The sequence below is a fragment of the Lygodium microphyllum genome, chromosome 16 (assembly GCF_053477565.2).
Source record: "Lygodium microphyllum isolate KBCC chromosome 16, Lygodium_microphyllum_v1.1.10, whole genome shotgun sequence".
NCBI lineage: Eukaryota > Viridiplantae > Streptophyta > Polypodiopsida > Schizaeales > Lygodiaceae > Lygodium > Lygodium microphyllum.
Genome location: NC_141150.1, coordinates 135,881,954 through 136,003,849, shown reverse-complemented (window position 1 = coordinate 136,003,849; position 121,896 = coordinate 135,881,954). Strand labels below are relative to the sequence as shown.

The 121,896-nt window shown below is 40.6% G+C and overlaps 1 protein-coding gene across 4 annotated transcripts; it reads left to right on the top strand.

Annotated features, from left to right (window-relative positions):
• The first annotated feature begins 1,110 nt into the window (after positions 1–1,110).
• LOC148023474 (uncharacterized) lies at positions 1,111–85,660 on the top strand. Of its 4 annotated transcripts, none has more exons than XM_087696456.1 (7): positions 1,111–1,368; positions 1,466–1,512; positions 1,646–2,202; positions 69,737–69,857; positions 83,637–83,801; positions 84,038–85,128; positions 85,246–85,660. In XM_087696456.1, exons 1-6 carry the CDS (start codon positions 1,221–1,223, stop codon positions 84,194–84,196), a joined length of 1,197 nt encoding a protein of 398 aa, XP_087552582.1. In that variant the 5' UTR covers positions 1,111–1,220; the 3' UTR covers positions 84,197–85,128; positions 85,246–85,660. The 4 variants fall into 4 exon arrangements, with proteins under 4 accessions (XP_087552582.1, XP_087552585.1, XP_087552583.1 ...); XM_087696457.1 differs by having other exon boundaries at positions 1,116–1,368; positions 83,637–83,792; XM_087696458.1 differs by having other exon boundaries at positions 1,230–1,368; positions 1,450–1,512.
• The last annotated feature ends 36,236 nt before the right edge of the window (positions 85,661–121,896 follow it).

The window sequence follows — 121,896 nt, the reverse complement described above, 5'->3', positions numbered from 1 at the left end:
TCCCTTACTCTCTCTTTCTCAGTTTCTTTTATTTTTGCTTTCTTTGTGTTACAATACCATTCGTGCCAAGGTACTATAGAATTGTATCTTTTAATTAGAACCAATAAACGGGCTACCATCAAGATCAATAGAAGAATCAATAGTGTTGCTAGTTGACTAAGGGTGTAGAAGACATTGATTGTAAAGAATCCCATGGAAAAAATACTTCTTTAGGCAATAGTAATTGCTAAGGAATAGAATGTCTAAGGCATCTAGTACATTGGGATTACCATCTAACACTGGTATGGCTCAGGCCAAGGCTATTACAACTTATTAGGGAACTTTCCAAACCATGAACTATAGAATTATTGTGGCTTAATGAATCTATCATTGTATGATTTCTAACAGGCCTAAGTAACTTCCATGCACTATAGAGTCATCCATCTAGACTCATCCAAATATTTCTAATGTAGGTGTAGTATCAGAGAGATTGTTCATCTCTATTACAACTTATTAAAGAACTTTTGGAACCAAGAATCATAGAAGTATCTTGCTGTAACCATCACTGTATGATTTCTAACATGCCTAAGTAACTTCCATGCACTATAGAGTCATCCAATTGGTCTCATCTAAACATTCCAAATGTAGTAAGCAATATGGGAGGGATTGTTCATCTCCTAGTCTCTTATTGATGTTTAACAAATACATTGCATTTAATCTCTAAGCATTCAATATATTTTCTTCTTTTTTTACGCTCTTTATCTTCTACCTCCATATTTTTTAAATACCTTCACATAAGATATTTGTTCTTGATCAACCATATCTACCAAAGAACATAGTAACTTATTTGCACTGCAACTACTACATTTGCCTATGAACACTCTCCACAATGAAATATTACTTCTACTTCTTTTGGACATAGAATGTAATTTTAAAGTGATCAAATACAATAAGTGGCGAGCCAATGGCCATAAAAAAGTCATGGCAACCACCGATGTGCTAAGTATAGATGTGGAAACCCCATCTAATAAGATAGTCCAAGTTGCATGTGTTGAGCTTGCCATCTTAAGAAGTTTGATACATCACCTTTTGCACTTAGGCCTCATAGTGGTCTTTGAGACATAGTGGCGTGCTGCCCATTGTGGTCTCTCTTTCCATTTCTCCCATCCTCTTGCATTTTGGCTATGCATGGTTTCGCTAGATTGAACCTCACTCACCTAACCAGCTAGCTAGCACTTACGATGGAGTCGATGGAGTCGCAAGTACCTGTGAGGTTGCCCCCGTGGGAGCATCATGCGTCTGGTGCCATGCCCATCCCTCGCTTCAACTACACGGCTGCCATCACGTTCGCCTCCTCCCTCAAGGGTTTTCTAGTCACCTGCCCGCTCGGTAACCATCACATACTCTCCGTTCTCCGTTTCTTCTGGTTGTTTGTTTCCCTTTTCTGCATAGATAACAACAATGGCACAGCTTTTGCTTTGATTAGACCGGGAGAAGAGCGCGACCAAAGAAGCCATGGGAATCTTACGAGAGGTCCATACAGTGATACAAATGCTTCGATTTTTTCTGTTTCATTTGTTCTCCTTGACAGTATCTGAGATTGAGAAGCTTCTACACACGATTTCCAGAAGCTTCTCACCTGATCATACTCCTATCTCGTTGACAGTATTTGAAATTGCCACTTTCCACTGTACGGCTGGGATTGGACTCCATACCAGAAGGCCCTGCGTCTGAGAACGTAGACACTGGGAGAGGCGAGGATAGTGCATCAGAAGTGAACAGGGTCACCGAGGCGAAGCAATGCACCAGCTGTCTGGAGCCAAAGGGGTCTGTCATGCAGCTTGTCAAGTCAAAAGCCGACAGTTGCACCTATGTGTCTAACATCAATGCAGAGGCTGCAATATATCCAGTTACACCAGCCAAGGTTAATTCTGATGAAAAAGCAGTGCCTTCTTTTAGGTCTACAGATTCAGACTCTCTTGAGGGTAACAAAAGAAACACAGGAGACGTAGATCAAGATCAAGCAGTTGCAGTAAATCAAACACGTGAGCCAGCAGGTTCTAGATACTCTTTGAGCTGTGTTCTACCTGGCGTCTTTGTTCTGAAGATGGCTCAAAAAGGCATAATTACAATTTTTCTGCCTGAGGAAACTGCATATGATCCAGTCACTATACTACACGAGGTCCTGGAAGATATAGATAGTCGTGTGAGAAGTCCTCCACAGTAAGTTTTGCTGCCGTGACAAATTCCCAACTTGGAGGTCTGTCTGAAATCATAATACGTATGTAACTGCAAGCTAGCAGACTATCGGAGTACATAAATATAAGAACAGTGAAAATTTACAGTGCAGGACAATCGAAGTGTACATTGTGTCAGTTTTAATTCCAATTGTTCAAGGCTTCCTTTTGACTAGGCACGACTACATTTATTCAAATCATGGGCTCTATGCATCTAAGTTCTGATAGATTATAGTGTATGTTAATGTTGTTCAGTTGTTTAAGTTTGTGGATCGACTATTTTGTCATACTCCCATGATGAAATTTTGCATCACATTTTGTGATAAGATCAGTCTAATCCCCTTGCTGGACTGTCCCTACATACATTGTTTGAAATTAAGTTACATATAGGAAGCGTGATAGTAAAATTCTTTCATCGACAGGGTATTGTGAGATCATGAACATAGAGACAGAAGGGAGGACAGAGACAGAGTGAATGAGGCCTGCGTGCTGTCCTGGTAGCCTGTGCCTGTCATCCTGAGCCTGCACGTCTCCCTGCAGCCTGCGCATCTGCCCCTGTTGTCCTCCAGCCAGTTGTGCACTCTCCCAAGCTGAGCTGCTGCTGTTCTCCTCCAACAAGTGGAATCAGAGCCACCCTGCAACTCAGCTACAGTCTTGCCCGCCAGCTCAGTCAGCTGCTGCCCTGTCCGTCTGCCAGCCCGCCAGTCCTGCAGACTGCACCGCCTGCAGTCCGCTTGCCTCCAGCAGCTGTGCCCGCCTGCAGCTGCGCTGCCCTGTGCCTGGCTCCACTAGCAGCAGTTCCACCTGCTCAGCTGTGCCTGCCCTGTTTGATAGCTCCACCAGCTGCTCTGCCAGCTGTTTCCGACAGTTCTGCCCTACCGAGTCACCACGCCAGCATACCTTCGGCTTGTCTTCAGCTGCCACAGGTATATTTTATTATTTTATTCACAATATTAGTGCCAAAGCAAAGGGCTTTTGTAGGGAAAGATGAATTTCTGCTTAAACAAGTGCTTTAGTGCACAAATTGCAGAAATTTCAGACATTTGGGTCAAGAAATTTGGGGTTTTTGTAATTTTGACGGACATTGGCATGTGTATTGAGGTTTCAATCTGAAATTGATTGAAATCTTGCACATTGGACGGGCAAATTTTGGGGCTTTTGTGTTTTTTGTGCTGCTGAGCACTCTTATTGTGAAGCTAGCCTTTCTTCTGTGGATGGGTGGTAATTCCCTAATTACAACTTTGTTACAACAATAACATTTATTACAAAATTGAGAATGCAAATTAACTTACAATCTTGGACAATGGACACCCTATTGGTCCCAAAATTGGCGGCCCTTTCGGTATTTGTTTAACTTAATTGAAGAAGAAGAAGATGTAACCGCGATTCTCCCAATCCCTTTCGGTATTTCAACTTCCCTTGCTATCCAAAATGACCACAAGTCTTCAATTTGATTTGCCCCTTGATTTGGGCAGTCAAATGGCCTTCACTCGCTTTGATGAAGATGGAAAATACCCCAAATTCATTGATTTGTTGGTCCCTTCACTTCAATTTGACTAAAAATAGCTTTAGTCCTATTGAATCCAAGTCTTGGAGCTTCTAATTTTTGGCACGCTTTTCGAGGCTGTTGCTAAATCCTAATTTCTATTGCAGATTAGGATTTACAACAGAGAAATCTGAAATTTCTCAGTCTTTGGTGATCTCAATGCTATAATCTTGGGAGCGAGGTTGTAGAAAGGTTGGGTGATGAGAGAGAATGTTGAGGAGAGAGAAAATTCAAGCCTTTCTTCATGAAGAATTGAAGAAAATCTGTTGTTTACTGTTGTTGCCCTGTTTCAACAACTTGTAGATACAAAAATCTGAAGAAAATTAGTTGTTTGTTGTTGTTGCGCTATCTCAACAACTTATAGATGTTGTCACTTGCTATTGATTGGTTCTCTCTTGTCCCTATCCTGATCAAAAGGTCCTCCAATGGCTGCAAATCAGACCAATAGTATCTCCTCTCTCTCTTGCAGGTAAATATACTAAAATATCTCTCTAGCCTCTAAGGAAGTTTTTTAGTTTTGCATCGGCATTTTTGATAAGTGACAACTTTTTCAAATGGTTTTTTAAAAGAATTATTCATAATTAAATATTCATTTTCAGTCTTTAAATATTGAAAATTAATCTAATAATTATTTTGGTATCTTGAAAAATATTGGCCAATAATTAAATTGGCTAGGCAAATTTCATTTCCGAGTGTCTCTATGCCATCTTTGACCATTAGATTGTCATTAGGTACCAATAAATGCCACTTTTTTATTGTCACCAACTAATACTTATGGCCAAATGAATGACTTGGGTCAACAACTGATACTAGATACCACCAAGTATTTGTGCGGTATAACTTGTAGCAACTTTTGCCATTGACATCTCGTGATTTTCTCAGGTCTTAGGCTTGTAAATTTACTCCTCACATGTGTAACATATACTTAACTGTGTGATTAAAAATTAATCCACATGTTAAGCGAGGTTTCAAAAATACATGTCTTGATGACATATTGCATTGAGCAGCGTGTTGCTTGTTGAAATCTGAAAAATTACAGCACATTGTGACAATTTAGTTGATTATAGATTGGCATTTCTTGTAATTCTGAGAATTTGCAGATTTCTAGGTCAGGCCAGTTTTTGTTATCGCTCTTCTGCATTTGGAAGAGTGACATTTATCATGGCAAATCAAGGACAAAGAGATATCTTCAATTATGTTTCAAAAGAGGATAGATTGGATGGCAACAACTACTCATTGTGGCTCTTTATGATGAAGAATGTGGTTGTTGCAAAAAATCTTTGGAATTATATGCATCTCCTCCACAAGGAGGTTGTGGTTAAAGGAAAGCTCGTGTTTAGCCAACATTCCAAAGAATAGCTGCATAGAAGGTTTGGGACACTAGGGATGTCCAAGTATTGTCATTTGGCAGTTTAGTGGTCTGATCTTGTATATCTGTTTTCCTGCTATTTCATGAGTAGCATGGCTTACACTTGAGCATATGTTTGTTGGAAAAAATGATACTTTCATTTCTTTTTTGAAGAAGGAGCTTGAAAATGTGAAGATGGAAGAAGGTGATGCTATGCAAGTTCACCTTAATAAAATCCAAGACTTGTGCGAATAGTTGATAAATGTAGATGAGTATTATTTTGATGCTCAGATGATCTCTATGACTTTAAACTCTTTGCCACCTTCTTATTTGGCCTTTCATACAGCATTGAATCTTACAATGCAGATTTCTACGCAACCACTTACTTTTCTTTAGTTGTTAGCTTATTGTTGAAAGAAGAGTAAACAAGAAAGAAAAGTGGGGTGGATGTTGTAGCTTTTGAATAAGCTTTTATGGTGTTGTTCATTTCTTTAGTAAAATGTGAAATGCAAGTCACTTTTGATGACAATAAATGCATTTTTTGGGATAAGGTATTGTTAACTTTGATACTCATTGACATATTATGTCATGGACTTTATGAGTTGGATGCTCATTTGGTTGATTAGTTAGTTTATTTAGCATCTACTATTACTCCTGCTATCATAGGTAGAGTTATGACATGCTCGTATGGGGCATGTGAATTATGGCAGTTTGATGCTTATGCAGCGTACTCAAATGTTGGAAGGCTTCTCTCTCTTAGAGAGACCTCATGAGCATATTTGTGAGGGATGCATTTTGGAAAAAATGCAACAGTTTTCTTTTCTTGTGATGTTGCCTTTAAAGCTATTGCCAGGTCGCAGATTGTGCATTTAGATATATGTGGACCCATGCAAACAAAGTCATTGGGTAGATGTTATTACTTTGTCGCCTTCATTGATGACTTTACACATTTTTGTTGAGTTTATTGATTGGTTAAAAAGTTAGAAGTGTATGATGCATTTTTGGCTTTTACTACACTTGTGGAAGATCAATTTGGTTGTTAGATTAAGACTCTCCGTTCCTACCGAGGGGGAAAATATATGTGTTTCTTGTTGAATAAAAATTTGAAGCAAAAAGGCATTGCACATCAATATACTAGTGCATATAGTGCACATCAAAATGGGTTTGCAGAAAGGAAAGATGGGTCACTCATGGAGATGGCTAGATGTATGGTGAAAGCCAAAAAAATTGCCACATGGATTATGGGTGGAAGCAATTATGTGTGCTTGTCACATTTTGAATAGGTACCTTACTAAGGCATTGAAAAATATAAGGCCTTTTGAGGCTTGGAACAACCGTAAACCTTCAGTTGGTTACTTTTGTACTTTTGGGTATCTTGCATATGCTCATATTCCCAAAGTATTGCGAAAAAAGTTGGATAATAAGGCTATCAAGTGCATATTTATGGGCTATAATAGTGAAAGCGAAGGATATAGATTGTGTGATCTTGTTTCCAAGAAAATTTTCGTTAGTAGAGATGTGATTTTTGATGAAAAATTAGAATTATCTATGTTAGAGTGAAGCACTGCGGAAGAGTATGACGAAGACGAGAGAGAGAGAGAGAGAGAGAGAGAGAGAGAGAGAGAGAGAGAGAGAGAGAGAGAGAGTGAAACGTAGAAAATCTGTAGTGAAGAATGTTGTGTAAGGATGCAGATATGTACATGGGTGCAGAGAGTATTTCCGCATACGTCTCCACCTCGAAGATCTCACACTCCATGAACCGTGAGGGTAGTCTCCACAGTCAGTAGCCTAAAAACCTGAGAACACAACTGAGCAAGAGTGTGGAGATTGGGGCCAATAAATAGGCCACAAATAATACATGAAATAATGCAGGTTAGCTTGTGCGACCTGCACAATCCGTCTGGCCAAGGCAATGCTACCCTCATTGTCACACTGAAGAATAGTAGGACTTGATTGCGGACAGCCAAGCTCCTCCAAGAGCCTGGGAAGCCACAAGGTTTGACATGTGGTAGAAGATGCCGCTTGATACTCCACCTAAGTTGAAGATAGAGCAACCGTGGGTTGCTTCTTGTTGCTTCATGAAATAGCATCGGTACCCAAGGTAAAGCAATAACTTGTCGTGGACCTTCGATAATCCACATCAACAACCCAATCTGAATCACTCCATTCTGTAAGTACCAAGTCTACATCATCTGTATCTGCTGGATAAGAGATCCCAAGATTAGGGGTCTCTCGAAGGAACCTCAAAATCTGCTGAGCAGTCTACCAATGCACCATCTTGGGTTCACTCATGAACCCGGCCAGCACACCTACAACATAACATAAGTCAATATAAGTATTGAGAAGCCAGATTAAAGAGCCAACCAATTGTCTATAATGGGTAGTATCTGTCAAAGGAGAATCAGAATGAGCTCTAGTCTTCCAATTCGGGTGCATAGGAGTCGTAAGAGACTTGCATCCTTTATCTCACACATAGTCAAGAGCTCTTGTATATACTGCTACTGGAAAATAAAGATCCCCTTTGGAGTTTGATAGATCTCATGACCAAGAAAGAAATGAAAAAGTTGTGAAGAAAAGTGCTAGGGTTTGCACTGAGGAAACATAGAGTGTACGACCACGATAAAAACACAAAGAGATAGACATAGACACAGAAAGCAAAACTTAAACCCTAAATGCAAAACTCAAAACTCAAACACAAACAGAAGTAGGGAGAGAATAACACAACTCTAAAGTGAATGAATACTGCAAATGAATGTAAGAGTGTATAGATACTCAAGGAAAGAGCAGTGTGTCGGAGAGCAATGTCCACTAGAGACGGATCCAAAGTTTGTGACCACTAGTCGAACTGTGAAGAGAGAGGGATGTGCAAAACACTGACACCAAAGGCTGCTGGAGACAGAGGCGATAGCTGCAAAAGGGTGTGGTGATGCCAGGCGGCTCCCGATGAGTGCAAACACAAGCAAGAAGATGTCGCCAGATGGAGGAGCAGCAGCTACAGTGTGGCCAGGCTGATGGAGGCCCAAACGCAGGTAGTTGGAGGGTGTGGAGATTGATGCTTGGCTGATGAAGATTAAACGCAAGCACCAGATGATGGTGGAGAGGATAGCAATAGCAGATGGAGGCCAAATGTAGCCTAGGAGATGCCAAATAGTGGGTGACAGTTGGAAGAAGGCGCCAGGGCACTGCAAGGTTGGAGGGGCTGCCACGTGTGAGTTGACTGATGGCTGCAATCTGCAAAAACGAGATGGATTGAATGGAGGGCAGCATACCTATTTATAGAACGTTTGGGTCCTCCCAAGTGGGTTTGTGCTTATGGGACACAGACACTCTCTAGGAAAGCATTTTTACTTAAAGAACAAGTTTGATTCATTAATTAAGTACATTTTGGGGCTGTTTAAGTAAAGCTAATGCATATTTAGCTCAACACCCCCGCTGTGGCCCAACAACAGTGCCACGAGAATGAAGGCCAGCCAAGCCCTTTTGCTTTATCTTTTACCCCAAGGCATCCCATCCCAAAGTAGCTAGAGCATTGGACAAAGGGTACACGTTGGCTGCCCAATGGCCTACTAAGACTATAGAGGTGATGGATATTTTACCAAGGGAGCCCAAGTGAGCACCTTAGAGAGAACAAGACATCGGACAAAGGTTGCATGTCGGCTACCCAGTGGGCTACCAAGCTGTACAAAGGTGGATGGAATGAGTTATGGAGTTTTAAAAAAAAAGGGTCTTTTAGGTGTGAGGAAGTTAACATTTAAGTGAGGGTTTCATATAGGTTTTTGTCCTATTGAGTATCCGTGCCCTTGACGGGAGAGTAAAAAACGAACGGTTAGCCCCAAGACCTTCACAAAACAAGCATACTATCCCTACCATCACTGGGTGTTGATGATGAAGGAAAATATGACGAGGGAGTATGATGGTGTGGTGTCAACAATTGTCGGTTTGTGCCCTGCACAATGAGATGCAGAGTATGCTACATGTTGAAGAATGCTCATGTAGCAGGTGCCACTTGGACAGTGTCCCTCGTGGGGAAAGTGTTCACTTGCCCAAGCACCCTAGTACAAAGATGAGGAAATCATGCAATGCAAAGGGGACGATACAATAGGGGGGAGAAGCCGATGTCGAAGACAAAGTGCTGAAGCTTGTAGAATACTAAGAAGGGTAGAAACCCCCTCTCAACTTGGATGTAGATGTCGAAGAAGGAAGAGGAGCCTGACGTCAGTCTTCCTGTGGTGCCAAGAACCATAAGGAATGGAAGAAAATGATGAAGATGAAGTGGATGAAGCACCTTGTTGAAAGAGCAAGGTAGAAGTCATTGCCACGATAGCATTGAGAGAGATGCTGCACGATCTGTCTCGAGACGGGAAACCTCCATGTTGGAAGAAGAGCAAGCACTCCTAGGATGATGAAGCCATGAAAGGAACGGTGCGCATCCCCACGGCTCTAGCCTGGGTAGGACCAAAGCAATCTGCAAGTTAGCCCTACACTGAAAGACAAAACCCTGCAAAAGAGATTAGAATATGCAAAGACAAAGGCCAGTGGTGAGATGCTTCAAAGCAAAACATAACAGAGAGAAAATCTAATTGAAAAGACAATGCAATGAATGTGTATGTGTGTGAGTAAATGTAGCGGAAGACTTAGAAATGGAAAAGCTAAGGACGATGAATCCTATGGGCTGGACTTTGAGAGTGCGAAATAAGGATGCTAGACTGACCTAGGGTATCCTAAAGGACCTAGAGACATGCTAGTCTAAGAAGGTGTCCACCATCGCGTACGTCTAGTAGCAGGGCTCTGCCAAGGAAACGCCTGATGAGGTGGAGAGGAAGGTGAGATTGATGCATGAAATGCAATAGGATCGGGACTTGTAGACCAATCAGCCTGTCCCTCAAGGGTAGTGAGAGAGTGTCTACTGAGGCTATGCTCGGGCCACATGTTGAGCAGCAACAATGGGTGCTGAAAGAGTAGATGAAGCAAGATCGGAAGGTGTAGCCCCATTGGACTGGTGGAAGACCTTGGGCCTTGGAGTGATACTCCTCATCCACATGGCTTGCTCTTTGTCAATGTATGCAAAACTAGTTTTCTTAGGGAGTTGTTGCCAGATAGGTCTAGATTCTTTGGTTCCATCTGAGGAAGAGGAGTCACCCTTTGATTAGCTTGCTTTTGCATCTTGTAAGTTCTTGCCACTATTGGTTTTCCCTCCCGAAGAAGAGGCAACCAACCCCCTCTGCTCTGAGTAAGACTGTGATGAGGATTTCTTGTGGACTTGATAATCCAGCCTCACGTAACGTAAGAATTGATACTCAAACTCGTAGAAGGTTGGCAATTGAGGCTGTGAGATCATGTGCTGAATGAAATTGAAGTATTTTTCGGGCAACTTATTCAAGAAGAACATAACTTGATTATCGTCAGACTTTGGAGAGCCAATAGCGGCGAACTCAACGAGTAATCGCCTATATTCAGCTAGCTTGTTTTTTAGATTATCCCCTTTCTTAATAGAGAACTCTTGGAGCTTAAAGTCGAGATTTATGTGCCGAGTACGATGTTGGGCCGCATAGAAGTCGAGAAGGTGACTCCAACGCTTTGATGCAAGTGGAAAGTGTTGTAAGCAAGAGTGAAACTCAGGAAGCAATCCTTGCATCAGCTCAACATTGGGTGTGACATTGCGGGCTCTTCATTGATGGATGTAGTCAAGGTGAGCTGGCATAGTCTCTAGACCAATGACAAGGTCCCAAAGACCCTGAGACTCAAGCACTTGTTACAAATGGAAATCCTTGCGTAGGTGTAATCCAAGGTAAGTGGGATTACGCACCATAAGCCGAGGATGGAATTCCCTGCGTCTGAGTTGTCATGTGAAAGGTGAATTTGGGGGTAGTGAGGGGGATGCCCATCACAGCCGTCCCAGGTGCTATGGGTGCTCATTTGTGAAAAGGTGAGATGCACTGTGTTAAAGGGTGGCATTTCCCCTAACGAAGTACCATGGTGCAAAGAGGTAGAGAATGGGGTAGATAAGGAGAAGGTGCTAGGAGTGGAGATAGAAGATCCAACCCCTAGTGTGTGTGACACGGATGTGGAGTGTAATTTGAGATTTTGAAATGATGAAGAGAGATGATTAAGGGTGGGATGGGAGGGAAGTGAGAAGTGTGTGTTACATCCTCAAATGAAACAGAAGCTATAGATGTACTTGAATTCCATCTGCTTTGTGAGCCCCCTCTATTAAAGTTCACATATGCAAAGCCATCCGGATCCTGCACCTCCAAAGAAGAAATAGGCGAGGGTTTTGATTCATTTAACTCAAAAGAGTTGTACAAACCTGACACTGGACCTGGCTAAAATGATGGAGATGGATTGCTAGACACTCCAAATGCCGTATGTCCTCCATGATCGGACCAACTTAACCAACTGGTCTGAATGTGGTAGCAAAGCTTGTAGAAGGGGTGTAAACATTACCGTACTTGTTGTGATAATACTCCTCAAAGTCCTCCTCTGTCATGTCAGTGAAATCTGGAATAGGAGTAGAAAAAGAAGGTGAAGGTGAAAGTGGAGTGTCGTCCTCCTCACCAAGTTCATAATGCCGCCTAGGGACCTCCAATGATGGAGAAGCTTGATAGGACATCATAGGAACTAGAGAAGAAGGTGTTTGGGACATTGTGATTCGGTTACGAGTCGCCTTGTGTGCCTCGCACAAAGACTAGCTCTCCACAATATCCGCAGGATACTCTTTACAAGAGCACTGATTTTGATACCATGTGAAGAAAACTGCTAGGGTTTGCACTTAGGAAACACAGAGTGTACGACCACGACAGAAACACACAGAGACAAATATATACACATAAAGCAAAACTTAAACCCTAAACCCAAAACTCAAAACTCAAACACAGAAACTCAAACACAAATAGAAGTAGGGAGAGAAGAACACAACTCTAAAGTGAATGAATACTGCAAATGAATGCGTGTGTATAGATACTCAAGGGCAGAGCAGTGTGTTGGAGAGTGACGTCCACCAGAGACGGATCCAAAGTCTGTGACCACTAGTCGAACTGTGAAGAGGGAGGGATATGCAAAACACTGACATCAAAGAGTGCTGGAGACAGAGGTGACAACTGCAAAAGGGTGTGGTGATGTCAGGCGGCTCTCGATGAGTGCAAACACAAGCAAGAAGATTGTCTCCAGATGGAGGAGGAGCAGCTACACTGTCGCCAAGCTGATGGAGGCCCAAACGCGGGTAGTTGGAGGATGTGGAGATTGACGCTTGGCTGATGAAGATTAAACGCAAGCACTAGATGATGGTGGAGAGGCTGGCAATGGCAGATGGAGGCCAAATGTAGCATGGAAGAAGATGCCAAATAGTGGGTGACAGTTGGAAGAAGGCGCCAGGGCACTGCAAGGTTGGAGGGGCTGCCACGTGTGAGTTGGCTGATGGCTGCAATTTGCAAAAACGAGATGTACTGAATGGAGGGCAGCATACCTATTTATAGAAAGTTTGGGTCCTCCCAAGTGGGGTTGTGCTTATGGGACGTAGACACTCTCTAGGAACGCATGTCTGTTTAAATAACAAGTTTGATTCATTAATTAAGTACGTTTTGGGGCTGTTTAAGTAAAGCTAATGCATTTTTAGCTCAATAGAAGTCTCAATCGGTCATCTCAAACTTCTCATGAAGTGCTGCCTTCGTCTACTCCACCATTCAAGTATGGTTGCTTGTCACAATCAAGTCGTCCACATAAAGGACAAACAACACAATCTCCACCTAAGGTGTGAATATAAATTTGGAGGTCGGATCCCAATTTTTTTTGGAGAGACTGGTCAATCTTCCCATTTTAAGCACGGGGAGCTTGCTTAAGGCCACAAAACGCGTTTCGCAACTTGTACACCTTACCATCAGAAGAACCGAAGCTGGGAGGGTGTTCAACATAGATATTCTCCTTTAACTCCCTAGTCAAGAATGTAGACTTCACATCCAGCTGATAGATTGGTCAACTCCTATGGCTAGCCAAGGCAAAAACTTCGTGAATAGTAGCCATCCAAGCTGTAGGGGCAAAAGTATCATGGAAATCAATGCTTGGGCGCTGTGCAAAACCTTTAGCAACAAGGTGGGCCTTCTACTTGCCCAATGTGCCATCATTGCGGTACTTGGTTTTGAAGATCCATTTGACTCCAATGATTTTCTTATGAGGAGGCTTCGGCACAAGGTACCAAGTGCCATTTCTCTCAATCGACTCCAACTCTTTCTACATCGCTCTCCACTAATGATCATGCTATAAAGCCTCCTTTATGCAGGTGGGCTCCTGATCCTGTATGACAGGAGTCATCAAACAGTAATAAGTGTATACAAGCTTGGTATATTGTGCTTGGTTTCTTTGAGAACACCGTGAGCTATGTTGCAGTTGCCACTCCTCAAGGATCCCCTCAATCTTAGCATCACGAAGTGTCACAAGCCCAACGAGAAGGAGGTCCATCGCGTTTCATTTGCTGAAGTTTCTAGAAGGTTGATTGATTGCTAGGGTGTAATCGGTGAGTCCTGTGGCTGAGAACTAAGCTCCTCATCCAAAGAAGAGTCCTCAAGTGGCACAGGCTCCAGAGAAAGTCTCGTAGGTGCCCAAATATCATCAGGATCTCCAAGAATAAGGTGCTCCTTAACCCTCTCTGAGGTTGGAACTTCCATGGACCGAACATCACAGCTCGTGTGGAAATCTTGCTTAACGGGATTATACAATCGGTAACCTTGAGAGTGCAAGCTACAGCCTACATACACGTCTTTTGGAAGCCGCTTCAAATTTGTCATGTTGTGTTTTTAGGATGTGCACATAGGCATTACACCGAAAAACCCTGAAATAAGAAGCATCTAGCTTAGGCCCAAAGTACACCTCATAAGGGGTCATACCGATTACAGCGGAAGTAGGGGATTGATTAAGAATGTGAATTGCAGTAGCCACAGCCTCAGTCTCAACCCATAGACACTGAGGTGTTTGATGATGCTTCATTATGGTATGGGCCATCTCGATCACACTACGATTTTTCTGCTCCAATATGCCATTCTCCTAAGGGGTGTATGTATTGGCAAACTCTTGGTGGATACCACGATTTGCACAAAAATGAGCAAGCTCATTAGAAACAAATTCTCCATCCTTATCCGATTGTAAGGTCTTCAGTTTCCAGCTCGATTAGTTTTCCTCAAAGAGCAACCAATCGGTAAAGTTGGAGAAAGCCTTCGACTTCAGCTTCAAGAAATAAGCCCATGTCATCCTACTGTAATCACCCACAATTAGCATGAAATACAAGCTCTCGTGAAGGGACTCCGTCCTCATTGGCCCACAAAGATCAGTAGAAACAAGCTCCAATGATGCTGAAGACCGCCTTGAAGCCTTGTTGGGAATAGCATCACGAGTTTACTTCCCACAGATACAAGATACACAAGGCTGCTGGCTCACTACAATATCCTATAAACCTCAAACAAGTTGTCACTTAGATGCCTTTTGTAGGTAATCATAGTTGAGGTGGCCAAACTGAGCATGCCAAAGCTCAGAGTGAGTTTGAGAGGTAAGAAGAAGAGAAGCCAAGGTAGAAGAAGACCGCGATTTATAGACTTCATTCTTCTTATACCCTAAAGCAAGAACCTGTCTCGATCCACAATCAAGAATTCGAAAAGAATCCACATCAAACTTGACCAAGAGGCCAAGGGTACAAAGCTTGTGCACTAAAAGTAGATGGTATCCCAAGGCCGGCACATAAAGCACCTTAGATGTATGGGCACCACCTTGCCCATTTGGAATAAAATGCATGTGAACCCTTCCCTGAATAGGGATAGAAGAACTATCACCAATGAGAATCTGGCCTCGTGAAGGCCGCAAATGATCAACAGCTGCTGAAGGAGGAGTCATGTGCCGTGAGGCACCATTGTTAACAATCCACTCCCGAGTGTTTGGGGCCGTCAACATAGCATTAGAAGCTTGTAGGGTCGATGCCTCAACCACCTCCAAGTGGAGGAAAGTAGCTGATGAGGGAGCAGCCATTGCTTCGGGCTTCTTTGAAGATTTATCCTTCTTTTCTTGGTTGGGGCAATCCTTCTTTCAATGACTTGCCTTGCCACAGATGTGACAAGTGGGCTCCTTTTCCTTGTCCTTTTTTTATTTGTCCTCCTTCTCCTTCTTTTAGTCCTTCCCCTTCTTATGAGAGGACTGACCTGAAGGGGAGAGAGTGCTCAATGGAGTGCAAGATCAAGGCGTGCTGAAGAGCAGAGCTAAGAGTTAGAGAGAGTGAATGTAGAGATAGGTGTACCGTTTGTTATGGTATACAAAGAATAAAAGAATGTATTTATATACTAGGGTACAAGGTACAATAAGGGTGTGCTTACACCCGTAAGACTATTTACATGGAGACGAAGGGACTTTACACCCAACAACCTCCCACTTAAAGGCCTGAAGTGGTACCTTTAAGCTAACCAACTCCCACTAAACGAATGCAATGCTCATGCTGAGCCTTTGCAAGACACTTAGTGAGAACATTTGCAGGGTTATCTTGGGTTTTGACCTTAGTCAGTGTGACAAGACCATCATCCAAGACCTATCGAATAAAGTGATACTGAACATCTATGTGCTTGGTACGTGCATGGAACATGGCATTCTTAGCCAGACATATTGCACTCTAGCTATCACAACCAAGCACTGGAGTACGTGAAGAAAGACCAAATTCCTTGACCAGATGGCCAAGCCAAATAGCTTTCTTAGAAGCTTTGGTGGCTGAAATATATTCAGCTTCTGTAGTACTCTGTCATGAGGACGTGAAGATTTGATGCTTTGCTTATGTTTAATTGATATTTGATTAAAGGATTAATCAAATGTGCAATTAAAAGATGCACATGTGTTGCACATGTGAGGTGCAAGCTACTTTTTCACAGTTGAAGGCCGAAGGACCCTGTGAAAAAGATGGGTGTCAAAGGCAAAAGTTGTAACAAGCTACACTTGTTAGATTCTAGGTGAATTTTGGTGTCAGTTTGCCCCTAGGACCATTAAGTGTCAGTGGTGACACTAGGGACTAGACATTAATTAATGGATATAATATAAATAATGATAATTTCTTTTGCTGTTTTCTCTGTTGAGGAGAGAGAAAAATATGCTGAAAATGATTAATTTCAGAAATAAATATTACCCGATTAAGACAGTGATAAGCAATATGCTGAAATCAGAGATTAATGGCTGAAAATGCTCGAATAATGCGGACAAAGGTCGATGTCTTCGATGGGATGATCGTTGGTGCCGCAGAAGGAACACCTAGTAGAAGGACAATCGATCGGGGGAGATGCCATGGTACCGGTGTGGCAAACTGGAGAAGGGAGGGGTCAACCACAAACCACAAGCCACAATGTCCGCCGCTCAAGGGGTGGGAGGGCATTGGAGAAGAAGTCTTGGGTGAATCAAGGGGCAAATGACCCAAAAGGCTTGCTGGTCATTTATGATAGCAAGAGCAATTGGTTAGCAAGAGGAGATTGAAGAATCTCAAGTTGTACTTCTTCCAATTGAATGAAAGCTAAAGAAATACTGCAAGGGGCACCAATTTTGGGGCCAACAGGGTGTCTACTGTCCAAGAATGTTATGGTAAAGTGTGTATTTCATTTTATGTGCATTTATTTATTGTTGTAATTAACTCTTAAATTAGGTTATCACCACCCATTCCAAGAAGGAAGCCCGAGGCACCTGATTGCAAGCCAAAGCTTTGTGCTAGTGTTGATCTTTGTGCTCAGCTGAGAAATTACAGCAAGATGTCTTCATACAGTGGGATGCAATCAAGCAGTAATGATGCCTCTCATGATGCACATTCACATGGGGAAGAAGGAAATGCAATGCCTGATTTTGGACAAGGCACGAATCATGGACAGCATGCTGAAAATGTGGTTGACGGCCAAGATGTTGGACCCTCAATGCAGAAAGATGATGATGATCAGCAAGGGGAAATGGAATTTGATGATGCATTCAAGAATCGAATGAGGGCAGCAGCCAATATCTTTGCTGAATTGGCAAAAGATCCTCAGTTTACTCGGTTTTTGAACACTCCTACAAAGGACAACAAGGGCAAGAAGAGAAAATCCTCTTCTAGAACTTCTGGGCAGCAAGATGCACCAAAGAACAAGCCAAAGCCTTCTCAAGATGCTCCTAAAGATACTCATGGTCAAAAGCAGTTGGTGTCAGTTGGGCAAGAAATGCATATGCAAGTTCATGATGTAAATGCTAATCCTATGGTTTTTGGACAGCAAGGTTTGCATGAGAATTTAGGGCAGCCAGCTTACTTTGGTGGTAGCAGAATTTTTCATGCTATGGTGGGTGAGCGACCGAATGTGGGAATGTATGGCACACCTCCCCATAACTTTCAGCAGCCAATGCATGGCTTGCATAACCCAATGTACCCGGGTATGGCTCATGGAATGCATAATCCGATGTATGGTGGCATCGGTATGATACCTGGTATGCAAAATCACGCATATGGGCAAGCATCGGTACCCCGTCGTGCTTTTGGGGCTCAAGGAATAAGTGCTGGTCATGCAAATGCTACGTTTAATGCTGGCTATCATGGAAATTGCCTCTACACTAGCGGATACACTATGCCTTTCATGTGAGCTTGTTGAGGCCTTTTTATGCTGATGTGCCTAAGGATGTATCTGCTGAAATTCAGTCCAATGTAGAGGAGCTGAATAAGATATTAGTATCCAAGCAGAATTTGGCACATAAAGAGAAAAGGTCAAAGGTAAAGCTTCCATAAGCTATTGGGTGAAGTTTCACAACTGTTCACCAATGGATGCTAAATGGATGGAAGAGGATGACTTGGTAGACCATCCTTAGTTGTTGCAGCTTTACCTTGATGCCTTTCAGCTAGAGCCGACTTTGGATCGGGCTCTTTCAGGTTTAGCAGGGCAAGGGTCTAGAGTACCACCTAATACTCAAGGGGGATGTAGCACTTCCACTCCTCCAGGAATGGACTGCTCTCGTGTATAGTGGATCTCGAATGTATTCAGCATGCATTCAAGGTACTGTGCTGATAGTATGTCTGCCATGAGGTCACTATTCAGTGTACTAGTCACTGTGGTATGTATGCAGATGGGGAATGGTTTTCAGTGCAGCTCTGAAACTGTACATTTGCATCAAGTTATGATCATGAGAGACTGATTATTGAGTGTTGGTTTTCAGTGTATGATCATTAGTTTCAGTGGTATTCAGCTGGTTCTATGGACAGCATGTGTACTGAATGCCATTGACAATTCAGCCATGGTTTCGGCTCGGTTTATGCTTTACTATGGTTGTGTAGTCAGCACTCTTGAGAAACAAGAGTTTGGGATGCATCCGATGAGTTTCTGGCAACAGTTCTGGACTATTGTTGAGATTTATGCTGGCTGGAAATTTTCAGCAAATGGTGGGCATATGAGATAGTTAGCTAGCAGTGGCCAATGTTGTGTTGACTATGATGCCTTGTGAAAATTCCAGTGCAATATTGCTTGCTTTGACACATTATAGTGCAATCGAGGACGATTGCAAGGATTTCAAGGGGGTGGTCTATTACGAGGACGTGAAAATTTGATGCTTTGCTTATGTTTAATTGACATTTGATTAAAGGATTAATCAGATGTGCAATTAAAAGATGCACATGTGTTGCACATGTGAGGTGCAAGCTACTTTTTCACAGTTGAAGGCCGAAGGACCCTGTGAAAAAGATGGGTGTCAAAGGCAAAAGTTATAACAAGTTACACTTGCTAGATTCTAGGTGAATTTTGGTGTCAGCTTGCCTCTAGGACCATTAATTGGCCATTAAGTGTCAGTGGTGACACTAGGGACTAGACATTAATTAATGGATCAATGCTTGTTCAAGGGTCAACTAATGCATGGGACCACTTTGGGTTGCAAATGGCCTAGCCAATTAATTTTTGGATGGGCAAGGTCAATTTTCTGGGCATGGATTAAGGGCTGAATTAATTTTCAGAATTAATTAATTCTGAAAAATAAATAAATGGCTGGAAATTGCTGAAAATGGATTAAGAAAGCTGCCACTTGGCAAAACTTTCCCATGCAAGTGGGAGAAAGGCTAAATAGGGCTGAAGGGAGAGGGAAATCTTGTTTTTTCATTTTGGAGCTGTTGGGAAGAGGTGTTGGACTGTTGCTGCCAGCTTTTGGGGCCATTTCTCAGCCATTGGAGACCATTTTGGTGATGGAGATTGCATATTCTTGACCTTGGGAAGTTGGCAATTGCTGCTGATGCACTTTCTCCTGAAGATCACAGTCTCTGATGCTCCTATTGTTGTTGGTGCATCCGTTTGGGTCTGGTACAGCAGGGCAGCAACTGATTTTGATCAGTTCTTCCTGACAAATCTCAAAATTTTCTCTCTTTACAGCATTCTCTCATCTCGTTCAGCCTATGCTAGGCCATTCTCAGCAATTCTCAGCCATTTGGAGGAGATTTCAGCCATTTTTGGTGGGCTGATTTGTAATTTCTGCAGTAAACCCTAATTTACAGCAGAAATTAGGGTTTAGCAGCCACCTTGGGATCTGTGCCAGAGATCGAGGGCTCAAGGGACTGAAATTAGCAGCTGATAATTGAAGATTATCAAGGGATTTTAGGAGCCAGCCCATTCCAAATTGATTTGGGACAGCATTTGGCTAGCCAAGGGTCAAATTGGAGAAGAAGTCCTGGGTGAATCAAGGGGCAAATGACCCAAAGGCTTGCTGGTTATTTATGAGAGCAAGAGCAATTGGTTAGCAAGAGTAGATTGAAGAATCTCAAGTTGTACTCCTTTCAATTGAATGAAAGCTAAAGAAATACCGCAAGGGGCGCTAATTTTGGGGCCAATAGGGTGTCTACTGTCCAAGAATGTTATGGTAAAGTGTGTATTTCATTTTATGTGCATATATTTATTACTGTAATTAACTCTTAAATTAGGTTATCACCACCCATTCCAAGAAGGAAGGCTGGTATCATACTCAGTGCCACAATTTTCTGCAATCTTGAACACGTAGAGATAGCCCCACCAGCCAAAGTAAAAACATACCCACTTTTAGATTTCCTAGTGTCAAGATCTCTTGCCATGTCTGAATCACAAAATCCTTGCAACTCTAGTGTACCCTTTTCATAGCATATACACTTTTCTTGTGTACCTTTCAAGTATCAGAATATACATTTCACTACTTCCCAATGTGGCTTGCTAGGGTTAGACATGAATCTACTAACAACTCTCACTGCATGAGCAATGTTAGGGAGAGTTGCAACCATGGCATACATCAAAGATCACAAGCTGATGCATAAGGTATACCCTTCATGGCACTAGCGATTGCATCATCCTTAGGGCAATCAGCTTTGCTAAGCTTTGTATGTGGTGGCAAAGGCACACCAAGAGGCTTAGGATCAGCCATATTAAACCTGTCAAGTACTTTGCTGATGTACTTGTCTTGTGAGAGAAACCAAAAATGCCGCCCTCTGTCTCTTTTAATTCGCATGCCCAAAATGTGTTCAGCTGCCCCTAAATCTTTCATGGAGAAGGCTGAACTCAGTTGCCTTTTAAGAGCATTCAAAGTACTCTTATGCTGTCTTGCAATCAGCATGTCATCCATATATAAAACCATCACAATAAGGCTTCCATCATCAGCCCTTTTAGTGTATAAGCAGTGATATGCACGACTGCGTTTAAATCCATGTCTGAGCATAAAGGTATCAAATTTTTTGTACCATTGTCTAGGGGCTTGTTTCAGCCCATATAGGCTGTGTTTTAGCTTACAAACCAAACGCTCTTTTCTTGGAATAACAAATCCTTCTGGCTGCTTTATGTACAGCTCTTCATCCATGTCACCATGAAGAAAAGCAGTCTTCACATTCATCTGATCCAACTCTAAATCCAAGGATGCAATGAGAGCAAACAAAATACGGAGCGTAGTCATCTTCACCATTGGTGAAAAGACCTCTTGGAAGTCTATGCCTTCCTTCTGTGTATAGCCCTTAGCAACCAGCCGTACCTTGTACTTGGGCTTCCCATCAATACATTTCACTTTGTAAACCCATTTATTTGGAATAGCTTTCCTATCCTTGGGCAAAGGTATAAGCTCCCATGTGTTATTTGCATATAGAGACTTCATCTCTTCCTGCATAGCAAGCTCCCACTTTCTCTTGTTTTCACATGACTGTGCCTCTTTAAATGTCAGAGGCTCACCCTCATCAGTCAGTAGAATGTAATCCAAAGATGGCTGAAACCTCTGTGGTTGCCTTTCGACACGTGTAGACCTTACCCAATGATCTGTATTATCAGGCAGTGGGCCTACATCTTGAGGAATGTGCACACCATTAATAAGTGGCTGATTTTCAACATTTTCTTGCTGCTGTAATCTGTTCTCAGCATGTTCTTCTTGCTGTCCTATTTCATCCTGTGCATCTATTTGGTGTCCATGATCTTCTGGCTGTAGCACAATAGGTTGCTACTCATTTTTAGCATCGAAAGGGACATAGCTTTTCGCTAATGGTTGCTCAACGGCTGGCTGTTCATACTGAAATTTGACCTTCTTTTTGTCAAGATCACCATGTGTAGCATTGTTTAGCGACTTTGCCTCATTAAATATTATGTCTCGGCTGCGTACTATCTTCCTGCCCTGAGGAAGCCAAACTCTATAACCCGTCTCTCCCTCATCTCCATATCCCATGAAGTTTTCCTTGATGGATTTCGTGTCTAGTTTGGTCCTTTGTTCTACAGGTACATGCACAAAGGTATCACAACCAAAGACATGCAAATGGTCATATGAAGCAGGTTTGCCGGACCAAACCTCTTCAGGAATGCCATTTTCCAATGCACGATTGGGAGAGCGATTGCATACATGAACTGCAGTTTTAAGAGCCTCTTCTCAAAATTGTTGCAGGAGATAGTTGTGGACAGTATGCATCTAACTCTCTCACAAAGTATGCGATTAAATCTTTCAGCCACGCCATTTGATGCAGGATTATAAGGGGTCAACTCCCTCTTAATGCCATGCATCTCACAAAACTTGTTAAATTCATTTGAGATATACTCACCCCCATTATCTGTTCTTATGGCTTTCAACTTAAGCCCTTTTTGTGTGGTAACAAAAACATGAAACTTTTTAAAAGCATCCAACACTTCCTTTTTTCTCTTAAGTATATATACCCATGACTTTCTATTGAAATCATCAATGAAGATAACAAAGTAGCATGCACCCCCATACAAATTAACATGCATAGTGCACACATCAGAGTGTACTAAGTTAAGAACATTAGACTTCTTAACGACACTAGAGTATTAAGGAGACTTCATTTGTTTTCCATATAAGCAATCATTACAAAATTCGAGATTAGAGCCTTTTACATCAAATCTCCCTAAAGAGGAGAGAACTTGAAGGCCTTTGTGGCTCATATGACCAAGTCTTTTGTGCCAAAGCTCCATTTGTGAATGGACTTTAGCCACAACCAAGAACTTGCTAGGTAATGCTTTACAATGCTAGTAATATAAAGTCCCCCTTTTGCTGCCTTTAACAATTAGTATAGAGCCCTTATGGACCTTCCAAGATCCACCACCAAAGGTAGTAAAATACCCTTTAGCATCAAGTTGTCCAATTGATAGTAGACTTTTCTTTATGCCAAGTACAAATTTGACTTCTTGCAAAATCAGCTCTTGGCCATTTTCAAGAGCCAAGTGAATGGTGCCAACAGCAGTGTATTCAGAAAATGACTCCAAAGAGGGGTAACATCAAAAGAGGCACCGTTGTCCACTATCCATGATTGTGACAGCCCATCATGAGCTGAAAGTAAGGCATCAATTACTTCCTTTTTGGTGATGTGCATATCACCTGTCCTGCCATAATATCAGCATCATTACATGAGGCTACAACAAGTATCTCTTGAGTGTCAAAAAGCTATTCAATGACCACACTAGATGCAACATTTGCCTTTGCAACTTCTTTTGAGGAAGAGCTGTCATCATCTTTCTTATTATCCTTCTTTTTCTTACCCTGCTATTTCTTTCTTTCTTGCTCTTTCTTGAAGTACCGGCAATCGGGCTTTGTATGCCCTTCACACCCACATTGATAGCATGTGACATCCTGCTGTTTGCCCTTGCTTTTGCTTTTGCTTTTCCCTTTACTGCATTACCTACCTCTCACATGGTAAGCTGAGCCACTACTTTCGCCACTAGAATTTCTTCTAATTTCTTCATTAAGGATTGAATCTCTTACACCATCAAAAGTCAAAGCAGGATTGTTGCTAAGTGACACAACCAAAGATTCCCAGCTGTCAGGCAAAGTCATCAGTAAGAAAATAGCTTTCAATTTATCATCGAAAGCTGCCAAACCAGAGTCCTGCGACGACTGACTCAAAACCCCTGTGAAAGCACTCAAATGCTCAGATGCTAGCTTAGACTCGTCCAACTCCATGTTCACAAGTTTACGTACAAGATGCACTTGATTTACAGGAGTTGTATTTTCAGAAGTGTCCTTAAGCTTTTTCCATATAGCATAACCTGTATCAAGACGCTTGATGCCTGTAAGTACATCATCAGACATTGCCATCTTAATGTATGTAATGGCCTTCTCATTAAGTCTAGCCCAATCCACATCTGTCATAGCTGCATGCTTAGTCTCCAAGAGAGCATCTTCATAGTCCTTGAGAAATAAAATGCCTTGCATTGTTGCCTTCCACAAGTCAAAGCCAGTGCCATCAAACCTCTTGATTTCAAAGAGGGATTTAGTGTCATTGCTGCTAGAAGCATTTGCAGCCATTTTTCAGCAATAAACCAGAAATTCAATGCTGCAATTTATGACAGCAAAAAATGAGCTGAATATTCAGCTGATTTCAGCCCAATTTTTCAGCAAATAATAGCAAGATTCAGTCCAAGTACATGTACAACAGTAGAACGAATGACTCTCAGTAGTATGGCTGCAATTTCAGCATACATTAAATGCATATATCACTACCAAGTAACTCCCACTTCAGCAATATCATAAAAAATACATCTGCACCAATCCTAGATCTGCAAATGATCACTAAGATTGCTGCAACATGAATAATCAGCAATACATCAACTCAATGGGAGCTGTTCAACATAAGTACTACATACGTATGTGCTCGTATCATCTTCTGATACCCAAAACACCAAGAAATCTTTGCAATTTCTCTAAAATTGCACAAGTGGGAGATAAAAAATGCTCAAATTATTCTGCTTATAATCACAATATTGCTTCAACAATATTCCTAAAGTGCATTTCACGCATTAACTTTGCCAAAATCCATAGATTTCAGCAAAAGCCCCAAAATTTCACTGATTGATCTGCCCCGATTGCATTAATACATGTTCCCGAAACCATAAAATGGGCAAAATTTCATGAAATTTTGCAAAAGCCCCAAATTTCTGGGGCCCAATTGTGCACCAATGTCAGCCAATCTGACTCAGCTGAACAAAATTTCACCAATACAGCAAAAGCCCCAAATTTTATGGGTCCAATGTTGAGAAATGTCACTCAAATGAGCAAAATTTCAGTAAGTTTGGCAAAATCCCCAATTCAAATGCACACAATATCTGCAATTTCTGATGCATAAGCCTCAATTTTGCATTAGTAGCACTCAATTTGAAAAACCCCAGATTTTGGGCATAAATATGCACAAATCTGAAATTTGTGCTTATGTCTGCGAACCCTGTCAAGCCAAGGGGAAATTCGAGGAGAATTTTGAAGAGAAAAAAAACGAATTTGTGGTCCTTTGAAAAGTGACGTGACGAGGTCCTTTGACGTGCGAGTCACGTCCTGTTCTTCAGCCCGTCAATCACACACGCTACAGGTTGCGCCCGTCGGTTGTCGCAGGTTGCGCGCATCTGTTTGTAGTCACAGGTTACACCTGTCAGTTACGCAGGTTGGCCCGTTAGTCACGTGTCGCTTGCTGTCGTCCAGTTGCCTGTCGATTGTCACAAAGCTGTCGACCAGCAATCTCGTCCAATCATGTCCAATCCTTCGCATGCGCTGGTTGTCAGCTGCATACTTGACTTGGACGATGGTTAGTTACACTTGGCGCCCGTTAGTCAACAGTCCCATCGACTGCCTATCCCAGGTCTACCTTTGATCTTGGGAGGCGTGCACTCTGTACTTTGATACCAGTTTGAAGGGGAGAGAGTGCGCAATGAAGTGCAAGATCAAGGTGTGCTGAAGAGCAGAGCTAAGAGTTAGGGAGAGTGAACGCAAAGATGGGTGTACCGTTTATTATGGTACACAAAGAATAAAGGAATGTATTTATATGTTAGGGTACAAGGTACAATAACGGTGTGTTTACACCCATAAGACTATTTATACGGAGACGAAGGGACTTTACATCCAACATGACCAACCAAGGCTTGAGTTTTGGAAGCATTGGTCTCCCTTTCAACTACTCCTCTTGGTTCAAGATCATAGAAACCAACTCTCCCCCATCAAAGAGTCGTAGATCGCCGTCCTAAAGCAGTCAAGGCAAAATAAAAACCATTGAAACGGGGCGGTAATTGTTAAAGAAGAGTTATCGCTGTCTTTAAAAGTGATTGCCTTTCTTGCATTTTGGACTTGTATTTGAAGCTGTCACAGCTTGTTAATATGCTCCCGTATAGAAGATGACTTGTTGACACTCATGGTCCACATTTGCACTTCCAAAGAAACTCATTTCATGATGGTTATATGATTATACATTTGATTAAGCTCTAGCCATATCTCTTGGGCCATCGTCAAATGCCCAATATGAGAGAGAATAGTTGTAGTGCACGAGAGAAATAAAGACGAGTGGATGTGAGCATTGAGTTTGTCCCAATGTGCCCGAGCCTTTGCCAACTCCATCTTATCACCTAAAGAGAGTTTGGACTTGTCTCGCAAAGAAGGATGATGAATAGCCTCCGTAACAAGCTTTGCCAAATCATAGGACTTCAAAATGGCAAGTATCATAACCTGCCAGATGCGGTAGTTCTCGCCATTGAGCTTTTGATTTGATGGAAGAGCCGGTAACATGGGCACCTTTTGGTCCATGATCGCTTGAAACTCTGTCTCAGCCTTAGAAGGCCTCTTTACCTACAATGCCTGCACAAAACACAAAAAGCAGCCTCCTTTGATTGTGTGAATGCAGCCTGCTAGGGCTCTTTGCTACTCATCCCGCTCCTTCACGCTGAAAATGCAGCCTTGTGTGGCATTGAAATCTCCTCTTTAGATAGGTCCACCCTTGGCGAGTCCTTCAATGCTTTGATACCATGTCAGAGTGAAGCAATGTGGAAGTTTATGACCAAGACAGAGTGAATAGAGAGAGGAGAGAGAGAGAGTGAAATGGAGAAAATCTGCAGTGAAGAATGCTGTATAAGGATGCAAATATGTGCACGGGTGCAAAGAGTATTTCTGTGTATGTCTCCACCTTAGTATTCCGAAGCCGAAACGGACCGGCCGTTTCGGACCGAAACGGAAATGGCAGACCAGCGTTTTGGCATCCTGTGGTCCGTTTCAGGGCACTCCAGCCCCCGTTGCCACCTCCTCCTCCTCCTCCTCCCATTAGCCTTTACTTCTTCCTCTTCCTCCTCTTCTTCATCTTCCTCATCCTCATCCTTATCTTCTTATTCTTCTTCCTCTTCCTCTTCCTCTTCTTCCCCCCATTAGCCTCTACTACTACTACCACTACCACTACCACTACCACTACCACTACCACTACTGTGCTCAGTGCTCATTGGACTTTGGAGTTTTAACTGATTATTCACATGACATAGTTACATGTATCATTATATCTTGATTTCACTTATTATGCATCTTGATTTTTGTTCCATTGTTCTTGATGTTAGTCTCCACTGTTCTTGATGTCAGTCTTCACTGCTCTTTAGATCATAGATGATTTAGGAGTCATAAATTATAATTCATTTGTTGCCTTCAATTTTGAAAATTGAGTCTTAATTGTGTTAAGTTGTCTTAAGTTTCAACCATTGAGTCTTAACTCTTTAATCTTCACTCGTGAGTGGTGATATGTGTAATGAATCATGATTTCAATCATATAACATGGACTCAAAAGTTTTGTATGAAATTTGGGTACATGTTATTGTAGGCATTGATATATTTACATACCCACATAATACTGTATTTATTTTAGTGTACAATTTGAAACTCCGTTTTCCCATTTCCAAAATTTGGCCGAAACTCCGAAACTCCGGTTTTTCCCGTTTCCGTTTCTCCTGTTTCCGAAACTCCCCTGATCATGGTCTCCATCTCAAAGATCTCACATCTGTGAACCCTGAGGGTAGTCTCCACGGTCAGTAGCTTGAAAGCTTGAGAACACAACTAAGCAAGAGTGTGGAGATTGGGGCCAATAAATAGGCAACAAATAATACATGAAATAACGTAGGTTGTCTGCATTAAATGCAGCCAACTGGACAATAACTATCTGACTTGCCACCTGTCACGTGTTGATGTCAGCTACTTGGACTGCTTGGTACAACTGCTTGAAACTGGTCAGATCTGCACCTGCCTGTCCAGGGAATGCCAACCTCTAACAATCTCTAGCTGGTTATGACACATATCCGGTTGCAAAAGATGTGTTTGAAGGGCTGTTGCCTATTTCTTTTGATGATATAGTTGGAGCTTCATTAAATGAACAAAATGTTCAGCCAGTTGCTCCATTTAATAATGCAGAAATTCAGCCTATGGCTGATCTGAATATTTAGCAAGATGTTGAACATGAGGTTCATCAAGAGCATGTACATAATTAGGAGGCTAGACTTATACCTAGATGGTACTTGCAGACTCTACAAGACAGTAATTTGGATGCTCCTTTTGCTAGTTGTACTCGAAGACAAACACATTTGCATGATCATGCTAATGCTATGGAGTTTGTTATGGCAGCAAACACACTTGATTATGATGAGCCTGATTCTTTTGAGGATGCACAATAGAGTGTGCATTGGATGACAACAATGCAATTTGAATATGATTCTATAATGAAGAATCAAACACGGGATTTAGTTACATTGCCTATTGGATAGAAAGCCATTGGTACTTAATGGATCTGTAAGTTGAAATGAAAAGTTGATGGATCCATTGATAAGTACAAGGCCAGGCTTATGGCAAAAGGCCATGCACAAAAGAAGGGCATTGATTATGAGAAGACATTCGCTCCTACATCCCGTATCACTACTATCCGAGGCATGTTGCATTGGCTGCCCATTATGGTTGGATTGTGCACTAACTTAACATTAAAACCACATTTTTACTTGGGGAACTTCAAGAAGAAGTTAATGTTCAGGGATTTTGTAGTTAAAGGATCTGAACACTTGGTATGCAAGTTGAAAAAGGCTGTGTATGGTTTGAAGCAAGCTCCACGAGTTTGGTATACCAAAATTGATGCCTTCTTACTCAACTAAGGTTTCATTAACACTCTTTACGTGTGCAAAGAGGGGGGAATCCTTGTTGTTTATTTGTCTTTATGTGGATGATCTTTTGCTCACAAGGACACATGTTGGTCGAATTTCAGCATTTAAGAAAAATTTGCAGTAAACTTTTCATATGTCAGATATGGGGCCTTTGCATTACTATTTAGGCATATTCACGATACTAGAGGTGTTGGATTGTTTGTCATAGACTAGATATATTGGTAAACTCCTTGAGAGATTTGACTTTCAGGATTGCAAGCTAGTAGGTATAGCGACGGAGACTGGACTTAAGTTGTCTTTGCATGATGACATTCATACATATGCTCAAGTAGTTGGATGCCTTATTTATTTATGCAACACAAGGCCAAATATTCAGTTTGCAGTTTCAGCCTTGAGCAGATATATGCATAGCCCATGCATGTCACATTGGCAAGCTGTGAAGTGTGTTTTTTGTTACTTGCAAGGCACTAGGACTCTTGGATTGCTTTATGCCAAGGGGGGGTCTGTGCAATTACATGCTTACATTGATTCCGATTGGGTTGGAGATTCTCTACAAGTGGAAATTGTTTTTTTCTTGACTCTTCTTGCATTTCTTGGCTTGACAAGAAACAATCCACTGTTGCCACATCATCTTGTGAAGTTGGATATAAGAAGGTAGCTTTCACTATTATGGTTGAATGTGTATGCTTGAGATTTTTGTTGGCTCATCTTGATATATTTGTCATGGAGCCTAGTCCTTTGTTTATTGATAGTCAGAGTGCCATTGTAGTGGCACGAAACCCAATGTTTCATGCACACACGAAACACATTGAGATACATTATCACTTTGTGAGAGAGAGGCTACATGCAGGTGATATTAGCCTTGTCTATTGTCCTACCAACAACAGTGTGGCAAACATCTTCACCAAAGCTCTTCCTCTTGACAAATTTGAAGCATTTCGCAATGCTTTAAATTTGATCTCCTTTGGTGGATGATCCTTGTATGTTGATCACTATCACTCTAGGGGGGTTGGTTGGGTTTTACTCACCCCTATGCTCACACAAGTGTCAATGATCCGCACATAGGACATTGGGGCACTTTTCTCTCTCCATAAGAGAGGTTTCTCCCCCAATCACATTATTATTCATCTGTGTATTTATGTTGCACAATTTGGTCACTTACCGCACATTACATACATTTGTGTGTGAAGGCACTTTAAGTCAACCCTAAAGTAGGGTTGTACTTTGTACTTTGGTACCTCACTTTGCAATAATCAATCAAGTGTTGAGTAGTGACCACACTCTTTCTCTACTGTCATGCACTCTCCCAAGCTGAGTTGCTGCTGTTCTTCTCCAACAGCTATCCCAAACCCTAGAGGTGAGAAGATTGGTGTAGAAGATATCTTATTTGGGGGACATGAGACGTGACAAGGCCACAGCTATATCCTTTGATGAAACCTTCTTTCCAAGGGACGCAAGTTGGGTCATGCAATGTGTGAAGGTCCAAACCTAGTTAAGAAGCAAGCTGCGTTGAGATATCTGCTGCAGAGTAGATCCTACATAAAGAGAAATGACCAAGCTCCATAATTGAGATAGTCTCAAAGAGTTTCCTAATTTGCTTTGTATGCAATGCGGGAATCCACTATGGGATAGGAGATGGAAATTATAAGGAAATCCCATATGTTGAGGTTTTCAAGGATGCTTCCAACTTGCATGACCACAAGGCGTAGTTGGAGCAATCCAACTTCTCCTTCTATGGAAATGAAGGCAAAATAGTCAGTCGCACAAAGAATGCCATGATAGCAAGATGAGGGCCCTTGGTGGCAACAAGTGTAGAAACCCAAAGGGATGGTGGGTGGGAAGGAACATGATCATAATTCGAACCTTGATTTGCCTCATGATCTTTGTGGTTTTTGTGATGACCTCTTGATCCCCACGATTGTGATGGTCTTTGTGTTGATTCTTTCAACCTCGATGGCACCAGTCTTTGTTTGTTGGTCCTCATGGTCTCTGTCATATTGAATGGTCCATCTGCTCTTACCAATCATGCCGTTATGCCATGGATGTCCTTCAAATGACCTACACAAAAGACTAGAAAAGCTGCATTTTGTTGTTGAGGGCCTTTGGAGGTTGAGGGGCCTGCTACAATGGTTGAGAAGAGAGGGCAGCCTGCTATAGAAAGGTTTTAGAGCCAGAGAAGTTGAAAGCAACACTGAAAAGGTTGTGTTCTGATTTCATCTAGCAGTAGGATCACCACACAAGGCTGTAAATGCTACTGGTGTGTCAATCACAGCAATTCAACAAAGTCTCCTCTTGGTGATCGTTCCGGTTCCTCTCCTTTGGTGATGATACCATGTGAGAGTGCACAATGGAAGCAAATCATGAACATGGAGAGAGAGAGAGAGAGAGAGAGAGAGAGAGAGAGAATGCAGAGAGAGAAGGAACATATCTGCACTGATCAGTATGAGAATGCTGAATACAAGGCTGGTACAGTCAGCCCCTGCATGCTACTGGACTGCATCAGTGAGGGCACTGGAATGTGACAGAAGGGATAGAGGATGTAGTTGATGAGAGAGCAAATGGAGATGGCTGTATTTGGTGGACTCTGTACAGCAAAGGCGACTGCTGCCAGTAAGTGGCAGAAACATGGTCTGGCCTGAATGCCGCAAATAGTGAATAAAGTAGTAACTAAATGCTGGTTGCCTTGCCTGCCATGTAACAGCTTTGAAATATGCCTAAAATTAGACCATGATGAAGAGCTGGAAATGCACCCCCAAAGTTGGCCAAGACTGATCAGTGTGAACATGCTGGAGTGAACTGGTGCAATGCACTTTAATCTCCACCTAATGTGCCTGAAATGAATAGGACTCACACACAAGAATGAATGATGGACAAAGATAGTGACAAGCTTCCAAAGTCTTTGTTTGACTCAAATCAACGCTCACAAGCAGGAGATGTATATAGAAGAGGACAATGTGAATCATGTTTGCCAATAGGTATATGGTCGATTATTCAAAATCTTGGTCGTTGATGGTCTTTTCTTTGGGGGAGTGGAGGTGTGTTGCTGATCACATTTCTCAAAATCAATAAGTACATGAGCTCAACTGGTTGGAGGAAAAAGATTGAGCATTCATATGTACAGAATCTCTTAAGACTATCTTTTTTTTTTTGGGGTAAACAATCTAGAACATGTCCGCTAACATATTTATGGTTGATTACTCAATCTCTTGGTTGTACTCATGTTTTTCTTCCTTCCTTCAAGGGAGGGGAGGGCGTGCTGTTGATTGCATTTCAAAATCAACAAGTACATGAGCTCAATAGGATGGTTGGAGCAAAAAGAGTCTAGGTCTCATATATACAAAACCTCTCAAGGCTTTTTTTTTGGGGGGGGGGGGAGGGTAGGGGTAGGGGCAGGGGCGATAGGCAAAAGAAGCTAGAGCTTTGGGAAGGATGTAGCACTTTTAAGGATTACTATCTTTAAGGACCTATGGTGACCCTAGGTGAGAAGAAACATATATTACAAGCTTTAGAGAATGTCAAACATTCTTGAAGCTGCTCCCAATGGCCATGAAGTGAGTGATTGATGGAGGACTAAATCGCTGCCTGCAAGAAGAGCAATCATGGGTAAATTGCTCTAACGTAAGTATGGATAATCAAGCATTCAACCAGCCATAGGAACAAAGGAAAGTCATGGTAGCCCTCAAACTCAAAGGGTAAAGGCAAAACAACTTCTTCCACAAACTCTTTAAGCACCAAGAATGATGGTGCTAAGAAAAGAGATGTAATTATTGTAGAAAAAAGAGGCATGTTATTGAAGAATGCAATAAGAGGATGGAAAGTGAAAAGAGGAAGCAATCAAGCATGAGCATTGTTGAAAATTCAGCAAGTGTGAAGGATGCAATAACATATCTAGCAAGTTCGGACAATGATCAGTCTTATGCTTTTGTTGTGCTATTCGCATGATTCTTCTTTACATGCACATAGTCTATTACTGTTTGAAAACAATTGTAACCAGCCTTCCTTCTGTTGATGGGTGGTAGATCCCTGATTAGAACTTAATTACAGCAGCAAACAATTAGTGCAAATCTGAAAATATAAATTTACCTAATGATCTTGGACAATGCACACTCGATTGGCCCCAAAATTGGCGTCCCTTTCGGTATTTCTTTAGCTTTATTGAAGTTGAAGTTGATTTACAATGGGATTCTTCCAATCCCTTTTGATATTCCAACTCCCCTTGCTGTTCAAAATCACCAGCAAGTCTTTAATATGATTTGCCCCTTGATTCGGGAAATCAATTGGCCTTCACCCGCTTTGATGGAGATGGAAAATGTCCCAAATTCAATTATTTGCTGGTCCCTCCACTTGAATAGGCTAAAAATAATTTCAGCCCTGTTGAATCCAAGTCTTGGAGCTTCCAATTTCTGGTATGCTTCCTGAGGCTGCTGCTAAACCCTAATTTTTGTTGCAAATTAGGGTTTACAGCATAAAAATCTAAAATTTCTCAGCCTCCAGGTGTCCAAATGCTGAGATCTTCGGAGCAAGACTGTGAAATGGCTGGGAGATGAGAGGGAAAGCTGTAGAGAGAGAAAATTCAGAGTTTTGTCACGAAAAATGACTGAAAATCAGTCAAATGCAGTTGTTGCCTTGCCACAACAGCTTATAGATGCAAAGAACTGAAGAAAATCAATCATTTACTGCTGCTACCTTATCTCAACAGCCTGTAGATGCTGTCTCTTGCTGTTGATTGGTCTTCTCCTACCCTTGGTAGCTTCAAAAGGTTCTCCAATGGTTGCAAAGCAGACCAGTAGCCTTTCCTCCCTCCCTCTCTTGCAGGTTGAATTTATAAAAATGCCTCTCTCTAGCCTCTAAGGACGCTTTTCAGTCTTGCATGGGCATTTTTGATAATTGGCAGCCTTCCCAAATGGCTTTTCTAGCATTTTTCATAATTAAATATTAATTTTCAGCCTTTTAATACTGAAAATTAATCTAATAATTATTTCGGTGCTAAGAAAAATAATCTGACTGGCCAATAATTAAATTGGCTAGGCAACTTTCATTCTCGAGTGTCTCTACGCCATCTTTGACCATCAGATTGGCGTTAGGTATCATTAAACACCACTTCTCTAGTGTCATCAATTGACACTTATGGCCAAATGGATGACCTAGGCCAACAACTGGCATGAGATACCACCAAGAACACGTGCAACATAACTTATAACAACTTTTTCCTTTGATATCCCGTGATTTCTTTGGGTCCTGGACTCGTAAATTTACTTTAATCCTAGTTGCACCTCACTTGTGTAACATTTACTTAATCATGTGATTAAAAATTAATTCACATATCAAGTGAGGCTTTAAAAATACATGTCCTCATGACAGCCCTTCCCCTTGAAATTCTTGCAATCGTCCTTGATTGCACCGCCAAATGCATCTAAAGCAAAGTACTACATTGGAATTTCCATAGGGCATCATAGCCAACACAACATTGCGTATTGTTGTTCAACCATTCCTAGGCCCAACATATGCTGAAAATTACCAGTCAACATAACATAGCATAAGTCTCACAAAGAATCTCAAAAATATTGCCAGATTATCATGTGACATGTCCATTTCTCATGAGCTTAACTCATCTAGCAAAACCAATCCATAGTATAGTATAACCAAGCATAAAGCATGGCTAAAACATCAATGGCATCATAACATATGTTGTTGTCCATGGAACTAGTAAACCATTGAAAACTGAGCATAATCTGATCATAAACCGATCACTTGCTGATCTGAGAATTGATCACAAATTGTTGTAAATGTGACCCTAAACTTATCACAAACTCATTGCAAAAACTGACTAGCAATTAGTGCAAAAATTGATGCACAACTGATCCAAAAAGTGACCATAAACGGTTCTCAAGTTGATAAAAGACTGAGTTGAAACAACTGATCGTAATTTTTGACTCAAAATTGAGGCAAAATTCATCCTAAATTGATCATAAGCTAATGCAAAAGTATAGTTCCAGTGTTCGGGTGAAACTCATACTCATCTGCATACATTTCATAGTGACTAGTACACTAAGTAGTGATCTCATGGTAAACATACTGTCAACGTAGTACCTTGGATGTATGCTGAATACATCCGAGATCCACTACATACGAGAGGTGTCCATAATTGGAGGAGGGGAAGTGTTACCTCCTCCTTGAGCATTATGCAAAACTTTGGACCCTTGCTCTGTTGAACTTGACGGAGCCCGAACTAAAGTTGACTCTAATTGAAAGGCATCTAGGTAAAGTTACAACAACTAAGAATGGTTTGCCAAGTCATCCTCTTCCATCCATTTGGCATCCATTGGTGAATAATTGTGAAAATTCACAAAGTATCTCTTGGAAACTTTACCTTTGACATTTCTTTCCTTATGTGCCAAAATCTGCTCAAGTATAAAAATCTCATCTAGCTTCTCAACCTCAGGCTGAATTTCAGTAGACATATCCTCTGGCACATCACCATGAAAAGGCCTCAACAAATTGACATGAAAGGCATTGTGTATCTACCAATGTGCAGGTTATTTCAGCCAATATGCCACATCACTGATCTTCTCCAATACCTAGAAGGGCCATAGTATCTCATACTCTAACTTCAAATATAATCTTTCTCTTCCTTTCATCTTTTTCAGCCTTGCCTTTTCAAAACGTAGCAATACATAATCACCCTCTGCAAATTGCAAAGCATGTCTGTGATGATCAATTGCATTCTTTTTCTTTTCTTGCGATCTCTAAAGTGCATATTTTATCTTTGCATAGGCTATATCCAAGTTTTCCACATAATGATCAGCTTGAAAGATCTTATCCTTAGTTTGCAGAATAGGTGGTACCTTCTTGCCACCCTCAACCACCTCAAATGGAGCTTTGCCCGTAGAACTATACATTGTATTATTGTAAGCAAACTCAACCAAGGGCAAATACTGCTCCCACTGTGTCTTGTGGTTTGAAACATAGCACCTCAAAAGATCTAACACTATGGAATTTGCTTTCTTAGACTGACCATTTGTTTGTGGATGGAAGGATGATGAGAATTTTAGCGTGGTATCTATATTCTCAAACAAGCCCTTCCAAAATAAACTAGTCATCTAGGGGTCTCGATCACTAATGACCGACTCTAGCATACCATGATACTTAATGATGTGCTGCAAAAACAATCATGCCATATGATTAGCCTTTATTTTCTTCCTTACCAGAATGAAATGGGCTTGTTTGCTAAACTTGCAAATGATAGTCCATATCCCATCATTCGATGTAAGTGTATTAGGAAGCCTAAAAATAAAGTCCATTGCAATGCTCTGCCAAGGCCTATCTGGAATAGGCAAGGACTGCAATAAACATGGCATCTTTTGTCTATCATCCTTTACCTTCTGGCATACGATGCTTGTCCTAACAAATTATTCTACATCATGTCTCAAAGCTGGCCAATAAAAGAAATGCTCCACTGCCTTGATTGTGGCATAAATACCACTGTGTCTTGCATACAAAGGAACATGTCTTTCAGTGATAATTGTAGGCCTTAATTGCTTTGTGACACATAGTCATCCATGCATCATTAGAAATCCATCTCTTAGCACAAAGTGTTCATGCCTTTGGCCATTGCAAAGCTGATTATAAACATTAACAAAGTCCGAATCAGCAACATATTGCTCTTTCATGGCATCCAACTCAGTGTGATAAACCATGCCGACGGCTGAAATTTGTGGCTTACGTGACAGTGTATCAGCCACAACATTCTTTTTACCATCAATATGTACAATCCAAAAATGAAACATAGAGATAAAAATTGCCCATCTCATATGCTTCTTTGACAACTTAGTCTGTGTTAGAAAGTACCTCAAAGTTTGATGGTTTGTTTGTACTGTAAAATCAATCTCCAACAAATAAATTTTCCACATAGATAGTGCATGAATTACAGCCAATAGCTCTTTCTCATAGACTTGCAAATTCTTTTTTGCATCGTGGAGAATTTGGCTCTCATAAGCCACAACTCGGCCATCTTGCATAAAAACAGTCCCAATGCTGTTACCACATGCATCACATTGAACTATGAATGACTTCCTGAGATTGGGCAACACAAGCACAGGATTTGAAGTCATCTTTTCCTTCAACTTTTCAAATGCTGAAATTTTCACTTTTGTCCATCTAAATGGCATATTCTTCTTATGCAAGGCATGCAATAGAGATGCAATTTCAGCAAACCCGTGTACATACTTCCTGTAGTACATAAATCCAACAAGCTGCGGATCTCATGCACATTCCTCAAAGGTGGCCATGACTGTATTGCTTCAATCTTTGTATGGTCCATGTGAATACCATCAGCCGATACAATATGCCCCAAAAAGTGGATTTCATGCCGTGGATGGGTGGTAGATCTCTGATTAGAACTTAATTATAACAGCAAACAATTAGTGCAAATCTGAAAATACAAATTTACCTACTGATCTTGGACAATGCATACCCGATTGGCCCCAAAATTGTCATCCCTTTCGGTATTTCTTTAGCTTTATTGAAGTTGAAGTTGATTTACAATGGGATTCTCCCAATCCCTTTTGGTATTCCAACTTCCCTTGTTGTTCAAAATCACCAGCAAGTCTTTAATCTGATTTGCCCCTTGATTCGGGCAATCAATTGGCCTTGACCCCCTTTGATGAAGATGAAAAATGCCCTAATTTAATTATTTGCTGGTCCCTCCACTTGAATAGGCTAAAAAAAACTCCAGTCCTGTTGAATCCAAGTCTTGGAGCTTCCAATTTTTGGCATGCTTTCTGAGGCAGTTGCTAAACCCTAATTTCTGTTGCAAATTAGGGTTTACAACAGAGAAATCTGAAATTTCTCAGGCTCCAAGGGTCCAAATGCTGAGATTTTCGGAGCAAGGCTGTGAAATGGTTGGGAGATGAGAGGGAAAGTTGTAGAGAGAGAAAATTCAGATTTTTGTCGCGAAGAATGACTGAAAATTAGTCAAATGTTGATGCTGCCTTGCCACAACCGCTTATAGATGCAAAGAATTGAAGAAAATCAATCATTTACTGTTGTTGCTCTGTCTCAACAGCCTACAGATATTGTCTCTTGCTATTGATTGGTCTTCTCCTACCCTTGGCAGTCTTAGAAGGTTTTCCAATGGCTGCAAATCAGACCAATAGCCTCCCCTCCCTCCCTCTTGCAAGTTGAATTTATAAAAATTCCTCTCTAGCCTCTAAGGACGTTTTTTAGTCTTGCATGGGCATTTTTGACAATTGGCAGCCTTCCCAAACTGTTTTTCTAGCATTGTTCATAATTAAATATTAATTTTCAGCCTTTAAATACTGAAAGTTAATCTAATAATTATTTCGGTGCTATGAAAAATAATCCAACTGACCAATAATTAAATTGGCTAGGTAACTTTCATTTTTGAGTGTCTCTACGCCATCTTTGACCATCAGATTGGCGTTAGGTACTAGTAAACGCCAGTTCTCTAGTGTCATCAATTGATACTTATGGCCAAATGGATGACCTAGGCCAACAACTGGCACCAGATACCACCAAGTACCTGTGCAACATAACTTAAAGCAACTTTTGCCTTTGATATCCCGTGATTTCTTTGGGTCTTGGGCTTGTAAATTTACTTTAATCCCAGTTGTGCCTCACATGTGCAACATTTACTTAGTCATGTGATTAAAAATTAAGCCACATGTTAAGTGAGGTTTCAAAATACATGTCCTCATGACAACAACACATGTTTTTTTAACAGTGGAGCCTCTTAGTACATAACGTTCTTTTGTGACTTATTTGTATCATGTGTAAATGTACAAAAGGGGGATCTATTGTATGTGCAAATAATGCTTTATATGCAATTCAAGGCATTGGATGGATTCCCAATATTGTTGTAGATGGGAAAACTATAATACTTGAAAAGGTCTTGTATGCGCTTGATATAAAGAAAAATTTGCTTTCAGTGTCAACCATTGCATGTGCTGGTTTTGTGGTTAACCTCTATATGGGTCGATGCAGTGTTTATGACTGCAGTGATAGAAATATCCTCATTGTCATTGGTACATTGAACAAGGGCCTCTATCAGCTTAATTTATATGAGAAGAGAGCATCAGAGGATACATTACAGGTTGATGCCACCATTGTTGATAACATTGAGTTATGGCATGCTCAATTTGGTCATCTTAATTATGGCAGTCTGCTTCGCCTAAGAAGCAAAAATCTGGTGCTTTATCTCCCTCCGTTGAAGCACCTACTCATAATGTATGCAAGAGTTGTGTACTTGGAAAAATGCATCCTACTTCATTTCCCAAAGATGGATCTATGCATGCTGATTAGAAATTACAGCTTGTGCATAGTGATGTTTGTGGAACCATGTGTGTTAAATCTATCAAAGGATACTTGTTCTTTGTTACCTTTATTGATAACATCACTCGTCATTGTTGGGCATACGCTTTGAGGCACAAATGAGAAGTGTTTGCATGTGTTAAAACCTTCCTGGCCTTGGTTGAAAATGACAATGGATGCAAGCTGATTACACTTTGAATAGATCGAGGGGTGGAATACATGTCATGAGAATTTAACTCTTCTTTTGTCGAAAGGGGCATTACACATCAATGTATTATTCCTTATACACCTCAACAAAACATTGTGGCTGAAAGAATAAATCACACTTTAATGGAAATGGCATGTTGTGCTTTCACACAATAAGTTGCCCCTAAAGTTTTGGCTTGATGCTATTATGTGTGCAATGTATATGCTGAATTGTAGCCCTGCTAAAGCATTGGTTGAATGTATGTCTCATGAGGCTTGGAATGGCCGGAAACTAGTGGTATCACACATTTGTGTCTTTGGTTGTTTGACATATGCTTTGCTACAATCAGGAAGACATAAATTTCAAGACAAGGCTGTCAAATGCATTTTTATTGGTTACAATGAAGAAAGTTAAGAGTACCGCTTGTACTAACCCTACATGAACAAGATTTTTGTTAGTAGAGATGTGGTATTTACTAAACATGTTGGTCAACCCTTCATGGATTGCAAAAATCAGCCTAATGTGGGGCCTATGGACATATTTGACAGTTTGTTGCCATTGTTTTGAGCAAAATGCATCTTCTTTTGGCCAATCTTAGCAACCTATCAAGGGTTTATAGTAGCAAAATTAGCAGCAAACACATGTTGAACAACAACTTGATTTTCAGCCAATTAATCAAGGCATTGCAGGTGATAAAGTGGCCGATGAGAGGGCTGCTACTTGAGAAGCTAAAACTATTATGTCCCTAGATATTTGGATGGGCGCTAGTAGCATTGGTCATGGTGGTATGAATGCACTAAGGACACTTTGGGGTTAGGACAACCAAGTCCTATTTATAGGACCTATCGTGCACATTCATTGTGTGATTACCACTCTTGGACTCTTGGCCTGTTGGTTGACGCATTTGTACATTGGGAGGGTATAGGTTGGTGGTATGGGTTACTAACCCTTGGGATGTGGTTGTGGCTTGGAGTGTTGTTAGCTCTGAGGCTAGTTTGGCTCTATAACTAGGAGGTGAGTCTAATATCTAGTTCTTTTTATGGTGATTTTGCCTTGTGTCGTATCTTGTGTGTAAGTTGGATCCTTGGGGGTGTTTCATTGGTGTCAAAGCATTAACCTACAATTGGAAACGAGATCCAATGATGTGCACAAAACTACTCTTGGTCACGGAACTATGATGGTTTACGCTTGATAGGTACGCCTTTTTCTTGTTAAGATATGGGACACTGTTGTGGCTAGAGGGGTGTGCATGGGGGGCACATGTTATGGGTGGTGGGTACAAAAGCAAGCCATGTCCTTTGTTTTGTACTCGTGCTTCGGTTTTGTGTTGGGGCGATGCTTGTGTGCAAGAGTTTTCGATTGTTCTGACGATTGGAGTCCAAGGAGTTGTCCCTCTAGGGTTATGGCGGCAGACCATTGTTGGAGACTGAAATCTTGTAGCCTAGAATCTAGATGACCATAAGAGAAATTTCATTGATAGTAATTTGTCAGTTTAATATCTAATACTAATGTTATGATTAATTTTAATGTTACTGTGACATTAAGTGTTATTGTGGTTTTAATATTTAATGTTCATGTCAAGTCTACAATTGATTTTAATGTTGACATTATCATTAATATTAACACTAATCTTATTGTTAATATTGGCTTTGAGTGTCGGGAGAGAGATTGAGAATTAGACGGAGAGAGAGAAAGTTTGAACTTAAGAGAGAGTGAGATTACCATGTAGAGAGAATTCTCATGTCCGTGTTGGCGTCGTCTGTGCAGGCATTGAGAAAGGAAAGAGAGTGTGAGATGATGTTTTATCTCTAGCATTGGTTGGGCAGAGGGTGTACTCGGTTGGCAGGGGTGGAGTAATCGGTTAGAGACAGGCGAGGGAGAGACGGCCGTTAGGGGTAGATGTGACTTTCTTGTGAATCAATGATTGTTAGTCTGGCTGTTTGGTCAAACGACATGATTATGATCTTTTCATGCGTAAAATGTGAGGGGGAGAAATGTCTATTTTAATCAATGTATGACATTATGTTTTTTGAAAACGTTTTGCGATCGATGATCGAATTGAAAATTTTGAAAAATTATTTGAGCTTGATATGGGGAAGGAGAGCTTGGATATACACTCTCAAGAATTTAAAGATCGATTGCAAAAAACAAAGGCCTTGAAAGATCCTTTAGTGCTGCTCTATATGCGATACCTTTTTGGATTGCCGCAAGACTACTAGAATGAGGTGCTTTGCAATCCTCCTCACTCGCTCGAGAACATCTATAGGTATATAAAATTTTTTGACAGCACTTTGGTTGCAAGTAGGGGCAACTAGTCGATCAAGAGTTCTCGTCGAGCTGTCTCAATCTTTAAGTCAAAGAAGTCAACTACCTTGCCAGCAACTTGTTAGTCTTCTTCAGAGTTGTATAAGAAAAAGGATGTCAAGTGGAAGGTTACTTGCCATGAGGGTTGCTTGAAGGGCTATTGTTTTGCTTGCTATCAAATGGGTCATTTTCGTGGTGATTGCAAGGTTCCTAGCATAGAAAGACAAAGTCTACTTCTAAGACTTCAATAAATACTCTTGAAGCTCTAGGTTTTTCTTTTGAAATTTTATTTAAAGAATGTTTTGAATGTTTTGTTAATGCCAGCAATAGCAATAGTAGTTCCATTAGTAAAACTATTTTTGGCCCACATGGTCTTCTTTAAGTCACTGGGCGTATAAATGGCCAAGAGGTCACAGTTTTATTTAATAATGGTTCTACTTATAATTGTATTTCTTCTCGCTTGATGAAGAGATTGTGACTCAACACAATACTTGCTGATTGAGTTCATCGTGTTTGATATACAGAGGGTGCCACAATGGATTGCTGGGATTAAGTGGTATGGGACTTGGATCTTTTGATCCAACAATACCATGAGATCATGGATTTTCATTTTATGAGCATTGACCATGTTGATGTCATTCTTGGCATGCCATGGTTCTTTGAAAAATACTCATTGTACATTGATTATAAAAGTCATGTATTTTTTTAAAAGCTTGGTTGTTTATATGTGATCGAGGGTTGTTTATCCGGGGGATTACAAAAAATAATGTACGTACGATTTCAACAATGGAGTTTACTCAATGTTTTTTGGATCCAATGGTTACTATTTATATTTGTTTAATTGAAAAAGTTTAATTGTTTGATTATCGATGTAATTCAATTTCTTTTAATAATAATCCTAATATGAATCCAAATGTGAGTATTTGGATCCAATATTATATGAATATGTTGATATCTTTCCATTCGATCTATCGAATAGATTTCCACCATCTTGTGGAACCTTAGACCATAGGATTGAAGTGTTGCCGAGTAGCCATCCTGTCTCTTAGCAACCTTACAGGTTTAGCCCGAAAGAGGAGGATGAGATAGCTAGGCAACTTCAGCACTATTTGACTAAGGGTTATATTGAGCCCAGTAAATCCCCATGGAGTGCGCTTGTCTATCGCGCTAAAAAGAAGAATGACACGATGCGTTTCTGTGTCGATTACAAAGGTTTCAATAAGGTAACTATGAAGAATAAATATCAGTTTTGTGGAGGACGAATCACCTTATAGATTCGCTTTGTGGTGCATGGTAATTTATTGGGACAAAGTAAAATGTCTTTTTTTATTATGAAAAAAACATACAATAGCTGATAGCAATGATTAATAATGAGGATTCTCATCCGTTCTTTGGCTTTTTCAACCGTGGAGAGAAGGGGCTAGCTTTGGGTGAAAATAGAAGTTTATTCTTTACTTAAAAAATGACATGTTTCCCTTTTAACTCTTCCTTTGGAAAAAGCGGGTTTGACACATTTGCAAGCTCATTTAACGTAACAAGTACATATATTGCTCCACCATGCACTTGATCTAAGGTCTGGTTACTATCATAGCTTCGGATGGTGTTCCGAAAACTGCGTTCCGAATATGGTATTGGCATGAACAACGGAGGGCCTTGGAATATAACAGAAGGAAGCACAACAATTGACATGGCCGTCCTATGCAGGAACTATGGAGAAGTAGACTGATCTGTACATCAATGGTGCTGAAGAACAAATCAAAACCTCCATCTAGGATATTCTCATATGCAACCCTTGCTAGAAGCTTACATGGCTTTACATCCCAAAACATCAAGAAACAATGCCAGATCACATTGAAACAGATGAGCAAAGAGATGCATGTACGGAAACCAAACATGCGGATGAGGAGGCACAAAATGTGACACAAGTTTGACCCCTGAAAAGTACAATAGATGAAGAGGAAATAGGAAAGCTAGTGTAGCTGGGAGTAATCCATGAATTGATCATTGAAACTCCCTATTCAAAGATAGAGATAAACTCTGATAAGATTCAGTTTGTTGTGTGTCATGTCAAAAAGGATGTGAAGATGTGAGTTGAAGAAGAATCTTGGGACCATTTTAAAGCTAAGTGAAGGCCTTCAAGAATATTCTCAGTGTGGAGATTGCTAATGTGGATTGTCAGAATCTGTTGGAGCTTGCACTCGAAGGCTATCTTGAAAGATTTGTTGTGTGGACCAAGTGTGCTTTTGAGAAGCTTGATTACATCTTCTACTTGAAATAGAGATAAGATGGCTTGTTCTTGAAGTAGTTGTTGTCTAGCCTTGATTTGGAGTAGCTTAGGCAATAACTTTAAGTTCTAATAAGCAAAATGTGACTTGTTTCAATTGCAAGAAACAACATAGACTGTGCAATCTTAGAGGTTGTGAATGTAATGTCCCGATTACTTAGTTTATTTTAAATTGCGTATACATTCCAAAGAAAATTGCTCTAATTATGAAACCGACTCTCATTATGAAGATAATAATTATTATTAATGAGGCATTATATGCCAGTTTATGGAAGAAAGACTTGGGGGACCCTCCCAAGACTAGCATATTAAAACTATGTTTGTAGTATAAAACAACAAAAAAAACTAGCCTAGTGGATAGTCACTTGGCAGTTAAGTGCACTTGGATGACGACACTGTCAAGATGGGTGAGCTCCCCGGAAGATTTTCCTACAAGCTAGTGGGAGCTTCTCGTGCGCAGCCAACGGTGCCAACGAAGACTTCGTAGCCCGTTGCCAAGTATGCGAAGGTCTATGCCTTAGTCGTAAGCCTTGGAATGATGGCCGCTCAACGACGCGCCATGCGGTGTTCACCCATAGATTCATAACTTTTTATCTTCGCGCCACAAAAATGGAGCTTCCTCTCTGACATCATCAATGATGTCGTCAGAAGTGCTAAAAGAAAGCGTTCTCTCTTTGTCATTGATGATGCCATAAAAAAACGCTAAAAAGCAAGTGTCCTCTCTTTTAACCCCCCCTCTCCCCTTCCCTCCCTCTTGCAAAACTATAAATTGAGGGCTTGGGGATGTCTAGGGAAAAGCGACAAGAGCAATCTTGATGAGGACGAGATGTTGATCGAGAAGGAGAAGACTCTATTTTGTGAGACGAAGAGACATCATTCCATTCAAACCAAGGAAGGGTATACACTGAAGGTCTCTCATCCTCTTCTACTCTAATTTGAGAAGAGAAGACTGTGAAGAAATTTATCCTATTCTATCAATCCAGTTAGAAGTCGTAACTCCACTCTCGTCCCTATTCCGTCTACTAGAGAGAGAGAAGTATTGCTCTCCAGGAGGCAAAAAGAACTATCCGCGAGGCCTACATCATTGAATCCCACAATAACCATCATCATCATTGAGAGTCTTACACCCTTGCCAACCGGCATTATTGCTGTGTACTTCTTCTTCTACGAATCATATTTTCGTTATGGCCTTGAAGAAAAGAATTCAAAAGCAGAAATCGCGAATGACCCTACTAATGTGGAAGCAATAGTTGGAGTTGCGAGCATGGGACTCACTAACAGAGTTAGGGGCGTGGATAACAACCCTTTATCAATCGCGATACCACAGGGTTTTCTAAAAATTTCTATCTAAATTTAATAGAAATAAGATAAGTCTCTTAAGAAATACTGCGATCTTAGAGTATTCACTTGGTAAATGATTAGAAAATCTTATAGGCTAGAAACTGTTAGGAAAACTACGAAATTCTAGAACTTAAGAGAAATCATGAGAAATTTTTAAAGACGAATTTAATTAAGAACGAAACCTTGAAGAAATTAGTCAAGGATATAGTTTTAATCTAAAAGTTTTGATAGAAGATTTTAAAGACGGAAAATATCTCCAAGTTGAAGAAACTGACTTAAGGCTAAGAAACTTGGATTACAAGAATGTCATCATAAACCTTAAACCGAGAAGTTAGAGGCCCCAAATCTAGATACCCTAGTTAAATTTTAAGGGAAAGAGCTCACTGCATGAATTTCAAGGATTGATTGCTATGAGGTTAATCATCATTGAAAGTTGCATGATTGTTTGAAGTCATAATTGCTTGAAGACATTGATATTGTTTGTGGTTTTCTAGATTAGATCCTGATTGAATTAAGTATTGAAACGTATAAAAATTGAGGAGCCCTATATCTCCCCCAAGGATAGGTGCTGAATCCCCATGCCAAGAGGGGATGTTTTTTTTACCGCTGCGGAAGTATGGACCGCCGACTCCGATGGCGAGAGGTCTCCCAGTAGGGATCGCATTAAGTAGGAGGTGGTTAGGGTGCCAAGGGGGCTCTGGCTAGTAAATCCTTTACGCACCTAGGAACTACTTGGCCCCCTGTATGGCCCAAGTTCTACTTGGGATATCTAAAAATGCTAGCTATAGGTGGATTTGATCTTTGTAATGTACAGATGCGCCAGATGAGACAGTGCGAAATTGTAATTTTTATTCTGTATGGGTGGGAGAACACATTATGGAACATAATCAATGAATCTGTTTTTATTCTGATTGTATGTCCGTGAGTAAATTACGGAAACGAATAACTATATATAAAAGGATTTTTAAATTAATGAAGTTGTTTTTATATGTTTTACATAATGTGGTAGGTAATTAGATAACTAAGAACTTCCATAGAGGGAAGCGGGTGGATGGATTTCCGACGAATCCAGTCCTATGGCAGGGTAGTCTCGGTTAGTTGAGAGGTTTCTCCAAAAACAAACGTTAGGAAGAAACTCTAAGAAGAGCCGATTGGTTGACTTACCTAGGGTTTGGTTTTAGAACCGAATTGTAAATTATCTTAAGGGAAAGGTATGGCGGCTGTCATAAATCCTTAGTCAGCTATTGGAAAAATAGCGTTGTGCTCCATGAACCAAGGGTAATGGTAGTCACTCCTTGCAAACAAGAAGCCTCTCGAAGGACACCTCCGGATGTGAGCTAGTTGTTGATAGATGACTGTTAGGTCAATTAGGAACCTTCAGGTTGGTCCTTCGTGGGTAACGACAGAACGCTTCCCTTGCGAGGTAGACCTAGGATTAACTAGTCGGACAAAATCCGATGATTCTAGTTAGAGTATGGATGGCGACGGCTGGAAGGTAAACTTTGGGCTACTACTAAAACATTACTTGTCAACTAATCAAGGCGGATACGTTACAAATGGTATCAAAGTGAAAAGAAATAAAAAACTTGGTAATTGTAGCTTGAGATATGAGTTGTTTTTCCCTTCTCTTGCTGATTTGTGTTTTTACCTTACCCAGAGAGACGAAGTTTGGGAGCAATTCCTAGTCTTCAAAGCAATGTTTACATGGGCAATGTATTCTACGGATTATGGATGGAGAATGCAAGTAATGTGGATTCTGGATTACATCTACGATCCTTCTCCACTATACCGGGAAAGATGCTGGATGATAAGCGGTGGATATTGTTATATTGACGCAAGCCGTCTTGCCTTCCTTCAAACCAATTTGAAGAGGATAAGATGAATGGAAAACCTTAAAGTTGTGAAGTTTTATTTATTCCATGAAGCCAGAGTGAATTTAACTTTATTCACTAGAGACCGAGAGGTTAAACTAAATCGATATATTTACGAGGAAGCGGCAAAGGTCATCCCAATGGACTGAATTATAGTTATTGGTCGCTCTAAATGCCGCAACTACGTCAAAGATGGACTTCTTGATCTTTCTTTAAAGTACCGATTTTTAGATATCCATTCTTCAAAGCCTGATTATTACCCAATGGATGTATCCAAATGCCATGCTTAGATTGTATTAAGGAAATTTTCTTTCCCAAATAACCAGCCATCCCAAAATAAACCATGTATTTTACTCCTACAATAAAAGGAATTATTTTGTCTATCCATTGAATATGAAATTGGTTACCATTCTAGTAATTAAGAATTACGAGTGAGTGGATATATCTGAAATGCATGGTTAGATTCCTTAAGTTAATTTGGAAAACTCTATCCTTAATGCTGCTGATATCCAAGAAAAGAAGTTCCTACTTAAGCAAATCAAACCACCTGAGTTTGATCACCAAGGCAAAAACGTCGAGGTTGAAGCAGAAATATGGGTTGAGTCCATGGAAGATTATTTCATTGCTGCTGGAATTACCCCAGCTAATCAAGCAATGATCAGTAAGTTAAATCTAACAGGAGAAGCCCGAATTCGGTGGAAACAATGGTGTAAAGACCAAGGAATCTCCGAAGGGTCTGTTAGTTGGGATGTATTAAAGGATGCCGTGAGAGGCTGGTATCTCCCGCCAGCATACCCTACTCAAAAGATGAATGAATTCTTTGGTCTAAAGCAACTTGGAATGACCCCGGAAGCCTATTACTCGAAGTTTGTAACACTTCTCAAGTATGCACCGTCTATGGATATTACGCAGTAAGTATCCAAGTTTTGCCACAGATCGGATGATCCCCTGAACACACGGCTTAAAGCAATGCGTCCATCTGACCTCCAAGACGCATTGATAAGAGCAAGACCGATTGTACAGGATCTCTAGTCCAAACCAAGAAATAATAAGTTTGGAATAATAAGTTCCAAAACAGAAATATAACTAGGGGCTATGCAAAAAGAGCCTAAGGTCAATTCCAATCTGCTAATAGTAAGAAGGCCAAGACATCGGTAGTGGAGAACTTTACTAGTGGTAATAAGGATACTTTCAGTGCTATTATTATAACGAACTTAGCCACATCCAAAGACGATGCCTAAAACTCGAACAGAATGAACGCCAAAGTAAGTTTTGTAATAATTAGAGCCGGACAGCCACAGCTAGAGGAAGAGTTGCCGGCATAACCCTCAAGGAAGTAGAATATGATGAAGATCCCACCTTGGAAACCGACATGGAGAAAGCGAGAATTCAAGCCTTTCTCAACAAGAAGGGACCAAATCGACAGTTCTCAGTGATTCAAATACCATCAACCTATAACAATAAATCCTTTAAAATTTTGATTGATTGTGGAAGCACACATTCATTCATATCACCAAGGTGTGCTAGAAAACTAGGCATAGACACAATGCATGCACTTGGGCTGATAGTTGAGTTAGCTGATGGAAAAGAAGTTTCCTCAACACAACAGACAAGTAAGATGAAGTTTAATCTAGGTGGCAATCAGACCAACATGCAATTCAAAGTGATGAACCTGGGAACCTATGAGTGCTTGTTAGGAATGGATTGGTTAATTCCTACCAATGACCACACAAGGAGAAGCAGGAAAACCAAAGATTCAATTAGCGAAAGCTTCTCGAATTGCTAAAGGTCTTAGAAAACGCTCACCTGTATACCTCATCAAATTAAATAAGACTGAGCAAGATAAAAAAATCTAAGATCAACCGTCGTGGCTTAGGGAATATGCTGACGTATTTCTTGAGGAATTAACTAAACTTCCACCACAGAGAGAAGTCGATCACGAAATCAAGCTAGTACCAGGAGCTACACCAATTGCAAAGCGACCATATCGAATGTCCATTCCGGAAGCCATAAAATTGAAGGAACAACTCAAACAGCTCTTAGATTAGGGATACATTAGACCCAACAACTCACCCTGGGAGCTCCAGTGTTATTTCAGAAAAAGAAGGATAGGACTCTCCGTCTCTGCATTGATTACCGAGGGCTAAATCAGGTAACGATCAAGAATAAGTATCCGATTCCAAGGATCGACAAATGACTTGATCGACTACAAGGAGTAAAGATTTTCTCCAAGATTGATCTCAGATCAGGGTATTACCAGATCAGAATCAAGCAAGAAGATATCCCAAAAACCGCTTTTAGCACAAGATACGGTCATTACGAGTTTATCGTAATGTCATTTGGGTTAACAAATGCCCCTGCTACCTTCAACAGATTAATGCAATATATATTCAGACCTTATTTTGACGATTTCGTCCTTGTATTCTTTGACGACATCTTAACATATTCCAAGGATGAATGAAGTCACGAGTCACAACTGCGGATAGTTCTTGAGACAATGTGGACTCACAAGTTGTATGCTAAGAAGAAGAAGTGTGCGTTCTTCAAGAATCAAATCGAGTATTTAGGGTTTATAGTTTCAATAGAGGAAATTTCATTAGATCCGGCCAAGGTGAAGGGTGTACAAGACTGGCCGTCTTCAACCACCATAAGTGAAGTTCGTAGCTTTTTGGGTTTAACAGGATGGTATCGGATCTTTATCAAGAATTATGCAGGAGAACACACATTATGGAACATAATCAATGAATTTGTTTTTATTTTGATTGTATGTCCCTGAGTAAATTACGCAAACGAACAACTGTGCATAAAAGGATTTTTAAATTAATGAAGTTGTTTTTATATGTTTCATGTAATGTGGTAGGTAATTAGATAACTAAGAACTTCCATAGAGGGAAGTGGGTGGATTGATTCCCGATGAATCCAGTCCTATGGCAGGGTGGTCTTGGTTAGCCGAGAGGTTTTCCCAAAAACAAACGCTAGGAAGAAACTCTAGGAAGAGCCGATTCGTTGACTTACCTAGGGTTTGGTCTTAGAACTGAACTGTAAATTATCTTAGGGGAAAGGTACGGCAGCTGTGCTAGAGTAGTGCGAGGGATTTCATAAATCCTTAGTCTTCTACTGGAAAAAAGCGTTGTACTCCATGAACCAAGGGTAATGGCAGTTACTCCTTCCGGACAAGAAGCCTCTTGAAGGACACCTTCGGATGTGAGCTAGTTGTTGATAGAGGATTGTTAGGTCAATTAGGAAGCTTCAGGTTGGTCCTCGGTGGGTAACGGCAGGACGCTTCCCCTGCAAGGCAGATCTAGGGTTAACTAGCCGGAAGAAATCCGATCATTCTGGTTAGAGTACGGATGGTGACGTTTGGAAGGTAAACTTTGGGCAACTATTAAAACGTTACTTGTTAGCTAATCAAGGCGGGTATGTTACAGTGAATGATGTGATGACATGGCACAAATAGGGGTGTCTATACAAAGCTTTGAAGCTCTCGAAGTGCTCTATTACATCCATTTTTTCTTAGAGGCAAAGATCTTCACAAGAGATAGAGTAGAAGCTTAGGCTTCACCATGAAAGGTCACAAGAGAGCTTGAAAGAAAGGAAAAGAAGACTTTTTTTGAAAAGGAACTGGGACTAAAGTCCTCATTAACTCCTATATCTCTCCCTTTTGTCAAAATACATTGAAAATAGCCTGAAAATTTGGTGACAACTTGCTATTTTGTCTAGTAGCCTCCAAATTTGCCATTGTCTCCATACAGAAGCCAATCCTCTTCTCTTGAAGTACGTATAGTCACTTAGATGCTCCTTGAAATGTCTATTCTTGTTGTAGGGCCATAGATAATTTGTCTAGAAAAATGGAAATGATATGTTTGAAAGGTAATTGAGTAAGAACCAAAGACCTTTGCCTTGATACCAATGGTCGAGAGAGAGAGAGAGAGAGAGAGAGAGAGAGAGAGAGAGAGAGAGAGAGAGAGAGAGAAGACTACAGAAGGAGAGAGAAAGAGGGAAGAGGTGAGAGAAACATTAGGATAAGAGAGAAGCACAAGAAAAGAAGGGAGAAGGCAGCGATGATAGCTAGAGAAGAGAGATGGAGGAAAGTGACTTGTAATAATATTCAATGATAAAGAATAATAAATCCCTAACACACCTTCAATTGTCCATGTGACAAGTATCATTCCCTTATTTTCCACTATTTCTTATATACATGTCCATGTGACAAGTATTATCCCCTTATTTTTCACTATTTTCTATCCTATTTCCCATCCCTTATACAAATATGTAGAAGATGTTGATGATTGTTAGAGAAAGCATTAAAACGGCCTAGGATTGTGCCATGTTTTACTCTAATGAGCATCATACTCCTAGGGAGCTCTAAGAAGGTATGTGGTGGTCCTTTCCAAATTACCAAGAAGATAATATCGTATCCTATGAGTTGGATTTATCTTTGGAAATCCGAGTTCATCACCCTGTGTTATACGTGAGTTTTGAAAGAACGATTGGGACAAGGTGAGTAAATTATTCTACTTGAAGAAGTCATGCGGCTTGAGGATACTACTTGTTTTGTTCCACTTGAACCCCGAATCAGTTCTTGACCTTAGTACTAAATGATCAAGATGGATTAAAGCAGGCACCTAGGGCATGGTATAAAAAGATACATGCATATTTGATTGCTCTTGGCTTTAGTAATTCAGGCATTGAAAACACACTTTATGTCCGCAAAGATGGGGATAGCTTGATTGCTCTTGGCTTTAGCAATTCAGGCATTGAAAACACACTTTATGTTTGCAAAGATGGGGATAACCTCTTGATTCTCATTCTTTATGTGGATGACATGCTGCTAATTGGACCTCATGAGATGTAGATTTCAGCCTTACAAGCTGAATTGTAGCATGCTTTTGATGTGACAGATCTTGGTCACTTGCACTACTATCTTGGCATATAGTTTAGTGGAGTTGAGGGGGGCATTAGTTTGTGATAGTCTAAATACATCAGCAGCTTCTTGAGTGTTTTTAGATGCAAGACTGCAACCTTATCTCTACTCTAGTTGAGGCAGGCCATAGGTTTACACTCGAGGATGCAGGAGATGCATTTGATACTTTTCTTTATTAGCAGGTTGTTGGCTGTCTTTTGTATTTGTGTAGTACATGACCGAATATTTACTTCGGTGTTTTCGAGTTGGCACACTTTATGCACAGCCTTGGTACAACACGTTGGCAAGTTGTTAAATGTGTCTTTTTGTATTTGGAAGGCACTCAGACATTGGGCCCTTTTTATCCTAAAGACACTTCTCTTTACTTGTATGCATTCACAAATAGTGATTGGACTGGTTGTTTTGACATGTGGGTGTCCACTATTGGTAATTGTTTCATGCTTGGTGATTCATATATTTCTTGGCTGAGCAAGAAGTAGTCTATAGTGGCCACATCTAGCTATGAATCTAAATATAGGGCAGCATTTACAGCTACATTAGAATGTGTATGGCTTAGAGACCTTTTGATCGATCTTATTGTGGCACAACAGTCACATACTCCTATCTATATTGACAGTTACTGTGCCATGGCAGTTGTGATAAATCTAGTTTTTCATGCTTGCACTAAGCACATTGAGGTGCATTATCATTATGTTAGAGAGAGGCTCTATGTAGGGGAGATTGACTCGGTTTATGTCCATATACAAGACAACTTGGTAAGATGTGTTTACAAAAGCTCTCTCTAGATAAAAGTTTGAAGCCTTTGGCAAGGCTTTAGGCATAATACCATTTGGGTAATGATCTGCCTATTCCTCATGTACATTCACATCATTCACTCGAGGGGGATCTATTACACTCATCATGTTTCTCCTAAGTTCTAGTGCGAATGCTCCGTTATCCATGGGTACTTTTGCCTTTTACTTGGAGAAGGGCTTTTTCCACATGTGAACGTGGTGATAGATATAAAGACACTTTCATTGCTCTTGAAGCTTTCCCTACTACTGTTGTGAACCTCGGTCCAGAGGGCAAACACCTATCAGTGGGTGTGGTATTTAGTACTTTAGGGATTGTACTTTCATATCATCAGATAGTGGATGTGACATTTTAACACTCTCTTTTCTCTTGTTGTTCACTGTGAGTGCGCTCGTGTATGTATTTGAATCCTAATCTAATAGACCGGGTTGGTTATGTGCCAATATCACCCAAGTAGAGAAGTAGGTGAATGTGTCCGATTTATACTTTGAAAAATACACTAATATATACCCAAAGAAATCATCCATGATTAAATAAAAGTACAACGTACCATTCAAGGCGGCAATCGATGTTGTCTCACAAAGATCAACATGGATCAATCTTAGGGACACCTCGGCTCTATGTGTAGACTATTGAGGAAAGGGAGTACGGTGCTATTTTGCTAGCTAACATGCTTTATAGAAATCTTAAGATAGTTTTAGGCATGGAAGGCCCTCAACCATTTGTAGACGAGATAAACTTGTAGGGAGTTGTATCTGAGATGCTTGAAACGAAGTTGCTGACCGGTGGTAGTGTGGGTATGAGCACACTACTACCCTTGATTTTGGTGGTTGCCACCTTGCCTCCCTTGTTGGGGGTTGCCCGATTGAGAGGTAGGGGTTCGAGTCTTTGATTTTGGCTCTACGCCTCTTGCCTATTGACACTCTCATGAGGACATGTATTTTTGAAACCTTACTTAACATGTGGATTAATTTTTAATCACATGGTTAAGTAAATGTTGCTTATGTAAGATGTAACTAGGATTAGAGTAAATTTATGAGCTCGGAATGTGAGGAAATCACGGTCAAAGGCAAGAGTTGCTATAAGTTATGTCGCATAGGTACTTGGTGGTATTTGGTGCCAGTTGTTGGCCTGGATCATTCATTTGACCATAAGTGTTAGTTGGTGACAATAGAGATGGCATTTAATGGTACCTAATGGCAATTTGATGGTCAAAGATGTGTAGAGACACTCGGGAATGGAAGTTGCCCAGCCAATTTAATTATTGGCTAGTCACGTTATTTTTCAGGGTTTGAAATAATTATTAGATTAATGTTCAATATTTAAAGATTGAAAATTAATATTTAATGATGGATAATGTTGGAAAAACCATTTGGGAAGGCTGCCACTTGTTAAAAATGCCCATACAAGACTGAAAAAAATCTTTAGAGACTGGAGAGAGTATTTTAGTGTATTTAGCCTGCAAGAGAGAGGGAGGAGATGCTATTGGTCTGATTTGCAGCCATTGGAGGACCTTTTGAGGTAGCTAGGGGTTGGAGAAGACCAATTAACAGCAGATGATAACATCTATAGGCTGTTGAGACAGGGCAACAACAGTAAATCACTGATTTTCTTTAGTTCTTTGCATCTACAAGTTGTTGAGACAAGGCAGCAGCAGTAAATGTCAGATTTTCTTCAGTTCTTCACGAAGAAAGTCTAAATTTTCTCTCTTCTCAGCATTCTCTCTCATCTCCTAGCCTTTTTACAATCTTGCTCCGAAGATTACAACATTGAGATCACTAGAGGTTAAGAAATTTTAGATTTCTCTGCTGTAAACCTTAATATGTTAGCAAAAATTAGGGTTTAGCAGCTGCCTCGAGAAGTGTGCCAAAAATTGGAAGCTCCAAGACTTGGATTCAATAGGGCCAAAGCTGTTTTTAGTCAAATTCAAGTGGAGGGACCAACAAATCAATGAATTTGGGGCATTTTCCATCTCCATCAAAGTGGGTGAAAGCCAATTGATTGCTTGAATCAAGGGGCAAATCAGATTGAAGACTTGTTGGTCATTTTGGATAGCAAGGGGAGTTGAAATACCTAAAGGGATTGGAGAATCCCATTGTATGTCAACTTCTTCTTCAATTAAGTTAAATAAATACCGAAAGGGACATCAATTTTGGGGCCAACAGGGTGTCCATTTTCCAAGATTGTAAAATAATTTGCATTTCTTAGTTTTGCAATAAATGTTAATGCTGTAACTAAGTTGTAATTAGGGAATTACTATCCATCCACAGAAGGAAGATTGGTTTTAGATACTCCTTGTCAAAATGGCCAATCTTTTGACAATGTTGACAATACCTATTCTTTTTAGGTACATTTTGTTATCCGAGTTTAAGGGCTGATTGAGAGGTTTTGTCAAAGTGAAGCAATGCGGAAGCGAATGACCAAGACAAAGAGTGAGCAGAGAGAGAAGAGAGAGAAAGAGACAGTGAAATGTAGGAAATCTGCTATAAAGAATGCTATATAAGGATGCATAAATATACATGGGTGCAAAGATAATATCTACGTATGTCTCCACCTCGAAGATCTTATTGTCCATAAGCCCCAAGAGTAGTCTCCACGGTTTGTAGCTTGAAATCTGTAAAAACCAACTGAGTAAGACTTCTGGAATCATGTCCTATAAATAGGTTGGGAAAAACACGAAAAACCATATAGGTCGATTGCATTAAATGGAACCGATTGCTGTTCGAACGCTTGCCACGTGTCACCTGCGCCTGTTCGACCTGCCACATGTCATTTGCCTTGTTGTTTGTGTACTTGCCACGTGGATTGCTCGCTGAAATTTGCCCGTGCTTGTCTAGGGAATGTCACTCTTAACACCCCCTCTTAGATCTTGGACATGGTAGAAGGCTAAGGGATCTGGAGTGCTGTCAAAGTAAAGCTCGGAGAAGTGCCTTGGTGAACAAGTCTGCAAGATTGTTCTTTGTTTTGCATTAGACCGGGAAAAATCTAAAATTTTCTTCCAAATGAAATGGTAGTGGATCTCAATATGCTTTGTTCGAGCATGAAACACAGGATTCTTGGCCAAGGCAATGCAACTCTCATTGTTGCATTGTAGAACAATAGGACCTGTCAATGGACAGCCAAGCTCCTCCAGGAGCCTGTGAAGCCACATTGTCTCATATGTAGTAGAAGCTTCTCGATACTCCGTCTCAGTTGAAGAGAGGGCAACCATAGGTTGCTTCTTGCTGCTCCACGAAAAGCACCAACACCCAAGGTAAAACAATAACTTGTCGTGGATCTTGGATGATCCACATCACTAGCTGAATCTGAATTACAGTTTACTCCAACCTGTAAGTACCAAGTCCGTAGCACCTCTACTAGTAGGATAATAGATCCCAAAATTAGAAGTCCCTCGTAGAAACCGCAAAATCCTTTGAGCAGCCAGTCAATGCACCATCTTGGGTTTACTCATGATCCCGGCTAACGCACCTATAACATAACCTAAGTTAACATGGGTATTAAGAAGCCAGATCAAGGAACCGACCAACTATCTATAACGGGTAGCATCTGCCATAAGAGAATCGGAATGAGCTATAGCCTTTCAATTCGGGTCCATAGGAGTCGTAAGAGACTTGCATCCCTTCATCTCACATGTAGCCAAGAGCTTCTGTACATAGTGTGGCTGGGAAAGAAAGATCCCCCTTGGAGTTTGATAGATCTCATGACCTAGAATGAAGTGTAGAAGTCCCATATTCGTCATCTCAAACTTCTCATGAAGTGCTGTCTTCGTCTGCTCGACCATTTGAGTACAGTTACCTGTCACAATTAAGTCATCCACATAAAGGACAAACAACACACGATCGCCACCTGAGGTGTGTGCATACAATTGAGGGTTGGCTTTAGAATACCGATACCCTAATTTCTCCTAGAGGAACGAGTCAATCTTCTCATTCCAAGCACGGGGAGCCTGCTTATTGTCATAGAGAGCTTTCCGCAACTTGTACACCTTACCATTAGAAGAACCGAAGCTTGGAGGTTGCTTAACATAGATCTCCTCCTTCAACTCTCCATTCAAGAAGGCAGACTTCATATCCAGCTGATAGACGGGCCATCTTCTATAGCTAACCAAGGCAAGAACTACGCGAATAGTGGGCATCCGAGATGTAGGGGCAAAAGTATCATGGAAGTCAATGCTTGGGTGCTGTGCAAAACCTTTAGCAACAAGGCGGGCCTTGTGCTTGTCCAATGTGCCATCAATGTGGTATTTGGTCTCGAAGACCCATTTAACTCTAATGATCATCTTATGAGGAGGCTTCGGCATGAGATACCAAGTGACATTCCTCTCAATCGACTGCAGCTCTTGTGCCATCGCTTTCTGCCAATGATCATGCTATAAAGCCTCCTTTATGGAAGTGGGCTCTTGATCCTGCATGACAGGAGTCATCAAACAATAATTAGTATAAACAATCTCAATGTGGTGTGCTTGGCTCCTCTGAGAACGTTGCGGACCATCTTGCGGTTGCCACTCCTTAGGGACCCCCTCAATCCTTGCATCATGAAGAGTGTCACGAGCCCAACGAGGAGGAGGCAGGATTTTGCCTTGTCGCTCTCCATCTGCTAAAGTTTCTGGAAGGTCTACCAACGACGGAGGAGCAATTGGTGAATCCGAGGGCTGAGAACTAAGCTTCTCATTTGAAGAAGAGTCCTCAAGAGGCACATGCTGTAGAGGAACAGGCATGGGGGCCCAACTATCATCAAGATCTCCAAGAACAGGGTGTTCCTCACCACCCTCTATGGCTGGAACTTCCATGAACCGAACGTCACGACTCGTGTAGACATATTGCTTAATAGGATTATACAAGCGTTAGCCTCGAGACTGCGAGCTATAGCCCATAAACACTTGTCTTGTGGAAGCCTCTTTAAATTTGTCACGCTGATTTTTTGGGATGTGAACATAGGTATCACACCCAAACATTGTGAAATAAAAGAAACATCTGGCTTAGACCGAAAGTACGTCTCATATGAAGTCATGCCAACAACAATGGAAGTAGGGGAATGATTGAGGATGTGAATTGCAGTAGTCATAGCCTTAGTCCATAGACACTAAGGTGTTTGATGATGCTCCATCATGGTACAGGCCATCTTGATCACATTGATGCCATTCTCTTGAGGAGTGTTTGTATTGGGAAACTCTTGGTGAATACCACGATTTGAACAAAAACAAGCAAACTCATTAGAAACTAATTCTTTGCCCTTATCCGATCGTAAGGTCTTCAGCTTCCGGCCTGATTGGTTCTCCTCAAAGAGCAACCAATCCCTAAAGTTGGAGAAAGCCTCTAGCTTCAGCATCAAGAAATAAGCCCATGTCATCATGTTGTAATCATCCACAATCAACATGAAATACAAACTCTCTCTAAGGGACTTTGTCCTCATCGGTTCACAAAGATCGGTAGAAACAAGCTCCAAGGGTGCTGAAGACCTCCTTGAAGCCTTGTTGGAAACAATATCACGAGTCTGCTTCCCGCAGATGCAGGATACACAAGGGTGTTGGCTCACCACGATATCCATTAAACCTCAAACAAGCCGTTCCTTTGACGCCTTCCGAAGGTAATTATAATTGAGGTGGCCAAACTGAGTAGGCCAAAGCTTGGACTAAGTTTGGGAGGTAAGAAGAAGAGAAGTCAAGGTAGAAGACTGCAACTTGTAGACTCCATTCTTCTCATAATTTGAAGAAAGAATGTGTCTTGATCCACGATTAAGAATTCGAAAAGAATCATCATCAAATTTGACCAAAAGGCCAAGGGCACAAATCTTGTGCACCGACAGGAGATGGTACCCCAAAGCCGGCACATGAAGTACCTTGGATGTATGGGCACTACCATGTCCATTTGGAATAAGATGCATGTTGCTCTAGCCATGAATAGGAATAGACGAACTGTCACCAATGAGAATCTGGCCATGCAAAGGCCGCAAGTTAGCAACACCTGTTGAAGGAGTCATGTGCCGGGAGGCACCATTGTCAACAATCCACTCTTGAGTATATAGGGCCGTCAACGTAGCATCAGAAGCCGTTAGGGTTGAATCATCAACCACCTCCAAATGAAGGAAAGCAGTTGACAAGGAAGTAGCCACTGCTCCGGAATCCTTGGAAGAATTCTCCTTCTTTTCCTTCTTCTCCTTCTTCTCTTCATCGGGGCAATCCTTCTTCCAGTGACCTGTTTTGCCACAAATGTGACAAGTAGACTCCTTTTCTTTGTCCTTAGATTTGTTCTCCTTCTTTTTCTTTTGGACCTTCCTCTTCTTCTGAGAGGATTGACCAACTAAGGCCTCAGATTTTGAAGCATCGGTACCTTTTAGTTACTCCTCTTGGTCCAAGACCATAGGAACCAACTCTTCCCACCGAAGAGTCTCAGATTGCCCTGAAGCAATCAAGGCGGAACAAAAACCATTGAAGCAGGGCGGTAATTGTGAAGGAAGAGTTATCACCATGTCTTTAAAAGTTATCACCTTGCCTACGCTTTGAACTTGCATTTGAAGTTGCCTTAGCTTGTTGATATGCTCTTGCATAGAAGATGACTTGTTGACACTCATGGTTTGTATTTGCACTTCCAAAGAAACACGCTTCATGACGGTCATCCAATTTTACATCTGATGAAGCTCCAACCATAACTCTCGGGCCACCATCAAATGCTTAATATGAGAGATAGTGGTTGTAGCACATGAGAAAAATAAAAACAAGTGAATGCAAGCATTGAGTTTATCCCAATGTGCCTAAGCCTTGCCAACTCCACCTTATCATTGGAAGAGAGTTTGGACTCGTCTCGCGAAGAAAGACGATGAATAGCCTCCGTAACAAGCTCTGTCAAATCATAGGACTCCAGAATGGCAAGCATCATGACCTGCTAGATGCGGTAATTCTCGCCATCGAGCATTTGATCTGATGGAAGAGCCAGTAAGACGGGCACCTTCCGGTCCATGAATGCCTGGAACTCAGTCTTGACCTTAAGAAGACATCTTCACCTACAATGCTTGCACAAAACACAAAGAGCAGCCTGGTTTTGACTACGAAAATATAGCTTGTTAAGGCTCTTGGTCGCTTGTCTCGCTCCTTCACCCACTGGAGGTGACGAATGGTAAAATCTGAACTTGAAGGCCCAAAACACAGCTTTCTCTCTTCTTCTTTCTCACACGCCCACGCTCGCCTCAGCCTTGTTCTGATGCATAGCCCACCTACTTGCATTTGAATGCTGAAAATGCAGCCTTGTGTTGTGCGGAAATCTCCTCTTTAGTTGGGTCATCCTTCAATGCTCTGATACCATGTCAGAGTGAAGCAATGGGGAAGCGAATGACCAAGACAAAGAGTGAACAGAGAGAGAAGAGAGAGGAGAAAGAGACAGTGAAATGCAGAAAATCTGCATTGAAGAATGCTGTATAAGGATGCAGAAATATACAGGGGTGCAGAGATAATATTTGCATGTCTCCACCTTCTAGACCTTAGTCTCAATCAGCCCGAGATTAGGCTCTATGGTCTGCAGCCTGAATTCTGTGAAAACCAACTCACTAAGACTGCTGGAATTAGGGCCTATAAATAAGCTGGGAAAAACACGAAAAACCATGTCCGACTATTGCTGTCCGATTGCCTGCCACGTGTCGCTTACACTTGTCTGACTTGCCACATGTCATCTGCCCTGTTGTGTGCGCCTACCTGTCCAAGGAATGTCACTCGCTAACAGGTTCCTTGTGACTCACTAGCTTGGTTTTGGTTTTGATTTTGGTTTTGTTTACCTTTCCCTTGCTACCCCTTTTGAGTAGGAGTGAGAGTCCCCTCTAAAGATGATGGACTATTGAATTGATCGAACAGCCAGGCATAACATACCCCTTTTGAGAAGTAGCGGTGAGAGCCCCCTCCAAAGATGATGGACTATGAAATTGATCGAACAACCGGGTATAGCGTAGTAGTTGACACTCAACATAGAAGGTAGACATGGTAGGTCATGAGATCATATGTTGTACAAAATGGAAGTATTTCCTTGGTAGCTTATTTAGAAACAGTGTGACCTGGTCATTAGAGGACTTAGGAGTCCCCATGGTAGAGAACTTAGCGAGAAGTCGCCGATACTCAGCCAACTTGATCTTAAGGTCATCTCCATTAGTGATGTTGAAATTTTGGAGTTTATGGTCATGTGTGATATGATAGGTCCTATCCCGAGGTGCGTAGTGGTCAATCAAGTATGCCCATCGCTCAGATGCTAGGTCAAAGTGTTGTAGCTACGAGTAAAACTCATGAAGTAGACCTTGTATCAACTCGAGTATGGTGGAGGCATTCCTAGCCTTCCATGAGCAGACAACCTTGTATGGAACAAATGTAGGATTGGGCTGGGGTTCCAACCCTTGCATTAGGTCCCATAGATTTTTAGAGTCAAGTACACATCTCATTAGATTCAACCAAGTGGTGTAGTTAGACTCCTTAAAATGAGTCTTGTCAAAGAAAGTGTGCTTGGCCAATGAAGAAGATGAACCATGAAGTATCGGAAAAGAATAAGTGTGGAAGGTAGATGGATAAGCATGAAGAGGTTGTGGATAGAGCATCAAAGCCTTGTCCAAATGTCGGTTGGGGCATGATAGAGTGACTAGTAGGTCCTCTAGGTGAAGCCATGGAGGCAAATTGTGATACTGGTTGATCTTTAATTAGGTAAATAGATATTGGTTGATCTTTAATTAGGTAAGTAGGGTAGGAACCCCATGTTGGGTGTAACCCAAAGGTGTGAAAAATGGAGGTTGAACCTCTCCCAAAGGTGCATGTACACCACCCAAAACGGAAGGTGTAGAGGTCCTAAAAGCTGTCTATGGTTGATGGACCCCTTGGTGTGGTGTGTGCAAAACCATGTGGGGATTGATATGTAAAAGTGAATTGTGTGAAAGGTAATGGTGATGCAACAGAAGAAGTTTGTAGGATGGGTGAGTTTGAAAATTATGATGATTGATTAAATTGATTTTGATTAGGTGAAGGAAATTGAAATGAGGGTGAAGATGCTGAATGCAAAGAAGATGATGCACCAAACTCATGGTGACTATTAGGAGCATGATGAAAAGAAGGAAGGGTAAAGAAGAGATACCATACTTTTTCTTATAATCACTCCTTCCTGTATTGACATACATCAGTGGTCTTCCATGAGGAAATTGCCATGTTCCACATATGGTACTCTTGCTTCAATTTGGTTTTTATCAACATGTTGCAAAGGTAGCGAAGAAAGAGAAATAGAAGGAACAAAAGTAGAGGCTTGTGTATTTTGCACTGAAGTAGAAGAAATAGGCTGAAAATAGGGAACATACTTTGGATCTCATTCTTCAAGAGGGGGGACCCATCCCTAATGAATGTCTTGACAGCCCTATAACATCATCAAACTTGTGCACTAAATTTGATGAGAAAGAACCAAATATACTGTCTTTCTGTAGCTTTTGTTTGAACGTTGGTCAATATAACTCTTCGGAATTCTGGGCTTTGTGACCCAAGATCAGTTGCAGCTCCTCATCCATGATGTCACCAATGTAGTCAAAAGGATCTTCGACCGTGTCGGAAGCTTGTGAAGTTGGCAGTAGATGCCTCTGTTACTCAATTCTTAGCATAATCTCCTTTGGGAACAGAGTCGGTATAGATGTGTTCGAAGTCATTTGACCCATTGTGATTCTTGGCTTTTGAGAAGAGCTTTCAGATCAAGGTCTAGACTCTAGGTTTCTTTAGAGAAAACCTAGCTTTGATACCATGTGAAGAAATACTCACAGAAATTCAAACACAATTATAAGACAATTGCGCAAAATGATAAAAGAACATAGTTAGGTTTATGGTAACTTAGAGACAATGAACACAATGAATAAGAGACTGAATGAATCTGAATAGAATACAATGCTCATGCAGCAAACACACTATGCAGTGAGCCCTGAACGCCCCGTCTCTAGGACTGGGTAGAGAGTATGTGTTGGAGAGGGGTTGCACTTCGACGGATCTTGAAACACAGCAAGGCAGCCTCCGTAGGTATCCGGCAGCAGCAAATGTAGTTGTTTGCAGCTAGACTAGTGTGACAGACAGGTAGAGGACTTAGGAGAGAGAAAATCAGCAAATACAGCCCCACAAAAGGTGTCAAACAGTTAGGACGGCAGCAGTCTTGGTCAAAATGCAACCTCTAGGTGGTAAATGCAAGGTCTTCTATAGGTGGCCAGGTAGTAAATGCAAGGCCTTTGTGATGGTGGACAGTTGGTGACAAGTGGATGAAGAGCAAACTGCAGGTAGATGGTTGGAGACATGCACTAGATGATTATAGATAGTGTGGGGCAACTTCAACTGAGATGTCCTCCACGAAGGGGGTGTGGGGTGCAAAGCGCCGGCACTTGTAATCTGCAAAAACGAGATTGAGCGGAGTGGGAGGGCAGTGTGCCTATTTATAGAAAGTTTGGGGCCTCCCAAATTAGGGTTTGCGTGTGGGACACTAAAACTCTCTAGGATTGTGTTTGTTTAAAGAAAATGTTTAAATGTTTGTTTATTAACTTGAGTTTTGGGGTTGTTTAATGAAGACTAATGAAATTTTAGCTCAACACATCTCCCTCAATTCGCTCCCATGAGAGCCACCTATTGTTGGATAGCTTTGCCCTTGAGCATCTTGTACATTCTTTCCTTCATTTTTAACATTCATTTATTCACTTCAAAGTTCTCTCTCTTCTTTGTTTGTGTTTGTGTTTTTGCGTTTTGAGTTTTGCATTTGCATTTAGGGTTGCATTTATTGTGTTATTGACTAAGGTATTGTGTCTCAGCCGTTTCCATATATTTTATGTTTTCTCTGTGCAAACCCTAGCATATCTTTACATGGTACCAAAGCCGGTGCTGTTCTAAAGAGTTTCCCGTGGCTATCATAGAGAGCTTGGTTTGTGTGAGATACATGAATGATACATAGTTGATTCGCAATGGCTCAAACGACTCCATCTTTGGATCCTTTGATGCTTTCTTCGGCTACTCCTTCAATGGAGGCCCTAAAGAGGCATTTTGGTCTTGATTTGGAGGAGAATGCTCCTTCTACTAACCTTTCTTGTAGGGGTCACTTACTAATGCCCAACTCTTCTTCATCTCATAGTCCTTCACAAGGTGCTTCTTAGTTGGAGCACTTTGCTGAGATGAGATTGATCACCTCTCAATTGAGGAAAGACTATCCACTTGGGACACAACCAAAAGTTTAAACTCTTCGCAATCAAGCCTAGTGACAGGTTCACACAATCCATTGTTATGAGTTTGATTTTGTCTATATTGCTCCATTGTTATGCAAGAACTAACTATAACTCACCATGGAGACCTAGATTAATATCAGTATGGTTTTGAAGAAAACTCTATATCTAGATATGTTTCACAAGGTAATCCTTCATCCTTTGTTTCATTTGAGTATGAGATAGGTGAGTTCCATTCATCTTTACATTTCCAGCCCTTTTCTCCCACATTTATTGCACATTTGTCTTTCAATCTTGATCCTTACTTTGGACCTACCATAGGTTGTCCAGTCTTAGTACGCATTGTCTTTGATGCACATCAAGGTTTTAGGCCATCACTATACACTTAGAAGTGTACCACTTTGCACGCCTGGTACATCATTAGTGGGAATGCCACCCTTTAACAGTGTGCCTTATACACACATGCAAGTGTGTTACTCTGTGTCCTTTGGTCCTATTGTGTGGGGAATCCCCTCATGCACATTGTATCACCCTCCGCGATTGCTCAAATGTATGAATACTCATCTTGTATTGATGAGTCACCTCTTTCTTTGAAGGAAACAAGGAGATCTAGTGTGTGCAAACTTGCAAAACTCCAAAGGAAACCTTTAGAATTTTGAAGAGAAGGGTTCTAGGGTCATTTAGTTGTCATCGTTTTCAAAAATGTTTTTTGAACATTAGGACTAAGAAGAGCAATACCATGCACATAGGTGAGGATCATGATCTTCTTATAACCCTATCATCAATTGAATGGGATGAGACTAAATAGTGGAAAGGAATCACCTCCACATTTAGACCCACCAGTTTCGCCTTTTCCGATTGACCCTAAACATGGATCATGTTTTGATGCCGATGGTCAGCCTTCTTCTTTGAAGGAAAAAGGGAGTGGTACACTCACCTTCACAAAGACCCTCCTAGCATTGCTTGCCTAGAAAGAATAGGTTTTGTACATTTTGCTAGAAATTGGGCCATGTAGATGATAATTGTCCCTCAAAGGCCAAGGGTCTTAAACGCACACCCAAAATCACCTTATCCTCATGCTCAATGATTGGTTTGGTTCTTACCTTCTCCTAGGCTAGTGTGTTAGGAGTCCTAGGTTATCCTTATGAGGGTTTCTTAGTTACATTATGTTTAGCACAACACTTTGGAAAAGTGTTAAAGGGTGTTAAAGTGTGGGCTTGAAGCTCCATCACACATGGACTCTCATGTGTAATGGAGGCTACAAGCATCCAGCCACTAGGGAGGAGGTAAGCTTAATAGCCTTTCTATTGCTGATTTTAACTACCACTTTTGAGTAAATTTGCAATGGACACTTCTTCACAGGTCATTAATTTGATTATTGGATTGTTCTATTGAGGACGGGTCCTTGTTCCCATGTATGATTGTGAGGAGGGGGAGAAAGTGGGACCATACAAGTGCCCACAACATTGAGCTTCCTCTTAGAGTTCGATACATTTGAGCGCACAGAGGTGGATGGAGCCCTTTGCAAGGGTGGAGCAGAACGGGCATCTGATTTCTTTAAGTATATTGTCTCTATTTTAATGCATGAATGCATTAGTGGTCAAAGGGTGCTAATATGTTCTATCGTCTTACAGGTGGTTGATAGCCACCTTCACCATGAAGATGGACTATGTCTTGGACATTTTTGCAGGCTGGTCATCATCACAAGTAGATGTGCTGATCTAAGATCTGAAGGCACTAAGACTATTTGTGATCTGAACCTGCCTAAGCTGTGATGCCGCATTCCATTACTGACATCTTATTATGACAGAGAGTGAAATCTCCACTGTGCAAGAGCTACCTAGAAAATGTCAAGCAAATAATATTGGATCTCCATAGAACTCGGGCTAAGAGGGTGAGAAGGGGTAGAATCTTCGTTGAATTTGATTGGTTTTAGCTGCCTCAAGTGAAGGGGGAGCTTTCCAAATTGGGTGATGGTGCAGAGGTAGAGAATGAAAAGAGAGAAAAATAGTAAAAGCTCAGAAAAGATGAGGAAGAAAGGAAGGAAGAACATAACCATGAAAGCAGTGATAAATAAAAAAGAGAGCAGCAATTTATCAAATCATTGAGCAGGGGAGGAAAAGAAGGCTCCAGATAATTTATGGAGATCTTGAGAGCACAATCTGCTGTGATACCATGTTGAAAATCCCATCATGGAGATCAACAAGCACTTACTCTCATGGTGGTTGAAAGGTGCAAGTGTTCATTGTGGTAGTATGTAGTTAACAATAATACATGGAGTGGAAGCAAGATAACGTAAGAAAGAGAGAGTGGCACAATGATAGAGATCAGAAGGCTTATTTTGTTTATTCATGAGATGCTTCTTATGTAGGCTCAATACATCAAGTGAGAGCCAAGTTTTGGTTACATCACATGTGAGGTAGATGCTACCTCCCACCAAATCCTCTACCTAAAATTCCACCTACTAAGGCTACTTTTTCCACCACTTTAGAGCTAGTTCTCATGCTCTTTTGCATGCCTAACATTTAGTGCTTGTTCTTATGCTTTTGCATCACAACAATACATATGAAGGACCTCAATATTTTCATTTACATTTAGTGTTTGTTCTTGTGCTTTTCAATATCTTCCACATAAGTGCACTTTTGACATACTTATTTTAGAGAAATAATGACTTAAAATAATTTGATGCACAATTTGGAGATGTTGAGATTGTGGAAGATTTTTATATTTTGTAATCGGGATTATGGGCAGGCCACACTTTCCCGCATTATCCTTGTTTTTATCACTTTCCTTACTGGAGACGATGACTGTTGCTGCTACCAGGGGCTAGTGTTAGTTGCTCTTCCTTACTCCTGTTGCTCCAAACTCAAGACAAGTTTGGTGATTGCTTCAGAGGCACCCTGATTGCTGCACTTTACTGGTATGCACTCTCATGCTGCTGCCCAAGCACAGGCGACCTGTTTGTTGCCATCGGCTGCATCCAGATGACCTTTAGGCTGATGTGTTTTCAGATTTTCTGCTGCTACCACCTGCTGACAATCCCTAGGAGTCATCATGATTGCAGCAGCTGCTTTTTACTGTCCAAGACCATTATCTGCTCTCATTTCCTTCATTCCCCGCTTTCACCCTATTTGAAGAGTCAGAAATAGATGTGTTTTGGCAGTCCCATCCTGCTTGCATCTAATTGGCATCATCTTCATAATGCTACATCGAGTTTTCAGTTGGCTGCTTAACACCAGGGTCTATCAGAGTACACCATCCCTTAGCCCACTTCCTGGAGAGACAATGTCTATCGAAAAGCCCTCCACTCGTTGAACATCAATTGTATCATGCCTCTCCTACTCAGTTTGTTCATTGAGCTCATTCGTATTCTCATTCCATTTCTGAGCTTATTTCTTAGTAGTGTGGTTTGTTCATGCACTGTACACTTTCTTTGCAAACTCTAGTGTGTTCTCAGAGGTGCAGTCTTTGATTATGATGACAATGCCAATGCAATGCCAATATGGATAGGCTAAAAATGCTCATCAAATAAAATGTTCAAATATCATGACTAGCAAGTTTGTGTTGCTGATGTGTGAAATATCATAGAGCAAAGAAGAGTGTAAAGCATCTGCTTAAATCTCATTGAAATAGCCAGCAATGATTGTCTATAAAAAGATATCACAAAATGAGACAATTGGTTATTGTGTGACATAGCCAAAGGTGAGGAAGCTTGGAGAGGCATTGTGAAAGGTTTGAGTGCTCAGAATTTTGCAGAGAAGCCATAATCCATTGTTGATCAAAAGCTGCTAGCTGTGGCAGTAATATTATAATGATTGAGCTTGAAATGAAACATCACCTGAAAATGTCTTTCCAATGTATTTCTAGTACCTAAGGCCTCACCACATCATGACAAAGGGCTGATTAAGATAAGCAATAATACTCCTTGAGCTAGCCCTAAGGAGTACTCACTAAATGGCAACCTTGATGGTGTGTAGTTTGAGGCATGATATTTCTTAGGTGTTAAGGAGGTTTCTGAACTCTCGAATTTGGCCATGAATAAGCTGGACAAAAAGGACACATCTTTTGAAGTGACCTGGAAACTGTCTTCCTTTCTTGATTTTTCAATCGTCAGACAGTTCAATGAGATATTTTTTCCATATGCTATATTTTTATTACTGGTACTCTTCTAGGCTACAAATGCATCTTTTGGTTTTCCTTTGTTATTTGCAATTGACAAAATTGCAAAAAATCACAGATTTACTTGACCCATGAAGTTCTACTATTTAATGTTTTGGTCTGAATGTTGAGAGCATTCGGCGGGATATGTTACAAGGGTTCAAATGCTGTAAATCTTGCATTTTGGCTGGTGTGTTTACCCAAAAACAAGAATTCTATAAATCTTGAACTTTGTTTCTTTGAATTGTCCAGAGTGATATTTTCATGATCTGTGACATCGAAGTACATTACCAAGCTGAAGTGCTCAATCATGTTATGTCTCAGACTAATTGAGCAAGCTTGAAATCAGGGTTGTCTCCACACGTAGTGCAGACTAATCGGTACGGTACAGTATGGTATGTATTTGTACGATTTACTACAAAAAATAGGCACTTTTTGGCCACTCTCCTTCAAGCCTACAACTTTCTTTTTTTCTTTCTCCTTTATTTTATTTTTCTTCTTTCTTTCTTCTCTCTCTCTCCCCCCAAAGCTTCTCTCTCTCTCTCTCTCTCTCTCTCTCCCTATCATGCTTCTTACACCCTCTTTTTCTCTCAAGCCTCTCATCTCCCTCTCTCTCTCTCTCTCACACACACACACACACACACACACACACAACCTTCTCTTTCTCTCTCTCTAGCCTCTTGCCCTCTCTCAAGCCCACACTTCTCTTATTTGTACGATCCCTCATGTATGATGTATCCACTCCCATCTATGTAGTTGTAAGTTGTAGGTAGTAGTACTTGATGTTGTGCATGTAGCATCAGGTTTTGGCATGTTATCCTCAAGTATTCATCTTATATACTCTAATAGCATTGCTATTTAGACTTGAAACATCTATTCTATTAACTTTAGTCCAAAACAATCAAGTTAATTTTTTTGGTCCTAATATCATACCGTACCTTATAAAATCTTAAGGTACCATTTAGTACCATATTTGATCATATTGTACTGTATCGTATCTTTCCTACTCGACAACTATGCTTGAAATTTTCACGAACCAATTCTTGAGTGGCACAGCTATTTTGTCATTCCAATTTCATCCAATTATAATACTTACTCTCAAGTAATACAATGCATAGGTAAATAGAATGAAGACAATGTATGGTATTGCTCTTTTTGTGCTACTGAGATAACCATTAAATTTAGAAAATAGATCTGCCTCAAAACTTGCCCAATCATTCCTCTCTCTTGCTCAACACTTAATTGTTTTAACATGATTGGTTTGGTGATTAAACCAAACTGTTTGTCTTCCAGCCTATTGTACTGTTCAAATGAAACCATAGACGTTTTATGAACAAAAGGCTATGAAATAGTTGTTAGGAGTATTTAGATTAAATACATTCATTATAGTATTTGCATGGAATGTTTTGAATGATATCATTGTTGATAATAGCCACTCTCAGGCAATAATATGGAATGTTTTGGCTAAAGTTTGGTTGATGCTAGCACCGTTAGGTCATCAATAATCCTTACTTGTTGGGCAAAGTGCTAAAACTTTGAAAGAGTGTTGGCAATGCCTTTTTTATCTTGTAAGGGTGTGCCACCTGTTTTTTCTTGATTGATTATAGAGGATAATAAGGATCACAAAAGTATCCCTAGTCCTCTCTATTGCCAAAGAAGGAAAGAAGAGATGGAAAACAATCAACCTTAATGTTATATCATTTTGATGAGGTGGTTATTTGATAGCCTACAAGCTGATCTATGAGTATTATCTTTGCAAAACATATAAATGTATGGCATCAGCAGATTGTAAAACAAGTTGACTGGAAAAATCATGCGCTCTTTGTATTGACATGCTCATTGTGTGTAAACACTAAAGTGTTGTCTTCTAAATGCAGATGGTGTCAACGAATGATACCTGTTCAAGGAAGCTGTGCATTTTGTAAGGATGATTTAACTGCAGTGGTCATCATGCTTGTTAAGAAGCATTTTGCTACAAGTGATGAGCACCCTCTCAAGGTTCTTTATTGATGGATTAGCAGTGCTTATTATTAACTTCTTTTAAGGGCTCTGGATATTGAATCATGTTTAAGCACGTCAAATGATTTAAAGTAATTATTCACAATTTGTCCAAGATGCGGCTGCTATTGACAGTTGGCCATCAATCTTTTCTCAACTACTTTGTGGTGCACTATTCTATGCCTCATCTTACATAATTTCTTGAGAATTAATTAAAAAGATGACAATTGAGAATTTGGTTAGGAGAATCAACTCAAGTTCTATAACAGGGACCCAAGGGAATTGCCACACTTTTTATCTCTAAATCTATCCTGTGCCATCCTCTATATTGCTTCCTTGCCATCAACCTTGCTGTCATGAGCCTACCTGTGGTCAGTTCACATCAGCGCTCTGCTGCCAGCCATCCTGCTGATGCTACTGTTCGCCTTACTGATGCTGCATGTTGTCATCAAAACCCACTGCCTTGGTGCTGTCCTCATAATTACATGTGCGCACATCTGCTCCAGCCCTGGTGACATCATTTATAGCTCCTCGAAGTGTCCAAAAAGCTTTGTTTTGCAGGCTGCCCCTGCTACACTGCTGGTTTCTAATCTTGCAGCTGTGTTTTAGCCTTAGTGCACTTCAGAATTCGAAGGACTGCTTCATATTACAGCACACACACTGCTCTCCTTAGCCTCAGTGCTTACTGCTTATCTTGGATTACTATGTATGCCATCATTTTGCTGTCATTGCTGCCAATGGGCCTTCTATATCAGCTATCAATGTTAAGTTGGCGGTTTGCTGTGTTTGGGATCTGTCAATATGACATACTCCTTCAGCATCCCTTTGACAGCTACCTTCAGAGACAAGGTTTATTGGACAGCCCTTTTCTCCTTAAGCAGTCCTCCATACACAATGTATTTCTTTGCAGTCCCTAGTGTATCTTCACAAGGTATCAAAGCAGAGTGTTCACAACACTTGAGGTATTATGAGGGGTAGGTTTTGTAAGAGTGCACACGGACAAACTTTTGAGGTCCTAACCTGCTTCCCAAAGCAGGCACCATCAGAGCCATTGTCTTCTTACCCTTCATCATCATCAATCTTGGCTTCAAGGGAGTAGCACTCTAATTCTTCACCTTTTACACCTACAACAGTATGGATTCTTAGCGTGTTCCTTTATCATGGGAGATTTCCTTGTCTTAGCTCAACACAACCATTCCTAGACCCTCAGAGAGTGTGTCTTAGTTCAAGTGATTGGATGGCAAGAATCCATCCATGGGAGAACACGCCTATGTGGAGACTATTGGGTATCCATTGTCTACATCTCAGCTTGATATGATTTGCATGGTTTGTACTATGGGTTTTAGATTTCTATGATCCTTCCACTTTCTGTGTTGCCCCAACTAAAATGCAGGTGAATTATCATGGATACATGGATCTCTATCAATGTGTAAATTTGAGGATCCATTGAAGCTGCACATGGATCAATGAAGTTATGCTAGCATTTGCACAAAGTCTGAACACGACCCAAACACAATCATCAAAACATAAAAAGCAGATGTATCTTTGATCAGGGAATGAATGCTAAAATGAATAAGTGAAGAAGATGATATAGATGTGAACGCTCAAGTAGTAGAGATGTCCAACAACCATGAGAGAGTGCTGGAGAGTGACACCCTCCGTATACGGATCTTGAGTTCACCAATACTACCAAATGCTAGGCAGATTTTGAATCAGAGGTCAAAATGACTGTAAATCTGATGACCAAGAGCTGTAGCAGCAAACATGCAGCCTTGGGAGTGTTTCTTATGCACTTGATCATGTAGCCTTGCAAATCACAATAGCCAGCACCCAAAATCATAAATTTGGAACTACAAGGCAATGAGATGATTATTGCAAGAATTGAGATACTAGAGAGGCAACTTACATGAGAATTGAAGACAGCATGACTTTCTAGAGAGGCAACTTACTTAAGAATAGAAGACAGCATGACTTAATCATATTGTAGCTTTGGAAGGCTAGTAGTTGCAAAATTGGCAAGTAATCATCAGTATCCAACTAACTTGACTTATCAGTCATCCCCCTTGCGATGAAAAACCATTGGGGCACATAATTAAGAATGATGCAACTAGTATGTTCACTAACCACACGGTGGTCACTGAGATGTAGACCAAGTTGTGTAATCTGTACTATTAAACCTAACTTGATCATTAAGCACATTTTTAGTCATCGTGAATCCTATCGAGCCACCACAATCTAACTTTTTCTTATCATATTTTTCCATCATTTTTCAGCTCATAAAACAGCCCCAAAAAGGCATTGTTGTCATTTAGCACGAAACACAAGATTTCTTCTAGCTTGAACATGTTCTATGAAAGGGACTCGTTGTGCATACCACTCTTCATTCTGAATCGTCCCTTTGCGTCCCCCCAAAGTTGCTTTCATTGCTAGTCTACCTCACATCTACCATCATTCAAGTGCTGCCTGGCTGGCAGCCATCTACATCAGTTCCAGATTATCACCATCTATTGCTGCCTGAAGGCCCTTATTTTCATGTTTTTCAAAAAGAGAGGGTAAACCCACACCTTAACATTAGAATCAAGGTATCCATAACAATCACGGGTGTTCACTTGTAGTAATGTTACCTCTAGTTAGTCCCCTTAGTCAAGGCCCTCTCATACACTTGAAGAGATTTCTAATTGGTCAGCTAGCATTTCTTGCCTCCATTAACCAAGATACATCTATGGGTAGACTTGCAACCCATTTAGGCTACTCGCTTTCCCTTGTGGCCATCTAGTTCAATGGGCAGTGATGAGAGTTTGGGGTACTCATCATATAACTCCCAATTAAGATATCTGCATCTAATAAAAATCCATAAGAGCTATTAGGTGGGGTGATAAGTCTATTACAAAGATTCATTGTGTTAACACGAGGTTATTTACCCCCAGTGACCAAGGCCCTCTCTTCAATGGAAATGTGCATCTTATCTTCGGACTTGGGGTGAGATTGCTATTTGTCTACTAGTTTTGCCAGCTGACTGTGACAAGCCATTTTCTTTAGTAGGACCGTTGTCAAACTCATTGGTGGGATCATGGGTCTAATGGTGGCTTGAGGCAAGGCTTGGCTTGATGGTATTTTCTTGATGTCTCTTTTCTTGACTCAGCTTGACACAAATGGCTCATAATTCCATCGAGCTTATTCTCTTGTTGCTCAAGTACCTAATGATACATATATGTTTATGGTGCTATCGTCTCGGACACTTGTCCTATTACTCTCTTTACAATATTTTACACAACAAACTAGCTGAGGGAATTCTTAGACTCAATCTAACTCATGATATATAGATTTTCCGAGTTGGATCAACAACACCAAAATGAATTTATCTCCCATGAATTCACCAATTCTTGGGATGATAATATGGCATAGCTTGCCAATTGACCTTGACAACTCACCTTCTTCTGTGTATGTTATCTTTTGCATCCTCATAACCATATATGCCATGACGAATTTTGTATCTTGCAAGACTATCTCTAATTTTGCGTTTGTTGTCAAAGCCAGGGACCATCTTGCTTAAGATTTTCATCCAACAAGTTGCATTCTTATTATCTCTATTCTAACAACTCTCTAGAAACTTTGGATCCAACACAAATGCAATTGTAGCCATAGGAGAATAATAACTATTCTATCGTGTAACACATAATGTCCGTATCTGCTCATATCTTTGTGTCATCAAACAATCCTTATCATCATCATCAAAAGGAAAGAAAGTTTGTAGTGGCTCAATGATTTTGTCCATAGCCTCATAGACTTTCCCAATGCATGGTTGCATATTATTGATAAGTCTCAACAAATGCATAAGAGGTTGCACCATGGCATCAATTTGATGGATATCATTCCAAAAAGAAGCATCTTTTGCAAATGTAGCATATTTCATTCCTGGAGCAATGGAGGACACTACATTTATATGATACTCATCACTAATAAAGGCTTGTCTTAAGGTAGCATTGAATGTACTTTGGTGACCAAGCATCAGGAAATTATAAGCAAAACGTATTTTTGAGTACTCCAAGAGAACCTTCTTGGATATCTTGTGAAACTTAGCATGCATACATTGGTGGTTCAAGACAAATGTGACTATGGAATTTGACTTTTCCAACATCGGCTCAATCCAATCCAACTTACAAATATCTTTCAGCAAATTGTTTAAGCAATGTGCCATGCAATAAGTAATGTGTGGATATGTACATTGAACAATTTCACGTGCAGCCCTATTTGTGGGCTCTCCATTCACAACAAGTCTAGTGACCAAATCAAGGCTAACCATCTCAATGCTACTGTTACACTCAAGCACAAGTGCGTTGGCTCACTTACCAACAATGGCATCATGATGGTTTATAAAATGCATTTCACCGTGTGAATATGCAGCCATACCATGAATGGATTGCCTTGGAGTGTTGTACCACCCATCTGCAATCAATGTTACCCCATTTGTTTTCCATAAACTCCTGGTGTTTTCAGCTACAATCTCCATTGCACATCTTTCCTTCTTCAAAAGAGCAGTGTACAAAGACTTGGAGGATGGTGGAACATATGAGGGTCTTGCTTTTGTAGTATTTTAACACATGTTCTTAAAGTACTCAAAACCTGGTTGCATTAAACACAATGTGATTATGGTGAAAGAATCTTGCCATACCATGTTTGTATCCTCTTTTTTTCTTGGCATCCACATGTGCATCAAGAGTGGTCTACCTGAAATGTGTCATTGTAGGTGCTATAGAACTAGGCATCTCAAAATCACCACCATCTATATTACTAGTGGTGGGAGTTGCTATGGATGATGGCCTAGCTGAACTTGGTTTGCTAGATGCCACAACAATGCTAGTGCTAGTGCTAAATAAATATGGATGTATTGCTATTGGTCGTAATCCTCTCCTCTTTGCTAAAATTGCATTTAGCTCTCTAGCCTTTTGTTGAAGAAAGTGCTTTTTCTCTTGGCTAAGATTCTCACAAAAAAGCTCTTTGATGGCTTGGCTCTCTCAAGAAATGGGCTTTCACTTTGTTTGTTCTACTTGATCTTTCATAGGCACATGATATTGATTCCCCGTTTGATATTGGCCTTTCGGTCTCAACCTCTCACCACCATGACCAATCATTGGATTGCCTATCTCTACCACTAGTACGAGGGGTAGGAGCTCGAGAAGATGTTGCCAAGGGGGCCCAGGAAGATGATGCCATGGCAAACAGGTTTGGAAAAAGGTTGAACATGTGTGAAAAGTTAAAATTGTTGTGACCAGTCTCTAGGTGGTAGAAATAAGTGCAGACTTGGTGGATAGCTATGAACTAGTCTTTGCTGTTTTGGATAGATCCACACGTGTCAAGGCCTCGGCCTAGAGGCCATACTCAGAGGTTGCGCAAGACTAGGTTGTGCAACACTAGATAGGGATAGAGGCAACATAGGACCAAGCATAGGTAGACTCTAGAGACAACGTAGAATCGAGCTCACATTGCATAGGCATGGCAATGACCAATCACTATAGTCGTGTGGGGTGATAGACAGATTAGTGGTATATGAAACGGGTAGTCTGATGGTGGTTGGTACGTTGCATCACTGTGCACAAGATTGCAAGGCATCATGATATTTGCTATCCGTATAGGTACATATGGCCGAAATGAGGTACGACAGCTCGTTAAAGGTACATGTGTCTACACCGCCCTGTATTTACTTTACACACCATGATTGCACACCTGTATACTGCAGGTGATAGACACCCATTTGTCGTCTTAGTACGTAGAGCTCTCCCTTCCACTTGATTAGACAAGTCTTCACGGGTAAGCACAAGATATCTCATTTGCCAAGGACCTGTAGGCATCGTGACTAAATCCACCACCCACTTAAAATGAATCCACCAGCCACTTGGAATGAAGAGACAATGGATATGTGGGTTGCAATCCACAGTGACTATTGCATAAGGGAAGGCTAGTCACACATTGTGACTGTTGGAGTTTCCACATATGATGCCTCTCTCTCTCTTGCTCTCTTGCTCCATCCGCCGTAGCTCTTGCTTTCGCTTGTGTGCTTCCACTCAGGCTCTATCTTTCAATTGGTATTATAGCAGGTATCCGAGGAGCTTTTTCATCCTTTGCTTTAGCCTGGATTCAAAGCTCTAGCTCAAGGTTTCATGGTAGCCATTGTTTCTTCCTCTCGAGGTATGCATTGAGTCTTTCCTTCTCTTGGCTTATTCTAGCTTGCTCCCGGCTTGTTGCCCAAGGCTTAGCTAAACATTGTTGGGTGCTTATTGAGCTGAGGAGTAGCTATTTTATCCATTTTGAGTGGATACAGAGCATGCTTTAGAAGTCATGAACAGCTATGGTAGCTTGATAGCACTTTCATATTTTGGCCATAACTTTTGTATACGGTATCAGATTCAGGCATTCTATAGCTACAAAAGAAGAGCGTGACGAGAGCTACAAAGCTAAGCACTCATAAAGTTGATTATGTGCAGTTTTCAGTTCTCTGTTTCACACAGAACAAAACAATTCTGGTTTGGACAGCAAAGAGTAAATTCCATAAAGTATGTTTGATGCTTTGGGGATGTTATTTTGGTGCTCGGATGGTATGGTTATGCTTTAGGATGATTTGAATTGTTTGGAGCTTGATTAGTTGAATTTTGCAAAGGTTTATTGCTGTCATAATAGTTTGGATACTAAGCATTGGCACTTGGATTTCATGTATGAGTCCGGATATGATTATAACATGCTTTGGCACTTGGATTTGAGCTAGATTTGATGTATTCATAGTCGCCTTTGTATGTAGTATGGATTTGTTCGCATTGTACGATCTGTACGATAAGATATGGTATGAATTTGTATGTTTCCGTACGAAAAAACTGTTGCCTTTTTGGCTACCATGTCTGGCGCGTTCGATGTCCCGGTAAAAGTTAAATCTGCACACTCCACTCGCATTTTTGCTCCCTTTTTTGCCCACATGGCTCACTTGCTAGCCCATTGCCACTTGCCATTGGATGCCAATTGCCATTGGATCCCATGCTCTAGCCTTGGATGCTGTTTTTCACACTCTTGAGCCTTTTTTCTTCTTCCACTTTGGATCCCTCTCTTGTTCCACTCTCTTCTCTAGCCTGTAAAATGTGCTCCTCCCCTCCATTCTTCCACACCAAATCAACAAGCATTCTCATTGCTCAAGCCTCTCTCTCCTCAAGCAAGCAATCTATCTATCAAGATTCAAGCCTATCCCGATTCCCACCCCCTCTCTTTTTAACCTCCATCCTCTCTTTCTCCAACTTTCAAGCCTCTCACTCTCCCTCTCTTTCTCAAGTCTCAAGCCTCTCACTATCCCTTGGGTCTCTCTCTCAAAAGCCCCTCTCTCACTCATTACTCTCCTTCTCCATTGGCATCATGACTTGTGAGAAGCATGAGACCTTCAATTTGCATGCCATTCATGTGGAGAGGGACACAAAGAAGTCAAACTCCCACCTTTGGAGGAGTAAGTATTGCGGGAAGGGCTACATAAGTGGTGGGATCCGACTTTTTCAACATCTTTCCAAGATCGGGGGGGGGGGGAGGGGGGAGTTGCTCCATGCAAGGAAACCCATCAAAATATCGTGAACAAGATTCTTGCTAAGAAGAGAGGGGGATCCACTAGAGGAGGAGAAAGTGGCATATCGACACCACCACCTATGCCTACTAATGAGGAAGCATTAAATATGGGTGTATCCTTAACCGATGCAGGTGAGGCCTCCACCATTGGTGATGGGGGTTACACGTCCGCATCCGGCTCCGGCAAAAGACGGAGTGGAGGCTCGTGCAGCATCGGAGAGGCAATCTTCTCTCTCTCAAGCTCTCGGTCATGTACGTGGATTAGTTGCCTTTTTTAAAGAAAGGCTACGACTTGTGGATATTGAAATTGCACGCATGGTGATCGAGTGCAATCTTGCATTCAATGTTTTAAAACAACAATGGAAGAAGATGGTAAAAGCCATTGCCAATGTGGATCCATATGAAGGATGGATCGGTGTCACATACAATGACATGAGGACGAAAAAGATTGATAAAGAGGAGATGATTGATAGAGCCCTTGATCCTATTCGGGCCACCTGGACAAAATACGGTTGCTCCTTTCTCACGGACGGATGGAATGATCATAAAAAAAGAGGTATCATCAATATACTCGTTTTATGTCCACTTAGCACTTACTTTTGCGGGCCGTAGACACTGGCAAGAAGGGGAGGAAAACGATGAGTGCCTTTATTAATCGCTACATTCGGCAAGCTATCATTGAGGTATACATTGTCTTTTAAAATTGTTTCTTTCATTATTCATGAATTATAATTATCTATCTTCCTATTCTCTTTGATATCTACCTCGATTTTCTTTTCCCCCCAAGCCCCTATCTCTCTTGATTCTTGAAAGTTGAATCTTTGGAGGCTTAACTCTATCTTTCTCTCTTTGATGTGTAAATATTGTAATTTGTGGTTGTAGGTGGGCCTCTCGAATGTGGTGCAAGTTATTACCGACAATGCGTAAAATTGTCAGTGCATGGGCCATTTGCTTGAGGCCGAGTTCTCCATGATTGTGTGGACTCCATGCATAAGTCATTGTTTGGACTTGCTTATGGAGGACATTGGGAAGCTTAAGTGGGTGAAGAGGGTGGTCCACAAAGCCACATCTGTTGTCACCATCTTCACGGTAAAGGTAAAGGTGCTTGCGATGTACTACGAGCATAGCATACTTGAGTTGAAGAAGCCTTCTTTAACTCGCTTTGCTCTAATGTGGTTATTACTCGAGTGTATTTATAAGGTGTGGGCCCTACACCAAACAGTGGTGTCCACTCTATGGAATGAGTGGGATGAGCATGAGATAGAGGAGGCCAAAGCTATGTAGCTCTTGTGTCTCAGTGAGCAGTTTTGGCAAAAAGTTCGTGCCATTGTCATTGTTGAAACTTCCTTTTATAGGGTGTTATGTATAAGCGATAACGGAGGGTCCACCATGGGCCTTCTTGTTCACTTCTTTAGAGCGGCATTGGTGGAGACACATGCTTGCACGATGATCATAGAGACACAATGCGCACATGTTCTAGAGATAGCAAAGAGGAGATAGGCATGGATGCATAAGCCTATCCATGGTTTGTAGCATTGGTATATGCGGCCTATAAGTCGCTGATGGTCATGGACGATAGAGAGCTCTATTCGGATCAGCTTGCATGTGGCCCCTGTGGATGATGCCAATGTAGTGCTAGAGGAGCTAGGATGCTACGCAGATCACAGAGGACATGTGGCTTTTATCTCTCCCACTTGTTGGAGGGAGTCACTTGTGAAGCCTCTATTTTGGTGGTAAAACTTTGGATACGCTTTGGAGACCCTTCAACCCTTAGCCATGAGAGTCCTTGCTCAGGATTGCTGTTCAGGTGCATGTGAGAGACACTAGAGTGCCTATTCTCTCATTCACATGAAGATTCACAATTAGATTAGAGCATGATAGTTAGAGTGGCTAGTCTATTGCCGCACTTACACGCATGATAAGGGCTATGATGAGCATGGGTAGTCCAAAGCAAGTAAATACTTGAGCATAAAATTTAAACTTTGTTGTTTTTGCAAAATGCAAGAAAAGTCAATTAATCGTAGCGTTGTTCCTTGCAAATCCGGCATGAAAATTGAGGAGATAAATGCCTTGGAGCCTCAATCTGATGATGATTATATCTTGGTAGCTTCTTATCTTGATGCTAGTTAGTTGGTAGATGCCTCGTCCACTTTTTCTCAGTGTTGGTTGCTTGATTTGGGGGCTTCTCTTCATATTACTCTGCACATGAATTGGTCTCATTTCTATCGGAGCATAACAGGTTTTGTGAGACTAGGAAATGACCTGGCATTAGATATTATTGGCATTGGTGATGCTAGATTGCAGTTTGGTTTAGGCAACACTTTTGTTTTGCATGATGTATGCCATGTTTCAGCTTTTGACCAAAAACCTACTTTCGATGACAACCATTCTAGAGGTTGAGGAAGAAGGAGGAGTTGTGCTTGCTATTGATGCTTGTTTCAGGAGGACATTCCAGCTAGGGATTAAGTGACAATTGTTGAGCTAAAACACGCTTTTCAGTTGATTAGCATTATTAAATATCCCCAAAGCACACTTAATTAATGAAAAACCCTAAGAAAAGGGAGCAGTCCGAGAGGGTTTCAGTAACCCTAATTCTTTGGAACACCCTTCAACATCTATAAATAGATAGGCTGTCCCCATTCAGCCTCATCTCTTTTTGCAAGTTTCTCACCCTTTTGTGTAGATTTCAGCCATCAATTTACCCCCACGTGGCTGTCCAGCCTTTGTGATTGCTGCCATCTCTCCATCAGCCCTTGCAGTGCCTTGGCGCCTTCTCTAAGGCTTTCGCCCATTGTCTGGCGCCGTCTTCCAGGCTGCGTTTGGTATCCACCTCACTAGCATCTCCACCATCTCCTGGTGCCTGTGTTTGACCCACGTCAGCTTGGCGTTAGTCTCCACACCCTTCAGCTGCCTGCGTTTGGACTCCCTCTACCTGGCGACAGTGTGGCTACTTTCCTCTCCATTAGGCAATATCCTTCAGCTTGTGTTTGTACCCTTTTGGAGCTGCTTGGCATCATCTCTCTCTTCTGCAACTGTTGCCTCAGTTTCCTGGCATCAGCATTTTGCAAATTCCTCACTCCACACTCTGATTGGTGGTCACGGACTTGGGATCCATCTCCGCTGGACGTCACTCTCCAACACTTTGCTCTGCCCTTGAGTATCTGTACACCCTTTCTTTCATTTACAATATTCATTCACTTCAGAGTTGTGTTCTTCTCTCCCTTCTTCTATTTCTGTTTGAGTTTGTGTTTGAGTTTTGAGTTTTGCATTTAGGGTTTGAGTTTTGCTTTTTGTGTTTATGTCTGTCTCTTTGTGTTTCTGTCGTGGTCATACACTTTGTTTTTCCTCAGTACAAACCCTAGCAATTTTCTTTACAACAACTGCTAGGAAGTCTTCTAGGAGGACAACATTTTTAACATCCCTTGCTATAGGTGACATCATTTTGGGTCCTCCAGGCTGCAGGTGACAGCATTTGTGGCTGTCCGGCTGAAGGCAACAGCATATTTTGTGAATGTCCAGCATCAATACTCACTCACTCACACACACACTCTTTTTTGTAGCAATTGAATTGCTTGCATTAGTTGAGTAAACAAACAGGAAAAAAGCTTCCACAATTTGGTAATGTGAGATTGCCAGTGCCCAGAGTTATTTCAAATCAGCTGTCATATCACCAATACTTTGGAGTACCTATTGACTTCCTATTATAGAACACAAGACTTTCTAATTGACCTGTATAGGGAGTAGTTTATACATCAGATTGTTAGCCTGAAAACTGGGACCATCTCCTTTAACATCTCTGAGTGGAAGTTTGCTTGTAGAGGTACGTGTAGAAATTTTCTGGTGCCCAAGGATCTACACTATTGGCTACAAATATACAAAAAGATACAAAGAAGTGATGAGAGGAGATCAATTGCTTCTGGCCACAAAGATGGCAAACTATTGGCACACTGATGGAGTATATGGGTCACTTGAAGAGTTTCCTTCATTGCAGCTTGCTGATCAGCATCCTTGGTGACTGAACCTCCAACCTCCTCTTCCATTGTTGATGTCTCAGCTTGCTGATCCTCCTTTGCTCTGGCGAAAATGAATTCTTCAACCTTCCGTTTAGTAGAATCCATGTCATCTCCGTCGCCCAGAAAATCCAAGAATTCATAACCACTCAACCAGTACTCGTGAAATTCAGAATTACACTGCACAAGACTCCACCATTCTGGAGAGAAATCTTCAACATCCCAATCCTGGAAAGAGCTCTCTGGAATCCTGATCAGACAAATCATCGTAATCTGTGGGCTCATGAAGCTCTGTGGAGAATTCCTCTGGATGCAGATCTGATAAGTTGTAGTCCCCTTCATCTCTGTCAAGTTTATTAGGTGAAAGTTCAAAGGAAGGAGCATCAGGATTCAGCTTTTGTCCCTTGACTGGAAGGCTAGAATATGACGTAGCCATTTCTTGGTTGGAGGTCGACGCGAGCAAAGAAATGGCTCCCTTACACACACACACACACACACACACACTCTCTCTCTCTCTCTCTCTCTCTCTCTCTCTCTCCCCCTTTGACTCAGCATAATCCATCCTTTCGTGAAGGGCAACAGTGGTAATTGTTGCTGGACCCTAATTTACAGCAGCAATTAGGGTTTCTCAGCCACATCGGGTTCAGTTCCGAAATAATTGAAGACCTAGTGGTCAAAGTAGCAGCTGTGAATTGGGAATTTATAGCTGATTTGAAGGGTGAGTGCATTCTCATTTGCTTTGGCCTGCATGCAAGAGTCTAAGCACTGATCTATGCCCAAATTTTTAGCCAAAAGAAAGGGTAAATTGTTCCTTGCTGCTGCTGGTCATTTCTGACAGCCCTTTTGTATTGAAGTTTGAAGGAGGTCAACCCATACTTGAGTGTACTTCAACTTAGTGATGACAAGTTAAAGAAATACTGCAAGGGGCACCAATTGTTATGGCCAATCGTGTATTGGCTGTCCAAGTTTAACTGGCAAAGTTTAAATTTCAGATTTTTGAATTTTATTGCTTGCTGTAAATTGTGTTTAATAAGGTCATCTACCACCCTATCCGAGAAGTAAGGTTGGTTTCAGGTGGTACTGGGTGCATTTGGTGGGTAAAGACCTAGCTTTCTCTAGAATTGATATTGGAATGGAAACAAGTCCTCTACATGCTTTGTTGAGTCATTCTCTTCAAGAGGGGGACACAATATGAGTGTGCTCTAGTGAGCTATGTTCCTTGAAAGTTTTGCTGTTTTAAGTGTTGAGACTCGAGAACAGTGTATTTTGTATTTCTTTCCGCATAAAATTGGGTTGGGTGCACACTCAAGATATATGGATTGCAATCCAGGGTTTACTTCTGCATTCACTTGTGCTGTAACTTGGCCCATGGAGACACAGGTCTGCCTAGATTTTAGTCTTCATACTGTATCCTCCAGCAAGGTAAACAGACTTATCATTCCACCTGCTTGGATGTGGACAATCCTGGTGGCAATCACTCAATGTGATTGCTTCAAGCCACAGAATCTAACAATAGCTAGAGTCCAGTTAATTGCGTTTTTGCATTAGTTCATAACTTGTTTGGGTAATGCCTTTCCTTGAGGTCTTTTCCACTTGCACATTCCAGTTTACGTAAGTAGAGCTCTTCAAGAAAAAACGAACATTTTGATCGATCATACTGCTGCAATGCGCCAGTCATCACAGAATGACAGTTCTTTCTCTTTTGTAAGTCCTTGCAGCCTAGACGATGGACATCAACTTCTCCATATAGGTTAGTCATAAATGTTTTTTTTCGCCAATATATTATATGACACGATTGAAGTTTCGCAGTGACAAACCAAGTGTTTACATGAGGTGAATGTGTTTTAGGGCTGAGTGTGGTATTGTGTAAACTACCTGCATTTGTGCACTTTCGTGTTTATTTGCTTATGCAAGGCATTCCTCACTCCTGGATTGAGACGCTCATTATGGCCTTACTTTTCCAGCCAGAATGTTATAAATGTTTGATAGAATTTAAAAGAATTCCCAACCTTCAGTTGAGTTTGTTATTTACTATCTTTAACATGTTGGCCTTCTTGTGTAGTTTGCAGTTGCATATAATAAACGCGGGCTTGAAGCTAAACAATCAGATTTGACAGTGAAACCTTCAGTTGAGTTTGTTATTTATTATCTTTAACACGTTGGCCTTCTTGTGTAGTTTGCAGTTGCATATAATAAACGCGGGCTTGAAGCTAAACAATCAGATGACTGCAAGGCCTTAGGATCTCTTGGAAGAATGGAGTGTATCAATATAGTAGCAGAGGCTGTTGGGAAAGCTATAGCTCATGCGATGGTGGACCTCACTGCACCTATGGTTAGTAAGGTTAAGTTCATAGATCTCAATCAAATGGTGGATGAAAATCCTTTTTTGAGAACTTACATCCATTATCATGTGTGGCGTAGACGAATTTTTGTTTGCATTGAGCTGATTGAACTGCTCATGGTTGTAGCCCACCACATGCTCGAGATATGCAGAAAACATATTTTGTCCTGGTTGTCTTCACCATTTTGATCTAAATTATGCAGTGATGATTCAGTGTTGGGCTTTTTTGTATGCAGATGGTTGTGGTAGTGGAGGTAATTCCTGTTGCAGGGATTCAAGGCCCTCCGATTTGTGGTGTGGCAGTGGTTCCTGGTGAAATGGTCAACACCAAACCAAAGCTGTGTCTTAAGCCGCTTGTTTCTACTGCTCATCGAACAAAAAAGTTAAAACAGTGAAATACTTCTCGTGCTTATTTCACAAAGAGGTTTTCTTAGACACGCTCGTGGAGCAGCTAACATTTTGCTATTGCTTGTGAGAAGAATGTTTCTTCCTTGGACATTGTTTAAGGCCCTTCCCACCCCGGGCTTACAGGGGCAACGTAATCCTGCAAACACTACAGAAATGCTGTCATACCGAGCTGCTAGTGGCGGTCCTAATTTTTTAGACTGCTAAGAGATGTTAGCACCCTCAAAAAGATCTGAGTGCTTCCAGATATTACTCGCGGTTAAAAGGGGTTATCCCAACCATAGACTGCCATTTTCTCTGTTCTCTCTTCCTTCGAAAGAGGTGTCTATCCATGCAGTCTCTTTTGAATTGATGCGAGGTTTGCTGAGAGGAAGGGGCTCTTTGATTCTGTGAGATACCTTCAACGTCTTGTCCAAATATGTGATCATCATCCCTTTAGTTTAGCAAGAGGAATTTGGAGGAATGGAACTGTGTACAAATATGGAAGTCTCCCTTCGGTCAGAGGAATTTGGAGGGAAGGATCTTGACGCGGCTTCTATGGAAAATTAGTAATTCTCTCTTTGGTAAGACGAATTTGGAGTAGAGGAACTTTTATATGGAAAACTTAAAAAAGGGACTGGCTGCCTTAACAGCAACCACGTCAGTTAGAGTTATTTGGAGAGAGAGCTTCCAATGACTGCCCCACAAGTCCGAATATGCCGGTCTCGTTCAGCGTGCACACAAAATAGGCAATCTGGCTATTTTGCATGACCATCGTTATCTCCTTTCCCAAATGCCGCACCCAAAACAGGGAGTTTGCTAAATTGTGGTTGAGATTATGTGAACGTTCGGACAAACTGGATAGAGGATCAAACGGAATCCCAATGCTTCATTTTGCTTCCAAAACAAGGAGTTTAATCTATCGAACTTTGGTTGTGATTAGGTGAGTAAACAACCATTTCAAGCCCAAGTGTATACGCCTTGAAGTAAGCATTAAAAACCTTTAGGATTAAACATGAATATAATGGGTTTTTTTTTTTCTTTTTTTCGGGTGGGGTAGGTGATGGTAGAGGTGAGCTACTTACATTTCACAAAGAGGGGTATTGGCTTGCACTTGGGACCGGGAAGAAGGCACTCCATGCGTCATATATCAAAGTGTTTCATTCACAACCCACTTCTATGATGCTCACGGGTATGAACAAATCAAAATGTACAAGGCATTAAAGGCTAAGTATGGAGAACGATGAAAAAACCCACTTATCACAAAGAGGGTTTGGTATGTGGATTAGTTGATATCTCTTATCGCACATAAATTGACCACTTGTCTACAATGATTCTATTGGTTTACTCTTCTTTGATTGATTGCCTGGTAACTTTGATGGATTGGTAGTTTTAGGATGCAAGATGCTTTATTTGCTTGCAACTTGTATCATGTATGGCTTTTCGATAATAATGAAGGCAAAGATGCATGTAACTCTACCTTACATTTTGAATTGCTTACAAATGGCTTTTTGACTCGAGCTGAGCTTTGATGTTAATTTGTTAGTCCATTTGTTTGTTAACTATTGAACTAGAATAATATCTTCTATGCTTGATAAATATCTCTCTTTCTCATCGATAAAGGGAACTTGCATCATACCTTGGTTTACTTCATGAACTATTTTTTGGTAGTTGTGGTTGGCTTGACGATTTTAAATATTTGAGTAACATTCCCTATATTTGCATGTTGCAATGTGTAGCTTGATCTTTTCAAGGGGTGTTTCAATTATGATAAAGCATGTTCTTTAGTACTTGGTTACCCATTTCTTATGGATGCGCCTTTGATAGGCTTGATTATAGATGGTTTGTAAGTGAATAACACTTGAAAATACACCACTTTGGCACGTTGGACTTTGTTGTATATTTTAATGTTGATCATCATAGAAGTTAGGGTTAGAGGCCTCAATTGTATTTAGGATAGAGGCTCAAATCAAGGTTTTTCGTTACAATCTGTTGCGAGGTCTAAAAGAATCCCATGTTGAAGTGGCTTTAGCACCAAGAAGAGAATTGATAATTATAGCTATCCAAGATACTAATGCATCATGACTCAAAAGCAACTTAGTGCTTAGGCTTTCTTAACTCCTCTATGATGACTTTGTTGTCATCGTAAACTACTCCATTTGGCCTCCTTTTTAGTTGCCTTCATCGATGCAATTTCACTTGGTGTTGTGTTGTCGTAAGTTGATTTGTGATATTTAGTTCAGTTTCCTTGAAATAATGTGATTACTTCAATGCTTTCTTTTAATCTTTTGTGCTTCCAAACTTCAAAGTTGTTTGATTCTTTCCTTTCTTGATGACTTGCTATGGTATCATCCATTTGAACCTTGGCTCTTCCAATATTAACCTTAGTTTTGTCTCTGGTATGTATGTCTTTGAACATTCTTGGTACTTTGTGTCGGCTAGTTTTTCTTGTACTTCTTAATGCCATCCCTTAAGGCAATCTCTATACGTCCATTGAATGTAATTTTCTTTTGCAATAAAGCTTCAATAACTATTAAAAGGATGTTTATCATGCCTTACAAATATGTCTCCTTTCTTGTTTTGATTTTCTTTTGTACTTGATGATTTGCCTCCTTTCTTCTTTCAACTTTTGTCTATACTTATACTTTGGTCATTGTTTCTTTGACTTCATCTTCAATCTCTTTATTGATTGTAGACACTTATATTGCTAGTTTTCCCTCTAGTTTGGCCAAGTGTGTAAGCACTTCACAAGTGGGTCTTTTAAAACTAGACTTCAAGTTGCGAATTCATTGATATAAATATTCCTTCCATGGACTTGGATTTTGTTCGTCTTGCGTGATGATGCTAAGATTGATGAGAAAGTCATTAGGTTCATCTTGTTGTCAAGGCAAGAGCTTAGGCCTAAACCTTATTCCTAAGTGTTTGCCCTTTTGCTCAACTCATGCTCTAGTAGAAATCCATACAGCTTGGCTAGGGTGTGGCCAACCATGATGGTTCTCTAGTTAGTGCAAAACATAGGATTTCTACCTTTTAGGATTGGTACTATATTTTTTTATTGATCAATTAGCAAGAATGCTTTTGCAAAGGGCCCTCTTGAATATGTAGGCTAGGAGTGACAATGTTTATGGTACATGAGAAATGTTGGTTAATAGAAGTAATAGTTCTTGATAGAAGTGTCTTTCGAAATGTAGCATGCTACGTACTACTAAGAAAAGTGTCCTCATATCTATGTTTTATAGGAGCTTCCAAATGTGGTAAACGTGACACCATATCTTGCCTAACAAGATGTATTAAGGATTCATGTTTTGAGTGTCCAAAATGTGCATCTCCTAATTTAGCATCATTTGTAAAAGTGGAATACCAACGTACGAATTGTTTTCTCCCCTTAAATATGGTAAACTCCATGACATAAGGTCCTTGAATAATAATAATCTCAGTCATTGCTATCATGAATCGTACATTATCTTTCGCAAGTATAATTGTAAAACAAATATTACTTTGCATAAAGAAAACATAACTACAGGATGTGGGGAATGTACAACCTTGTATATAAGGTGTAGGATTATTATTTTTAAAACTTCAATCTTATATATCTACCATCAAATGATTTCTTTTCTTACTTTGCTTGCAATTTTTGGAAGTCTTTGATAACATTATATCCATTTTTTCAAATATAATAGTAAGGTCTCTTTTTCTTGTAACTATGATTATTTTTAAAAATTACAATTTAGTGAGAATTAGACTTGGGCTTTTAGCCACTAATAAAAGAGGTTGCCCTTGTGATGACCTATGATTGAGCTTGATGAGATGTATCCATCACAGAAATTTTGTTTGGATTTGTTTCTAGTAGCATTGAAGTCAATTCCTCAAATGTGATGAAATTAGGATTTCTAGTCAAAGTGTATCTTGAAAAGATTTCAGTAAGTTGTTTAGAACATTAGTACTTGGGTTGCCATATGAAATGCTTTCATCAACAACAAGTTGCTCTTTATGATAATTAATATTTTTGGGCAATTCATCTACAAAGTCTCCCTCATTTGTATGCTAATATATGAGTAAAATACCAAGGGATGAATGTAGTCAAATAACTTATGCCTTGTTATGCACAAGTGTGCTAGGCTAGGAGCTAGCTTTTGGAGTTTTTTTTGGGGGGGGGGGGGGGGGGACCAACTCCTTATTTTGGTTCCACATAGTCCACTTGGTTCACCCTTTGCTATCACCACTACCACTACCACTACCACTACCACCTCATTGTTCTTTTGCCCCTTTTTCTTCTCGTCATCCTAATTCTAAAACCATATATCCCCTCCCTAATCTTCTCTCCAATCCTCTCCTATACCATGTGTGTGTGTGTAATATCTTATATTCAAAAATGGGATATCAATGGAGTTCTTAGTCTTTTAAGAGTTCAACCCTTTTTGTAGCTGTATCTATCACATAGCTGGCTTGTAATCTAGGTTTGAACCATTTATACTCTCTTCACTTAATTGATGAATGCAAGAAAGAAATATTCACGAGGCATAGTAGACTCACCTAACTTACCTTTCTAATGTTGCATTTTGGATGAAAGAGAAGACATTGGTGGCCTCACGATTCAAGATGCTCCTTCGTTGCTAGTGGTCTCTCTTCAAACCATAAGCAATTGCTACTCAAAGTAAAAAAGAAGATAATATAGGAAATAAGGAAAGAAAAAGAAGAAGGCAAATAAGAGCTTTCTCTCGTCGGTCACTCAAGTTATAGAAGTAAGAGGGGGAGAAGATATTGAAGCAAGAAGTGAAGATAGAGCTTTACTTTCACTAGTTAATAAGGAATCCTGTTTCACAAGCAAGAAAGAACGAGCACAACCAAGGAATGAGCAACCATAAGACCAAATACATCGACTAAGGAACTCCGCAATCACACTTGATATTGTAATATCTCTCGAGGATCTCAATCAATGCCAATTAAGAAAACCAAACAATAAGTGCTCCATGCGCAAAAAATCTAGACTTGAAAATAATGAGAGAAACATATGACAAGTATTCAAATGAAAGATATTAGAATATATTAGCACATTGAGAAGTAGATAGTTTTCTTTTGACTATAAAGTTGACGTCTGCTCTTGGATGCAAATGAGAAAAAGCTCATACATACACATCTTATCTATGTTAAGGAGGTAACCATAACTCTAGAAGGTTTGATCTAAACATGAGTACTCTTGAATGCAAAAAAATTAAACAAAAAGCAACCACGCTAGTGGTAAATTGCAATGTAGCAAAGCTTCACAAAACATCATGGCATTGCCATGTTTGCATGATATTGACGGCTTGATAATGACTCGATTATGATTGGAATAGCTCACAAATCTTGTTGATGCATGAAATTATGGACAACCTCATCAAGGTTTAAAACTTGCAAGAAGATGTAATACATGTGCTTGTAGGGGAGATACACTATATGCTTTCCTTCTCTCTTTTAAAAATCTCGCTAAGAGCAACTTGGAAACTCTGATAATGTCACGATGTAACATATCCCTGTTGTTTGAGATCCCTTTGTATCAATATAAAATATGTGGCACTCATTGCAAATGACAATCTCATCTCTTAGAACAAAGGCAATGATAGAGCGACCTTTATCTATATTGTCTCTAATCTCTCTGGTAAGCTTGGAAACATGGTGCGAGCACCCTAGTTTGTTGTGAAGGATTTTGGGGACTAATAAAAGTATCACATCGTTGTTTGGACTCCTCAAGAAACCCATGGCAAGTGACTTTTGATTTTGGGTATGTCCTTCTAATTACCCAAATAGACTTGCTTATCTCCCTTTCTTTGATGGTTCATTGGTGTTGAAGATGTTGGTCGATCCATCAACCACTCTTGGTGATTTCTCCTTGCTCATTGTGGTTGTTACATACTTCGGTTTGTGACTATCATCATCTAGTATAACCCTAAGTTTGGAAAGCAGTGGATGCTTACATCTTACAAGCCTCTTCTCTTCAATAGTCCTCTGTTTGGCAATCCCAACCTCATTCATTGCACTATGGGTCAAGTCAATGAGTCACTTGATTAATGCTAGTTCTCATTTTTTGGAGAGAGATATATTTTTTTTCTTGTAGGCCTGGTCTAATATCCACCTACCAAGTGTATGTTAGCATGCGTACTTTGTAGCACAACCATGGTGAGATCAACTATTATTGCCTCATATAGAGTCAAGTGCTATACCCAATAGTTGCTCTAATACCAGAGTGTTTCATTTGCCAAATTTGTTGTGGGGAGAAATGGACCATTCTCTTGTTGAGCTAAGAGCCATGAGCTCTAATGGGATGACCGAACTTCCCACTAAGCAAGCCAAGTCTCAAGGGCTGGCAACTCACCCTCAATCACATGACCTTTTTCTCCACCATTGCAAGCATGACCTTTTTTCTCAATTTGCATCTCTCCATCTTCCTGAATATATCACTGAAAGACATTACTGAACACATTTTGGAGGGAATTTGCAGTGGCTACGAACCAAGGGCCCACTATCTACCCCAACATTTCCAACTGTTGGTCATTTTCTCTATTTTCCAACCCAATGTGTTTCATTAACACAACTAATCTAGACAAAAGGTGTGGACAATCCAAATTATAATAGCGCAAATGACCTATACAATGACAAAGATGGATTATTCTTGGAAAATAATCACAAGTACAAGTTACATAGTCAGCTCAAACATGCCCGCCATATTTGTGGTCCATTTCAATTGTTGGAGACAAGCTTTTGGCACGTGGCAACTCAAAGGCAATGTAACCATCGTAGGTTGCTAGAAGATCATCAATAGACAAGTTTTTGCATGCTTTGGAATGTAATATGGAGACTACCACCTTTTGGCTAAAGCTAGATGAGGACACTCATTGAAGTTGTCGAGTAGGCCTCTACATGTGGAACATGAGTCTTGGCTCAACATCCTCATCCTCCATGGCCATGATATTTTTGGGTGCTAAATGTGTCTAATAGAAAGATGTACTTCCAATATCTATAACAAAACCCTAAGAACCATCCTCTAGAGCCACTGGTTCTAGCTTGATACACTTAGCTTTTGGCATGATAAGAAGTAAAGAAAATGGAATTAATGGGCCATATGTAGTTACACTCTTAAACATATTTTCAAAGCAATGCAAGATCAGACAATGAGATATATGGCAACCTTAAGGTTGCAAAGCGATGGAGAGGGTGATTCAAGGTCACAGAAGAATATGGCAAGCCAGGGAAAAATGAAATACAAAAAGAGATTAATTTGCGCAGTCATGGGAGAACCTTTCAATCACGAAACATAATGACATTGATTCACATAGAGGTTTGCACCCTAAGTACAATTAGAGGGAGTAATGATAGGCACGCACTCCAATTACCTCATTCTAGTTAATGCAAATAAATGATAATTATTTGTTAGGTGTCTTGATTGTGGCCTCTTTGGCCATGTATATATATATCTCAATATATGGGTGGGCTAGTAATCTAGTCAAAGTACTAGCTACAACGTGTTTAATATTTTAAACTTCTTTGGAAATGGTCCCTCTACCCTATTAGAACTTTGATGGACTCCTTCAAAAAGCCTACTCTCATTAGAATGTAAATGGACTCCTTGAAAGAGAGAGAGAGAGAGAGAGAGAGAGAGAGAGAGAGAGAGAGAGAGAGAGAGAGAGAGAGAGAGAGAGAGAGAGAGAGAGAGAGAGAGAGAGAGAGAGAGAGAGAGAGAGAGAGAGAGAGAGAGAGAGAGAGAGAGAGAGAGAGAGAGATTCTCAAGCCAAAAGAGAAGAAGGGAGAGTGGAAAGACGCTTGAAGAGAGAGAGAGAGAGAGAGAGGGAGAGTGAAAGAGGCTTCCATCTCAACACAAGTCCATCTTCAAGTTTCCATCTCGAAAGGGAGGAGCATGCCCATCTTCAAGCTTCCATCTCGAAAGGTTTGACACCCTCTTGAAATCCCCTACATGACCAAGGAGGTCTATCACTGCAATGTGATTCCTTCTCACTATCCTATTGCCACGTACCACGTGCTATGCTTTACTCATGACTATCAATAATTTGAAAGTTCAATAGCTAACAATTGTAATGAGAGAAACTTCTTTTAAGCTAAGCACGGGTCAATTTTCATCAAACTTTATGTTCTTGGTGCATTCGATATCTTCCCAATATTGCACGTCTAGAGAGAGAAAGTCTTGCATTTAAGTTGTTGGTGCATTTTATATCTCCCCACTATAGTCCATGCTAGCCACTGGTAAGGTCATTGAGTGCTATTAGATGAGGTGTACTTTCCTTCCACTCAATGAATAATTACAACCATCTAAACATGTTTTCTCACATGCTGGCATAACAAAGGTGGTTGGGTCAACATCTGTGGATGTTTGATTTACGCCATATATGCAAAGGGAAAGTGAATACGAATCTAAGATGGGTGATGATGTGGTTGATCGATTAGCTACGTGTGAGCCTAAAAAGTATGTGACCCTTATGAAGGTGACCCAAAGCTGCAATGGTCAACCCCAAAGCTAGAGGCGATGATCAGTTGATGTAACCTCTTATAGGACTTGTAAAAAGCCCTCTACAAAGCAAAAGTTGTAAAGGAAAAAAATCCCTCTACAAAGCAAATTTGTTTTTGGTGTAAGTGTATATGAACCTCATGTCTTGCTTTTCTTGCCAACTTGCAAAGTCAATTTTGAGTAACTTGTAATAAGGTTTGTGTTGGTGTATGCATACCTAAATACAATTGTCATTGAAAAGAAGGTTCCTCTAGAAGATGCTAAAAAGATGGTTTGACTAACTACTCCACTATAACCACAAAGAAGCTTGAAGCTAAATAGATACGTTGTAGCATTGATACATGTCTTCAAAGTATTTTAGACCTTAATTAATCGGGCCAGCATGACTATAGGCAAAAAGGAGGTGGAGAAATGTGATATCCTCCCATGTTGCACCTAGGAATTGCATTTCAATTGAAATTCACAGGCTTGACATGCTATCTCCTTCTCACTTGAGTATAACCATCACTTGGTTGTTGAGTTGAGATTTGGGGGGCCAAAACACCCCGCATCAGTGTGAGGTCATTTGGATAGAGGAAAAACAAGATAAATTTTGTTAGTGCCTCTTCATTGAGCCCATTTTTGGCACATCAATTGATATAGTGCATTAGATTGCATCTCAAGCTCAAATATTTTCCCCCTTTTCAATCATAGAGCCACATCTACCATATTTTTTGATTAATGGATTGCTCATTGAGAGATTTTCCAATAATCAGATTTCGTCTGTATTTGTTTGTAAGAATCCAATATTTCTTAGTTAAGCCCTTATTCATCATAGCTTACAATGAGCACAATCCAAAAAATAACATTTTGACCATAATGCCATACACCTTACCTTTTGCATCCAATCTATGCCAACCAATATCAACGTGTTTTCTTTCCCACATCAAAATCTTGGAGCAGCAGAGAGTAGACATTGAGCAAGGCCATGTATGTGAATTGACTAGGTTGTGCACAATGCATGGGGCATTTGGTGATAGAGATGGAAGGCATGGTATGACCAAGTATAGTTGCTATAGGCAAATACAACATGGTAGGCCATGGAAGACATGTTGGGTGTCATATATGGTGTGTGCCTTGGAAGGATAGAAAGGAACCTTATTAGTAATACCAAATGAGGTAGAGACATGTCAGCATATGCTACATAAACAATCTTAAATGTAGCTAGAACACCTTGTGTTGGCATAGGGTGTTTTGGATAGAGGATAAACCTCTTCATCCGTACCATCATCCTTGTGTATAGCACTTGTAATAGTTTGGTGACTACTCATAATAGGTGGTTTAGGGGAACATGGGTGCATGTGCATCCCAATATTGGGCACAAGTACTATATGATGGAGCTCAACAAGGGCACTTGAAGGGAGCTCTTGTAGAGAAATCTTGCATGGAATTGGTCAGTGTTTCTCTTGTTTACTTTTGAGCATAGGCAATTCCTTGGCTTATTGCTATTGATCCATTAGTCCCTTTGTCTATCATCTTGTTTGTCTATTAGTATGCTAGTTATTTGGCATGTGAGGTAAGCCCTAAGGCAATGTGTAGGAGTATGGAGCCTACCCTAGGATTGCAGGGTGTTTTAGTGTGGGCTTATGAGAATAAATTCCTAGCTCAAGTGTTGATAGCTCCATCCTTAGGAAACAACTAATGTAGGTTTATTTACCTAGGTTATGTGTAGGTTTTGTGCCTAGGGTTGTGGTCACTAGGTGATCTTAAGGATTAGCTAACCCTCATGCGAGGTGACCTAAAAAGATGCCATGGATATGTTGGCCTTTAACCCAATTATGTGAGTGATTTAGCTACTTGTTTGACAAGACAATCCAAAACTTGCAACATAATTAGTAGTTTTGGAGGCAATGCATACGCGGTTCTAAGATATCGTTGTGAAAGGATAGCCTAGGTAGGTCAACTTGAGGCATAGGTACAATGACACTGACTACAATGCTAGTATTTACTCTCAAAAATGTTTAACATGGGGTACTTGAGTATGGCTTAGACCTAGTGGATGCCATGTCTTAAGTCAAAAGTCAAAACAATTGTTTGGTACAAAAGCATTGCTTCAATTGTACTAAATACTCATAAATCACAATCGTTGATCACAATTATAATCTTCTAGACCATATCATCATCAAGTTGTTTTGATTTTATATGCTATTGCAATGTGTGGATTCTCTAGTGTTACTTTTTGTATCATGTATGCTTTTGATACTTATTGAGGTATATTCGTTCAGGTGTGTGATTTTGACAAATGTGCTTTAAAACATGTCAGGAAAGTCAAGAAGGATTACAGATCATCTTTACATTGTTGCATGCTAGAGCTTGGGCGTCCTCTAGTTGCAATGCTCTTGCTGCTTAATCAAAACCGTTAATTATTGGAATATGAACATAGAGCTTTTTATTATGTTAGTATCAATCAAATGCCAATTGGTGAGCTTTATTTTTTTGATAATGACATGGATTTGGAAAGGTTGATGAGATTTTTTTTCCTTGATTTCCAAGGTGCAAGGGTTTCAGTTGTTCAATGCCTCCACGAAGAAGGTTCCACTTGGTGACTATGCATATTTCTTTTTTGAGTAAGATTATCAATGTATACTTCAAGCCATTCCTCATATGCTTGTGTTTTGGTTTTTTGTAGTTCGACTATGTCTCCCCAAAGAGGAGTGGGCAAAAAGAGAGAAGGGGTGGGAGGACCTCCCTTGATATGATAGTGGAGGATGTGCATGAGACTAATGTGATGGTCGAGCAAGTGGATCTTGATGAGCAAGGAGCATGTACATCCAAATCTTGTTGTTGATGTCTTGGAGTCACAACTACAAATCATGCCTTATGTGGTGTGCCTTGAGAGGTGCTAAATCATGATAACATAAAAAGTGAAGACAATATGAGTGTGTTCTAGGGTGAGGACATACTGAAGAAGATAGGGTAGTTAGTTGTTATGATTGCCCTCTTATACCCTTGTGTAGACTTCTTCCCTATGCCAAGGTTCTCGATTTAATGGATTATGTTTTAGGACTAAAGATAGCCATTGGGAAGGAGGGTTATGTCCTTGAGAAGGGGGTGTTCATTGTCTCTGGTTTTACCCATGCTAGCGAGGTGACATTGGTGGATTGATGAGATTATAGGAGGATGGGATTTTATTTGGAAGGGGTGTTCATCGTCTTTGTTTTCACCCATGCTAGCAAGGTGACATTGGTGATTGATGAGATTATAAGAGGATGTGATCTTATTTGGAAGGAAGTAAATGGGGAGTTTGAGCAAGAGCTTTCGAGAGACCCTTGCTTGCATTGGATGTTGGATCATATGTTTTCTGTGTGGGAAGGCAATCACCACATTGTTGCTTGGACATAGGCCATCTGTGAACTGTTCCTTTTACTAAGAGAAAATCATATACGAGTGATGTCCACAGTGATCGATCCACGGAATGTTAGGGACATCACCCTTCTTTTATGCTTTTAGAGGATAAACTTGTAAGTGCTTTGTTTGTGTTGAAAGTCATATGCTTACTTCGGTATATCTTCCTCTTTTTTATTAAACATCGTCCCATGCTTTGGTTGTGTAGCCTCAACACACATACACTTGTCACCACGTCATTGAGGGCTGAGTTTGTGAAGACCTACATTATCTACATAGCCAATGCAAATGATTATCTTAAGGAGCTAACACCAAAGGATGTTGCTTCTTTTTTCCTTTTCTTCTTGTTCGTGTTCTTCTTCTTCTTCTTCTTCTTCTTCTTCTTCTTCTTCTCTCTCTCTCTCTCTCTCTCTCTCTCTCTCTCTAAATTGTGTTCTTTTACTACACTTCCATGGGTGACAGGCTATAGGTGGGAGTCAGCTTGCAGGAGGAAGGAGACACGCACAGACCACAGTAATCACGGGTCGGGAGGAGTGGTAGTGTTATTCAGGGAGGAGCTACAGCAGATGATCCAAGTAGTCCGTAGAGATGAGCAAGCCAAATTCATGTGAGTGAGAGTGCGTGGTGAGGAACACACTTTGTATGTTTCCGTATGCTATTTCCCCCCTATGACGTCCCAACACGCCCCACCTAAGGGGCAATCACCATATGTGGCTTTGGATGAGGATATTTGGGAGTTCTCGAATGAGGGAGAGGTTATCTTACTAGGAAACTTTAATGCTAGGACAACCTCCCATCAGGTGTCTTTCTTTTATGTATCTGAGGAGATGCTACAGGAGCAGGATGTGTCAGAGCTACAACTGGAGAGGACATCTCAAGATATGGGGGAAGTCACCAAATATGGGAGATACCTTATGGAGATGGGCACATCAAAGAGGTTGGCCATTCTCAATGGCATGGCTAGATACCCCCTATTAGATGCCTTTACATGTTATCCTCACTGACATGGTGCCAGCATAGTAGACTATGTTCTTGCCCCACTAATACTGATATCTCATATCCAGGACCTCTCGGTATCCCCACGCCTTCTCGGAGTTGTAGTGGATCATGCCTACCTATCATTCACCATCGACCATTGACACGCAGACCCATCATGCAGCTCACCGACACTCGAGATACCTCTTTTTCAAAGAGACAGAGGACATCTATGAGGCGGAGATCCTCAGATTGTTACATGATGCAGAACCCGACGTTCCATTACAGGAGCTGACTCAAATAGTTCAGTGTAGCCTTCCCACACGACCCACACACAGAGCCTCCATCGGGGTGACATCTCGGAACAGCTGGTATGATGATGAGTGCTGTGAGACCAAAGCAGGCTACAGAGAGAGATAGCACTGGGGTCCACTATCCACATATAGACACAGATACTCTTTAGATGCCTCACACAGTGGAAGAAGAGAACACTCTTGGCCTAGTTGGAGTGAGACCTATATCAGTTATTCTTGAGCCAGCACTCTAGAGAGGCTTGGAGGCTTTTCAAAGAGCATTGTTGGACCACACCTATTACATCCACCGCTATATGGAAAGAGTATGCAGCTAGTCTTTATATTGTGGAGGATTAGCCACCTCTTTCTGATCCATTTGAGCCTTGTCTAGAGACCACCACTTTCTTTACAGGAAGTAGGGTCCAAGAGGCCATTGATAGACTTAGTAGAGGAAAGGCACAAGATCATGATGGATTAGTAGCTGATCCTTTGATCCATGCTAGAGATTTGGTGGTAGGATTCCTAGCTTACATGTTTAACAGAGCCATGTGCGAAGGCCTACAAGAAAGTTGGAGCATGAACACTATTGTGCCTATCCTCAAGTCAGGGGACCCTACTCTACCCAGTAACTATTGGACTATCATGGTTGGGCATACATTGGCTAAATTATATGCTTCCATCCTTGAGCATGAGTTAAGTAGGTGGGCAGAGATGTGGGGTCTTAGAGCACAAGGACATGCTGGCTTTAAGAGAGGCTTCTCCATGTTGGATCACATCCTCACACTCTGAGCAATCATTGAGGAGGGAAGGGCCCATGTTCGACGGACCTACTGCTGCTTTGTGGACCTCCGCAAAGCCTTTGACAGTGTCGAGAGACATGTTGATACATAGATTGCATGACATGGGAGTATCGAAAGATCTCAGTTGGGGTATTTTGGCACTGTATGAGAGAGTTGTGGGTAGAATTCAGACACCTGAGGGCCTTTCGACACCTTTTTACTCCACCATTGGGGTGAAACAGGGATGCCCCCCCTCTCCGACATTATTTGGCATGTACATTGATGGGATTGTTGATTATATTTCACAGGAAGGAGATAGAGGAGCTCCACTAGCTGGCACTTGGATACCTCTCCTATTGTATGCAGATGACATTGTATTGATAGCGGACTCTCCAGAGGGTCTACAGAGAAACTTAGATGCATTACACTCCTATACTTTGGAGAGTGGGCTTTCAGTGAACCTTGGTAAAACCAAGGTGATGGTATTTAATACTACACCACAGTGGGTCAGGAGATCAGCACCTAAATTCACATATGGATCTGAGGAGCTGAAGTATGTGGATTCTTATACATACATGGGAGTCTTATTCACAAGGCCCACCTTTTCTATGCGAGAGGCAGCAGACACTAGACTGACTTGCGGATACATATCACTAGGTGGTTTGGAGAGGATGTGCTCATAGTTGCAATTCCAAGAACCCCGCACCAAGCTATGGCTCTTCGATACACTGGTCACATCCACACTACTTTATGGAGTACAGATATGGAGCCCCAGTCTTGACCACTGTAGTAGAACATGGCTCACTTATGACGGATGGAGGTCGATGGAGAAACCCCTAGTGTCCATGATATCCAGGATGATCAGATGCAAGGTCTCATTGCCACATGAGATCATTAGAGCCGAGCTAGTAGCTACACCGATTGTGGTAGAGGCCCTCACTCGATTGGTCGCATACATACATAGCCTATGGAACTTACCTAGACACATATATGCACGGTTGGCCCTTGAGTCCTCCAGGCAGCTTGCTAGAGAGGGTGATACTTCATGCTGGTATGCACAGATGTCGGCTTGGTTTGAGCTGCATGGCTTTAGCATGGACAAGTTACCCCCCTTCCAGTACTCCCTTGATGCACCATCTCTTGATCTGAGGAGGTTAGAGATTCGCAAGATTATGAGGATGGATCTTACCCAGTTGGATATCAGGTGGACATGGTTGATGCTAGGGCAGGGCTAGGGACAAAGATGGCTTTCTACCGTGAGCATTTCCTTCATACTACATATGATGGATTTATTGTTTGCTCGAGATACATGGACACCCACCTTTCCCATGGGATCAGATGTACTATTGGCCAGTTGTGCACCTCCTCATATCAGCTAGAAATTGAGATCGGCAAATATAGATCCATCCCACCAGAGGAGTGCATATGCCAGATATACCAATTAGAGCCAGAGATAGAGAAGCATTATATCTGTTGCTGCCCAACGTATTATGAGGACCGTGGTCGTTTCCACTGTCTCTTTAGAGACGGATTTGGACAACTATCCAGAGTCATGGATTTGACAGATCAGAGATGCCTTGGCCTCTTTCTTCTTGAGATACGATGGCTTCGTGACATGCGCCTCATGAGTATAGCTGCTCCAGGGGACACCGAGGCCCTTCACAGAGGCAGCTCACAAACTTCTTTGCAAAGGAGACTCTGAAGACTTTAATACAGTTACAACCATAGTCCACACGAGAGCCTCTCTCACCGCCACAGTCCACACACAGACAAGGAGTATTGATTGATTGAGCCATTCAGCTTAGCCGATACAAACGTTCTAGGCCTTGACACATACATCAACGACACCTTCATAGGCGGATACTGGGGATTATTGCTTGGGCTAAAGCTAGGCCCTCCATACCACATGAGATTGTACCATTTTGGAGCTCATTGTTACTAGATAGAGCTCTATGTTTTACACATAGCCATAGTTAGTTTCCTTTCTTATTTTGCTTGTGCTACATATTTTGCCCATATAGTTGTACCATCATACACATGATTGTAACTCATGGTCTCATAGGTCATTTTGGCCTTTTGTAGTTGTTAATATAACATTTCATTTCATTTTATTTCTCTCTTTTAAATTTTATCTTCTCTCTCTATAATTCTCTCTTCCTGTTCATATTCTCTCTCCTTTTCTTCTCTCTCTGTCTCTATCTCTGTCTCTCCCCCCTTTTCTTCTCCCTCCTTTCTCCTCTCTTTGTCCCCCCTCTCCCTATCATCATCATTGTCTTCTTATCTCTCCCCCCTTCTCTCTCTCTCAAAGTATGTGAAAATAGCTTTTTAAATATTTAATTGAAAAGTTTAATGAGAGAGAGAGAGAGAGAGAGAGAGAGAGAGAGAGAGAGAGAGAGAGAGAGAGAGTTTTGATTCAAAAAGGGGGAGAAAGAGACATTTGTGAAAAGTTTGATTTAAAAGGCAGAGGGAAGAGAGGGGAAGTGATTAAACGTGATAGAGAGGGGGTTTTCATTAAAAAGAAGAGGTTTGGGAAGGGGGTAGGTTGTTCGGAAAGCCCTCTAAAGATTCATGGCTTAAAAACCTACAACCAAAATAATATAGTAGTAAGATATATCATGCTTTCATGCAATATCAAACGATAATGATGGTTATTTCTATAGGATTTAGTCGCTCCCCTTTTGTGGTGTAACATATACCTTTGCTTCTTCAAATGCAAATTTTGCAAAAAGCTTTTCCATATCAAAAGGTTGATATCTTGAAGCACTTCTCACACACCTTTCGTTTTTATGATGATGTTATTTGGTGAACATACCAAACACATATATCTTCTTAAACCAAAATGCATGATCTGTCTTCTCAATCTACCTTGGGGTGCCACTCCAATTTGATTTAATGGATACCACTTTCTCCTTTTCTAATACTAGACACTTTGTTTCAGTTCATATGAACTTTCTTAAATTGTCTCTTTTGCCCACCTAATGCTTTAAGCATTACTACTTTTGATAAGAAGAGGAAACTTCATTTCCATCGTATCAAGTATATCCATAGAAATGCAAGCTTATCAAGCTTCCTCTCGGTGACTTAATCTTATGTATGGTTTATGCTTGCCTATTCAAGCAAACCTCTTTAGTCAAATTGCATCTAGTTTATTGTTGAGCTAATATAGTGGCCTGGTGACCTAACTTCTTGGTATTTAGACTGGGATACCATTAGCAAAATCGAGCTTGGTGTAAAAGCACCTTCAAACATTAGGGTTTGTAGCCATTTCTATTAGACATTTCTTTTGTATCATTACCCTCCCTTGTCTTTCTTGTTCTCATGGTTTAAGAAGATATATGTGTTTGCTATCTCAATAAAGATCTTGCTACCATGTTTCCCCATTTCCATTATTGAAGATTTCCTAGTTGTAGTAGCCATGCTACTCCTTTTTTATTTTATCTAGCTTTAAGTAGATTCCATATAATTTTTTTTAAAAGTCTTGTCATAAGCAGTCAAACTTATTTTTTATTTACTTTTACTAATTCTTCATCATGGCATAGATTGTAACTAATCCTTTTTCAATAGTTCTTATGGCATTTTAGTTTCAATTTGTTGTAATTCTACCTATCTTTATGCAATTTCTTATAACCCCTCTTTACTAATGATCATAACCCTAGGGTTCTTGATCATTTGATGATTCATAGGCAATGATGGTAGATTGGCCGCGTTCTTGGTCACTCTATTTAGCCCTTCTAAGTAAAATATTTGTGTACCTTGATAATGGTAGCATTTACTAGGAACTGGTAGCAATGGCTTAGTCCTTTGACATATGTGTAATGTAATAATTGTTGGATCTAATCCATCTCTTTTAGTGCTTGACCTAATGCATCATTGGTTATATTTTGAATTTATGTCCATGGTCATTGGTTTAACTACTTTAGTGCTTGACCTAATGCATCATTGGTTAGTGGGTTTATATACTTTAAAATTCACTAATTTATAATGGTTTCCTATGACTTTCTTATTATCCTATTATTGCTACCCCTGTTGTACCTTAAGTCTATTTCCTTTACCCCACATTATTACCTTGTTACCCCACATTATTTAATAATTAATATTCCTATTGTTGCTACCCCTCTTGTACCTTATGTCGGTTTCCTTTACTCCACATTATTACCTTATTAAGATAGTGTTTTTAATTTTATAAAAACCTTTCTATTCATTTAATGGCTAATCGTTAATCAAAATTTACACTTCAATTTACCTTGAAACTGGCTCCCAAAATGTACTCCTTGGTTGCCAAGATTGTTTTCAGAATGTATTAGTCTATATTCTAATCTTTCTTTGGGACTAAACCCTTTTCTTAGAATTTGTGTAACCAAGTCCCTTTGTGTCACTTTAGTTTGAGGGTACTATTGAAGGGGATGAAATGATGCTAGTTCAACCAATGGCTTATAGAAGCATAAGGCTTTTTTGAAACATAGTTTACTGATTTACTTTGTAGTAAATAATAGTCTAATCTTCCTTTGGGACAAAATCCCTTCTTGGGTTTTTGAGAAACCAAGTCTCGGGTTTCCCTAATTGATATAAACTACATATAGCTCAATTCTTAACTAAGAGCTTATAAATACACAAACCTCCTTTGCTTTTGAGCCATATTATTGGTTTTGTATCATTATATTATCCTTTACATGCTATAGGTGATATAAACTACATATAGCTCAATTCTTAACCAAGAGCTTATAAATACACATATAAACTACATATAGCTCAATTCTTAACTAAGAGCTTATAAATACACAATCCTCCTTTGCTTTTGAGCCATATTATTGGCTTTGTATCATTATATTATCCTTTACATGCTATAGGTGATGCAATTTTACACTTCTCAAGCTTTTGAATAATCCTCTTGGAATACCTCCATAGACATGAACAATATAAAATTATTTCATATTGATGTGACAAGGTTAGCAACTTAGTATTGCTATTGACACCTACAATGTAAGTTTGATTATCTAGTCCTTACTAATAATCTACTTACTCAGCTTGCATAGGTAGCTGGTAGTACTCCTCCTTTGTGAACATATTTTTTCTTAGTTATGCCTTATCTATTTCTTATAAATTGGGTTTTAATGGTTTTAAGTCTAGCCTACTATATTGGAATTCATCGTCTTAACTTGCATTGTAATCTTCACAATTCAATTGATGCATTAGCTCTTAAGCTATGTCTTGTTTAAGCACTCACTCATGGGAAAGTTGTATGGCACTTGTTCTCTATAATTTTCTATCAAGTTTATATAATCCTTCTTAATACCCCATTGAATCCTTGCTTCTTCTTGTAGTGTAATGGGTGGCACCTTGAGCTACTTGACTTTGGCTATGTGGATCCTCTACTTGCACCTTCTATTTTTGTCCAAGGTTTGTTGGCTTGCATCAGTGCTAGATATTTCCATTGAACTCTAATTGAAATTGATCAAGCAAACCTTAACAACAATTTTGAGACTGAGAACTCATTGCTATTGCATTTAGACTTAGCTACCTGGTTGAAGATCTACCACATCTCCCTCTCTACCCCTACACAGGCCATCTCCAAACTAAGGACTCTAATGGACAATATGGACAGTCATGTGAATGAATATGAAGTCAATCTTAATAATAAGATTGATTCTTCAAATTTGGTCATTAAGAATATTTTTGAGCATGCTAGTTTTCCCTTCCATGAAGAGAATCTAAGGGCAAAAAAATACTTGGATTTTGACACACATATTCCACCTAATGGTACTGAGAGAAAGGCTTTGGTCTTGTTGGATTAGTATGAGGAGAAAGATGAGTTTTTGAATGTTGCATGGGAGACCCCAAAGTGGGTCAAGAAATAGGAGCAAAGATCATATGTGGATGCTTTTACCCTGCCCCACAACTCTTGGAAATTTATTTGCAAGTTGTCAATCATCAGTCATGGTTGCATGCAATGATTACTCTCATAACTTCTATCCCAATAGAAATGTGGTTGTTGTTCTTGGGTGAAGATAATATTACTACTACTGGAAAGAATTCTCTTCTCTTGCATGGGAAGCCACTTCATTGCTCTCCAAAACTAATATATTGTCTAGTCCTATTAACATGTCGTTGTTTGAGAAAAGTAGATGCCCCTCCTCATACATAGTATTCTTAATTATGAAATCTACCAAAGCTTAATGACTAGAAGCTTGATGTGAAATTTCTATATGGTGTTTTCAATTTGCGGCAATAATAACATACCCAATGGAAGTTGAGCACAAGAATAACCATCTGTCTACCATTCAATGTTTTTAGGCCTCAAAGTAATTTCAAATCAGCAAACAATTATAAAACATAGAATAAATAAGTGCATATCAAGTCAAAAGGATCAACTCCTCAAGGAAATCAAAAGTTTATTCCCATAGACCTATTCAAGAAAACAAAGGAAAAAGGCTTGTGCTTTAATTATAGGGAGAAGTATACAATAGACCATGCCCCTAAATGTGCATACAAAAAGGATAAAGTCAATAGTGTGTTTGTCATTGGGGATTTTGAAGATGAAGATGAGGATCTAAATATTACAAGCTATGCTGGAATTGAAGATTATGAAGAGGAGGGTGGCCAATGACAATTTTACAATTCATTTGATGGCTTTTCCTTTGACTTATGTGGGAATGAATTTTCTCATGATGCCACTTCAACCTACTCCATCTCAATGGATGCATGGACTGGTTCTTAAAGTCCAAGTACACTTCAAATACAAAGAAGCATCCATGGGAAGAATGTCTTTATACTAGTGGACAATGATAGTGCACACAATTTCATTAATAAATCAGCCATTAATCGATTAAAGTGTTTACCTATAGATTTGCAACATCTAACAAAGGTTCAAGTAGCCAATGGGGATGATGAAATCAACACCCAAATGTGCTTAAAGATTCACCTATGGGGATGAGAAAATTAGCTCCCAAATATGCTTAAAGGTCCACCTATGCCTTGCTAAAAATTATGACATGCCAGTGGACTTGATAACACTAGAAATGGGCCCTATTGATATTCTTTTAGGACATTATTGATTGAAGCAATTAGGAAAGATCACATTGGACTTCTCTCAACTGTACATGAAATTTGTGAGTGATGGGATAGCTAGTACACTTAAATGAGTTCAATATAAATCAAATGTTCACTACTAAGAAACTCAAGAAAGAGTTCAAGAAGTAATCTCAAATCTTTGTACTACATCTCAATAAGAAAATTACAGATTAGCCTAGGAATTTGACAAGGGATGTAGCCCTAAAAGCTTTATTGGAGGAATATAATGACTTATTTTAGGTGCCCACAACTCTTCCTCCAAAAAAAGAATTTGATCATCTTATTGATCTAGAGTCCACTTAAAGGTTGTCAATGAATCCCCTTATAGGCTTTCAAAGTGAAGAAGTGGCCAAGTAAATCGAAGACTTGTTGGAGATGGAATTTACAGAATCTAGTTCTTCTCCATACACCTCTCCAATGTTACTAGTTAAGAAGAAGAATGATACTTTCCACATGTGTATAGATTACATGGGACTTAAATAAGGCTATCATCAAGAATAGGTGCCCTATCCCATGAGTTGATGATCTAATAGATGATCTTATGGGAGCTAAGTTATTCACAAAGATAGACTAGAGTTCGAGTTATAATCATATTAAGATGAGAGAGGGTGATGAGATAAATAGAACTTTCTGGATTGATAGAGGGCTTTATTACTTTCTTGTGATGCCATTTGGATTGTTGAATGCCCCATCCACCTTTCAAAGTCATATGAATAAGATATTCAACCCTTTCTTTTCAAACGTTTGTTGGTCTTCTTTGATGATATTCTCATCTATCGTAAATCATTACAGGGCCATTTATCCCACATGAGAAAGGTGATTGATGTGTTGAGACAATATAGACTCTTTGCCAAGGAGATAAAATGTGCTTTTATTCAAATTGAAGTGTACTTGGGATTAAGTGAAGCAAGGTTTAAGGCTAACCCAAAGAAAGTACAATGTATCGATTATTGGCTAACACCCATCAAGACCACTTCGTTTCATGGATTTGTTGGTCTATGTTCTTTCTATTAAAGATTTATTAGAAACTATGCAACTATTATAGCACCACTAATAGATAAGCTAAAAAAGGAAACATACTTTTGGAATACCATTATTGATTGCAACTTCAACTAGTTGAAGGATTTTCTCACTTCAGCCCATATTCTAATCTATATTTATTTCTCAAAGAAATTTACCATTTAGTGTGATGCTATTGGACGAGGTATTGGTGCTATTCTACTTCGAGAGCTTAGGGGTCATTGCTTTTAAAAGTCACAAGTTGAGTGACAAAGAGATGGAAATGAATATAAACAACTAGAAAATGTTGGCTCTCTTGCACACAATTAACAAATGGCACCATTATCTTTATGGTAGCTGGCTCAAAGTGAAGAATGACCATAAAGTTTGCAACTACCTCACATAGTCTAATCTTACTCCAAAGCAAAGAAGATGGGTGGTTACTCTATAGAATTATGAAAGACAACATTGTGGTTGATTCATTATTAAGAATGTGGGCTTGGTAAAGTGTCTTCCATGAATGAATTTCATCATGATTGGGTTGAAGAATTACAAAAGGCTTGTCTTTAGAATGAAGAATTCATATGCTTCATGACAAGATTGCTATTTCTTAACTTCCTCATTCAAGGAGAAGATCATGGAGGACATGCATTCTCCACCAATAGCTAGTCACTTAAGGATATTTAAAACCTATATTAAGACTTCTAAAATATTTCACTGGAAAGGCTCATGGAGAGATGTGAAATACTTTGTGTCATGATGCATTCCATGTCAACAAAATAAAGACAACACTCATAAGCTAGGAGGTCTACTACAACTATTGCTAGAGGGTAAATGGACGTTGATCATTATGGACTTCATCACTAGCTTACCTACAACAAAGAAGGGATAGAATTGGATCTATGTGGTGGTGGATAGGTTGACAAAATTAGCTCACTTTATTCCTACAAAGACCCAATTTTTAGCATCTCAAGTGGTAAGTCAATTTAGAACAAGTGTTCAAATTACATGGGCTACCCTAAGCCATTGTTCATAACCGTGACTCCAACTTCATGAGTAACTTTTGGTAAATAATTTTTGATTCTATTGGGACTAAATTGGCTCCATCCATAGCTTTTCATCCCTAAAATAATGGCCAAATGGAGCGATTCAACAAATGGCTTGAGACTTATCTTTGCCACTACTACCATGATGTGCAACATGCATCTAGATGATTTTGCTTATAATAATACCACATGTGCAAGTATTGGAGTTTTCCCTTTTGAGGCTTTGTATGGTTACAAGGTGCCCCTCCCAACAATCATGTTCAATGAAAATATTAATCCACAAGGAAAGGAAGAGCTAGAAAGAATGCATGCCCTATTTCATCAATGCAAAAGTGAACCTCAAGAAGGCACAAGAGCAATGAAACTCTATGATGATAAGAGAAAAAGATCCATGGAGTTTTAGAAAGGCTTTTGAGGATACCCAAGTCTACATATGCTACACTTAAAAATGGGTCTAGTAACAAGTTGGTACATCGCTATTATGGGCCATACAAGATTCTTAAATGGATTGGAGACTTGGCATATAGATTACAACTCCCTTCTACTACCAAGTGTTAACCCCAACACGAAGAAAGCAAAAGGAAGTGGAAAAGACGTAGGGCAAAGGCGGAAAAAAGGTAGCCCGACTAAAGAAAGAAAAGGAGAAAAGGCCAAAAGCGCAAGGGCAACCTTAAAATCTCAAGGCGAAGGCAAAAGGGGAAATGCGCATTTTAAAATAAAAAGGCGCACCCTGAAATCTTGTAAAAGAGCGCCGGGCTCTCACCCGTGCAATTTGTAAATGTAGACGGGCAGTGGACAGGAAGCTAGGAAGATAGAAGGACAATGGGAAAAAGGGCCTAGGCTATGGCCAGCCATGTAAAAAGGGGAAAAGGGGATGACCGCCCAAAAGGGATTTAGGGTTTTGTATATAAAGTTGAAAAGTGAATGAGAAGCTCATTCTTGTGTATGGCCAAAAGTAGCTCTCCTCTTCTTCTTCTTCTTCTTGTTCTTGCTTGCTTGAGCTTGTGCTTGAGAGAGGGAGTGTGAGAGTGTGAGGGAGTGAGTGCGTGAGGGTGAGGGACCGAGGAGGAGAAGCTCTCCATCTTCTCCTCTCTTCTTCTCTTCTCTTCTCTTCTCTTGTCTTGCTCGCGGCAATGGAGCTTGGAGCGTGGAGCTTGAGGATGGAGCTTGCTTGAAGCTTGCACTTGGATCGTGGAGCCACCGGAGTGTGCGGGAGAGGAGGTAACTTGAACGGCATGGAGGTAAGCTCACTACACCCGTAGATATGGATGGTGCGTTGGTTATGTGAGAGGTAGCCATTAGTGCTCAGCTTGGAACGCTTGAATCAATAAGCGGTCCGTGGGTCTTGGCGGTTGAGTGAAAGCTCCCACATTTTGGTTCCGTTGCCGGGATGAACAGATTCAAGCCTTGAGCGCTTGCGCGCTTCAAATCGAGCATTGGAGTAGGGTTTTCCCCAACCGGTGCTTGAGGCAGATAGGTAGGAAGCGAGGGAGTTTGAAGATGTATTCGATCTCCTTAGCAAGTAGGTTTTTGGTTTTTAGATTTGGAAAAGTGGAGTAGTGTAGGTAATTGCTTGTGATATGTATGCATGTAGGATAGAAAAAAAACAAAGAAAAAAAGAAACAAATAGTAGGGTTCTCTATTGCTGTATAACAGGCTGAACAGGAAAATATGGGCACAAATCCTTGGAGTGCTGCTCAATTCGAGCACCATAGTGATTCCAGGCATGTCTGGCACTTCCTGGTAGTGTTTTGTACCTATTTGGAAGGCGTTACCTAATTCGCTGTAGTAGACGTCAGTCTAGAGGCATCGTGTGCAACTCACGGGCCGTCGGCCGCGTAGTCGGACCAGGCCGTCCGAGTCCCAGAATCGGACCAATCCAGAATCGGACCACCCATAATCAGACCACCCAGAAGATTGGACCACTCGGACGCTCAGACTCGGACACTTGGACTGTCGTCCGATCGGACCAACACCGTCCGACTCGGACACTCGGACCACCCAGAATCGGACCGTCCAAAATCGGACCACCCAGAATCGGACCTCCAAAATCGGACCACCTTGTCCGATCCGATTCCCAGAATCGGACCACTTTTTCGATCCGATTCCCAAAATCGGACGTGAGCAAAATCGGACCACTGGGCCGATCGGACCAACCCAAAATCGGACATCCAATTCTGATAATCGGACTCCTGAAAATCAGACATCTGACAATCGGACAAAAAACTGTCAAAATCGGACAAGTATCTAGAACACAAAATTTGACACATCTAAACCCCGAGATTGACCCCGAAGGCTAAAATTTAGAGCACGTAGTTCAAAATTTGGCTATAAACGGTCCTCCAAATTGTGCATGGCTTTTACCGTAACAGGCCTTCCCCGCACCTCCCCCGAGTAGGTTGGAGAGAAAACGCGCGCCGTGACAGGCCTTCCAAATTGGACCCTAGTGAAGTAATGGCTCTACACCAACATGGAGTCTCACTTGCAATAGAGCAACCAAAAGCCCATACCTGAACAGAGAGAAACAGAGACCCTAGAACATCAATGGGCCAATCTAGCCATCAAGGGCAAAAATGCCACACCACGAGAACACAAAGACATTGTGTTCAAACCATGTCTAGTCAGAGAGAAATGCAACTTCAGCAAGCTACAAATGCCAAGATGATTAGACATGACACTCTTGACGAGAGATGTACCTTGAATGGCGCTGCACTGACGATCCAAGACAGCAGTGGAGAATCCACATCTGGTCGCGCAGTCGAGAACTCAAGGGCACATGTCAGAAGGCTTAAATTTACAAGAAGCCATGACCCGAAAGATGAAGACATAGTACCACCTGCTTATCTTAGGGTCAAACTCACCGCGAAAAGAGAGCATACTATCGATGCTCTGATTGATGAAGGAGTAGATTTTAACATCCTCACTTATGACTCATGGACCCTACTAGGCCAACCAGAGCTCACACCGACTAGTGCAACTCTTAGCCCTTATGGGGGACACCCACAAGCACTCATAGGGAAGTGCAAAATCCTTGCGACAATTGAAACGGAAAGCTTGCCTATCCTATTTCATGTTTCTCCAAAAAGTGCTAGCTGTAGGAAAGAAACCCTCCTAGGAAGACCCTTCAAAAGGGCGACCAAATGTGAGGCTGACTATGTAGCACGGAGGATACGCCTGACACTACCGGGTGTGAGGATAGTCACCACCTTTAGCAAGGGTGACCTCATCGAACCTCAAGGGAAAAGCAAGGAAGGTGATGACATAATAGTCAAGCCTACAAACGAGGGCAAGGACTTGTTGGAAGAGTTGATGCAAGCACAGGTCGAACAACGAGAACCAGTGAGTGAGGCCATGCCAAAAACAAGAAGGTCAAGAGACAAGGCCAAGGACAGGGTTTGGACTCACAAAAATCGTAGAAGACCACGAAAGAAGCCCAAGCCTTATAGGCGAAGGCTTCGATGGAGAGCTAGCACAACGCCGCGATGGATATCCAAAGCGTTGCTTCGTACTCAAGGGTATTATGCAGGCAACCAATGGATTTGGGTACCAAAACCCCCTGCTAAACCACCTCTATCAGGTGAAGGCCAGAATGCATCAAAAGCATGGCACAAGAGGAGATCTAAGAGAAGCTCTAGGTCTCAAGGAAAGGAACCAGGCATAATTGTTCGAAGGAAGGAGCCCCAGCCTAGCATACTAAATAGACAGATGTCATACGTAGCCATTGAGCAGGCACAAAAACTGTTAGTGCCCAAGGAGCCTTTGATTTCCCAAGGGGAGAACAAGCATCATAGGCACAACATTGCTCAAAGCAAGGCTGATCGCTCAACAAAGCAAATGGCACAATCATCTAATAGCCTCCAGCAAGTCATTCAGCGAGTGCCAAGTCCACCTAAGAGTCCTAGATCTCCTACATCCTCTTTTTCCAAACGGACACAAGAAGCACAACAGCTGTTGTCAAGGGAAACTGCTCAATTCCAATCTCTATCTCCATCTAAGCTTCCAAATGTCCAAGAGGTGGGACATGACTCCATCTGTAGTTCTCGACCCAAGGATATGCATGAGCAACCTAATGTGACCAGATCAACTCATGCTCGATCTACACAGATGAGTGCTCAAAGGCCAACAAAAGACACAACCACTTCTGATCACCCTAGGGACTTGACACCGCAATCCACCAAGGGTAGCCAACCCACTAAACTAGCTGCTACTACTTCCAATCAGGGACCACAGCAGTCACAGCCCTTGGCTGTGACAATGCCCCTTGTGGAACGTGTCCTTAGTAGTCTACCTGTGGAGGAGGTGTCGCAACCAAATCCCTTGATAGCTCCAGCACTTTCAAAGTGCCTAAAGCCTAGGACGGAGGATTTAAACGCGAGGGAGTTGGTTGAAAAGCTAGACTCTTTGAAAAGAGTGGCAGTTGTGCCCTCACAACCGGGCAAGGCTATTCAGCAAACCACGGCTATGTCCCATAAGGACACACTAGAGAAGGGAAATGCTGAGGCCCAACCGAGCACATCAATGGTCGATATAGCCCAGCGTCCTGAGTCGTTGAGAGAAGCACCTTCATTGACCAAGAAAAAGAGGAGAAAGCAGAGAAAACAACAACAGTTGCAGGTGGTTGTGGACCCAAAGAACATTGAGACGAAGGGCGCTAGAGAGCTGATGAATAAAGCATCGAGTCCATCCACCAATGAACCCACTGATGCCTCTCCTAATAGCGGTGAAACCTCAGACACATCTGTGTGCTCTGACAAATTAAAGCAATAGTTGCCATCAACAGTTGCTTGCAACACTCTATCCATTGACAATAGAACTCACATTGATCAATCGAGAGTGGATACAATGCTGTCACAACAGGGTGACAAATCTATACCAGTCACATCCAAGAAGAACCATGACGAAATAACAACAAAACCTCAGGAGAAACGTGAGAACCCCAAGAGCATAAGAAAACCTAGCGTTGACCAATCTTGCTCATCTAAGCCTGAGCCCCCACCTATGCTAAAGCCTAAGGAAACTCTTAGAACTTTGCATGAGATAGCAACCGAGCAAGCCCTCGTTGAACATAGAAGTGTCGCAGAATGCTTAACTGAGTTGGAGGCTAAGCTCAAAGTGGTCGCGCGTGTCTACATCCTTGCGGACATGGGCACTATCCCCAAGGAGCAGCTTGGAGATTACTTGACCTTTCCTCTATCATGGGAAGAACAAGAACATCTTAACGGGCACTATGACAGGCTCCTGCATGAACATATGCGACTCATCCCTGACGAGGAGATTGACGAACTGTGCTTAACCGTCACGTTCAATGAAGTGATCTGCCGACCGAATCTCGCAGACATAGAGCTATTAAAGCGACTGTCAGCAGGCCAGAGTCAATTTGAGCAGCATTGGTGCGAAAGCCGCATTGTAATGGCCGAAATAGGGGCTCAGATCATGACGGTCTCAGAAGAGCGATTGGCCAAATGGCGGTCTCAGAGAGACCCAACCTATGTTGCACCGACTTCCCTTCGAGTGTTGTCTAACATTCGGGGTACGAACTTAGCTGGAACTAGGCTACAAGGCTCTTTAATTGATAAGGGTCTCACTGAGGAGGAGTTACATATTGCCAGTAGACTCGGTCAAGGTTCCATGCTACTCGATGTGGCAAAATACCTATCAGTATTAAGTAAGCTGCCGCGAATACTGGATGCGTGTGCCATGCTCTGGTACAACCCTGAGTTCTACACTTGATTCTTATCCTCATGAAGTGACGTGGATTCATAAATATGTATATAAATAAACACTGATTCTTGTGTCACCTTGTATAAACAATATTAACACACATAAGCAATGATAGTCAAATGCAGGCAGAAGAGTTGGGTCTGACAGGCTAAGCTCCCCAAGTCCTCTTCTCATCACACATTTAAAAGCTGTGTGACCATTCCCACCTCCCAGTGAAGGGCATGCAACCCACATTACCACCATAGGAGGCCTTGACCAACAACACTGATGTTGTAGACAGGGTGCAGTACCTTTCTATACACCTTCTTCCCGTTTTGGTCTACCCTTCCGAGGATGTGCCCTATCCCACTCCATGACAACCAGTCCACACAACTTAGTATAAGCCAATATTGGCTAATGGATGAAGGCAACACGAACATCATCATGGGGGCCATCCCTTTACGACGAAACAATGCATGCCTCAACCCCCCCCCCCTTCTTATCATATGTGCTTCATAAACCACACTAAAATCCCTTCCATGCAAACAGTTGTACCCTGTATCAAGAACTAACCTTTGGACTGTGTCTTGCAGGTTTCCTTTTGCGGCGGAACACATGGAGGATCAGGGAGATCTAGCATGCAAAGACACTCTCCGCAGAAGGCGGGAGCATGTGGCACGCGCCCCTTCACCGGAGCACTATGTGCCCACCATCAAGAGGTATGCCAAGAAGCGAGGCCCTAAGTGACATTGCCCAGGGCGAAGGCCGAAGAATCCTCGAGTCAAGAAAGTCGAGACTCGAAACACACAATAGGTGGCAGCACTAGTAGTACGCACTCCCAGCTCCTGCTCGGGCCCCAGATGCTCAAAGGCAGAAAGGGCAGCTCGGGAAAGAGAAGAATTTAATGAATTATTTAAGGATATTCTGGAGACGGTAGCGAGCCGGGATTACACCATCCATGTCCCCGCCGACATGTTCCGTGCTCACCCCCACGGGAGTCCCACACCAGCAGAGCCCCAATCACCCGGCCATCCAGACTCGCCCCGCCTCGTACAAATCGAGTAGCCCATAATGCATAAGGGGCTTATGAAATGATAACTGGCCAGGACTTTTTGTTTTTAAATGGTTAAGTGTTCCCGACTTGTTAAGTGTTGACATGTTCATGACTTGTATGAACTTATAATATCTGTGTTTAATATAGACTACGCCTTTAGCAAAAGAAAAAGCTAATCAAGCGCAAGTGATAAATGTCTAGTCAACACCGTAGAATTCAAATAAGTGATGTCTCCTTGCATTGCACTGGTTTATTATAGTTGCGGCATACACAATGCATATGCTCTCATGAAGCGACAAGTGGATGCAGGATAATACAGGTCCTTGTGCGAAAATGTTCAATGCCCAATCACCGCAACACCCACAACCCCACAACGAGCCAAAGCAAAGCCACGCTATCGAAAGCACCCTTGCCAATCGCCCACATTGCATGGCCCACAAAACATTCCTGGGCCACGCCCCCTTTCTGGGTTAAGCTCTATAGTTGGCTCCCAACAGTCGTTACCTCAAGTATACCCACATCGCATGTGCCGCAAGGAGGGTTGCAATATCTCAAGTGTATCTCCCCCTTTCGCCAACTGCTTCTCTAACAGCGAGGCTAGGGCACCATCATCATTGTACTATTCATTTTCTGAGCCTTTGAAGCTTGACATTTTCCAACCCATTGAAAGGCTGATAGCCTCAACATATTGTAATGGTTGTAGTCAGGCAAAAAAAAAAAAAGAAAGAAAAGAAAAGAAAAGAAAAAGAAGTGAATGGAAAAATAAGAAGCACCCACGATCACAGCACAGCACCTAGGGGTCCTCAAATTAGGTACGTCTGGTGACCTTGGTCGACCAACTTCGTCCCTAGTCCCCTAGCCCCTTACAATCACCCCCAATTGTTCAGGGCACATCAAGGGCAGGACATACCTGAGGAGCTTGTCTCGCCTAGGGTTAGACCTGTCACCCTGACCTACTTGCACAATTTTCTTTTGCACTCTGCCTTAGTACCATTGCAATCAGTGGTGATAAGCACCGCACGATTGGCCATGAAAAGTACACCGTACTCATCAAGCAAGTCCAATAGTTTCCAGCTATTGAAAGTGCGGTGTCCTTGTATTCCATTATGCTACATCGTGCAGTCACAATGCAAAGGATGTCTCATATGCCTTCACGCGTACTCCTTCTCCACATGTACAACTTTGCTTCATCCATGAATTGTTATGAGAAACTAGCCCACAGTCTTCTAACTATGTAATATCTAAGTATGCACGAGCACTCACATAATACTTGCACCGAAGTATATCCACAGTTTGGGTCCTCAAGTGCAAGACAATACTCTAGGCTTGCTTAGCGTTCGACCTGTCTCCCAAACTAATCAAAATATGTCTTGTGCACGATGACAAGCCTAGCACTACCCCTTAAGGAGAGATCTCAGGTGAGGTTTTCCAATCGCAGGTATAAGGTGTTGTTCGCTCTTCATCAACACTCAACCTTGAATGCTTGTCCCTTACCATCCGACAAGCCCGCAAAGGATCGTCATGTGCAGACTCCCCAACAAACCAACACTTGTGCTGGCCATCAATGCAATCCCCAACACAGCATAGCCCTACCACCAACTCCAACAACCTTCCACCAGCCACCTTGGCCACCAACAGGCCCCCAGGACCTTCTGCCACACCACCACCAACACTCCTCCATGGAAACCACGGGCGTCCTTGTCACCCACATCTTCGGTGCATGCTACAGCCTACTACCTACGACGGTGAGTGCCATGGGACTGGCACTCGTCTAGGAGGGAGGTAATGTTAACCCCAACACGAAGAAAGCAAAAGGAAGTGGAAAAGACGCAAGGCAAAGGCGGAAAAAAAGTAGCCCGACTGAAGAAAGAAAAGGAGAAAAGGCCAAAAGCGCAAGGGCAACCTTAAAAGTTCAAGGCGAAGGCAAAAGGGAAAAGGCGCAATTTAAAATAAAAAGCACACCCTGAAATCTTGTAAAAGAGTGCTGGGGTCTCACCCGTGCAATTTGTAAATGTAGACGGGCGGTGGACAGGCGGTGGACAGGAAGCTAGGAAGATAGAAGGACAATGGGAAAAAGGGCCTAGGCTATGGCCGGCCATGTAAAAAGGGGAAAAGGGGATGACCGCCCAAAAGGGATTTAGGGTTTTGTATATAAAGTTGAAAAGTGAATAAGAAGCTCATTCTTGTGTATGGCCAAAAGTAGCTCTCCTCTTCTTCTTCTTCTTCTTCTTCTTGCTTGCTTGAGCTTGTGCTTGAGAGAGGGAGTGTGAGAGTGTGAGGGAGTGAGTGCATGAGGGTGAGGGACCGAGGAGGAGAAGCTCTCCATCTTCTCCTCTCTTCTTCTCTTCTCTTCTCTTCTCTTGTCTTGCTCGCGGCAATGGAGCTTGGAGCGTGGAGCATGAGGATGGAGCTTGCTTGAAGCTTGCACTTGGATCGTGGAGCCACCGGAGTGTGCGGGAGAGGAGGTAACTCGAACGGCACGGAGGTAAGCTCACTACACCCGTAGATATGGATGGCGTGTCGGTTATATGAGAGGTAGCCATTAGTGCTCGGCTTGGAACACTTGAATCAATAAGCGGTCCGTGGGTCTTGGCGGTTGAGTGAAAGCTCCCACACCAAGATCCATAATGTTTTCCATGTGAGTCAACTTAAACCCTACATTGGCTCACAAATGGAGTACCTCGAGGAGTTGTCATAAATGGATCAAGAGGCTATTATTTGGTATATCCTTGAGAATATTATGGGATAGTGGAAAAAGAAGTTTTGTACTAGAACCATAGTTAAATATCTAATCAAATGGAAAGGTTTACCTTTGGAGGAGGCTTCTTGGAGACTAGCCTCTATATTGGAGGAGTTCCCTAGGGGCAACATTGGTTGAAAAGTAGACATATTTAGCCCACAGACAATTCTCGAATAGCTCACTATTTTAGAACAATTTTTATCTTGATCAATTTTCAGATATGTGTAACTTGTATGGGTTGAAAGTATATGTTACGTGCTTTCTTTTGATATATACCACTCTCAATTTGGATATTTGTAGGAAGATTTTCATGAAGTTATTGTGATCAAGATTTCACCTTTATGCCTTACAATGGAAATGCATATGGCCTACTTGGTGCTTTGGTTTAAACCCAATCCATTTCATCAAGATTTTTTTAGATTTTTCCCATTCGTCTAATCACTGTAGTAGAGTAGTACTCTACTATCTCCATTGTGAACTCATTTATTATAAGCTATTTTCTTGTTTTTGAGGGCAAAAACCCTTGGGTGGGGATACATTGTAGTGAAGTGAAAAATAGATACTCAATTTCTAGAGAGAGAATATGAGAAAATGCTCTAACCACACTAGCATGTGTATAAGATAATGCATTTCATGGCATTTTTGACAATGTTTAGTTATTGCATATTATAGCTTTAAATATGAAGTTTTTGCATAAGAGGATTATTATTTTCAAAATTCATCGAGGAATAAAAATTCTCTTCATCTCCAACCTTCTTGCCTTTAGCTTCCATGGCTTTCTTTTCTTTCTCTCTCATCTTCCTATCTTTCTCTCTCTACTTCTAGTGTTTCTCTCTCCTCAAAAAGATTTTCTCTCCTCTCAATCTCCTTCTTTACAATACATTTTCTTTTCTACCATTTAGCTTGTTTTATGTTTCTCTTTTTGTAGCAATGTGAAATTGATAAACGTTTATGCTTTTGTATTTTGTTGATATTAAGAAACATGTTGAAACAAAAATAAAAAATGTCATTATGTGCTTCACTTAGAAACAACCACCCATTAATGGTAGTGGCGCCAAATTGGAAAAATGAAAAGCTATTATATTTCATAAGATGTATTTTCTTTAAGAGAATCAAGGGATTAAATATTACTAACATTATCTAAGGATACCTAGTTCGAGTCCAACACACCATGAAGATGTTTCATTTAGAGAAATGCTTTGACCTTTCCTTGAATAGTGCGTGATTTATTGAAATATCACCTTAGGTAGAGCTTTGAACATTTATATAATACAAAAAAATCATCAAATACATTATCATTTTTGTAGGTTGTCTCAGTTGGGTTGAAAAGCCACTACATAACATGGTATGCATGCCATTGTGATGAGACACATTTTGAAGACCCATGGTTATTCCATAATAATGGTATAGAATAGCTCTCTCATGTGTAGTAGACATTGTCTCTCTCTCCATGGCTTCCTTCTCCTTAGCAAGAAATAGAGAGAAAAGGAGGAAAATGAGGAGCAAATGACATTCTCATGGAAAGTGTTAAACATAGTTGCATATAATTTCTAAGTTGGTTTCTTGAAACCAAGTTGTTGTGTATACTCCATTGTTTCTGACAAAGTGCAATTTTGAACTCCTCCTGTCCAGCTGGATGGATTTCATGTAGCAAGCTCAATGCTTGTTAAGGAAGTGTGCGAATTAGATGAGAGGTACCCAAACCTAAATCATAGGGGAGGGTAGCTCAATAGTCATCTAGGGACTTGATCTTAGCCGTCACCATCCATGCTACTTGTAAGCATGCAGACTTAGGTGCCTACATATTCCCTAGGCCTACCTCGTAAGCAAAGCATCTGGCCTCATACCACAATGATTGACTTGTAGGTTCCTAAAGACACAACTACGGTCTCTAGTAGCAATCTAAAATCAAGCTAAGATGGTTACTATTGTGCGAGCTGTCAAAGAGAGGTGGCCAAGCATTGTGCATGGTTCAATGAGAGTGAAAAACAAAGGGGAACTATGCTTAAACCCCTTTGTCCACATAAGATGTAGTCTTACACTAGTCTCCTAAAATGGTGTTAGATCTGTTTTGAACTCACCCTAATATGGTCATGATTTTTATGGCCCTTTCCTAATTTTTGGGGAAAGCCATTCAACTAACCGGGTCCTCACAACCATAGGATGGTTTTGTTGGAAAGATCGTCCACCTGCTTCCTATTGTTAACATAGTGTGTTTTAGTTATCTAAGCAAGCATACTACTCACGTTGTGAAACATATAAAAACATCTTTCTTAATCAATCTTTACATAGGGTTTGTCTATCACATTCTTAAACATGAATACAAAAAGTCTTTTGAAAAATATAAATTTGCATTATTTTCATAATTACAATCACTTCAAATAGCAAACTAACCCAAAAATCGAGATGCCACCTTGCCTTGTTCATCTTAGATCTTCCAGCGCTAAATGACTTAAGGCTTATATAGGTTTCTTCCGTATAAAAGGACTGTGATTGAGATTATAACCTCTAATCATAGCCCCGCTCATTCTCACTTGCCATAATGGAGAACCTTATTATATGGACGACCATACATATCTAAGCAACACTCAACCACCTTAGATAGTTTTATTTATAACTTTGGGTGAAGAGTATCTTAGGTCTGGCCTTGGGGATGGCACAATGCCTCAATCCCAGCTAGCTACTATTAAAAGGCAAGGTCATCATTAGAATCATTTTCAAGATTAATTACAACCAAAATCAATTAAGCAACTTAATTAAATAAACAATTCTTTCTAGACAAGGATTAAGTTAACCTTTCCAATGGAATTCCAATAATTTCTATTCAAATAATAGACCAACTGATAATTTGAGTTAAGTTTGTATGCAAAAATAGAAAATTTAACAATTTACTACTTGCATTTCACTAAACTATGAAAATATATGCATGACATATGTAACTTATAAAAAATTTATTTTTCAATATAATTTCCAATTTAGTGCTGCAAAATTACTAATTTTCCTTATCTATTTAATGGTATCATAGATAATAAAATCTATCTAAGAGCCTAATACTTTAAATTTTTTAAATAAATTTATCTAATTACAACCTAGTTTTTAATTATATTTCTAGAGATTTTCTTTTAATCTAACTACTTTTTGAAAAGACAAGTAAGCTTAATAACTTATCTTATTTATCTAAAGGGTCTCTTAAATTTCAATTGATTAATTACAAACGTGTGCTAATTATGTAAACTAAATTTAATTTCTCTACTATGAATTAGTTTTTAATAAATTTTAATATATTTTTCTCTTGTTATTTAGTAAATTAATGATTTTAACTATAATAAAAATTTAATTAAAAATATAAGTCACACATTTATTTGCAAAAATATTTACAATTAAATTTTAAATAATATACATTATTTAAAACATTTAAAAATAAACTATTAAACTTATATTGTATTAACAAATGTATTTTTGACATTTTAGGTAAATAAAGGTCCCACTACATTGATGCGCTTATGTGGGACCATGGTAGTGGTGGAGAGAAGGGAATAGAATGTCAAGGCTCACCGGCAAAGTATCGGCATGCAAATGGTTGTCATCTCTTCAATGTGTAATTTCTCTCACCTCTTTTTCTCGCTCTTTAACTCTCACTCCCTTAAGATTATCCTCTTCTCCAAGAAGGTGAAATGAATTCTAAAGGGAGGAGGGTCCTTTAAATAGTTTTTCTAAGGGGAGTGGTGATATTTTGGGTTGTTTTATTTGAGTAGAGGAAGAAAGAAGTGTTCTTTTGTAATTTTCTCTTAAAAATGTAAAGGTTTTACTCAAATAAAGTTTTTATTTTTTTTAATAATGGAGGAGTTTTTTTTTTCTTTTGTTGTTTAAAAGAACATTAAAAAGATAGTGGATTTTTAATATAAAGAAATAAAATTATAAAGTAAATTTTTGAAAAAATATTTAAAATTAGCTAAAAATAAAATTTAAATTCAAGATCATTGAAGAAGTTTTTTTACACAAAAAAAGTTGTAAAATTTTCTTTTAAAATAATAAATAATTAAAATAAATTAAAATTTAATAATAGATAGAAAACTTGAGATAATGTATTATTATTGAATAAATATAAATATAAATTAAAGTATGATAAAATATTTTAAGTCAATCAAATAGAAAATGAATGAATTTGAGCTTATACGAGGGTTTATGAATATATATATAAATGTTAAAAATTCAATAGTCGACATGTGAGGTGGTAAAAATAAGGGATGGTCACATATGATTTGTTGGAAAATTTTGGGTATGCTATATTCTCTTCCCCTTAGAGAAATTGAGATGTCCTCATTTTGAGAGAAACTTGAGATGATCCCTTTAAAGGATAGATTCCTCTATCCAAGTCGCATCTCCTTCCAAGAAATCCTTCCATTATATTAGGTATCTCTGTAAGGTGCAATGACTTAAAGGCTATGCTTTGATTTCTAAGATTCTCTCTAGTTGAACCTCAAGGATTCATTGAGTTGGTACTAGAATTTGTTAATCATCAAGAATATGCTTGAGATTGGGGATATAGGATTTCAATAGGCTAACATGTAATACATAATGAATCTTTAGATGAGGAGGTAGAGCTAGATTGGAAGCATGTATCTCAAGGCATTTTATAATTTTGTATAACCCACAATATTTGGGATTGAGCTTCTTGAATTTTCCAAGAGATAAGAAAATTTGATTGGGTCGAACCCTTAGAATCACCATGTCGCATTCCTTAAAGATTTGATTTTTCCTCTTTGGGTCCATATAAGCCCTCCATTGTTATTGTTTGTTATGGTGCGGCATTGGGCTTGAAAGTGGTATGGCTGGTTACATTTGAAACAACGAGATCGATGGGCTTCTTGATTTGCATTGAGAGGATCATGGTTGTTGCTATTAGGTGGGTGGTTTAGGGCATTGTTGACAAGATTGAGACAACCCTAATTTCAATTTCCCATTTAAAGGTTTACTCTAGCCCTCTTTGGGTAAGGAAATCCTTGGTTTGGCAGGTGTGGGATTTCCTAAAAGTTATGTCTGGGAAGCAAGTCCATCGGGTTGAGCTTATAGTAGAGTATCCTCGAGATCAAAAGGTTTCATGGCTTTAAGCTACCCATTCAAGGGTAGGTTTGGGCCTTGATAAAAACAAGCTATTTACTGCATTGTTGTCATC

What these genes read in the sequence shown, in the direction of transcription:
- LOC148023474 (XM_087696456.1), top strand. Translation starts at nt 1,221, where the DNA reads ATGGAGTCGATGGAGTCGCAAGTACCTGTGAGGTTGCCCCCGTGGGAG. An exon ending in TCTAGTCACCTGCCCGCTCG is followed by an intron (nt 1,369 to 1,465) that starts GTAACCATCACA and finishes TGCTTTGATTAG; the next exon opens with ACCGGGAGAAGAGCGCGACC. An exon ending in CCATGGGAATCTTACGAGAG is followed by an intron (nt 1,513 to 1,645) that starts GTCCATACAGTG and finishes TCTCGTTGACAG; the next exon opens with TATTTGAAATTGCCACTTTC.